We start from the raw sequence: 144179 nt of genomic DNA, 5'->3' as shown, positions 1-144179 counted from the left end.
AGGCAATTGCTGACTACTAATAAATCAGTTTTATGTCTTTTGAAATATTATTTTTAAATTAATATTTTCAACGGGACGTAAATCTTATTATGAGTCTCTAAATATGTGTTTATTTTATTAAATATTAATATTATATATACAATAATTTTAGGTATTTTTTACACCTTGGGTTACATTATTGGAGTTTTAGTAAGGATCCCTAATTTCTTTCGAAAAAGATTATAGCCTATGTCACTCGAGAATAGTGTAGCTTCCAAATAGTGAAAGATTTTTTCAAATCGGTTCAGCAGTTTCGGAGCCTATTGAATACAAACAAACAAACAAATCTTTCCTCTTTATAATATTAGTATAGATTAAAGTGCAAGCTAGAATAAAACTATAATATTGTTCCGACTAATTACGCCCCGATTATTTACTATTTGCATCATAAAAATAATTGAGATACTTTGAGTACATACGCGTACCGCTTATGTGTAAATAATAATCGTGATTTCGATAAGAAATCTCAATCTCAAAAATAATTGTCAACCCTATATTTTCATATGAGCGTTTTTCTTCGATATTCGATCGGCTGGCTGTTTGATGTATATTTCTTTCGAATGAACAAACCCAATCGGAATGAAAGCTAAAAATAAAAGATTTCGGGGAAGCCAAGGCCGTATTGAAATTCGTAAATGATTATTATTATTGCGGTATCTTGATATTTCATTGTTTTGACGGAATAAATCCTGACCTACTTGACTACTGTACCATATAAACATCACAATGTCGCTACCCGCCTTAAGACTTGAGGTCGAAATTTTTCATGTATCTGACGCTTATTATGTATGGCATATTTGATACCGGAACGCATGACAGTGTCGAGTCATAAATAGGCAGTATGATAGTACAAAATACGCCCCAATAATTACGCAAATTACGGATATAATTTTTATTACACATTATTCCTTCGCTAATTATCCAGGAAAGATCTAATTACTTTTATATTTCCTTGTGTATATAAATAGGTTGAGATCGGTGACAGGAAGACTTAATTAATTATGATAAAATAGATCTCAGATAGAATAACCTTTTTGTACGGTTTAATGACTCATCATACTATTATCTGTCAATACTAATACTCCGTTAGTTTTATAATGTTATAAATTTTGGTGAATTTCATTTGTTTACTTTTTATCAATTTTAAGCTGCCACTAGGCATTAAATTAAGCTGGATTTAGGTAGCAAAACAAATGTGTTCTACAATGTGGTTAGTATGTGCTATCATATTTGTGGTCGCGGACATCAGAACCGGAGCCCTTCAACAGCACGGTCAGTACTAATCTATATTACTATTAAACTTCTATTTGTTCACGTACTTACTGGTGGTGCTGTTTACTGGTGGTAGGACCTCTTGAGAGTCCGCACAGGTAGGTACCACCACCCTGCCTATTTCTGCCGTGAAGCAGTAATGCGTTTCGGCTTGAAGGGTGGGGCAGCCGTTGTAACTATACTTGATACCTTAGAACTTATATCTCAAGGTGGGTGGCGCATTTACGTTGTAGATGTCTATAGGCTCCAGTACCACAACACCAGATGGGCTGTCAGCTCGTCCACCCATCTAAGCAATAAAAAAAAAAAAAAAACGTAGTAAATTGGTAATGTTTTTCATCATAAATTAATCTTTTAGCTTTGTCAAATAATGATCTGAGACAGTTTGATGTTTTAAGTTAACCTTCTTTGGTGTATGTTATTTTATAGATGCCGGTGAGAAATTTTGTTTTAATACAGAACACAATTAGACGTAATGCGGTTATAACAAAAGATAATCTCTTATACGCATATTACGGTGTTCAACTTTAGATTGCAGTCTATATTTATTTATTTAATTTAAAAAAAAACTGTTTGGTGGTCATGGTGAAACATTTAATAGGTACTATTCCTTATAGTGGGTGGGGCATTTACGTTGTAGATGTCTATGGGCTCCAGTGACCAACTTAACACCAGGTGGCCTGTGAGCCCTTCCACCCATCTAAGCAAAAAAAACCACCCATGAGCGAATACGAGAGTTAGCCATTTAAAAATACTGTTTTTTAAGTCTACAACTTATATCATAAGGAGAGGTAACAATAAAAGCATTTTGTATTTTAGTTAAAAACATCTTAGATAGCAAACCGAAACAACAATTAACATCTTTTTATTCTATTGTTACTGAATATTCAAGCGAAGTTATATAAATTATTGTATTGACATCGGTTTTTGAAGGTTATGCAAATTTTCAAGTTATTCGGGCGTCTTGATGTCTCCGAAAATTATGTTCAAAGATTCCGATACTTACAAACAAACATACATATGTACATACCAACCTAATGAAAGCGTGTTAAAAATACCATGTTTGAACATCAAAACATTCGAAATGTTTTCTACAATAAATATTGTACCATTAGAAATACATATATGTGGTGAACTAAACACAGCTGCGGCCTGTGATGTGTACGAGAGCACAACCACATCAAAGAGCCGGCTTAATTCTGAATTTATTAAACTTCAGAATGTGATTTCAAAAACAAAATTATCACGTTTTACGACGTTTTTCAAGTTGCTTACTTTATTACTCAATTTAACCGTACTTTCGCTTTGAATAGATGGCTGCTAAATGGATTTGTAAAGTGAAACTTTTATACGTTAATGAAATAGATTTGTTCAGCGACAATTGCTATGTAAATTACATGGTTGTCTTGTTCCCTATCTTTATTGAGTATTCAATGAGGAGTTATTATTACTGTAATAAAAAAAACTATTGTACGGGAACTGTTACAAAACGATCATTTTGAAAAAAAGATGTGTGGTTTCGTGGGACACCGGATAGGAACGAAGTTCCTTATTATAAAAATATTAATTTAAGTTCTATTCGAGGTATAAAGAAATAAAACTGGAGTTTCGCAACAACCCACGGTCATTCGGTAACGTGCGAACTTATTGTGGTACACTTCATTCACGGTTGTTTGCATAAGAGTTAGTAGGTATGGCGCAAACGAACGCTCTGAGATCGTAGTCAATTAATGATAAAAAATACGTTATTTTTTGTACGTTATTACAAAGTTAAGTCGTACACTGTGTGCATTACTAATTTGTACGTTATTACAAAGTTAAGTCGTACACTGTGTGCATTACTAATAAAAATCTTACGTTACGGACGTTTATCCCGGTTAGGGTACCCTCCGCATCGTCCCATAAGGAAATTCGTTCCAAGAAAGAAACAATTTATAATCTCTAAATACACACTACACACTACAGGCAACATAACTTATTTACTAATGCACAGGAAAATGTAGTTAACATTTTATTACGATATTAAACAATACAAAATAAACACTATGATGATTTATATATGTACATAAAACATACTGCGCATATTCTGGCCAGTCACTATCTCTAATAAAGACCTTTGGACTAAATGTGACCAAAACCCCATCGCGTAAGACATTGCCCATCGGAAATGGCAACGGCTACGGCGCGGCGTAGCGGAGTCAACGCAGCATCAACCGCGTTTGAGTGGCAACCGCTTGACAGGAGAAGACCTGGATGCCCTATACATACTTTGCGACGTACGTACCGTAGAGAGTGAGATGAGGACTGCCAACATGACCTGGTGTGATGTCAAGAAGCAAGCGCAAGACAGGGTTAAGTGGAGACAACGTGTGAGGGCCCTATGTTAAGCAGGGTACCCTTTTTTTTTCGGGCCGGGGGCCGGGGGCCGAGTGCGCGCGGTGTATGTGGGACTTGACGATCTGCAAGGTGTTGGGAGCAGACCGCGGGCCCAAGGAATTTTAGGGCCCCACCGCACTAAACGACTCGGACAACAACAACAACATAAACATAGTACATGTGAGATAAAGACCACAAAACGTGGTTAGTTCCTTGAATCGTGTTCGGTTAGTATATGAGTTCAAAGTTAGAGAAGGGTCGGGTTCAAGACAGAAGACCCTTGTTTGTTGCGACGCGTGGCTGTTTATGACAAATCCTAACTTCTGACTGCCGACTTGAGAAAACGGACTCCAGACAATTACACTTGACTTGAAACTAACACATAGCATTAGAACACATACTGAGCTAACATTACAAATGGGTTCCGTACAATGATTATTTCTGCTAAAGATTTTTTCTATGTGCTGATCGATCTTATAAAATTAAAAAGTTTATTTAAAAATTAAAACCATGTGTTTATTTTAGATAAACAGTGACAGAACGTAATAATGTATATTGCTGCCGTAAAATATACATTCCAGTTTGATGTGTAAATGGGTTAGCTGTGTTTCAATTTTGATGGCCATATTTTTAAAGGACCGTTACGCTTTGAGTAATTCTATATTAACTATTTACGTAATTACGAGTTTCATAATTACGTCCATCTGTACCGACACAAAATGAATTCCAACAATTTTGATGAATACATATAATTCCGTATTATATTACGTCGCATCAGATACGGCTCGTAAATGTGTTTGTTTGTATTCATTAAAGAACATTTAATTCAACACATACACACATACACATACATTTTACAATATTTTTTAAGTTTACTTTTTTAATGACGTAAAAGTTCTTTCTTGTATCTTTTTTATCCTTTTTATTTTATCTGCTCGTGATTTATTTGTAGAAAACTCATAAATGAGTTTAGATCGGTTTTGTAGCTATGATTGTTTTACACATTTTTTTGTACATACATTAATGTGTAATTTATAATTAATGTTGTCAAACCGTTGCTACTACTCCTATTTAGTTAAAAGTATAAACATTGAAAATCATTTTCACATTTACAATAGTGTTGTAACTGATCATTAATAAAATACATAAGTAAAATTTGACGAAGTAAACAAATTTAGACTTCGAGTTCAACGCGAATTATTATTACAAGCCACACGTGTAACACTCGAATCCCAATTACAAGACCCGAAATAGCGAAGAACAGAAGTAATTAACCGTGTTTACTCACCTTACCGATCAATACGAGTTACACGGGTATGTATGTTACACTGGCAACTTAATGTTCTTGTGTACATATATTCCTTACCCGCTGCTGTTAAATCTTTTAATCGGCTAAAGATCTCGCTACCAGAATGTCGCCATCTTCCTTGAGATATAAAGTATAATGGTTGCTATAGCAACGGGTATATCTGTCAAACCGAAGACATTTTTTGTTTAGCTCCGTGCCAGATTACGTCGCTTTCCTGTACGGGCTATTAACGCCATCACTAGTAATTACTTACTGCTACTAAAGTTGACAAAAAAATTTTAAAAAATCCTAAAATATGCCTTAACAGTAATATTACAAAGTTTTAACCAAAAAAGGAAACCAGCTTGAACAAAATAAAATAAGAATATCATCAATGTATTCGGAGTCAACTAAGTATTAATTAAGAATAACTCCAAAACTACTGGTCACGTCTTGATGAAGCACAAGCTTTCAATTAAGAAAAGAATGTTCAAAATTGGTTCGCCTAGAAAACAGTACTGAGGTAGCGCACATAAAAAATATAGTCGAATTGAGAACTCTTCTTTTTCTCCACCTTATCCCACTAGGTGGGGTCGGCACAGCTAATTTTTCTCTTCCATTCTCTTCTATCAGCCGTCATTCAACACTCACTCTTCTCTCTCTCATATCGTCATTCACACACTCCATCCATGTCTTCTTCAGTCTACCTCTTCCCTCTCTACCTTGCACTACCATTTCCATTCATCTCCTAGTCACATCTATCTTCTCTCTACGCACATGTTAACCGTCCGCTCTTTAATTTGTTGCTTACCGGGGCTACTTTCACACTTCCTTTGATATACTCATTCTTTATCTTGTCCATTCTTGTCACTCCACACATCCATCTCAACATTCGCATCTCTGCCGCATGCACTCCTCTTTCATGCTTTACTTTCGTCGCCCAACACACAGATCCATACAGCACGACAGGTCTAATGATCGTTTTGTAAATTTTTCCCTTGAGCTGAAGGAGCATTCTACGATCGCCCATTCTACGATCGAATTGAGAACCTCCTTCTTTTTTGAAGTCCGTTTGAAAATAGACGATTTCAATTTCATGCTGAATAAAAACAATTTACTTCGGTAACAGGAATGAAGCCCCAGCAATGTCATCAATGTACCGCGAGCAACACAACGAGCTGCGAGCTACACACTGATTGGACAAACATCGTATGCCCGAACGACCGGCCGCATTGTGGGACCATCGCTACGGGACCACGTTAGTTTACTTTTTTACTACAAATTTATTTGCATATACATTTTCTATTTTCTCGAAATGTGTAGGAAGAGTTCATTGTTCATTTGGTGTTTAATGAATGGACCGACTTAAGATATGGGATTGAAGTCTCAATCTGTTCTTCAATCATATCTGTTCATACTGGTGGTAGGACCTTTTGTGAGTCCGCACGGGTAGGTACCACCACCCTGCCTATTTCTGTAATGCGTTTCAGTTTGAAGGGTGGGACAGCCGGTGTAACTATACTTGAGAACTTAGAACTTATATCTCAAGATGGGTGGCGCACTTACGTTGTAGATGTCTATGGGCTCCAGTAACCACTTAACACCAGGTGGTCTGTGAGCTTTCGGCGCGCACTGCGGTACCGTAGGTCTGGTGTAGCCGGTGTGGTGGAACTCGATGGGGTTTAGTCGGTAGTCGTTCTGCGGGGCAAGTGCTTCGCGCGCCTTTTTCAAGGCGTAGTCTCTTGCGAGGAATTCGGGGAGGTGGAGGACCTTCTCGTCCCCTCTTCCTCTCAGGAGGCGCCGGAGTCCGACATAACCCGGTTCGTTACCCCCCGGACACTGGGTATCCGTAAATGGATTCCCCAGCGTTAAAAAAAAAAAAAAAAAAAGGTGGTCTGTGAGCTCATCCAACCATCAAAGCAATAAAAAATAACGACTGTCCCACACTTCAAACTGAAACGCATGACTACTACCCAGCAGAAATACGCAGCATATGATTCTTATCCATGCGGGATTTCAAAATCTCGTAATTACGACCATCATCATCATCAGCGGGGCAAACTCCTCGATACGTTCTTTCTCTAGAACCTTACTACCAATTATGAAAAGCCAACCAAATGCTCTATCAGTTCAGTTAAAAGTGTGACAAATGATCTTCTTTCAAGAATTAATTACATTCGTGGAAGAAATTCGCACAGTAATTAATTGCACAGTCGATTTATGATTACAATATAAATTGTTCATTTTAATAGTGAAGTCTGAAAATGCACTATAGATAAAACTCGATTAAGTACCCTACGTGTTTTAAGGTCAATGTGATATACAAATATGTATATCTTCTAATATTACAATTTTGAAGTTTTAAAAGAAGAAAACATTTTTTTACTTTTTAAAGATTGCAATAATTACAAATGCGATAGTATTAGATAAATAATTATTTTGCTGGTTCAAATATTTATCTTCAATAACAATTTTTGGTTGAATGAGCAAATAAATTTCGATGACTTAAAACGTATTGTTCTGTAACCCGGTTTGATTATTGCGTGTTGATGCCATAATAGAAAAATGCGCTAATACATAATAGGCACAACCAGTAAATGTTTATCGTCACTCATAGACATAGACACTGTCAATGACTTAATTCCCTGCCGATGAACGAATCGATTCTAAGTGACAGGAGTGAATTCTGTTCCGGTGGTGGGTGGTATCATCATGAAAAGGAGATGACAGATCATCTCAATAGTTCTCCGGAGCATTTCTCATGGAAGAAACGGTACAATAAATAGAGAACTCTAAATTGTTTTTGTCTATCGGGTGGTAGAATGTTTTTATTGATTATTATGCAATTTGTTTTTCTTTTCCACAGGATTTGCGTCTTCATTAACCTGTTCAGCAGCTAATAACACATCGTGCTCGTTAGTATATTCCACTGGAACTACACTTGAGCTAACCTGTACATGCTTGGAGAAATTTTGCAACCTTCCATTTGCATCGAAACTACAGACTGAACTACTCAATTTTTCATCTAAGTACAACGACAGCGAGAATCTTACGGAAACTTTCTTCAAAAGGTCGATATTTGCTAACTCGACTGACTTTAGTCTTTATAAAGAGATAACGAGTGAACCGGAAGAAGCTACTGAATTGCCAATGAGGAATAGTTCACAGCATACCACGTTTTCAATTACAAGTACTACTTTGGTGATCGAAAATGTTTCAAAACATCCGGAAGTTATGCCTCATCCTATTGCACTCAAGCAAAATCCGTCAGTTCCATCTGACGATGAGGAAGACGAAAGTGAAGGAAGTGGTTCATATGAAGAACCTAGATCACGCAACCATGCATCTTCCGTACCTGCAGCACCTAGTTCCTTCCTACCCGCGAATGAAAGCAACGCTGCGTCTTTACCTAAAGTCTCCTGTTCTATTTTGCTGTTAGTTATAAATATGGTACTGTAGAAGTAATGTGTGCAATCTTCAGAGATAAAATTCATATAATAATAAAATTGAAAACAAAATTCATTTAGCTTCAATCTTTTGGGAACAAATGGGAATCTACAAGGGGACATTTTTGTAGAACCTATTAAGTTTATTATCACTTGGACTATGTCAGTTCAAATTTTTCTCTCTCGTCATTATTGTTTATTTGAATTACTTTAATACTCAATCATTAATGTATTTTATTTCGAAGTATAATAAGATAACTTTTGTCCCACATCACGTTCATTTTATTTGTTTTATTTAAGTGTTGGTTATGTGATACACAAAACCCACGTGCCAAACGTAGCATTGTAAATATAGATGTTTTATTTATCATGCAAGAATGTTGGATACTAAATTGGTGTTACGTGTTCAAGAATATAGGATAAGATACGTTTTTTTCCAAGGAATAGGATATAAATATTAGTACTGTATTCGAAATATTTTCCGATTTAGACATGCTAATAGTTTCATTATTATAAATTTTTCGAAAAATTATTGTCACCTTTTACTTAATACTACATACACTGTATTTTGAAGTAAAAATAAAAGTAGAATGTTTATGTAATTTATGAATAATTTGTTTAAATATTATTTACTACGTTAAAGTACAACTTTTACGGTAAGAAAATGTTATTTAAAACAAAGCGATACTTTGGATGACGATAACTATATTTGTAAATATTTTAATCAATGCAACGAACCCGCATATTACTTGGAAACATTAATTTGGCAATTTTTTTTTTAAATATTGGGTACTTACTTAGGCAAGGCAGATTATAGAAGCAATTTAAAAATCTGTCATTGAATAAATTACGTTTTAAAACACATTACTTATATGAATTCTTTTATTATGTATGTCTAATGAAGCAGCAGCTTCATGATGCATATAAACATTGAATTTATTAATTTGATCGTAATGTACTGCATTAGAATGCTCACATATGGATAGTGTCAATTAAAACCACTATACTAAATATGATTATATTATGAATTTCTGAATAATAAACAATAATTCAAATATATTATTATTTTTACTTTCATCAGTAAAAGGCCCTAAGTGTCTTTCGAACCTTGAGAGTTTTATTATAATAGGTTGGGGAAAAAGTTTCTTCGCATTTTTTAAGAAAATTCACAACATTTTTTAATGTAGTTTATTTACATTTGACTACAGTATGTAGGTATGTATGTAGGTAAGTATGTAGGAACTATTTTTTATGGACTTTAGCGTGGACTAGCGTGTTGCCGTATAAAAGAAAAAGTGACAACACGTGCTGGTGGCGTATACTTACCCTTATTTCCATTCTGTTTAAGGCCTAAAATATTATTCTGTGCTGAAATGTATGTGCTGATTGCGTAAAATGACTTGGAATAAGAGGTGAGTATACAGCCCCAAGTTTTATATTATGATATTATATTTTCATCGTCTATTAGATATAACTTTTCAGAATAACAAATCCGAAGATTTAATAGGACTTTGTCTTCAAAAAATTAACTTCCTTATTTTAGTGCCCCTTGTGTGATTTAATTCAAATAAAAGAAGACTTAGGAACGCTCCCATCTAAATTGCCTATTAAGAGAACGTCGATTATTTAAATATTTTTATTTTTATCAATGAAATAATATTCGTCGAATGCTTAGAAACATTTTTCAAATAATCTAATAAGAGCCATAGACAATGTAATAACAAAGAAGCTTCATCGCCTACTGCGAAGAACACTTATCAAGTATCAAGTCTGCGTTTGATGGCTCTCTGACTTCGGGAAGAACACTCATACTGTCGTACGTCAAATAACGATGAAAATTCAGCGTTATTTGATGTTTCATATGAAAAATATAAAACACGTTTTCAAAATAAAAAAAGCAATTGTAAAAAAATTGTAACTGCAGGCGATTTAAATTTGAGTAAATAAAATTTTAAGAATGTTTATTATGGTTTTCGATGCAAAAACGATCAACAGACACGCCAACCTGGAGGGGGATAGATTGCGAATCAAGCGACCTCCTGGTGAAGCTTTTGGAGCTCACAGCGTTTAAGCAACAATGTGCTTAGTGCGAGTTTTTTAACGTTCTCGATAGCGTAAAAGTTAACTCAAATTTGAATGGAGTTGGAACATTTGCCTATGTTTGCCACTAGAGGCGCTGTTCCAACTGCATCTAATTTGAGTAGACGCCTCACGCCATACGCCTACGAGAAGGTTAAAAAAAAACTCGCACTAAGCACATAGGTCGTATTATCAGCTTACCTGGAATGTTTATCCTACCCTCAAAACCGAACACATAATTGCATTGTGGTCGAAGTGGTAATCAGGTACCAAATATTGAGATCATTCGTGATCTTCACTTTACCATGAAACAGAGTTCATCCCTCTTATCTGGAAGCTCTGCCTTGTTAGACAATTTCCAAAAATTATTTTTTCCTGGAATGAGATAACACTAAAATGTAATGTAAAATGTGAGCGCTAAGGCGCGTCGTTTTTCGAATTGAGTTTGAAAAGAGTCCTCAGCAGTAACCACGATCTTGGCTGTGTTCCAGGGTGACCGCTCTCATCAACAGATAATCAGTATGTTCTTCTGGTCGATATCGAATCGAAACGATAAAATTTAATCGCAAAGTATTTTCGTACTTTTACTTGGTGGTAGGACCTCTTGCGAGTCCGCACGGGTAGGTACCACCGCCCCGCCTATTTCTGCCGTGAAGCAGTAATGCGTTTCGGTTTGAAGGGTGGGTCAGCCGTTGTAACTATACTGAGACCTTAGAACTTATATCTCAAGGTGGGTGGCGCATTTACGTTGTAGATGTCTATGGGCTCCAGTAACCACTTAATATCAGGTGGGCTGTGAGCTCGTCTACGCATCTAAGCAATAAAAAAAAAAAAGTACTGTAAGTACGTCATTACGCTAAAAAATTATATCAAGTTGTTTCAGCGGTCTTTGTTAATACCTTCTTTTCTTTTTGTTATGAGATTGTTTCAATTTTATCCGGCCCTCTTTGTGCTGGCACAGGAAAAAAAAAGAGCAGTACTCAAAGAGAACTAATTTTCAACTCCATGATTAAAAACGATATTCGTTCTGTTTTAAATCACTTGTCCGTAACAGCATACTTGTGACAAGATTTCCAATTAAAATAGATCATTTTTCTATATCACAGCGACCTTTCATTTATAAAAGAAATTCTTTTCTGATTATTTATAATTGCTTTTAGTGAAGGGAAAAATAGAAATTGATTTAATTTAATGATTAGCCTTGTTGTTGTTTCAGCTGTCCCAGAATCATTAAAAGTAATAAAGTAAAATAATACCTATTTGATAAAAACAATATTAAACCTTTATAGCGTAACTACAAGTGTTTTTGATATAGAATGTTATAATTCAAAAAAGAATTAGCAAAAACAGGTACAATAGACTCTTTAATCGTTTTATGGCGTGGCCATCAATGTAAAGTGAAACTGTTTTGAGAAACAATATAATTTAGAAGAAGGTCTTTTGTTGCATCGTCATCAGTAAACGGTTTAGACAATGCGGGGATTATAGCCGCAACGCTGAAAGTTCCGTTCTAAGCAGCACGATAATTATCATATGTCTAACTTAAATTCCCTATCCCATTGAAAATCTTCTAAAGGTATTATTATAATAGCTTTTTGTAAAGTATATTTTATGAGACTATTGAATCATTTTCAATAAATTATAACGATTAGATCATTACTATGTTATTCTCAACTCGACGTGTCTTTACTAGGACGGATTAGATTAAACCAACAATAAACTGTGAAATAAGCGGCGAGCAATAATTTTTATAGAACTTTTATAGAACTACCCATTATTTTTCGAGGGTATTATGAGAAAAATATTCGAGTTTCCGTAGTTATGGTGTGGTACATTAACCCGGCGGCCGCGGAAGGAACAATGCGGTGAAAGCTTCTTTCATCGCTTCGCTGAACGCTTTATGTCTTGTCTGTTCGCTGTGTTCTCGATCATCCTATTTTTAACTCTGTTTAATACTAATAATATAACACATAAATTTAAATTCGATAGATCGAAGAAAAATTTAGTTATACAATACACTTGTAATCTTTGCTTCATTAGAATGGTTCACAGAAAAGTGTCCGAAATGTACAAAAAAGAAACGATTCTACAAAAAGGGACATAGAAGAAGTGATAATAATTGTCAACAGTACTCTCACTCAACATAATTTAGTAAGATTCGGTTATCCCTTGTTCTGTAAATAAGGCATCGGTGATATAGTCTTAAACTATTTAGGTGAGAACCCAGAAACTAAGATGCAGATGTGTACGTACACCTTCAAATGTCTAAAGAAATTCGAATAGAAATCAGTTGTAAAAACAATGATTTAAAAAAACATATTTTAGCCAAATTAGTCGTCATTTAAATGTTAATCGAAATTACAATCAGAATGCTAGTACTCGCATTTTGATTGTAATTTTTTCCATCAAATATCTCTTCAGTTTCAGCGTATCAAAAACCCTTAAAAAAAAAAACGTGGAATACGAGTATATTGGAATGTAACACAATTAATACGATTTTTTTTTTGGAGCAGATCGTCAAGGGTAGGTTTTTTCTGTAGAGTTTCTGTGATTCTGTTAGTGTGATTTTTGTTTGACGATGACACTAAATATTAGGTTTTTCATTTCTTTTGAAGACAGAAGACTGTTCATCCTACCTCACGCCCCAAATTGTGAGTGGTCACTAAGATTGACAATGCCAGAGATGTAGCCAAGCTGCTCTCTTGCCAATAATGTTTTAGTTAATTGATGTCTTTCATATACAAATTGAAGTACAAGCACAAAATTGTCCGCGTGACTAGATTGCAAATGCACAACTCACAAGAGCTTATTAAACATTCACTAAGTATGCGTTAGGAAATCAACTAAATTAATGTAAATTAAAACCCTTTTTATAACTTAAAATGAACATAAAAGGTACATCAAATATAAAACATTCAAAGTGGAGGATCTGTGTTGGGAGTCTGCAATAAAAGCTTTACAAGCCGTAGACAGATTTCGTGCCCCTCGGCCGTCTGCGGATGAAACTGACTGATATAATAATTCTCAGTAAACGAAGTCGATTGTAAGCCCCCGCGGCTATAACGTATAAACCTACCTACCACGCCTTATAACAACCGCTTAAACAAAAAGACTTTTCAGCTTTATTGGTTGGGTTAGATGTGAAATAATATTTTAGAATCGAGGGTTTGAACAATATTTAATAGGAAATTTTAATGGACTTTTAAACAGAAGCGACGTGTTAGTGAATAGCTGACACCAAGTTATGACTAAGAAAATCAGAACATATTAATCAGGTTTTATTAAGTTGGGGTCAGTGCTAATAATAATAAATAATAATAATAAACTAACTCAACGACGGAAGGTGTTTCTTGAGTTCCAATAACATAATTTCCCAATGGTTAACTGAGAGTATGCGCAGATCTTTGGTACGTATTATTTTGATTTATGGGTTAGTCATGTTTATTTTTTTATATTTTTTTTCGATATGAGATTTTTTTTTATTGCCTAGATGGGTGGACGAGCTCACAGCCCACCTGGTGTTAAGTGGTTATTGGAGCCCATAGACATCTACAACGTAGACGCGCCACCCACCTTGAGATACAAGTTCTAAAGTCTCAGTATAGTTACAACGGCTGCCCCACCCATCAAACCGAAACACATTACTGCTTCACGGCAGAAATAGGCAGGGCGGTGGTACCTACCCGCGCGGACTCACAAGTGGTCCTACCACCAGTAAAAGCTTGAAAATGAAGAAGCTTTACAGTTTATTTTTCTATATCATTCATGTTAAAGAAAATAAAAAATTTTTTTGGCACAAAATTTAATAATCATTTCATAAACACATCCAACATTCATTTTATTACGACTGATGGTTCAATCTAATGGCGGACCATTAGTCGTAATAAAATATTTATATTCAATTTACATTCCCATTCCACGTCGTAAACTCATACGGTACGATCGAGTGCAACTTTATTATTTGCATTTCGTACGAGACGGATTAGCCGACGGCACATTCCATATTTGATTTACATATTGAGACTTTAAAGGCTAAATCGACCTAAAGTCAAATTAAAACGTTTATTGGCTGTTGAAAACGAATAGATTCCGTCTGTATACGTATTTGTATGTATACGTATTACGTATTGTCTGTATAAGTATTTGTACATTCAGATACTACCTACTTCAAACTAAGCTTTAACTAACCTGTAACATATTAAATACGTTATAAACTAAATTTTAATTGTGTTTAATCGTTTGTGAATCTGGTGATATTTGAAAACTATGATTAAAACTACTTGTATTGGTAAATTTCGCTTCATTTTTATTTCGTTATTTCCGATTTCTGGAATACTGTGCAGTTTTCGTGGATAAAGGTCGTCCTTGGTGTTTTATTTTAATATTTTTTTACTGCCTTTCTAGGCAGAAGAGCACAAAACTGACAGCCAAGTCGCTCCCTAAAAATTTGAATTTTTTGTCTAGAGCATACCATCTCTATTAGTTCCTCAGAGACTCATTCCGCACACCCCGTAACTCTCACTCGTAAGATTTTGATCATCGACGATTTAAACGGTTCATTATTTTTTCCATAAAATAAATATGTATTTTCATTGGCTCTGTACCAAACTTTTATAGATTCATTTATGCAGATGAGATCAAAACCCGCATTGTGCTTAAGGTTTACTGGATTACCAATTAAAACGTGAATACTACCTTCCTCATTGGGACATGAAATCGAAGTCTTAAGCGCATTGCGAAAATGGATATCCTTCTAGTCTTCAAATGGAAAAGCATGATTCTTTTGCAGTGCAAATCGGAAAGACGTTCGGCCCGTGTGATGAGCTCGTGAGCTCTCTGTGCATTAACTTGGAAATTATACTAAAAGATTGCGGATTCAAAAATGCGACCCAATTCTTATGTTCCCTGCTAATCATTTCTTTATTCGTGGATTTAATCAGTACATCGATTACACATTGATAAAAAGGATTCCAATATGTAGGTATCCAACCGAATATCTTTTCCACATTCGCGGTTTCTCTATACATATGTTTCTGTTTCTATATGGTTTCTGGTTTGCGGCATATAAACCGACCAAATCACGGATACTTCAATTTCACGAATTTTTGAAGTCGTCGTGGCCTAAAAGATAAGACGTCCGGTTCATTCGTTTCTAACGATGCAACGATGCTTGAATCTCGCAGGCGGGTACCAATTTTTCTAATGAAATACATACTTAACAAATATTCACAATTAACTTCCACGGTGAAGGAATAACATTGTGTAATAAAAATCAAACCCGCACAATTATAATTTGCGTCATTACTGGTGGTAGGACCTATTGTGAGCCCGCACGGGTAGGTACCACCGCCCTGCCTATTTCCGCCGTGAAGCAGTAATGCGTTTTGGTTTGAAGGGTGGGGCAGCCGTTGTAACTAAACTGAGACCTTAGAACTTATATCTCAAGGTGGGTGGCGCATTTACGTTGTGGATGTCTACGGGCTCCAGTAACCACTTAACACCAGGTGGGCTGTGAGCTCGTCTACCCAGTTAAGCAATAAAAAAAAAAAAATTGTCATTTAACAAAGAACGTTATCTTTTTGTTGTAAAATTGTAAAATTTTCTCTATCGTTTTTTTATTATTCAAAAAAATCGTATAACAGGAATACAAACAGTATCTAAACATTAATTAAATAATCGATTAATTAAAATAGAACATTACAAATTAATTGATTTAGTTTAGTAGAATTTAAAATTAGTCTTGATTACATTCGCTAGGATCGTATCCAAACAACATTAAGATTCAAGTCGTAGTCAAGAGTAGATTTGTCTTGGAAGTTTTCACGTTTGTCTCCGCAGGAATTGCAGTAAATTCACAAAGAGCTATTAAAACGAACACATTGTTCATACAAAGTGTAATGGTATTTAAGCTATTAGGATCCTCATAGTTGTGTTGCAAGTACACGAAGCGAAGTTATTACTTTCCAATATGCAAAGCACGGTAATTTCCCTGAAGTATTTGCTAACGAATGTTGCTGAGTCTATTAGCTGTTATTGGTGTTGCTTGCACATCAGCAAACTAATACCAGATTCATAGTTCATCTGTGACATGTGACAGCACGCTAATTATTCTGTCTGTAATTATTCTGTAACATAGAAGTAAGTTTACGAATTTAGCGTTAAACAACCAATTTTATAGAACTACCCTTATTAACACAAATCGAGGCTCTGGATTAAAAATGTAGTTAACTCGTATCTTTTAACGACTATTCAATCTGAACAGCATTGATTGAATAACTTTTTTTTTAAATTGTCATTGAAAAACTGAAAATAACACTGAATTAAGATTTTGAATCGACAATTAATTTCACCTTTGCTTATCCTGCTCATATCATATTGCTCACGATGTTGAAGCATAGCTTTAAAGTTATTATTTTTATTGGGTGGACGAGCTCACAGCCCACCTGGTGTTAAGTGGTTACTGGAGCCCATAGACATCTACGACGTAAATGCGCCACCCACCTTGAGATAAAGTTCTAAGGTCTCAGTATAGTTACAACGGCTTCCCAACCCTTCAAACCGAATGATTATATTGTCGTCGGTCTTTGATGTCTGTGCAAGTTTTCAAGTAAATCGGACTTCCGGAAGACGGCGAAAATGAAGTTCAAAGATTCCGTTACAGACAAAAACACAACATGACAAACCGAAAAAAGGTTTTTATTATTTTATTTCCTTTAATTTTATAGTCCTTTTATTGTTTCATGCCGTTACGTTTTGTAAGATAAAGATGTACATCCCAATATCGTAAATTAGCAGTGGTTGCGCGCAACGGAAACTTTGAGATTCACTACTAAGAACGCTTAGGGCGATTCGAGTAGCCGTGCAATTCCAGCTAATTTCGAGCTACTTACGTTATGAAACTACTTTAGGTGAATACGCCCTGACTATTGAGAATAACAATTTTGTTAACATACACACAAGAATTTGAGTGAGATTTAAAAATGAAATAATTTTCCTCGATTGGGAAGGACAGAATTTTTGAAGTGAAACTTCTTTAGGCGCATGAGGGTAAAATTTTTACAGAACGTCACGCAGGTATGCAACGGAAGTGACATCAAGCTACTATTGAAATTAAGTACTTGTCAAATGTCAGTAGTAGTAATTGTTGTATTTTTCCAACTGGAAAGGCAAATGTATCATACCATACAGCCTAATATTTTATAATTTTTTTGTGAAAAATGTTAATAGGAATTGAAATGTAATGAAAAGAATTTGGAACATTAATCAAATAGCATGAAATTAAATTAGTCAATTCAATTGGCAAAATATTAGTCATTTACAATTTAGAAATCTAAACATAATGTGACCGTCAACACTGAGGCTTGAGATTGACATTTGACAGACTTTTGGCGGGAACATATCTTCCTTTTTCCCTTCCTCTAAGTCTCTGAAATCTAAAGTTTTAGATTTGTATAAATATAAGCAAGACTTATACATTAGTTCGCCAAAAAAGTTTCACTTCTGACAGGTGCACTTTGTACGCACGCACTTTTTTTGTTCAATTATGCGTGCATTTTTAAATTTCACTTCACTAATTCTTACACGTAGGAGTGTGTGTAACTTTCATTAGGCGTCAGAACTTTGGCGTTATAATTAAGTTATCATTATCGTAATAGTTAAGTCAAGAACTTTTTCGGTATCGTCATTGTCCCGTTAACGTCATTGTCTCGTCAACCATGCGAAGGATATTACGTATTTTTAGGACTTGGCAACGATGTTTTTAATATAATAATTTTCGTATAGCAATTGCTTTAAATTATGGTGCATCAAAACTGATCTTCGAAAATTTCTAATCCACTATTCTTGCTTGTTTAAATGTGGATGGTTGGTACTGCAAAGAAGATTTTTGTCATAATACTGTCAACGTATGACAGATGGTGTGCGAGTCATTTGAACAGTTGGTTCAAACGGTGGCTCAACAATACTAGTATATTTCAAACATTTAGCGACAGTCACTTTGAATCATGGTAGGAATTCTCTAGTTTTTAGTTTAAAAAAAAACATACAAAGCATTTTGTGTTTCAGGAAATAATCCAGTCCACTGAACTTATGTCACCAGTACGGTGAGTTTATAAAATATTGCGTTTTTTGAGCTTTCTATCTCAAACTGCGATTTGTATTGTCACATTTAGATTTAAAAAAATTTAATCCATGTGCTGTGTTAAAAAAATATACTTTTTTATTCATTTTATTGCTTATATGTGTGGAAATACTAACGGCCCACCTTGTTATAAGTGTTTACCTGAGCATCAGGTATGAAGAAAACATCAACAACGTTAATGCCGCTCCCTACCTTGAGATATCAATTTTACAGTATAACGATTACCTAACCATTTAAACCAACACGCATTACTGCTTCACAGCAGGCAAGGTTTGGTAGCTACCGTGCGGGCTCATAAGGCGTCCTAGTGAGTCACCTTTCCACCGTTTACTGATACTTACGAACATCAATGTGATTAGTGCGAGTTTTTAAACGTTCTTGAGAGCGTAAAAAATTATTCAAGTTTGTATGGAGTTGAAACATTTTACCACAATAGTTTACCACTACTGCAAGCCCACAAAGGCTTTTTTCACAAGACAACATTTCAATTTTTGCAGAGCATTTACAACATAGAGCGTCTATTTATTTAGTAAAATATATAATATAATAAAAAAAAAACGTAGAATAAAATGACCGGACACCGGAATCAATGACTCCTTGGAAACAGAGATGGTGGTGGTACCAACTCGTGCGGATTTACAACAAGCCTTACTGTTAATAATTCACAAATTATAATTTTTACATGCTTAATTATTATTACACATAAAATACATAAAGATTGGTACCTGCGGCACTTTAACGCCGCTTTAGTCACGTCGCTCAATATAAGTACGCAAGGCTTATTCTTAGACAACGGCGACAACGGCTCAGCTCTAGGGGTAGGTTTGTTTATATATGTTTATATGTTTATATATGTTGTTATATGTTTCTTTATATATATTCAATACTACTACAGTATTTATTAAATAATTAGACAACGAATCAACGGTTGAAAATTAAACACATGTAATATAAAAAATAACCTGGAAACATTTATCCATTAGGTACTCGCTAGCAAAAATACGAAGGGCGAAATACGATTTCGAAGACCGCATCATCCAATCAGCAGCTTAACGTCGGTAAACACGTTACACGCGACATGTCGCATCCGAAGGAATTTGCCGTCGGCGATCGGTTGATTGCCTTTCCCCTTCTGATTGCCCTTTTTACTGCTACTCCCTTCGAAGCATATTTCATTTTCGGCGTCGTTTTTAATTTATTTCGAACTAGCGACCCGCCCTCGCTTCGCTTCGGAAACTGTAATTTATTATTGATTTCTCCATTATTTAATGGATGTTATTATGCATATAAACCTTCCTCTTCCATCGCTCTATCTTTTAAAAAAAACCGCATCAAAATCCGTTGCGTAGTTTTAAAGATTTAAGCATACATAGTGACAGACAGATGTAGGGACAGAGAAAGCGACTTTGTTTTATACTACGTAGTAATTTTTCATTTTCGACTGAAGCAAGTTTTATGATTGAAAAAAAGCGATTAAAATAAAATGAGTAAATAAAATATAGAAGCCACGAACGAGCCTCATGTACTTTCTTAACAAACAAAAAAACTTTGATTATATTAAGAGGTAGCTATTATGGACAATAATGAGAACTATATAAAGCGAGATTGCAAACATAATCACCGTCTAAATTAAACTGAAAGACACTTTCGGAGCCTAATCGTTAGGATTCAAAACATTTTGTTCTAAATACGAATGAAATAAATGTTCATAGCGTTTTTACATTTGTAATTTAATCAGCTCACAAGATACGTTCGGCTACCAAAACTAAAACGAATAAGACAAATGAACCCTAAAACAATGATTAACGAGTGAAACTAAATAGGTTTAGTTGCCGTATATTAAGCTGTTACTCTACGAAGGAAAACCAATCAAACTTCAAGTCTGTTATCGGGTAACAGCTAATAGGTTTTGTCTGAGTCTGTGAGAAAGTTGCTTATTCTTCCTAATGTAATGATTTATTACTGTGTACTCGATTAGATATATTGAATCTTATTCTGCTTGAGAAACGGAGTTTTATCAAATTAAATGGTATTCCTAAAAATGATCTGACTATAATTTTTATCTCTGACTTTCTGTCTGTATTATTCTTCCAAGCAATGCATCCCTAGTTCCAAGGTTTGCACTACTTCTGTCTATGACTTCAGCTTTTCTAGAAAGTAAATTTGTACGGCCGAAATCCTGAGAACTTAATTCTTTCCAATGGTTTGTGGACAGTGTTACTTAACCTCTTGTGTAATATGTTTGCAATTGCTCTTTTGTCAGCGTAGGTCAACGAATAGAAGAAAAAGGCTGACTGCAATTCCACTTGAATTATTTGAAATAACAGTCAATTTCAAAGAGGTTGTATTATATTGAAATAACGATTAACACAAAAATGTGATGAATATCGAAGAACGTAATGTTAAACGCGCACACATAACGATTTTGTTGTGAGCACTTGCTTCCAATGTTGCTTCGGCAAAAACTTTTTTTTTACTAGAATAACTTAACCTAGAAACTAGTTTTATTTAGCAATTATAGCTATCATCACAATTATAATAAATATAATAAAATGTACATAATAATCAAAAAAGAAAATTCGTTGAAAAGGAAATATTCATTCAACCCAAGTATCTATACGAAAAGCAAAGCTAATGCATTAACAAGTCTAATCAAAAATTCATTTGGTAGAAACAACAGGCGGCTCACCACTAACAAAGACAAATCGTGGGAATTTCCAATCTCATTACGCTTCCATTTTATTGTTTTAGCTTCACGTTGTTGTATTCACCGAACACAGATGCTGGCATAGCAATAAATGGGATATAACTGGAATGATCGTTTAGTTATGTAAAAATGAGTGTTTTATATCCAACTATGGTTTTTCATGAGAAACATAATAAATAGCCTCTATAATTATTTACCTTTTGTTGGTTTGTTACTTTTTTGTTAATCTAAAGGACCGTGTCATTGTCATTCGGGCAAAAACCAAAGTAATCGATATAGCTCGCAGAGTTAGTAAGCTGAAGTGGCAGTGGGCTGGTCACATATGTCGCAGAACCGATAACCGTTGGGGTAGACGTGTTCTGGAGTGGAGACCGCGAACCGGCAAACGTAGTGTAGGACGCCCTCCTGCTAGATGGAGCGACGACCTGCGCAAGGCAGCTGGCAGTAACTGGATGCGTAGAACCGAAGATCGGTTTCAGTGGCGAGCTTTGGGGGAGGCCTATGTCCAGCAGTAGACTGCCGCAGGCTGATGATGATGATGATGATGAAAGGACCGTGTTAAGTGATTTATACAAAATTGTTGTTAAAAATGTGATTATTGTTTATTCCTCAAAGATCCGCAATCACTTTTAAAATATAAACATTAAATTTTAATCGACCTATATATAGGTATATCCCATCGGGATTTCACTGTTTGCTAACTGGTAACGATTGAAAATGGTACATTCTCATTTTCATATAGAGTTGCAAAATTATAACCCCATCAATCTCATTCTGAACTGGCGAGAAAAATTAATAAGTGAAAACGCGAACGAAAAGTCATCACATCCATCACGCAACCACTTCTCGTTTCACTTCGGATTGCAAACGTTTCTTCAGGCATTAAATTAAAATTTCATCATTCATTCATTCATTCATTCGTCCATTCATTCGTGTCAATTATAAATTGCGCCATTGAGGTGCCGAAAAATAATTTCAAATAAATATATTTATGTAATACATTTTAAAACTAAGAAAACACATTTTAATAGCAAACTGAATTGATAATTATTTTCATATTTTTTTAACTTGCACATATTACTGCCATTATACTTTATTTTTCGGAAGTTTTGAATACTCTACGGTTTACGTCGTTACATATTAAAATCGTAATTCGACCTAATAGTCGCCGTCTCTGAGAAGCTCAGTTTTCAAACAAGTTCTACGAATGAATAGTAAGGTAATTCAAAACCATTCGAAAACTTGAACACGTCCTTTGATGTTTTTTTTCTTTAATTTAAGACATCGTAAACATTCCATCCCGGTGTAGTGAAATATCCCCGCGCTCGCATATTAACGTTCTACTCAAGAATTTTTAATGTAACAAAATAGGTATTGCGCTTCTTTTCAAAGTTACGACAAGTCGCGGCATTAACAACCCAAATATTTCTTATTGGATTCGAAAACTGATCGTCACTTTACGTAGATATATTGTGAACATTTCGGAATACGTTAACCCTTTTTTGTGATCGCTACTCGTTCCCTCATCACGGGGGTGACAGACGAGGGCCCAAAACAATTCGCTTCACTGAATTCGACCATTACGATCAAGTCCGATAATGTAAGCTATGCGTGTCTGTACTACCGCCCCTCATTTTTCCTGTGGGATTTCGTCCTAATTGCTAACAATATATTTTATCTTCCTATTTTTCCGTTCGGTGTCATGTGAATAAGGAAATCGAAGCTCGATCATTGTTTCTACATTTCGTATGATAGATATCTTTTCCATGTTTCAGAAATCACACGTTTACTTGGTCTTGGTCAGACTAATACATATATAGCTGCTACAAGAAACTTTAATTGCATAAATATACATCTGTCTCTATTGCTATTTGATTTTAGATACTCAATAGGTACTATCATAATACCAAACCTGTAACAACTCAACAAAATTCAATCTTCTTGAAACCTCTAAAAAGTTTTCATATCATTTTTTGTTAACACAAGGCCTCGGAAGTTTTAACCATTTTCTTTGTTCGCCGGGGGCTCGTTCGGCGCCACTCTGTATTGTACAAAGAAAGAATTCCGTTCAAAAATCATTTTTAAGCTTTTCTTTGTTTACATGATTGTATTATATCAAAATGAATTATTTCAATTTTAAGCGAGCTGCTTGTTTCGGGATATTGTGTTTTGTTTTTGTTTCAAACGAATTACATCAATTTTAAGCAGGATAGCTGTTTCGAGATATTTCTCTTCAGTGGATACTCAGAAATACAATTCCAAGCAAGATCATTAACTTGGCATATTATACACGATTGTACAGATTTCCGCAATTGAAATTGCTGAGATATTAGCGTGAGCACTTTGCGTGAATAAACGCTAAGAAGATTACTAAGCAAGGAAGTAAAATATTTCAAGACAAATAACGAAATGTAATATTTATTGAAGAATTTTAATACATCATTAGCTAACGTGCTCAACAAAGAAAGTAATAAATTAATTAAAAAACTTGTTAATTAAAATCCGGTGTTGAAAAACCATGGTATAATAATAAGGAAACCTGTAAAGTTATAATTTACGTAATCATTAGTGGTGGGGCAGCTTGTGAAGCCACACGACTTGTGTATCACCACCCTGCCTATTTCTACCGTGAAGCAGTAATCCGTTTCGGTTTGATGGATGGGGTAGCCGTTGTACTGTAAAAGTTGGGACTTAGAACTCATGTCTGTAGGTGGATGGTGGCCTTTACGTGGTTGATGTCTAACTGGTTCAAAATCCTTTAAATTAAAATTAGTAAATTCTCTAATATAACGCTGAAAGAACGATCAAATATTAATAATGGGAACGCAAAATTACCAAATAAAAAAAAAAGCTTGATGCGATAAACCAGACCTTAGTAATCTCTAGAATATTCTAGTAAATGTTTATGAAGTTATTGAATAAAAACTTAATGCTTAGAAACAGCTTGTGTTCACGGCGACAGCTAAGTCACGCAGACGAGTTGGTTGCACGAACTCAAACATAGGGAATAAATACATCAGGGAATAAACTGACGCCTTTTATTTTCTTTAATTTATAGTCTTTTCACCATAAATACTAAGGCCGTAATAGGTATCTAGAGAGCGTTCAAATAAAATAAAATAAATTATTTTTATTTGATAACATTTCTTTTTTACAACACTAAACAAATTCAATTGAAATATATCATTTTTGAACGACTACATTTTGAAGAATAGTTAAAAAAATTAAAAAAAAATTGCGTACGATTTAATATTATACTAAGTTGTTTGTCTTCGGTTTATTCTAAACTGTGATAAGTCTTTCAACAATTTCTAAATAAAATAAAATTAATTCAGAGACCTCGAATTTGGATTTAAGGTTTCGTCCTCAGTCTCTTCCTAAGGCTCTTCCTGTTTTTTTTAATTATATCACCTTTCGTTCACAGTAAATTCTGCATTTATAAGTAAAAAAAAATTAATTTATTTATATAAATGGATATATACATATCTCGTCTGCTTGCATATATGTATGTACTAAAAACAAGTGAACTGAATCGTTGGAAATATTAATTCTCAAATGAACAAAACTGCAGTGTAGCATTTGCCCGCAACGTGTCATCTGTCTGGTCGGAGAGGTTGAGTGCACCAGAGCAATTCCGCAAAAAGCCCGGCTGAATGAAAGTAAAGCACGGAAGCAATATGGCAACCGTTGGACGAAGCAATGTGTTTACTGCACAGCAAGCTATAGAGAAAACACGTTTTAACTGGCATGAAAGCGGTATTTAAAACACACAACGATTAATTTAGATTTAATAGTTACGATCTTTGATCTACACACAATTTATTGGAATTGATAGATATAGAAACTCCTTATAAAAAAAAAAAAAGAAATCATATACATAGATAGCAGTGACAATAGGTGTCTTAAAAAAAGTGAAAAAAATGTCTGTCGATTTGTGAAGTAAAATAAAATAACAAAACTGTAATTTTGATAAAAAATTCTAAAGCATCCACGTAATGAATTCTAATTTATAAAAGTGTGTTAGTATATTATTTCGTAACTGCCTGCACTCTGCGATTTAAAGATTGGACTCTGCTAGCAAGAACTTTAAATTATATCACAATTACCATTCGCGCTCTACAGATTTCTATAAATTTTATAAATCACCAATATGAGACTTATAAAAAACTCAAATTTGTATGGAGTTGGAACAGCTTCCCTTCGTTTGCCGATAGAGGCGCTGTTCCAACTCCGTACAAATTTGAGTTAGCTTCTACGCTATTGAGAAGTTAAAAAACTTGGACTAAACACACAGGGCACTCTTTTTTCATCTTTATGATGATTTCTAATCTTAAGTACAAAATTTACATTCTTGATACTGCATTCTTCATTTAACAACCTTCTCCTTTTTATGACATCGTTGTCACACCTTGTTTCTTATTACGGTGTTGTCATCACCGAAATTATGTTACTCATCCGAAAGAAATATATTACCGACTAGCTGACCCGGCAGACTTTGCAGTGCCTCAATCGATAAATAAAATACCTAAACATTTGTATAAAATAAACTTAAAACAAACGAAAGGAATCCATCCGACGGGGGGACACATCAAAAGAAAAACAAAATTGTTATATTTATTTAATTCCAAGCATTTCCATATTTATCTAATTTTAAACCTTCTCTGGATTTCCATAAATAATTCAAGACCAAAATTAGCCAAATCGGTCCAGCCGTTCTCGAGTTTTAGCGAGACTAACGAACAGCAATTCATTTTTATTTAAATAGATTTGTGGCACAGAGTGTAGACTAAACCGTGTAACTGTAACCGCGGTCAGGTGTCCCGCAGACCGATTAATCTGTCGACAAACAATACCATGAGCCAATATACGACTACGAGAGCAGTATTGAACCATAACCAAACTTGTGTTCAGTAGTTAAATAGCATCATCATTTTGACTAATAAAGTAGAAATTCAGTTCCAAACGAATTGTTTGCTGAATATTTTATTTACCGCTGTATCGAAGATTTTCTTTGTGAAGACAAACGCAAAAGAAACGGTCAGTTGAATCGTTTTTTCGTTAATTTACTACTCAATTTGGTCAAGTATGATCTCAGAGGCCACCTAGGTCATTGATCCTTCTAAACTACGCACTGTAAAAGCGCAGATTAACTCGACATCTGTATTAAGAGTACGCCAACGCTCGATACACTAACCCAACTATTAGACCCATGCAACTCCAAAATTAGGAGCAGGCATAGGGATATTGATAACCGTACTTGTCGAAGAGTTCGACGTGAAACCTAACCTATGACATCAATCCGCCGAGTTTCTCGCCGGATCTCCTCAGCGGGTTCCGGTTCAGATTCAATATTAGATGCGTTGTTCTTTCCGCCTACCCTGGTGAAACTTGAAAAGCCTCCAGGCTACCAGTAATCCAACTCTCTCACAGAAAATACATACGCTTGCAGTGAATCTATACTAAATGGATATTATGTGATCCATCAAGTAATATAAGGTCAGAGTAATAAAATCACTGGCAATCGGTACTTGATACGAATGGAAAATTGTGATGATGGCTATGGGTTCCAGTAACTATTTAACACCAGATGCACCTTAAACTCGACGGTAACCACTCACTATCAGGTGGGCCGTAAGCTCGTCCGCCTACAAGAGCAATAAAAAAAAAAAAAAACCTCATTATTTAACCTTGCTAAGGAAAAAAAGACCAAAATAACTGGCTACCACCGAAAAATAAGGCATATTTTTTGTCAAATATACGTATTTCTTGTCCTCGAGTAATCAGAATACATTGTCGTATCGAAGCAAACAAAATTCTAGAGTCGCACAAAGCCAGAAAATAAAGTCACTCTTCTCGTTCATAACAAATAATGTTGTGTTGTGATTTAACATAAACATTACAACTGATGTCCACTTGTGTTAGTGTGCCTTTACGAGCTCCAACAATGTAAGAACACATTAAGTGAAGATGTCGTCCAGAATTATGGGTCAATTCTGAAGGCAATTGTGTGTCGCCGGCAGCTGTTTGTGGCGCCACGTCTTCTTCTTATTAACTTTGACTCTTGAAAAATTACTAACATAAAGAAACATGTTTTCACTTAGTCCGGTCACTCATGTTTAACTTATAAAAATACAAGGATATTTTTAAAAAGAAATCGCCGTTGGTCCAACGGCCAGGGCAATTGCGTTGTTAAACGAATTTCTGTTCGAAATCCAGGAAGCTGACGTATTTGCCGATAGTTGGGGAATACTTTTTTCCAAAATAATGTTATTTTTAGCATAATAATAGTACTTAATAATTTTAATAATGTTTTTTGTGTTAACGAGTCAGGCGTTTTGGTGCAAACTGTAAGCCTGACTTTATATTGAATGGAATAAATAAATAATCTCCCATCAACCCAATGTTCATTGTTCTATACTCTTCGTATATACTGTGTTACTTATAATATTTTGTATTCAAGTTTAACAATATTTGCTATGTGTATGTGCATTACTATAATTCTCATGTTGTATTTGTTATTTTAACTGTTCTACACACACTCATCTCTTTTAATTATTATTCTCATAATCCTCTCGCAGCTCTGCTGGAAGAGATTTCTTAAAGAAATAAGCAGTGCCTTTGTACATAATTTTCCTATTACTCTGTACTACGTCTTCTTTTTTGAGTGTACATAAATAAATAAATAAAATAAATTAAATTAAATACATCAGTTGAAGAGCCGCGAATTTCATTCCCAATCCAGCCCAGTTGTTACAAAGCCATGCGAAACATGAATGATAAGCTCGAAGCTGCAAAGCTCATTAAGTTCGCACCCTTTAACATTAACCACGCTGGTGATATGCAAACACCCTAAACTTTAAAGGCCAGGCAAGACACCCGCGCTCGAGATACCGCGCGCTAATCCTGCATAACATAGTAGCTGAAACATTTCTGAGATTTATTAACCGACCTACGCGCGTCGGGATAAATGAATGACCCGGCTCCGCGAAATGGTTACACGACATGAGACCATTCATATTTCATGGTGTTATGCAACTTAACGTTACGTCACCTATGGTATAAAGACAGTTTACCGGTGGTAGGACCTCTTGCGAGTCCGCACGGGTAGGTACCACCGCCCTGCCTATTTCTGCCGTGAAGCAGTAATGCGTTTCGGTTTGAAGGGTGGGGCAGCCGTTGTAACCTTAGAACTTATATCTCAAGGTGTGTGGCGCATTTACGTTGTATATGTATATGGGCTCCAGTAACCACTTAACACCAGGAGGGCTGTGAGCTCGTCCACCCATCTAAGCAATAAAAAAAAATAAAACAAAAAATACATAGAGTTCGGTCTGCATTCAAACGGTGCACTAGAACAAGTTAGTGCAATAAGTGATGTATGATAAACGCATTCAGAATGTTGAAGAAAAATTTAAATGCCTATAAATGTTTAGTTAATACACCGTATATTTATTCTTCCTCTCAGCTACACTTCGCTCGACTTTCTCAATTTATTTTGTTGCCAAAAGACCTTTTTGAATAGGCAATGTGGCGTATAAATTTCTCTCGCCCCCGAGGACCGTTGGCTCCGATGACTCTCTTTTAAAGGTGCTACGAATTAATTTTACCTGACATCAAGGACGGAGACGACGGAATACGTTAGCTCATAATGAGATAGCTGTGTAAACATATTTGGTTCTTTACAATAAAGTAGACTGAGGTCACCTTAAATCTACATACATAATATAATATGTACTATGCTGCGTAAAGAATTAACATTCAATTTTAGTAGAAATCTACGAAACGATATTGGTTGGACATCAATGACATTTACTAAGTGTAAAAAAATAGATGAAACTTGAATAGCGGATTGTAAAAAATATTTTTGAATATATTATTCATTTTTTTTGTTCATAGTGAAATACTGAATGTATTTACGGAGATGATTTTCAAAAACTGTCTAAAATTTGAATTAGCGTTTAATAATGATTAAAATGATAAAAACAAATACATCTCACGCTATATAAGATGCTCTGAGGAATTATTCGAGATGATACCATTATCTCGTTTTTACCATCGCACCGCCCGCCACCGGAGTAGAGTTCATCCATACTACCTGGAGCCACTACGTTCAGCCATAGTGCGTTTCCAGAGATCTTTTTTGCCACGTACCATCCGGCTATGGAATAAACGCCCCTCCACGGTGTTTCCCGAGCGCTATGACATGTCTTTCTTCAAATGAGGCTTGTGGAGAGTATTAAGCGGTAGGCAGCGGCTTGGCTCTGCCCCTATCATTGCTGAAGTCCATGGGCGACGGTAACCACTCACCGTCAGGTGGGCCGTATGCTCGTCTGCCTACAAGGCCAATAAAAAAAAACTGTGTTTTTTCTTTAAAACATTAATAAAAAATAAAGATAATACTACACCTATACATAAAATAGATATGTTTTGAGATGTCAGTCCTTATTGTTGAATTTCGCTAACAATAGTATGTACACATAAAGGCAACAATACTCAGTACCCTTTCTGTTGTTAAGAAGATTTTGTGTTATGAATAGATTGGAAACAGTTCCATTTTTTCATCTTTACAAGAATATACAAAACATATCTAAGTCTTGAGTTGTCAGTGATTGTAGCAGAATTTCAACAAATCAAATAAATAAAAAAAACGGAAAGCATTTGTTTGCTTGGTAGACAGTTATCATTTTAGCAAGTTCATATTTTCTGAACTCATAACCATATACGAGAATAACTTTAGGTTATTCTTTAATGCATGTTACATTGCGGGTAATGCAATGTATGTAAATTATTTATGATATTTTTAAGCTATTGCATAGCTTTTATCGCGGGCTTTGAGCGCGGCTGCCGAATCGAGAATTTCTGTAATGAAAATGAAACCTAACACCCCCACCCCGCCTACCATGTAGCTCGTGTTCAACACATTCACACGTTGCGCTTGTGTAGTGTTTGTGAATAAGCGCGCGGCGTGACGTCGCACTGCATGCGCCTCATGAAAAGTCTGCCCATCTCTCTCTCGCACGGTCTAGCTTATGAGTGTGAAGGGGACAGTTAATGTTTTGCTTTTGTTAATGTTTATAAATATAGCGGTGGTCTTATTTTGTTATTGTTTTAATATTAAATTATTATTGTCTAATTATAATTGCATAAGTTGATAAAAAATGCTATGCAATCGGCAGTCTCCGAGTGCCACACGTGTTTTTATACCTAGTCAGGTCATAAATTCTGTCACATATTTAATGTAAAATAATTGAAACAAGTTTATTCATTATGTAACCATTCATATACTAAAATGAATTTAACAAAACATAGATTCTTATGACACTAAAGTTTATTCAAAATTACCTCCGTGATTTTGAATACAGGCCTTCAATCTGCGCGGCCAGTCGTCTATCGCAGCACGAACGAGGTCTATGTCAATATCGGCGGCTGCCTTAATCAAGGATGTCTTGAGTGACTCCAAATTGGGATGAGGCTTTGAGCACGCCTTTTCCTCCAAGTGTTGCCATATCTTGTAATCTAACGGATTCAAATCTGGACTGGAGAAGGGCCAGTCTTCGTGCCGGATGAAGTCGATTTCACGCGCCGCCAGCCAGTCTTGTGTGCTCTTCGCTCTATGAGCTGACGCCGAATCTTGTTGGAATATCCAGTGCCTGTTATTGAACATGGTATGAGAAACAGGTTCCACAAGGTTCGTCAGGACTGTATTTTGATACACAACTGCATTCGTTTTTACACCTTTCTCACAAAAATGTAGCTCTGTTAAGCCCCAATAAGAAACTCCCAACCATACCATGAGCGAGGATGGAAAATGACCTCGTTGGACACGCGGAACACGGTTGCTCGCTTCTTCACTACTGTGTGCGTACACCTTATCATTTTGTTTGTTGTAGCTCTCTTCTACGGTAAAAATTTTTTCATCCGAAAAAAGAATTTCCCGATATTTTTTTCCCGCGTACCGCTTCAACAACGTGCGGCATCTCTTCAGTCTCAGGTCTATTAGACGAGCATTCAAACGATGTCCTGTTTTTCTTCGATATGCTCGAAGCCCTAAGTCTTCATTTAACACCCTTTTCACCGTGGTTCTGCTTAACCCCATCCGAAGGGCCAACAGTTTCTGCTTACGTTTGGGATTTCATTGAATTCGCGCCTTCACAGCTTTTATCACTGCTGGAGTCCTAACAGACCGAGGGCGACCACTTCTTGACCTGTCATCTACACTAGAGTCTTCATTGTATCGTTTGATGGTACGATAAACGAATCTTTTGGTTATATTCAAATTTATCATTATGTTAAAAATTTGAATTGGCGCGTAACCGCAACGATGCAACGCAATAACTGCAACACGGTCTTCTTTAAGCGTCCACTCCATATTTAAAAATGAGTAAAATTCTAAAAGTATACATTTTTATTTTCATGAACAATTCGAAATTCGAATTCAATAAACTTTTTTGTGGCCAGCATTCTAAAAAAAAAGTTTTTACTGTGTGACAATACTTATGACCTGACTAGTTATATCTACGTAATGTTCGTTGGTACGCAAATTATAGTGGTCATTTGAATGATGAGGTGATCACGACCCTCAATATTGAGGAAACCGAAGCGAGAAGAAGAAAGAATGATGTACCTTTTTATTATAGTTATTTTAAGGACAGTTCAACGTGCCCACGATTCGGCTGTCCAGATTGGTGTTACATAACCGAAGTCCATAGACATCATAACATTAATGCTATCACATTTAAAAATGTAAACCAGAGATCGTAATATTTTTGCCCAATTCGGATACAACATACGAAACGAAAGTGCGCCATCTAGTGGGTATATGCTACAACTACTCATCAAACGTCGGCTCAGTTAGGTTGTTGTGCTTCGGCAGAGTCAAGGTGGAGTGAAATCGCTCGAGTGGAATCGAGGCATATTCCTTGCCTGACTTAGGAAGAGTGAAGATGTCTCAGAACTATCATCGTTTCGTGCTGCGCAAGCTCTTTACACGATTACCCACAATGTCAAAAAATAATGAAGATATCGGCCCATTTTGCAACCTATTGTATATGTATATGTATATGCTATATATACAAATATTAAATTATATGTATTGAGTTTTAAATTTGATATTTTCTAATGGTTTTTTGGCTGTTCACTCTATAGTCGGAACTTATTTAATAAATAAACGAATAGTCGTGGTTGATCAGTTGAAAGTTGTATTAATTTTGTTAACGATATTGACGACCGTTAAATTTAAAAGTCTCGGTCATCTGCCAGCCTTTTACAATCAATATTTTGAATGATAGTTCTAAAACAAATTATTGAAATAAATATCAAGAAATAAGCGAACACTTAACGCAGACAATTACAATTTGTAAGAAAAACTGAAAAAATTATATCGTAAACGCTAACAAAGGCTTGCACTCTGTTGCTGTTGCCCGGAGGCCTTTCCTGCTTGACTAGGCTTAGTATGCTCTTGAATGAGAGCCAAACACGATAGATACTGTTGTACTAATGGTACTATGTTACTAATGTTGTACTATACAACGGTGAGTTTAATTAAGACATGTTTCACATTTATCAATGTGAATTTTCAATTGTAGTAGTGTACACCATAGACATAACTGTGCTGTAGTATTTGTTGTTTTCGTATGTCGCATACATAAAAATTTAGCTTTCGATCAATAACACGTTCATCGTCTGTAATCACGAAAACTAAGAACTTTGTAACTTCGGAATTCGTAGAATGAAAAGAATAAATACGAGATTATTATTTAGAAAAATAATAATAACAGAAAGGAACGAAGATATTGTACGTTAACATATTGTATATTCTCATTTTAATGTGGCAAGAGCTAATCTCGTCCGTGCCATTAATATCGTAGCTTCACCCTCCGGGTGCTAATATCTCTCGCTAATTAAATGAAACAAATTAATGACTCGCTCCGATCTTGTTGTTAATATTTATTTGCATATAAAAAAGAACGAAAACATGTTTCGCAAATATATCTTTTCAAATAAATCTACATAAGTCTTCTCGTTTCTCATTTATCTTTTGTTCATCTCGAATGGTTTCAACTAAGCTATTAGCACTACATCGACATAATTGTAATGATGTACAACATGGATCGCTGTATGATAGTGAAATCAATACTCTTCAAACAAAATTATAGGATTACTTTGCAGCAAGCATAAGTTGGTGGTACCTAAAAATGGCACGCTATAAGATACTTCCCAAATTCAGACACTAAACAAAAACAAATCTGTGATCTTTCTTTGCGTACTGCCTATGTATTTAGTATAATTGTAGCATCCTATTCATTTTTTTATTATCGATTTGGTATATATGTATAATGACCAATGTATCTCTAGTAAGTTTACAAGTCCTAAGTAATATTGCAAATCACGCAACATAGTTCTGAATGCTATATTCATTTATCTAGATTTGCGTTCCTTTGCGTTCGTTGCCTTTTGCGTTCGAAAAGAATTTCTTCAGATTCATGCCTTCACTAATCTGATCGCTTCTTTTGTACATATATTCTTACACGGACGGTCAGGTCTGATCCGGTGGTAGATTTTTTTTTATTTTTTTTTATTGCCTAGACGCGTGGACGAGCTCACAGCCCACCTGGTGTTAAGTGGTTACTGAAGCCCATAGACATCTACAACGTAAATGCGCCACACACCTTGAGATATAAGTTCTAAGGTCTCAGTATAGTCACAACGGCTGCCCCACCCTTCAAACCGAAACGCATTACTGCTTCACGGCAGAAATAAGCTGGGTGGTGGTACCTACCCGTTTATCGAAACATTTAAATGATAAATGTTGTACATAATAAAATATTAGAATAAGAAGATAGAATGTAAAAATAGATAGATTTAGTAAATGTTGTGTTAGAATTAATATAAAAATAAGTTAAATTTTCGCATGCCTAAACAGGCGAAATATATGAAACTATGCCCTATATCCACAATATCTTGTAAACTATATTTCTGGCGAATAAAGATTTTCTTCTTCTTCTTCTTCTTATTCTGTTCTTGCGAAGGCAGATATTAGGAAATTCTTTCACGCTGAGTCCTGTCAGTTCGCCCTCCAGTCAGCCATAATAAGCCCCTTAAGGGTACTAACAGATTGGTAGACAAAAATAAATAAAAGAATAGATACTGTTAGAAACAGAAAACGCTTCATTATCACAGAACACAAATATTCAACTCGTAATAGAAAGCAGATGGAGAATTTCAAAAATTACATTCAGCGTCCATACCCACTTTGTGTAATGATATCACAGCAACTCCGTTCTCTTTATCACCCCGCTCCATTTTAATATCACAAGAATATTTAACGAAATTTGGCGCGCAAATGAGAAAACATAATGAATATTTATTTATATGGGAATGACATTGTAAATTCAATTTTTTTTACTGTATATGGAATAATATGTCTAGACTGCGTGTACAACAGGTACCATTATAGATAAATTGAATAGATAAGGCATCATTGTGGTAGCGACGTTGAGCGGAGCGCACGATCGCTGTTTGTCTTCTTCTATTTAGCTTTTCAACCATCAAATTTGAAATCAAAAGAAAATTCAAAATCATTTCATTCAGCAAGCCAGCATTCAGATTCAGCCAGGATATACACAGGACGTAGCTTTTCAAGCTCCGGCTAAATTTATTAGTTAATTTGAATGCTATCTGTATTGGTTCACCCAGGCTTTTCTTTCTTTTTCTTACCCATTCTAGGGACCCCGAACGAGTGGGTGAGCTCACGGGGCTCTAACCTGGCGAATTTGCTAACACTATCCCTAGCAAGAGCAGTGCTTTGCAGAATCTACAGCCAGGTCGGAAACGCAACCCACTGAGAGGGTCCGGCGAGAAACTCAGTGGGCTGTTTCTGAGGGTAACCCGATTATACTTTTACTTGAACTTGGATCAAGATAATTTGTATACATACTCCAAAAGCGCTGTGCCTATTTTGATGTGGTCATATCAATATATCATCATATCATATATATCATATCAATATGTCATATAAATATACCTATGATGGTAAACGTGATACGGTTTGATACTTACAGCAACTACGTAATTAAATGAAATGTACATTCAAATTTCATTCTCAGTTCAGTTAAGTACAGCAGTGGTTCCTCCGGTCACTGTCCTCGTCGAACCCGTCGCTTGCGACGAAGGGCTCGACGAGCGAACTAACCCATAGACACAGCCCACTGAGTTTCTCGCCGGATCTTCTCAGTGGGTCGCGTTTCCGATCCGGTGGTAGATTCTGCGAAGCACTGCTCTTGCTAGGGTCAGTGTTAGCAACCCTCCGGTTGAGCCCCGCGAGCTCACCTACAAACGTTAGGGTGAAGCTGAAATAGCCTCTCTAGGCTATCAGCATAGGTAGGAAAAAAAAAAAAAAAAAAAAAAAGTGGTTCCAAGCAGACCCAAGTTTGGTATCCATTAGGCGTTCAAGTTTAAACCATGTTATGAACTATTGTTCTTGATATCTATTCCCGTCTGCGCGTAGTTGGATAAGCCCCGTAGGCTACTAATGATTTAGTAGGAGGAAAAACATATCTCTATCTATGTAATGCGTATACATTATAATTTAATTCATATTTTGATATTTTGTTACTATATTATGTATTGGTGATGATAGCCTGTTTGAGGGTATGACAATAATTTTACTTAATAACGTATTTGGGACTTTGGCCCCATTCCTCAAAATAAATGCCGGCATTCACGTGGCTCTAATAACCTATTAACTCCAGATACCTATCGATTTGCTTTTCCGGCTTCACCAACACAAATTTTGAAAGATTAGTAAGAAAAACAGTTTCATTTATTAATTTTTTATTAACATTATCCATACCGATGTTTAACAAAATATTTAAACAAACAAAATTTAATATATTAAAACATAATTTAAGATGATTTTAAAAAGCATTTATCTTCTAAATAATTCTCTTGTTAGTGGAATCTTAATCCGGCATCGTAATAATAAAAATCTCGAAGAAAAGCTTACCTGTTGTTTCAAATTAATTCGTAATATCCATTATTATTGTCCTGTAAATTCCGAAACTGAACGTCGACGTCACTTCAAAACAAGCTTTAACTTTGAGAGTAATTTAAAATGTGCGATCCTGTGCCGGTCCTGAATAATTCAATAAGCGTACTACTATCTACAAACAAATCTAATTTAAACTCGTACCCAAGTGGCTTTACTATGTTGTCTAACCATCAACTGTAAAAATTCGGTTAGATGATAGCGTTGAAAGAAGCGAAGCTAAATTTATTTTGCCGATGTAATTAAGCTTTTTTTTTCCCTACCTAATCGTTGGTAGCTTAAGGAGATTTTCCAAAAACGGGCGGCCGGTAGATGAGCTCACGGAGCTGAACCTGATTGAGGTTGCCCTAACTAGACCAGTGTTTCGCTAAATCTACCACCGAATCGTAATCGCGACCCACTGAGAAGATCCGGCGCAAAATTCAGTGTGGCTATGGGCTAGGTTCACGACGAACTTTTCGTTGCATTCGATGAGTTATTAAATATTATGTATTAAAAGTATACACAGCAGGATCTTCGTAATAAGGTGACACTCTACAAAACTTGCATGCGCTCGGTCATGACATATGCAAGTGTAGTGTTCGCTCACGCGGCCCGCACTAATTCGAAGCCCCTTCAAGTCATTCAATCCTGTTTTTGCAGGATAGCCATCGGAGTTCATGAGGAATGTGGATCTCCATGATGACCTGGAGCTTGACTCCATCAGTAAATATATTCAGTCGGCATCAGTGCGCCACTTTGAGAAGGCGGCACGACACGAAGATCTTCTTTTCATGGCCGCCGGAAATTACATACCCGATCCTGTGGACCGAATGGTAAACAGTCGACGTCGCCCTAAACACGTCATTACGGATGTTTCCGATACACTAACGGAGCTTTTAGGTACCTCAAGCACCAGTCAGCGTTCTCGTCTAACCCGTCGCTTGCGACGAAGGGTTTGGCGAGTAAACTAACCCATAGATACAGCACACTGAGTTTCTCGCCGGTTCTTCTCAGTGGGTCGGGATTCCGATCTGGTGGTAGATTCTGCGAAGCACTGCTCTTGCTAGGGCCAGGGTTAGCAACGCCTCCTGTTTTGAGCCGCAAGAGCTAACTTACACGTCAAGGTTACGCTGACATAGCCTCTCAAGGCTTAGGCTTAGGCAAAACTTAGGTCGGAAAAAAAGCAGGATATCCATTACAATAAAACCTTTCATTATAGAAGCGATTCCTTTTCGTCAACACTTTTTGTGTTTAAGTTAACCTAATAAAGAAAAGTAAATAGTTTAATCTTCAAAAAGAAAAATTTCTATGGAATATAGGCAAAAGCCAATATGTATTTTATGTCTAATTAATCATGATTCATGATATCACTTATTTTTTTTAACATCAGCTTAACAGCTTACCAAACATATCTTCCTTTGGGGTTGGGATTCACTTGAGATTTATAAAACATAAAATATCCATGTGTGAATTTGTGATTCACAAGCGGATAACCCACAGGTAGCAAGTTGTTTTCTTTGAATCTCAAACATTACAAAGAAGATTACGAAATCTTTCACAGCAAATCCGATTTCCTCAACAAAATGTAATACAAATCGTGACTTTAATACAGGGTGGCCCATAAGTCCTTTGATATGAAAAAAAAATTATTAAAATAAAACTAATTACATTATGAATTAAATTTTTATTTACATAAAAAGCTTAAAAAACGGGAATTATTTTTTGAAAATAACATCTCCTAAATGTAATCCGTTGCGATCACGGCACTCTTGCAAACGACGTCTAAAATTGTCGATGACTGCGCGGCACGTCACTGCTGAAATGCTTGTCATTTCTCTGCGGATGTTTTATTTTAGGGCCTCAATTGACCGCGGGTTTGTGTCGTATACTTTAGCCTTAAGGTAGCCCCACAAAAAAAAATCCATCGGGGTCAGATCTGGACTACGTGGAGGCCAGGAAATGTCTCCTCTCTTAGAGATAACTTTGCCAGGAAAAAGTTGACGGATAACGGGCATAGCAGTGTTAGAGGTGTGAGAAGTGGCCCCATCCTGTTGAAACCACGTCCTGGCATTAAAGCCTGAAAAGTTTTGCAATTCTGGTATGAAAAACTCTTCGATCATAGCCACATATCGCTCCGACGTAACAGTAACTGCGCGCCCTCTGCCATCCTCAAAGAAGTAAGGCCCTAGGATACCATGGGCTGACATAGCGGCCCAAACAGTCACTTTCGGACTATGTAAGGGCTTCTGATGCTTAAGTTTTGGATTGATGGGGCTCCAATAGCGGCAATTTTGTTTACTAACATGCCCGTTAAGATGGAAATGAGCCTCGTCAGAGAACATTATGTTATTGAAGGAAGTAAACCGATTCAACATTTCATTCGCATAATTTTGTCTTTGAATACCGTCAGTTTCCTTTAATTCTTGAACCAACTGAATTTTGTAAGGGTGCATATGTAAATCTTTCTTCAAAATCCGTTGTAACGATGTCCTGGATACGTTTAATGCTCTGGCGCGCTTACGAGTTGACTGTGTCGGATTTTCGCGAATAGACTGTGTCACTGTGTCTATGTTTTGTTCCGTACGTGACGTCCTTGGGCGACCCAACCGCGGTTTATCTAACGTCGAACCGGTCTCCTCGAACTTAGCAACCCAGTTCTTAATCGTTTGAAGAGTTGGAGTGTCGTCAAAGTTGTGTAAACCTTTGTGTTCTCGAAATTTACGCCGCGCAACGGTTGCCGAATTGTCGTTTTTATAAAACTCGCGCACACAAAACGCACGGTCCGCTCCGGTAAAACGCTCCATCGCGACTAAATTCCCAGAAACCGAAGTTACTCCCCCCGCTTCCCCTGCACCGCTCACGCGCGCCCTGTTCGTTTTATTCAAATTTTACTTTTCAAAGGACTTATGGGCCACCCTGTATATAAAAAAATATCGCGATGTCCGATATCCCACTCTTTTTCTATTGAATTTTTTGAAGCTTAACAGTAATTATTATCTATCAATAAAATACAGTGGACGTGTAACAGTTGAAAGACAGTTTTATAAAACTGAATAGCTTTAAGCTGCTTTCAGACTACGCTATACTATAGTATGGCACTATATATCATATATATTAAAGCAGCCTATACTTAGCCAATAATATATAGTACAGTATAGTGTGAACGTGTCCAACAATGTATGGATTAGATTAGATTTAGATTATTGCCATTATATTTATTCCAACAGTAGGTTATTTTAGTGAACGTGTATTTTAACTATTCCTACAAAACATTTGACCTATTCATTAGACGCAGTATAGTGATTCACCAAAATTATAAAATAAATAAATTCCATTTATTTATTTATTATTTATTAAGCCCTTTATTCCATGCAATAACATTTTTTTTTTTGTATATTTAGTTTATATAATATATGTATGGACCCCTCTCAGGTAAAGGCCTCATCCAAAGATTTCCACTCTGCTTTGTCTCTGGCGACATAAATCCAGTGTGGTCCAGCAACCTTTCTAATATCATCCTCCCAACGCGTGTACGGTCTACCGACGCGCCGCTTGCCCTGTGGACCGTCCCATGCAGTTACTTTCGATGTCCATCTCCCATCCCTGAGTCGTGCTACGTGGCCAGCCCACTTAAACTTCAGTCTTTGAGCATATTTGAGAGCGTCCACTGTTTTGGTTATGCTTCTTATCTTTGTATGACGCACTCCATTCCATTTATAAAAATAAATCATTTTCTAAACTAAAGATTTGCAGAAATGTCGGTAGCTGCGAAGGTTTTTGAATTTTGATTTTGTTAAGACAAAACGATAAGGCAAAGAAACTTTGTCAGTTATTGTTTGTCGGGTATATAGTTGCAGAATTCAACACAAACTATCTAACAAGCCCGCCAAGTGCTGGTTTCGAGAAACGTGTTCCATTTCATTTCCAGATATTGTTGAGCGATTTAATATCTATACGTAGTTTAACGTTGTAGACGATTTAAATTTAATAATCATACCTACGAAAATACGAAAATGTATATTTTTTTATAGATAAAAATTAAATGATAACATTCAATGATGTCTAAATTTCAAATCGGTAGTTGTATAAAACAAATATATAAACACTAGCTTTGGCCCGCGACTCCGTCCGCATGGAATATTTACTTTGGCATAACGCTAAATTTTACCTGCAACTTCATTTACGTAGAAAGTGAAAATATTTTTTAATTATAGAATGTTAAGGAGCTATTTACACCCCTATTTTGAACCATTCTTTATTGGTGTTCCACCTGTATTGGTCTTAGAGTGATGTTATATAGCCTATAGCCATCGTCAATAAATGGGCTATATAACACTGAAAGGATTTTTCAAATCGGACCAGTAGTTCCTGAGATTAGCGCGTTCAAACAAACAAACTTTTCAGCTTTATAATATTAGTATAGATTATTTATATTATATAAGATAAGGTGCTCCACTGTTTGCCTTTCAAAATAAGTAAAACAATTATTTTAAATCTAGATTAAGTTTTATAAATACTTAAGGTGTTTGATAATATTTAGCATAAGACTAGTAACGTGTTTCCAAACGTAATGCCCCGGAGAGCAGTGTCCGACTGCGTCATAATATTTGGCTTGTTGCCAAAAACCATAACCGGGTAGATTTGTATCTGTTGAACTTATAACTAATTGCTAACATAAACTTAAGTAAGTTATGATACCAGTAGTGACGTAGATGGTGTATTACATAGTATATTGATTTAATAGGTTGGGGAAAAAGTTTCTTCGCATTTTTAAGAAAATTCACAACATATTTTAAAATAGTTTATTTTAAAGGCCATGTGTTGACCCCTGATCTCAAAGATGATGAAGATATTGAACGAGAGCGGAGAGCGTTGTCGGTTAGAGCAAACATGATAGCTCGCAGGTTTGCACGGTGTTCACTTAAAGTCAAGGTCACCCTCTTTAGGGCCTACTGTACTAACTTTTACACGTGCAGCTTGTGGGCTGGATATACTCAAAGATCGTACAACGCTCTCCGTGTTCAATATAATAACGCGTTTAGGGTGCTGGTGGTGCTGCCCCGCTTTTGTAGCGCATCAGGGATGTTTGCAAACGCGCACATAGATTGTTTTTACGCTACCATGCGTAAGAGGTGTGCATCTCTGGTAAGCAGAGTGAGGGCCAGATCCAACAGTATCCTGAGCATGATCGCAAGCAGGCTGGACTGTGTATACATGGGTCGCTGTGGTGCCATCTCCCATGGGATGTTACGACAGTAATTCATTGTGATGTAAATATAATTACTAACATAGGTCTAAGTCTTATTAACAATTTATATGAGTCATGGTTACTTGCAATAAAAACATTATTATTATTATTTACATTTAACTAAAGTATGTAAGTACCATTTTGTTCTATAACTTTTTGCCATCTTGTAGGTAGGGACACGATCCCATTGCTATAGAAATTTTGGGGCTTCTGATCAAAATACCGCGACAATTGGTTTTGGCAGTCGTCTCGTGATGTTAACCTGACACTGCCTATTATTATTACATTATATAAATATATATGTCGGCACAAATATGACTATTTACCTACTTATTATAAAAAGAATAATGATTGAATGTGATAATCGGATCATCTGATCATCAACTAAATACTCTGTGTTTGTAAAGATGAGAAATTTATGTTAAACAGTCCCTTTTATTGTAATTTCAATACTTTAAAAACGTGTAAACACGTTCACCTGTACCAAGGCCTATAAATACGGCCGTACTGTCTAGCGCTGGGCCAGCCCACTGAGTTTCTCGTCGGATCTTCTCAGTGGGTCGCCCTTCCGATCCGGTGGTAGAGTCTGCGAAGCACTGCTCTTGCTAGGGTCAGTGTTAGCAACTCTCCGATTAGAGCCCCATGAGCTCACCTACACACGCTAGGGTAAGCTGAAATAGCCTCTCTAGGCTATCAGCATAGGTAGGAAAAAAAAAAAAAAAAAACGCTGGGCCATTCGTGTCCGAGCCGTAGCACAGTACGGATCTCTTCGGAACGTTGTTACGCTCCTCGTGAAATACGTGCAGTTTTCGTGAAGTTCTCGTGCAGTTTTGTTTCGGGAGCCCAAACATGAGTCATCGTCAAGAAAGCACACTTTTTAAAATATTCCGTCAGCGTTTTGCCTCCTCCGTCATATATATATTTACACTACATTGAAGAAATTACCCAAAAATCGTGTTAATAAGCCGTATAAATACAGAATAAATACATGTATACTGAAGATGTATTGCGAACTAATTGCAAACTAAGTGACTTATGATGCCTCTAGGGAGATATTGTCGATAGCTATATTAGTTTACTGTTTTGCTTTAACAGTACAATCGTATTATAAACTCGGTCTTGAAGTGACATGTGACAGAGCCAAAAGTCGAGACTATAATCATTCAGTTTCTGTTAATAATTAACAATACAACATAATAATTGGGGCACCAAGCTTTATGATTTCGTTATGACATTTAATTTTCCAATTTAAAATGCCCACGGTCCACCCGGCTATTTGGTTTTTTTTATAATTGAAGGATTACTGGTGGCCCGGAGGCCTTTCCAGTTTCACCAGGACGGATGGGAGAGCAAAGACTCAGCCAGGAGGGGTGGGATTTGCTAACAGCTGCCCGAGCGCCTCCGAAGGAGACCTAACAACTCAAGAGCAGCTGCTGCGCGAATGAATCTACTACCGGAACGAAATCGCGACCCGCTGACAAAACCCGGCGAGAAACTCAGCGAGCTGATTCATGGGTTAGGTTGCACGTCGAACTCTTTGTCGAGTTCGACGAGTACGGTTACCGGGGTCCCTAAGCCTGCGCTTAGTGTTAGAGCTGAAGGCATCTAATGCAAAGGTTATTGGATCTTATAGATCCGTTAGAACGTGTCTAGGGCATCGACGGTGACTGACTCCTGCGTGGTCAGGATTCGGGATATAGTCAGCGGCGGCAACGATAAGGCGATTATCATGACGCATAGCCTTATCGAAGAACTGTTCCGATGCTGACTACATGTATTCCTGGATTGATTCGAGGCTCAGGTCGTCGTGTAGGTCAACGTTCCTCACGAATCACGGAGCTCCGACGGCTAACCTGCAAAAGCGGGATTGTAGAGATTGGAGGGTGTCTATGTGTGTGCGGGCCGCGTGAGCGAACACCACATTCGCGTAAGTCATGACGGGCCTTATGCAAGTTTTGTAAAGTGTCACCTTGTTCCGAAGGGACATTTTACTCCACTTAAAGATCATGTGGTAGAGTCTACCGAGAATAAACGCGGCACGGTCGCGGACTGATTTTATATGCGGGCGGAATGTCATGGATGCATCCAGGGTGTCCCCTAGATACTTGACCTTTCTGGCCCAGGGTATGGGTTGGCTAAAGAGGGTAATCGGGAGTGTGAGATTCCTCCTTCTAATCGGAGTGAAAATCCGTGTGGAGTTTCCCCTTTGAAATAGCACCGCTGTGCTTTTCGCTGGGTTGATGTCTATGCGCCATTTTCGGAACGACTATCCTAGGGCCCACGGCTGCCCTCTGGAGTTTCTTCGCGATTAGGGACTTGTTTCTACTCGAATAGTAAACAGTCGTATCGTCGGCGAATAAATCTAACTGAGTCGGCGGCGACCGGGGAATATCGTTGACGAATAAACTAAATAGAAGCGGCGAAAGGATAGAGCCTTGCGGGACTCCAGCCGTGAGAGGTCGCGGGGAGGAATGGGCTCCCTCGACTCGATATCGAAAAGAGCGGTTCGACAAGAAGTTCCGTATGATGAGCACGAGACTGTCCGGCACGCCCATTGTCCACTTTGTCGAACGCTTTTGCGACATCGAAGAAGAGGGCTCCCGTATATAACGGTTTTGGACGATTAAGCTCTACCAGAATATGCTCCGTGAATATGCTCCTGTTGTACGCATGAGTGATTTGCGCGGAATCCGAATTGTTCAACGATGAGAATACCATTGGATGAGACGAAGTCTCTGAGGCGTTTGTAGAGCAGACGTTCATACAGCTTGCCTAGAGACATGAGGAAGCTATTCGGGCGATAACTTGTTGGATGGTTTTTGGGTTTACCGGGCTTATGTATGCCGATAACGTCTGCTTCTTTCCACACCGCGGGAAAGATATATTTCGCCATAGTAGCATAGAAAATAGGTGCCAACATCAAGATGAGTTGGACGGGTAGAAGTTTAATAACGCGTTTAGATATACCGTCGGAACCGGGAGCCTTGCGAGGATGTAGGTCTTCGATTAGGTCTTTAGTTTCCATCGGAGTGACGGGGGTAATGCATCCGAGGGTGGCGCCAATTGGTTATGGGAGCCCATAGATATCATAATGTGAATTTCACAAACTATCTTAAGACTTGAACTCCCAATTGTAGTATGACTACGTTATATCTATTTCTTAATTTTAATTCCAATTTCTTTTATTTTGTACTTACGGGATAGACTTAGTCCTTCATCGTGGAAGTCATCAGTGAACATGAGCTGTGTACGTATTTAATTAAAAAAATTGAAAATATCCGGGTTTTGAAAACAGGCATAGTCGCATCGCTCGGTACGATTATACCGATCGTCTTACCCTTTAGGCCACGACAACTTTAATTAGTTGGCAATTTACGAGAAGGCGTCATAAAATGTTTCTGTGTATTTCGTTAAAGTTTCGCTTCTTTACGAAAGATAAATAAGATAAACATATATTTCCCCTAATAGAAAATATATATATATAATATCCTCCCTAATAGAAAGATAAACATATATTTAAATATAAAAATGCGAATATTATTTCAAATCAAAACTTAATCTAAATCAGAATGGTTTCAGATTCAGAAAATATTTTATTATATATTCAACAAATACTTTTTTAAAGCTAAAAATATTATTATAATACGTTCTTGAATCAATCAACTGTTTCTAAAGCTAACCCGGTTCCATTGATAGACCAATACCTCAGAGATCTTGGGTTAGCGTACAAAAAAATCCACCCAAAATTAATCCATTATAATACTGATTAATTAATACTCTGACACAATTATTTTCGACTGCTTCTTCTGACCCCGAATAGTGTACCCGTTCATTTCCATTTAAATTTCCTGATAGTTATTGTATTTTCATATTCCAATATATCTTGCTTTTTTATAATTGGATGAATCCATAAGTACTTAATTCGGTGTATTAACGCGATATAAGTTATCGGTAAACTTAATGTAATATTTACCCAGGTATGGCAACCATATTTGAGTACAGGCAACTTTGAAACAAGAATCGGATAGTGTCCGCTTGATTGAAATACTCGTAATTGCTTTCAAGCTCCAATATTGTTTCCAAACATTCCTAATCTGCTTACCAATTTCTTTTGAAGTTGAATATTCTGAGATTACCTGAGCTAGATTAGAATATTGACGATCGATAGTTATGTTGTTGATGTGAAACGGTTCTTCCCTTTATTAGTTAAGCTAACAAAAGTAGTTTTTGTTTAAAATTAATAAATTCGAAGTCGTCAAAGAAGGAAACGAAGTAGAATAGAGTGAAAATACAGTTCGTATTTATAAATAAGTAACACGAAGTACGAAGCTATTAATCACGACGTTCACTAAATTTATGCAATTCCAAATAAATGCCAAAAGTTGCGTCGAATATAACGAACAGACACGGGCGTGGCGTGAGTTACGACTAACGAGCACCAAAGAATAATATTTGAAAAGTTTTAAGTGAACTTCGCAACGGATTACACGGCTAATTTCATCGCAGGTTTAATTCCCCTGCCATTAAACTTAACCGAAGCCTTCAGCCTGCACATAATAACTTCCTAATTAAATTTTTGTATGTGTTACTTCTTTCATGATCTATGTAAGTGAATGTAGAGCGCCTTCATTTAATCTGAAACCTTGTTTCACCGCAAAATGTTTGCTCAAAGACTTGTTGTCGGCGTATTCTGTTTGTTTTTCACAAAAACTCCGCTTCGTTTTCGTGTGCGTTGAATAATCTATATTGAGCCAGAAATATTTGTACAATAATATTTTATATGTTTATAATAATAATAAGAATGAATATGTAATATTCAACACCGACAACCAATGGATTGTTGAGACTGAATTTCGACTCTTTTTTTTAAGTCGTTTCTAATTATGTTACAAACTGAACTTTTATGTCATGCTAGTGTTATTTCATCGACGTTTAACTGCCTGGAAACAACAGTTTTTCATCAAATTTACACACTAAAACTCAATCTGTACGGAACGAATAAAACAAACATTATGCTATTCTAAAACTAAAAATAGACCTGAATATTAATAACTAGCTGACTCGGCAGACTTCGTAGTGCCTCAATCCAAAATAAAAGACCCAAACTTTGGTATAAATAAAACTTAAAACAAACAAAAGGAATCCGTCCGACGGGGGACATACAAAGGGAAACAAAAATTGTTATACCTTTTAAACCTTCTCTGGACTTCCACGAATCATTCAAGACCAAAATTAGCCAAATCGGTCCAGCCGTTCTCGAGTTTTAGCGAGACTAACGAACAGCAATTCGTTTATATATATATAGAAGATAGATTGTGGATAAAATGCATACAGACTAAATATATACGATTATTAAATTATAGTCAACAATATAGTTAGTATAATGCTTATTCAATTTTATACTTTACCCGATTTTCAATATTAATTAGGTATGTTTTTCTTTTATGAACTCCCTTGTGTGAGTCATATTCATTTTTATATATAGAGATAGATAATAACATTATGTACTAATTAAATACATTTACTATTTAATCTTACGTTTTACTGCCTTTATATTATTTCTAACGTTTCAATTACTTTACAGTTTTCCTTTTCACAGACGAGACTGTAAAAGCAGTTTTAATTCTATCTCCGACACGCGTAAACCGAAGAGAATACATTTTTTTTTTACTGTTTAATGCTGTACTAGCCGACTTAACCTAATAGGTGTATGGCTTAATAAAGAATGAAAAAAAAGCTGTACTAGCAATATAAGATGTTGTATTAGTGTAAGCGGACAAATAAGTAGAATTAGAATATCAACATGCATGTGCTAAAGGATTACACGGGCTTATGATACAGTAAAGTGATCCTTCGGAGATATGTTTGTTTTGAATACTGTGATATTTGGTGCAACGCGTCACACGCCGCTGGGCATAGACAACGTATTTCGAAGCAATGTTTGTATTCGTTCCCCTTTGGCAAAATTACATTGATTGAACCCCAAGACTAATAACGTAATACGCAAGTCATTCGACTGGTGTTATTTAGTTGATTCGGGCATAGTCATTGTTGTTATTTCGTCGAATTCGCAATTGCAACATTCACTGTTTATTTCGATATTCGCATTCATAATAACATATTTAAGAACCAATAAAGTATCTGAGTCCTCATTTATGAGCATCGTTCATATGTTAATTCGATTTCCAAGGTTTTATCACAATGTTTTTATCTACGTCTAAGCAATAGTCGTTGCTTAAAAAGGCATTGAGCAATAGGGTTTGTTTTATTAAAAATCAGAAAGAGTCGTCCAAAGTAATGGACGGTTAAATCCAAGGGAAACAACTTGTTTGGGTTTCGTTCAGAAGTTTGGAAACGTAATTGATCGAAAAGCCGTGATCAAGAGCTCCGCGCGCTTCGAATATCAAAGACTTTACCGCAATCTTGTTTAATTTTTGCTTTTTCATCACATTCAAACATACATTATTATTTATGTGTACATTCACAATAAAATCTACCACAACATAAGTATCACTACATAGTATAAAACAAAGTCGCTTTCTTTGTCCCTAATCCCTATGTATGCTTAAATCTTTAAAACTACGCAACGGATTTTGATGCGGTTTTTTTAATAGATAGAGTGATTGAAGAGGAAGGTTTGTATGTATAATAACATCCATTAAATAGTGCAGAAATCAATAATAAATTACAGTTTCTGAAGCGAAGTGAGGGCGGGTCGCTAGTTTATAATAACTAATAGAGTTTAGGAATTCTACATTACATGATTCATTAAGCTATAATAGCAATCGTATGTTATTTATAAGATCAGTATTATATAAAAAATTAGTTAGCTGTGTACTAGTTATCTGCCCTGGATTTCTATTATAGACTTACGATATAAAAAAAACATTATTAACTTCCTAAATTGCGGATATTATAAGGACGAGTAAAACGGAATAAAAGAAAAGATATTAAAGAGTGAAAAGTGTGAAAATATATTAAAAAAAGAGATAGTAGATAGTAGGTTGATCAAAATGATGACGCACTAGGAACAAGTTATAAATTACCTACTAGTAAACGAATATGTAATGTATTCATAAATCTTCTTCTTCTTGTCATTATCCCGAATTACGTGGGGTTGGCAATACTGTCCCGGTCATCGTTCTCGTCGAACCCGTCGCTTGCGACGAAGGGCTTGGCGAGTAAATTAACCCACAAACACAGCCCACTGAGTTTCTCACCGGATCTTTTCAGTGGGTCGCATTTCCGATCCGGTGGTAGATTCAGCGAAGCACTGCTCTTGCTAGGGCTATTGTTAGCAACGTCATCAGGTTTGAGCCCCGTGAGTTCACCTACTTGTTAGCTTACATTGACATAGCCTCTCAAGACTATTAGCTTAGGTAGAAAAAAAGTCTGTATTACTAAAAAATTAAATAAAAAAATAAACATAACCAAAATGTACTACTGGTAAAAAATGTACTACTAATACTGGTGGTAGGACCTCTTGAATGAGTCCGCACGGACAGGTACCACCAACCTGCCCATTTCTGCCGTGAAGCAGCAATGCGTTTCGGTTTGAAGGGTGGGGCAGCCGCTGTAACTATACTGAGACCTTAGAACTTATATCTCAAGGTGGTTGGCGCATTTACGTCATAGATATCTATGGGCTCCAGTAACAACTCGTCCACAGATCTAAGCAATAAAAAAAAAAGTAGACTTGCACCTTTATTATATTATACAATGATTCCCTGTTTAGCTTTGGGAACGATTATGATGTAACTGAAACATCGTTGTGTTACATATGTACATCGAATGAATTAAGGATATGGTACAGAAAGTACATTATAGTAATTATAAAGGTTTTATATTATATCAATTATAATTTATAGTACTTTTTCATAATATTTGTAGTAATCGATGATTTATTATTGAAATTTGCGTTTCTTCCTTAAAAAGTAGTAAAAATCTCAATATATATATTATACTTTCACACACTAAGATATTTTTGGAGGCAACAATTTAAAAAAGGCCGACATCGATACATTTTCTTCGAAACGGACTTCTACCCAGAACCAGGATTATAAAATTTCATGCTTTTTACTTTAAAAAAATGTAATTTAAAAACTTAAAAAAACGCGTTTAAACTGAATTCAAAATTGTTTATATATTTTTTTAATCCTGTTGATACTAGTCAATATCCTTACAAGCGAAGCGAGCGAAGTTATACTAATATTGTACTATGATCAGACCTTGATACGTGTGCGAATATTCAAGTTAATTGGACGTGATGAAGCGATAAAAATAAGGTTGAAAATTCTGTCACATACGAACAAGTACCTATACATAACAAGCTTATAAAAGCATTTAAGACGGACACCCCTACGGGGTTCACATTTTATTTTACTCCTCCCAAGGTTCCCAGGGGTGATATTTCAAAAAGACCTTCCTTAGTGGACGCTTACAACACAAAAGGCCTCAGCTGCCGAATATTTCAAGTTTGTAAGGCCGGCAGTTTAAGCTCTGATTTGGTAAATCAGTCAGTCAGGACAAATAATATATCTATTACAACTTCACTATAGGCTTTATTGTTTTAAATAAATCAACTACGACTTGTTCAGTACTTGAGCAAACTGACTTCTCGTCTAATGCTTGGTTGTCGACGAAGCCTATAGACATCACTGCGTGACTGGCGCCAACCACCCACTGGTCGACCAATCTGTCTCCTGTATCAAAGCTAAAAAAAACAGAAAATAATAAACAACGCGCGACTCTAAATCGTGACAGCAATGTTATGAAATCACCACAATATTCTTAAAAAGTAACTTATCGAACAAAATATACAGAAGTAATATATCACATACATAAAGCTGCGGAAACTTATCTAAACAACCGTAGATAAGTCTTTGGGACTGAAAGTCGACGAAAAGCTGTATCTACAGAATAGGCGTAGATAGCATAATCCGGTAGATGCGATCCCGACAGCAGGATTAGACTGATTACTGATCTCGACACTGGCAGCCCTATTCTAGCTGTCAAGATACTTGCAACTTGATAGTTAATGCCACCAGACTTTTACAAGCCTACCGCTTAACTGAGACGTTTTCTATGGTGAAGCGGTAAGTTTAAGCATGCGATAACAAGATTTTATGTCGTTTTGATGGAATTGCGAAATTTGAAAAATAGAACCAAACCAAGCATTAAGGATGAAAGTTTTAATAAGATAAATCAACCAGTACTCATTATTTTACGAAAATATTTTAATACTACACAATCATTGAACAGAGCTGAAAATAATGTACATTCGGTACTACGTTGTACTAAATATAGATAACAATAAAAAGAGAGGTGTCTTATGGTCTCCCATTCGTAACGGTTTTCCTTTTGCTACATATTTTTTGTTATATGAAGTATTCTCTAAATAAAAATAAAAGATTCAATATAAAATAATGAAACGTATCATAAAATGTGAATAGTTGCGAATAAAGTTGATATTGAGATAATTTTGTTGGAATATAGTAAAAAATTTAATATAAAATTATTATACTTTTTTTGGTCGAGCCCCTCAGTCCGTAAACAAACCTAGTCATAAGGAACACTATTAAAAAAAAATTACAAAAATAGATGGTTACAGTTTTAATACGATTAAAAAAACCCTTCATAAGAGTTAATCATAAGTTCAAGGCTTTATTGATATGAGGATACTTAATCATCGATGTCAGGAAATTTATAGAAATTTCTCAAATACGACGGGATTACCTACGAAAAATTCCTAACCGTCGAACACTGACGAGCAACAGTGTTCGATGTCGCCCAAAACAGGTCATTACGGATCCTCGCGGTCCATTAACGGTGCTTTTAGGTACCACAAGCTCCGGTCACCGTCCTCGTCCTCGAGCGAATTAACCCATAGACACAGCCCACTGAGTTTCTCGCTGGATCTTCTCAGTGGATCGCGTTTCCGATCCGGTGGTAGATTCTGCGAAGCACTTCTCTGGCTAGGGTCAGTGTTAGCATCGCTCCGGTTTGAGCTCCGTGAGCTCACCTACTTGCTAGGTTACGCTGAAATAGCCTCTCAAGGCTATCAGCTTTTAGGTAGGAAAAAAAAGCAACAGTATTCACCCTAATCACCTACATCGTATTAAAAAAATTAATTCTCTGAGCGTAACTCTCGTAGCTTACTCGGAGCGTACTTTGTTTTGAATAGCCCACGGAAGAGAACAAATGACCAGCATCCCGAACGGGAAACGCAAAACAGTGACAAGGTCGAGTGCGCGTAACTCTGTGTCCGCCAGCGGTTGGGTCTGCACTTATTGCATCCTGCACACACATTCGTCTGGCCGTACTCTAAGATGGTTCCTTATTGAAATAACGTTACCACATACAAGTACGTTACGTAATTTGTTATCATGACGTAATTACGCAGACGAGGTAAGGATATTCATTTTACGAGCCTAGACATTTTCATTAGATTACTCTTCTAACTGAAGTTGATTTTTCTTGTCGCTCTTCTAAGGAAATCGATGAAAATTAAAAAAAATATCTTTACAGTTACAGTTACTTACTTTTTTTACATTATTTAGTTTTATTTTTAGTTTGGTATAAGTATATATAGGTATCATGCAGCTTGTTGACTATTTTTTAATGTTAATTGTGTCTTGTGTAAATAATTATAAGGTTTTAGAGTAATAATCATAATGACATTTCATAATTAAATTACTACAGTTTTACTGGTGGTAGGACCTCTTGAAAGTCCGCGCGGGTAGGTACCACCACCCTGCCTATTTCTGCCGTGAAGCAGTAATGCGTTTCGGTTTGAAGGGTGGGGCAGCCGTTGTAACTATACTGAGATCTTAGAACTTATATCTCAAGGTGGGTGGCGCATTTCTGTTGTAGATGTCTATGGGCTCCAGTCACCACTTAACACCAGGTGGGCTGTGAGCTCGTCCACCCATCTAAACAATAAATAAATAAAAAGTTACATTGAAATAAAATATAAAAAAAAACAGATATTGACTCTTCCCATGAATACCGAATAATCACAATATTTTCTGGTTTAATACCTAATTTTCGAAATTGAAAACATAATAAATAACTATGCGTAGTCAGTATGTGATGTAGCTGAACGTATAATACAAAAACGAAACCTTTCATCTTTTGATTTGGGAAAATATATGTTCAAGCAGAACAAATGATGTTACATGACAAAAGCAAGAATACTCAAGGGAAACCACCGGGAATATTATTCACTGTTCTTCGGAGAGCGACCTTTAATTTCATCTCTCTTACGTTTAGAAAGATTTTGCGACGCATAAAATGTAATGTCTGTTGGCGTGTTAAAAGAAACAAGCTATTTGTGTAGGATCGTTAAAAAAAATCATGAGTGCTATCTACAATAATAGGTAGGTTTTTTTTTTTTAAACATTTTGTTCTGCCGACGAATTGGCAAAACGTAACAACCTCAGGTAACAACCACAGATGAATGTATTGAGATAAGTTATTTTAATACTTGTTTTATATTTTACGAGTATTTTTTAATAGTTAGAATCTCTTCTTCTTGTCCTTATGTAGATGAAGTGGAGGCGGTGTAGCATGTCCTCTTGTCATGCCTCATCCCTATGTAAATCCCTATTTAGCATGAGTTTTACGACCAACCGCCTGCTTCAAATCAACCCTCCATGGGTTATATTACATATCACCCTTAGTGAGTCCATTGCAACGTGCATAGGTAGATTGACTTCTCTGTTTCTTCTTGTGGTGTTTAATTTACTTCATCCGATTTTGGTTCCATGATTTGCATTTTAGAATTATAAACACTATAAACTAAAATTTTTATTTTCAAATACTGAAAAGAATAAAAACATCATATTGCATTCGTTTTTCTGTATTTACAGAATAATGTTGAAGCGACAATATTCTGAATAGATTTTTTTAATTAGTTGTTATCTCTATTATGAATTTGATTCTGAATTGTTTACTCTGAAAAAAATATTTTACTGCACGAAAAGTCATTTATTTTATAGAGTAATTTCAGGACCTGTTTAATTCGACTTTATTTATTTTCGGTACCCTATGAAAGGATTCTAAATTTTTAAACAAGGTTCAATTTTCAACTGTCCTTCGCCGTGTCCATTAGGCTAATAGCAGGACTGTGTTTCCGACAAAGCCGTTTTCGATTGCAATGTCTTACTGATTAACAATACCTACATAGTTGACATAGATATTTTTTAATATAAATATTTGAACAACATTAAGCCGTAAAAGCAGTTTTAATTATATCTATGATACGCGAAAATCAAAAAAATACTATGTTCGACTAACATTGTCTTGTCATGTACTTAAAATTTAAAATCTCACTAGCGATAAATTATGGTGTGGAATATTAATGATGAAAATTCAACCATTAAATGTCTCAACTCATATTATGTTGTACCCTAAAAATGAGTTTTAAACACGTCATCACAGACGTAACAAAAAATACTTAATAAAAATAATTGACATTCTTTTAAATGCGGTTAATAGTAAAATAGAATTTAACAAAATGGAACGCAAGCGTTTATTTATAACAATGGTTGTTGGCCAACGCTCACTGCTGGGGAGTTAAGTAGGCCACTGCATTATTGCGATTATCTCGATGACAAGTGACCGACGCTAAGTTCATGGCCAATATAATTTAACACAATTCGCAGACATCTTTGATTGGCAGGATGAAATCAAACGTCATCATATTTTATATGATCCACGCGACGGTCACTGAGAATGAGAATCAACCTCACTCAAGAATAATAATGCTCATGCGACCGAGCGAGCTGTGAAATATTCAACCTTCGAAAATAAAAGAAGAGCACTAAAAAACGCGAGATTAAACCGCAAAAGATGTTTTAATTGTGTGATTGAACAGCTTATAATTTCCACATGACCCTGAAGGTTCAGTAGGAGGATTTATATAACATATGTAACGGTTCAAGTCGTTGAAATAACTAGAAGCCGCCATTGGGATACATTTTTTTTTGTAAGCGTGATTACTAATTCATTAAATTGCGAATTTCAAAACTGCCTTAAAGTGCCAAATCTCGTTGGTTATAATTCAGAGTTTTTTCTTTGATTTTAATTATGATACTAATTCATTTCAAAAGATAATTCCATAATTAACGTCAAAAGAACATAAAAATTAACAGTATAAGGTAATAAAAACCAAATTCATAATTGAGACCTCAAATCTCACGGCGGGGGCGGCATTGATTAAAAGCTAAAATACAACAGAGAAATATTCAGTGTCTTTGAAATCTAGATAACCAATACAATTTATAAAGAATTTGAAAACAGAAACAGAAGTGACATATTTTCCTCACTAGTGATTTATCGCGGAGGTCGGGAAGCGAATACTCCATCTTCATGTGAATGTCGAGTCTCGCCCAAGAAGTACAATGAATGACTCTATTTGTATAGATGTCACACAAAACACAGGTGCTCTACAGATGCAATTATACTGAACTTTTTCATTTAATAATTTTTTTCTGTTTTCCTTTGAATGTAGATGTTCCAAAATATTCATTTTTATATATCCCTATTTAAAGTCGAAATAAATAAATCATATATTAATATAGAAATTTTTGCAATATGATGTAATATTTGTTGAAATTTTGGAATACCTATTACGTCCAGTTTTTGTTCAATAACTTTGATTTTGACGTTCACAAATTCTGTATCACGACCGCCGAAACAAGAATTCTCAAGAGAACAATATTTCAGTATCATACTTCCATTTTGCCTTCTTTGAACAAATAGGAAATTATATTATATTTTTTATTATTATGTTTTACTTATACACTACCAACCCACTTTAAAATAAACTAAATACTTTCTTAATTGGGATGTATTGAGATACACGCAGTTACATAAATATGTATATCTAATTTCTGAATAAATGCGAGTCTTTTTTTTGTTTTACTTATATTTCGTAATTTTTTGTTTCGTTTTCTAACAGGTTCTAATTAAAACATTGCGGTACATTCATTATTTTTGACCGAATTGGAGGATCCAGAAAATAGGTATGTACTTAAACGAATATCCTAATTTGGATACTTGCAAGAGAAGGGATTTTTTTATTACATCATCATCATCATTATCTTGCCCTTCTCCCAGTCACTTGAGGTCGGCGCAACATGTTTTCTCCTTCCATACTCTTCTATCATATACCTTTTTTTTATTACACATTTAGTCATATTTATTAACTGCTTTTCCGAATAACCAGCCCATTAAAAAGTTCCAGTCCTTCTACCTCTATAAATTAATTTCAATTTTGGTATGCTAAAGCACGTCGCATTGCAGGTTGCACGGCCGATGCGCCGATGACCTACATCAAGGCACAAAGCCTTATTCGGAGCAGGGGTTAGCTATATCTAAAACGTAAAATATAACAAAGTTCCATTCACCTGCCACCGATCGGTACAAGCTTTATAATAAACGGTTTGAAATATGTTAATGGACATTTGTTTCGGAATGGTTCCGTTATATGCATCTAAAGTAATTAAACCGAACCAGTCAAGTAACGTAGGCAACAGCCTCTATAGGCACTAACGTGTACTGCACTCTTCGATAAATAGTCTGGTGCTGTAATAAATAATTGTAATTTCAGTTCCAATTTTTCTTACAAAAGAATACATTTAGCTACTATGTTATGTATTTTGAAGCATTTCCAAGAAGATAGAAAAGTGAAATTTCGAATTGACATTTTATCACAGCGAGCCGATAAGCTTCGAAATAAGAAGAGAAACTGAGTTTGGTTGCGAAGAATACTTCTCCGTGAACATTGAATAAAGTACTCATAAGAATGGTGTACATCTTATCCTTTCAAAATTACAAAGTAGACAGGGCTCAAAGGCTATAAAGTATTATGAGTATAATATAAAATTGTTTATGTTCAGGACGCTAACATTCTCGCAAAAAGCAAAAGAGAGTGACCGAAATGATTCAGTGCTTAATAACACAGATTCAGAGCGACTCTCGAGCTATTTCTAGTTGGTTTGAAAAAGTTCTAAATATGCCGCTTCCAACAGAAAAATCGATAGGATACGTTGAATTGACACAGTGCATAGAAAAATTGTAATTTTATGGATATATAAAAATTCTGTACGTTTGTTTATTACTGAACTCCTCCTAAACAGTGGTACCCTGAATGGCTTGGACTTACAATTTAACCACGTAGACGGCACTGTAAGTAGCTTCTCTACAAAATTATTAGAGTAGTAGTAGAATAGCAGATTATTAGAGAAATTAGCTGACGGGCTCTACCAATCAAAGTTCAACTTAAACAGTTGCTGATTTGAAACAGGTCACGATTTTGTTATGGTAGTACAAGAAATAACTCGAGCTGTACTAGATTTGAATTGGATTATTAAGCTGGGAGAAAGAACTGATAGAAAAGGTAATGATTTTTGTTTAGCTGGTGCCTAGCATAGACGTGTGCGGGAAATTATTTTGTATGTATGTGTGCAAAGTATTTGTAAAGTATCACTATTGCTCTAAATTTTTATATTGTGTCCAAGGATTTCCGAGTAAAATTATGGCATAATATGCGTAAGAAAAATATTTTAACTGTCTGGACTAACATTGTGTAGATAATTCATAAATAATAGAAAATAGCTGAAACCCTACATATGTATGTATGACCTAGAATATAACTACTAACTTATCCTGTAAACTCTGTATATTGCCTACCTGGTGTTACATGGTTACTGGACTATACTTGAGACCTTAGAACTTATATCTCAAGGTGGATGGCGCAGTTACGTACATTAAAAAAATAAAAATTTGGGCCCACCGAGCCTATATGGGTTGATGAACTCACAGCCCACCTGGTGTTAAGTGGTTACTGGAGCCCACAGACATTTACAACATAAATGCGAAAACCCGAAACGCATTACTGCTTCACGGCGGAAATAGGCAGGGCGATGGTACCTACCCGTGCGGACTAACAAGAGGTCCTACCATCAGTAAAATTCCATACCATTCCATTAAAAAGAAGTAATGACCCTAATTCTGTTACCAAAAAGAACAAGCAATATACTACCTACCCAAAATAGACTGATCTTCTCGTCATCATAGCAATTTATTTGACAAAAAATGTAATAAACATGGGCCTTACTTGAACCAAAGGCTTCACTATACACAAAGTAATCTATTTTGTTGAGTGTTTATTCATGCTTCAATTTATGGTCCTTGCACGGTCGTATTTTATAAAGCCTTATTTTCTTAGAAGCTGCGCTATAGCTACTTTGAGAAAAGCAAGCGAGATAATGTCTGCCTTCAAATAATCAACATATTCAGCCAATAAAATATGGATATGAAATCAATTCATGGCGTTTGATTCCTTTTTCTTCTTTTTGTCTATAGGAAAGGTTGGTTAGATAATATAATAATATATATATTGTTGTACATGACGCCAATCCACGTTGAAGTGGGTGAGTTTGATTGGAAAACTAGTGAGTGGATTAAGTTACAAAATTGCTCGAACATATTATTGCCCCGAGCGGATGAGGGAGATGTAAATAGTCATAGTAGATCAAGAAGGCCTAGATCTATTATTATATCTGTATCTTCTAACTAATCGGTGAAGACGCTTTTATCATATAAGGCAGACTTCGTAGTTAAACGTTACTCAATCTTAACTTATAACCTTAACTGTAAAGACCGCTTGTCAGCTCACCCAAAACCCATGTCCAAAGATTCAAGAGAACCGATGTACTATCCTACTAAGAGAAGACGGAGCATTGGCTCTACCTCGCCAAACCCTGACTTCTTGCAACTACCTTGATTATATTCTTAACGACTGATAGCAGGTCTTAACTTAAAAAATAATGTAAAATACACTGATTAAATTAGTAAATATATACTAGTATTAAGTAATTATATAATAGTAATTAGTAAATATAAAACGCTCCTAATTCAGGAACTCAAAACTGGAACTCTCGCCTGCGTTAAGGATACAATAATAAAGGCAACGTAAGTACTAGTCGACCCGTGCCTTAATATTCTGTTTGATTCGTTATTTGTTAACTTGAGTATCACTTGAAAACTGCTGAACCATTGACGATAAAGTTATAGTTATAATTTAGTTAAAAAAACCTGTAAATATCTTATCTCGAAGCGGATGACGGGGATTGGAAATCGATAGAACAGAACAAATATTTATTTATCATTATGAACTTGTTTATCGCTGATGTGATACGGCCTTAGAATAGCCGGGATAGAACATGGCCCTGTTTTCTGTACTTACTGTAAATATTTATTTTATTTTATATTAGGTGTTATTGCATGTATAATGAACAACTATTAGTTCACAAAAAACAACTCAAAAATTACTCAGTCAGTCGATAACAACTGGTTATAGGACAGGTTACAGATATTGCCTAAATTTCTAGCATTAAAATGTCATAAACTTTGTTACGAACAAGCACACATTCAACAAAGAGATTTATTACGTTTAAAAATGAAGATATTTTGTTTTAACGTGACAAAGTCTTATTATTCGATGGAGCTGGCTGCACGCACGAAAAAACATTACTCATGCGGCGTTACCTCGCTCTGAGGCGTATTTTCTTATGACGTTGTCACGTTCAACTATCGTCAGTAAACCGACTTTACAGACAACCGATTTTTTAATAATTATTAATTACTGGTGGTAGGACCTCTTGGAAATCCGCATGGGTAGGTACCACCACTCCGCCTATTTCCGCCGTGAAGCAGTAATGCGTTTCGGTTCGAAGGGTGGGGTAGTCGTTGTAACTATACTGAGATCTTAGAACTTATATCTCGAGGTGGGTGGCGCATTTACGTTGTAGATGTCTATGGGCTCCAGTAACCACTTAACACCAGGTGGGCTGTGAGCTCGTCCATCAATCTAAGCAATGAAAAAAAAAAATCTCTCCTCAGTGATTCGTTTTTAAACGAGGCCACAAAATATTTCTTAGTCGTGTTAAATATATCAATGATCTAGCCAAGTTCCATTATTGGCGACACGAGAAAAATGGACTTAGCAATACTACTAATGTTTAAAACTTTATCTACGAGTATGTGTTTTAATTACGGATGCTTCAAACTTACCTTAACATATTTTCGTCTCCGGGTACATACATTATATCCTTATGGAGTTATTCGAAACGGTATAATTACAATACCACAAGCCCTCTCAAATCCAAAGGTGTTAAAATATTTCTGTGACTCATTTACGAATCGATTTTCATTTCCTATAGACAATGACAGTGCAAATACCGTCAGCCATCTGGATACATGAGTCACGATTGTAATGCATAACGGCTGCCCCACTTTGAAACCGGAACACATGAAGGCCCGGGCGCAGAAATAGGCAGGATGGTAGTATTTTTCTTTCAGAATTATAATGTGACTTAAAAATCGAAAATTGGTCTTAGGCTGTATTGTACACACGCTTGGTTCGGCCAGAAACACGGCCCTTACATATTAGGCCCCCTTAGATATCTAGTCTTAGAGTCACAAGACGGTCGGTGTCATTCCAGTTAGCCCAACTACAGATTTCAGTAGCCGCTTAACATCAAGAAGATCTTGAATGAACGCAATTAAAAATCTTCATCTTACGATTTATATTTCACATTGTTCTAGACGAATTTAACCAGATAGAATACTTACCGATAATCTCTCAACATAATAGAAAATAATTTAGACACAATTTGTGGTTCATGATACCATACTTACTTACTTTTACTGGTGGTAGGACCTCTTGTGAGTCCGCACGGGTAGGTACCACCGCCCCGCTTATTTCTGCCGTGAAGCAGTAATGCGTTTCGGTTTGAAGGGTGGGGCAGTCGTTGTGACTATACTGAGACCTTTGAACTTATATCTCAAGGTGTGTGGCGCATTTACGTAGTAGATGTCTATAAGCTCCAGTAACCACTTAACACCAGGTGGGCTGTGAGCTCGTCCACAAGCCTCAGCAATAAAATAAAAAAATAGAACCACGTGAAGTATAACATCGAAACGTAATAGCTCTGTACAATACCACTTTCCAAAATCACATCACAAAATTCAAAATACGAGTCGATTGAAATACGTACTTCTCAGCTACGACGTAGATCAGTCGGTTCGCAAGTAGGTACTATACGGATATACGTTTTCTAAATATAGATCGATCAAAGTTCAGTTACGAAAAAAAAATATCTGAAGGAATTATCAACGAGGTACCAACTTTTATCCTCTGTTGGCCATAATTTACCTTTTTGGATTTATCGAACCCTTTTCCGCTCTCGTCTAAACTTAGAGTTAACGTTAACCGATCTTTCTAAAACTTCAATAAATATAACTGAAACAACTTGTGCATTTTATTGATATTATAAATGTAAATGTTTTTAATATGACATGATCTGAACGAACGAATTTGAGTTTATAGTTTTTAGTGTCTTTTATTTAAAAAAAATTTATTGCCATTGCGACAGACGATCATAAGACCTACCAATTATTTACTGGTGGTAACCTCCAGTGCGGACTCACCTCTTGTGAGTCCGCACTGGTAGGTACCACCACCCTGCCTATTTCTGCCGTAAAGCAGTAATGCGTTTCGGTTTGAAGGGCGGGGCAGCCGTTGTAACTATACATGAGACCTTAGAACTTATATCTCAAGGTGGGTGGCGCACTTACGTTGTAGATGTCTATGGGTTCTAGTAACCACTTAACACTAGGTGGGCTGTGAACTCGTCTACCCATCTAAGCAATAAAAAAAACCTCTTGGTAATAGTAACTATCGCCAGTGGACACCACAAAATCAAAGGATACAGTTAAGCCACTGCCGACAGCTGAAGACTCTCCTCGTCTACAGGACTCATTTTTATTGCAAATACATAATTTTAATCACTTTCATTGCATTGAAAATTACATTGCTGGTAAAATTTAGCATTATCGTTACTAACATACATATTTCAAAAATAAACATGTGTGTGTCACATTCCTAAGTGGGACATGTCACGTCTGATATGAGTAATTGTCATGAATGTGTAAACTGTATGACGTAGGGACTACGGTGGAAGGAGCTACGAGTTGCCGTAAATGTAGTTGGGGCGTAGACACCAAAGCGTAGCGTGTGTAAAATCTTTTAAAACATAGAATAATTTTGTAGACCAATTTTTGAAATTATATGGAAAAAAAATGTTCGGTGTAAAATTCTGGCGTATGCCAGGATTTCTCGTCTTAACTGCAACTTTGATTTCGTTGAATGGTAAGTCTGTTACAAAATTGAAGTTGCGAAAAATCCAATCACTTCTAATAAATGTGATGTCCAACTTCCTTGATTTCAACAAATATAATATTATTTTTCATTTGTGGTTAATTTTGTGATTTATTTTTATGTAGTGTATTCGTGTCAAGTAGAAATATGTAAATGTTTACTTCCTATAAAATCTGTATACACAATGCAGCCTTAATCCAACTACTTAAGATTACAATATTAAACAACATTAAATGGGGACATTCAAAGCCGATTTCATCTATTACACTCTTAATTTTTATGTTTTGGTATTGGTCTCTAATAAACTATTTCCTAATTTTAAATGAGACAAGAACTTTGACTTTAATGCATTGTTATCAGAATAAAAAGCGATGCGAGCTTTACCTAGAAGTATAAGAGTTGTTACAAATTCAAATTACTTAAACTAAAAGTTGTTAAAACTATTAAATATTCTTATTATTAGCCGTATACAATTGACACGTATCGAATTCTTGTATTAATGATCTAACGCAAACAAATAAACAATATTTACTTATTTTTTCTTTCTTTAAAAATCTCGAAGAGCAGTAGATAGTTTGACAGGGCTTATGTACACCCGACGTAAGTTCGAAGGCATATATTATTATGAAAAAATATCGACCATTTGAAAAATAAATCTTGATTGATTTAAAATATGTTTTTCTTGAATGATTTAATTTAATTTACTTTTTCATCTAACTTAGCGATAGCAAATTAAATCGTCGAAGTGGATCAAAAGGGATTCAAATATCTATTCTAGTGAATTGTTGACATTTTGTCCTAGATATTTGATAAAACTCGGACAAAGTCATTATGAATGCCCGAAGGGCGTCTTGTTCGGGATTTGTCGTGTAAATTGAAATAACTATTACGAAATCGATCAGATATCTACCACTTTCTAAATCTCCTTGGAGCAATATATATGTATAAAACAATATAATGTCTACAGAATCATACGGTGAGTTGACCATAAGTGGGTAAAGACAACGTCACTTTCCTTGTTTGGCACCCGATTTTCTGATTTGTTTAGTAGCTCTTGACCACCTTTAGTGTTAATTGAAATAGTATATTAATTTACAAATATTTTAAATACATAGTCGAAAATATATGAAGACTTCCTCTTTGCGTCGTATTCCTCAATGTTGAGGGAACCACCCTTCTGTATCACTTTCATTATTTTCTTCATCTAATGAATTTAAGAAATTACTATAGGTATTGTATATATGAAATTAATTTAACATACTAAGAAAAGCGTACTTATAGCGCTTTTAAGATTTATAATGGATTTTCCTTTACCTATATATGTCAATAAAATATACACAATAATTGATATCTAACACTCCACATACATAATTTTAGGTTTTTTTTTTTAAAAGCCGTCTTATTTTTTTTCAACTTATAGAAAAGTATTTTCTACTTTTTCGTACAGCTACCTACAAAAGCGTTATTTTTAAGCTATCTTTTTTATATGAAACAGATTATTAGGTCGTTATACGATTTATTTCGTAATAAATAACCATTTCATGATAATCGGACAATTAAAAATTACAGTTAGTCCCTTTTTCTCTTGTATTTTTCAATCGTTTTGACCTAATAGTGAGCTTTATCTTGATAGATAAAACTCACTATTAGGTGCTGTGATGCTGGTGCACTGATGTGAAACAATTGGAAATACTAAATCCTTCTTGAAATAGCATTAACAAAAAAAATATTGCCATTATTAAAACTTGATAGTGGTTAAATGTTTGTTGTTGTTGTGCGAACAGTATTTTTTAATATGTATTTGATTTCTTGCTTCTATCATTGTCATGTTATGATGTTTATGTTTTTAATTTAAATATATTTTTAACTTTCTCGAATTTTCTATAATTTCAAACAAACACAATTTACAAATTACATTGTCTATCATCGAAAATGTAAAACCATCTTATTTAAAGTAATTTAAGTTACGTAATACACTTTCCATGCCACTGGGACTTTAAAGTATTCATGAAATATGAATCAGCCTTCGAAGCAGATGTAAAACTCCCAATCAAATTAGAAAGGGACAACTTTAATAGACCTACAATTAATATCATAAGTTAAATTTAGACGACGCGATAGCTCTATATGTTCATAAAAAAATAAAATTTTCTTATTTTTTTGTTTGGAGATTTTCCAACATTGAATAGATACAAAAATGAGCTCGCATTGACTTTAGTAAATTTCTATATGCCATAGACGTATGTACTTTTAAAATTAATACAAATGCCACGACGCTACGCTACGTACTCTAAAAAATCGTTTTTATTGTTATACATTTAATTATCTCTCCTGTCTTTCTGTTCACTTCACTGTATGTCACTTTAGATAATCAAATAAATAGAGGTCACGGCTACTGTATAGGAAAATCCGGCTGTATCCCGCTAAAAGACATCCAAAAGATTAATTTGCTATATAATAGATAACTAAGTTCCCAAGAAGAAGATCAAGAGGACTATCTATCTATCTATTTACTCAGAAATAACTCCGCTCGGTAAAAGATATTATTAATTTAAAAGTCCTCCTAGTCCTTTAATTTTTATTGCATTATGTACGTCCACTTCACGCTCTACCAGGGATAAAAAACTTCAATCGTGTATACACCATCTGTAAATTGGAATGCTACCTATAATATTATAGATTGTATACCACAGTATTTTATTTCGGACAGCAAAAAGGAAACCTTTCGGCGTAAACACTTATTGATAGATTAAAAAACGTTATTTCGAATCAACTGCATTTATTCTTCACTCATAAGTTTTTAGTTCTATATGTCATTTGCTCACTTCTTCATAAAATAAAAAACAGGTAATTCTTTGAGCAAGATATCAGAAAAATAAATATGATTGGGCAAATATTTCAAGCAACCTTGCGCAGTAATCAAGACTGAGCAGGCGGGGTAGACTGCAGTGTGAATAAATGATTATGCACTAGCCACCTCGCTCATTGCTCGATGAATTAGTTAGTAGTTTTCCTATGATATCTCCCAATTCATAAGAAATACTCTATTATTGATTGGTTTTTTTTTGGCTTTGCCAAGGGATCGTGTACCGTTTTGAACGATTACCGGAACCAATAGACATCACAACAGCACACCCTCAGACATTAACATAGACACGAAACAGTCGTTATACTAATTGAAAATTAAATCTCATATCTCAAGGTCGGTGATGGCATCCACGTTGAGAATTCAATGGGCTTCGAAAACCAATTAGTAGCACAAAATACTATCATAAAAGAAAACATCGATTTACAAACGTCATCAATAAAAAAATATTATTTATCAAACACTTTTATTAATTTACTAGCGACCCGCCCTCGCTTCGCTTCGGAAACATTAAAACACACATGAAATAAAAAATAAAAATAAAAAAAAATTAAAAAAAAAGTAGCTTATGTTCATCAGGGACAATGTCGGCTTCTAATGGAAAAAGAATTTTTCAAAACCGTCCAGTAGTTTCGGAGCCTATTCGAAACAAACAAACAAACAAATCTTTCCTCTTTATAATATTAGTATAGATATAGATATATACCTAGTCAGGTCATAAATTCTGTCACATGTTTAATGTAAAATAATTGAAACAAGTCTATTCATTATGTAACCATTCATATACCAAAATGAACTTAACAAAACATAGATTCTTATGACACTAAAGTTTATTCAAAATGACCTCCGTGATTTTGAATACAGGCCTTCAATCTGCGTGGCCAGTCGTCTATCGCAGCACGAACGAGGTCCATGTCAATTTCGGCGGCTGCCTTAATCAAGGATGTCTTGAGTGACTCCAAATTGGGATGAGGCTTTGAGCACGCCTTTTCCTCCAAGTGTTGCCATATCTTGTAATCTAACGGGTTCAAATCTGGACTGGAGGAGGGCCAGTCTTCGTGCCGGATGAAGTCGATTTCACGCGCCGCCAGCCAGGATTGGAATACCCAGGGCCTGTTATTGAACATGGTATGAGAAACAGGTTCCACAAGGTTCGTCAGGACTGTATTTTGATACACAACTGCATTCGTTTTTACACCTTTCTCACAAAAATGTACCTCTGTTAAGCCCCAATAAGAAACTCCCAACCATACCATGAGCGAGGATGGAAAATGACCTCGTTGGACACGCGGAATACGGTTGCTCGCTTCTTCACTACTGTGTGCGTACAACTTATCATTTTGTTTGTTGTAGCTCTCTTCTACGATAAAAATTTTATCATCCGAAAAAAGAATTTCCCGATATTTTTTTCCCGCGTACCGCTTCAACAAAGCGCGGCATCTCTTCAGCCTCAGGTCCATTAGACGAGCATTCAAACGATGTTCTGTTTTTTTTCGATATACCCGAAGCCCTAAGTCTTCATTTAATACCCTTTTCACCGTGGTTCTGCTTAACCCCTTCTGAAGGACCAACAGTTTCTGCTTACGTTTGGGATTTCTTTGAATTCGCGCCTTCACAGCTTTTATCACTGCTGGAGTCCTAACAGACCGAGGGCGACCACTTCTTGACCTGTCATCTACACTAGTCTTCATTGTATCGTTTCATGGTACGATAAACGAATCTTTTGGTTATATTCAAATTTTTCAGTATGTTAAGATTTGAATTGGCGCGTAACCGCAACGATGCAACGCAATAACTACAACACGGTCTTCTTTAAGCGTCCACTCCATATTTAAAAATGAGTAAAATTCTAAAAGTATACATTTTTATTTTCATGAACAATTCGAAATTCGAATTCAATAAACTTTTTTGTGGCCAGCATTCTAAAAGAAATTTTTTTACTGTGTGACAATACTTATGACCAGACTAGGTAGGTAGCTACGTAACTTAGAAACTATTTAACTATGGCTGTGGGGGTATGCTTATGCCAAATAAAAAAGGTCACTATCATTACAATGTGACAGCTAACTAGATAATGTCACTATAATGCACCCACACTTCCTTATATCTATCTTTAACTATTACAAATAATTTTTAAAGCTAATTCAGAACATACGGCACTTGCCAAAAAATAAGAATATTTGTTGTTGCATATCATTACCTACACTAGGTACAAAGTACACTCCTATAATTTACTAATGGATACCAGTATTGCAGTGAAAATAAAGAATCAATATAGTTGTTATTCGTTGAACTACACTGAACTCGGTGAATAAGTAAAGAGCTCAAATTACTTTAGTAACTTGTTCAAAATGGCGGTTAAATTAGATATGTTTCAATTCCTTGTGTGTGGCGGCTAATTGGTGCAGTTATCAACATATAGAACGCACTTCGTGATAAGAAAAACAATAATTACAAAAACGTTTTTTAGTAATGGGAAATAAATTTATTTTGGTAGTTTTGTTATTTTACAATTACATATCAATTAATACTATAGAACAGACGGAGGACGGAGGGTCTATTGACTTGAAAGTATTTTTTTTTTCTCCCATTTCTTGGCCTGCACGGTTTGTGCGTCAGCCATAACTTGAAAGTATTAGAGCTGACGTTTTTATCATTTTGCAGGTCTAGTTTTAGGGAATGAGCCTCGGAAATGTTATTGGTGTGGTCCACTAGCCGAGCAGGTCCACCGAAGCAACCGTGCTCCACCGTGTAATGTCAGCAACCTCTACGAAACGTCTTGTGATGAGGGTTATAAACATTGTGCTGTGGTCGCTATGGTGCCACGTAAGTTGAAATGGGCTGCATATTATAGATTATTTAATTAGGCCATTTAATTTGACTGTCGGATCTAATACTTTACTGGTGGTAGGACCACTTGTGAGTCCGCGCGGATAGGTACCACCACCCTGCCTATTTCTGCCGTGAAGCAGTAATGTGTTTCGGTTTGAAGGGTGGGGCAGCCGTTGTCACTACCTATACCGAGACTTTAGAACTTGTATCTCAAGGTGGGTGGCGCGTCTACGTTGTAGATGTCTATGGGCTCCAGTAACCACTTAACACCAGGTGGCCTGTGAGCTCGTCCACCCATCTAAGCAATAAAAAATATAAAAATAAAATAAAAAGTAGTTTTAACTAGTCCTGATTATCAAAGTTCACCGCCGGCAGACTACTGAGACCAGACCGTTTGTTATTTTCACCAGCAGTATTGTCGCTTTCTACATATTTTTGTTCCTACATATTTTTAGCGGCCTCAAGTTCCTTCAACCATAATCGAAATATTATATATTTATATGGAAAATACATGCACTCAAGGTAACTCAATATCGGCTATATCGGCTACAAGTTTCCAATATTCCCCACAGCTCTAAATAAAATCAAGGTTACGCCTTAACCTTTCGACATTTATACATCCCATTCCAGATAATATTGCATTATTATTTTCTTCTTTTTATTGTGGTCCTTTTGACATACGTGACTCGGGAAAAGCCACATACATATACCTGAACTGAATACCGGATAAATTACTATAAAATTACATATTTATTTTAAAATACTTTTACGGATTAATTTCGCGTTTTTTTTTTGTATACCTTACAGTTTTACATTTTATACTTAATAATACTTTACAGACCAAAAAATTCGAGAATAAACTATAAATATGGTTTTAATTAAGCCTACGGCTCGCGAAAGCCGAAGAAATTAGTAAATTAGATACCTATAACATTAAATTTTGATTTTCTATTTTATAGCTTTCACGGAATCGAGACTGTGCGTGAAACTTTACAAGACTGAATGCTATACGGTGTTTTGCAATTCAACACGAACTTGGCGTACAATTTGTCCATGCAGAGGAGATCTTTGCAACGGACGTAATACCGAAAGAGAAATAGAAGCTTTCACCGAATTGCGAAGGCATGTTGCATCACGCACAAAGAGACATCTTATATCGGAAAACTTCATTACCAGTAGAAAGTTTCAAATCAACAACCTAAATGCAACTCAGAACACAACTGACATTAACGATCAATTCGACGTACCTTCGACCATCGGTAAACCAGAAAGCTTAAAAAGAGACAACGATGCAATTATTGATGAAAGTGATATAGGCGAAGCAATCAAAATTGAAAAATCCAGCACAATGATGGTGGACAGTGTAGTTCAAATTGAAAGCTCGGCACCAGCTTCAACTGCAGAACCTAGTGATACAACGCAACCTAGCAGCTCGATTGACAAACAAGAACCAAATGGGAATGATAAATTACCAACCGTCCCAGTGCTTCAAGAAAATGCTAATCCCGTAGAGAAAACCACTGAAGCATCTATAGAAACGACTATGCAAAACCAGCAAGAGACTAAAATGGAAAACATAAGTGCAGCTGAACCAACTACCTTAAATAAACAAGTGAGCAAGAATAATACTGCAACACATATCAAACCTATTATGCTTACGCCGATTGCGGGCTTATTGCTGCATTTTCATTTGTAATTTTCAAATATTTAATTGTGAAATGCATAATTAAAATATATCATGTTGTAGACTTGATCTCGTTGTTGGCTTTAAAATAATAACATCACTATTAGTGTTCAAGATCGATTATACGCGATTAAACTATTCAATGTGATATTAGAATAGCTATTAGTTATTGACAAATGTAGATTCGCTTCATATTAGCACAAAATAAAACACACTAACATTTACTAGTTATTTATTAACCTTCCTTAGTCAAACATAAAATCGTACTGTTTAGGTATATTCGACTCTCGGTTACTATTAGATGCTTCTAAATATTTACTTCCCTGGGCGTATGCTTCTCTAATGTCCGATTTAAATGGTCTCTCGATAATTCGCTTTTTATTAACGGGTCCATAATACTCATATGTAGCAGGAGGAGCTATTTCAGAATGGCTTGGGACATTTCCTGTATTTTTGGTCTCTAAGGCATTGTTTGATTCATTTAATTCGTTAACTATAGGCGTTAGATCTTGCTGCGGAACGAAGTTCCGGTAATTAAATCTTGTTTCTTTACTTGAGAAATATAAGCCTTTTCGTTTCTTTGAATTGCTTTCCTCTATAAATGTTGGAGATGACGGTTCATCCAAACTTATTTCCCCAATATGAGGTGGAGGCGGTGTATTAATTTTAGGTCTCACGTCAGACCAAGTTTTATTTTGCGTAGCTGGTTCTTCTGAATTAACTTTTCGTCCTTTACTATCGAAAACAAAACTTGATTTCTTCTCAGATATCTGAGGCGGAGCGAATTCATTTATTCTCTTGTCCCTTTGCTGTTCAACATATTCTTCTTGAGTCATTTCGCGAAACTTCTTGACTTTATCTTCGACACCTTCCTTTCCCAAGTCCCACTCACGAATGTAAGCTTCCCTTAGCTTTTGCCTTTCTTTTTCTTGTTCTTCTTTTATTTTATTTTCCTCGGCTTTAGCTTTTTCTTCTACTTCATTCCTTTGCCGCGTTAGCAATTCAAGAAGACAAGCGGAGAAATCCTTTTGGTTTTCTGAAATGATAAAGTTTACTGTGTTTATATTAGCTATAGAATTGTTCAGTATATTTTATTATTAAAGTGAAAACTTCTTTAACATTGTCGTGATTTGACTATGATAACTCAATGAAACTGAAATTTCGCTCAATAAGCCACACTAAAAAGAGACAAACGCGTGACTCACAGATTTAGCAAGCGAGATAATGAGGTAAAATACTTCTTCACACTTAAACCGTGTGTAAACAGAAAATACTCTTTTATTTGTTGTAATTTATAATTTGTATATTGAAAAAATGCATTAAAACAAAATTGTCTTAATATACCTAAGTAATCTTTTAAAATTGGAAAACACACAATTTTATTTCTAGAACTTTATGTGTGACCCCATATAAGAATGCCTGAGGCGTGTGGCACTGTCCCGTCAATAAGCTAAATTATTATGTGGTTTAAATGGGCTACAGCGTCAATTATCCTTTATGGCTACATCATGTCTGTTTAAGTAACTATTAGTAGAAGGTAATAAATCAAGAGTCTACAATATGAAGAATCTACAATCTATATATATAAAAATGAATTGCTGTTCGTTAGTCTCGCTAAAACTCGAGAACGGATGGGCCGATTTGGCTAATTTTGGTCTTGAATTATTTGTGGAAGTCCATAGAAGGTTTAAATCTATATATATAAAAATGAATTGTTGTTCGTTAGTCTCGCTAAAACTCGAGAACGGATGGACCGATTTGGCTAATTTTGGTCTTGAATTATTTGTGGAAATGCTCGGAATTAAATAAAAATAACTATTTTGTTTTTCCTTTGATGGGTACTTTTCCGTCGGACGAATTCCTTTTGTTTGTTTTAAATTTATTTTATACCAAAGCTTATGTCTTTTATTTATCGATTGTGGCACTACGAAGTCTGCCGGGTCAGCTAGTCTACAATGTCTGTTTAACTAACTATTAGTAGAAGGTAATAAATGAAGAATCTACAATATGAAGAATCTACAATGTACAATATGAAGAAGAATCTAGAACACGAAAGATCCAGACCTTGTGGCGGTTCGGGCGGCAGACCAGCGCGCGCTCTCTGCCTGGCCCTGGCGGCGGCGACCCTGGCAGCCATCAACTCGTCACGCTTTTTCCTCATTTCCTCAGCCTCTTCTTGTTTCTTCAACGTGTCCTGGCGACGTTTCGTCAACTCTTCCATCTGTTTACGACGCTCAGTCTCATCAGTACTGAACGAGTAATAACCGACGCCGTGTATTCTTGCCTCTGTAAATAAAATTCAGAAATTTTACAGACATTTAAAATAGTAGGTTTTTTTTTTGTTTAATAGTAAGCCGTTACCGAAGCCATTAGATATCACAGCGTCAATGCCGCCACCCATATTGACCTAGGTGTGCTTATGATTGCATCTGGAAGCGAAGGCGATTGATGCCTAGTATGAGTACCTATGAGACCTGCGCTACCAATTCGAACCACATCCCAACTTTGGTGTCAGCAGAGCGCAGAAGTTCGTAGGAGGCGATTTCCCTTGAAAATGGTACGGGATAGCCGAAAATAACTAGGTGGCGCGGCACGCTAACGCAAATCGTTCTAGCTTTTCGCACAGACAATTTATTTATTTATTACTTAGGTGGGTGGACGAGCTCACGGTCCACCTGGTGTTAAGCGCAGGTGGATCGCAGCTGGTACAGAGCTTTTACTGCCAGGACGAGAGTCTGTGTTGTTCTTGCACTGGCTACCACGTAATTACTGTGCACCTAACACTTAAAATTACAACTACTAGCAGATTCCTTCTTAGTTTATGTGGACCGAGTCTAACATGCTTACCTAATATGTGCCATTACAGCATCAATCCCCATTATACACTATAATATAATATTAAACCTCAAAAGAGACTAATTAAGCCTATCATAAGAATTGTAAACTAATTGATTGAAATTGATAAATTTGGAAGTGTACTGGACAAAGTATACTTACCATCAAACAACAAATCCTGATAATGGATATCTTTGTCTTTCTGAAGAAGATCCTTTTCTTTCTCTTCCCATTTTCTTCGAAGCGATTGAAGGTAATCATTAGTCTTCTGTACCAAATACGGTTTCTCTGTTGACTGATTTGTATCCTGTCAATAATCAACATTGTGTTTACAATTATCTACAAATACTGTTTTGGAAGATCAATACAACAGTATAATTATCTAGTACTCACAAAGTGACCTTTTTTTTTCGTGTCAAAGTGGGACGCCTACGGAACTTCGTATATAAATAAATATGTACATATATAGGGTATGACGGGGTAAGATGTAATATTTAAGTGCAAAATAAAATAAAATGGTTTAAAAAATTACTTGAAATAATTTATTATGGTATCCTACCCTCACTGACATCTTAATTGTTACACAAACTTGCCCTTAAAAAAAAAACTACTTTTCTACAGCAAATTAGAGTTACTGTTACTTTAGTATGTATTTTGTAATACAATAAGGATTTGGGATAAGTAAGTATTCCATAAGTTTCTAATAAACACATGGACAACAGATAAAGTAAGTAAGTAATCCGCTGGTAACCTAAGGGGCTATTTCAGATTCTCGCGGACGGATAGGTAAGCTCACGCACTCAACCTGAGACAATTTGCTAACACTAGCTCTAGCAAGGTCAGTGCTTCACAGAATCTACCACCGGATCGGAATCAATTAAAAACTTGTAAGTACAGTATTGGAAACGTCCCAAATAATAAAATTCGAAATTTAACCGTAAAATAATTGTCAATTTTGTCTACGATTCACGTAAACCGCTTAAATCACTACATAGTATAAAACAAAGTTGCTTTCTCTGTCCCTATATCCCTATGTATGCTTAAATCTTTAAAACTACACAACGGATTTTGATGCGGTTTTTTTAATAGATAGAGTGATTGAAAAGGAAGGTTTATATGTATAATAACATCCATTAAATGGTGGAGAAATCAATAATAAATTACAGTTTCCGTAGCGAAGCGAGGGCGGGTTGCTAGTTACTACATAAATCACATTTTTTTTAATTTATTTCTTTTCTTGTCATTCAAATGATGATTTCAAACTAATCTGTTCCATAGAATAATCTGAAATCAAGCAAAAAAAAACATTTTTCTAATAGGTATTAATTACCTCATCGGTGGAATGGTCTTCAGTGTTTGTGTCAATACCCATAGTTCTCCTGAGTGCTTTATCCCGCGTCGTAAACATTTCGAGGTCCGATTTATGACATTTTCTAGTTCTACCGAGACAATCTGTAAACTCGACCCTAAAAAAGCATAAACGATTCTTTGTAAAGTCTATTCGATTTTTTTTATTATATTTCTTTTTCCTATTTCACTTATTCCTTTTGAGAAAATCTTTTATTTATTTAAATGTTGTGTAATTATATATGCAATGAAACCAAAAAACAAATATAATTGAGAGTACTGGATTGATTTCAGTTAGCCTTGCAGTTGTAGTAGTAGTAGTAGCTATCTACTGCACGCATCTACTCTACACTACATAGCTATAGGTTTTTTTTTCCGGGCCGAGGGCCGAACCTCCTACGAGGTCCCTGCGCCTAGGGGGCGCGCGGGGTATGTGAGACTCAACGATCTGCAGGTGTTGAGAGCAGACCGCGGGCCCAAGGAATTTAGGGCCCACCCACTAAACGACTCCCCTGCACTCTTACACCCGGCGTCCGATCTCCGTCCGGGGTCAAAACCCGGTCAGAGTAGGGGGGTTCCCGCGGTCAACACTACAACCAGACACGCGGCGCCACCCCGAGGACGCCCGACCGACGGGTCGTCGAGGCGATAGTCGACGACCAACGACGTCAGTCTCCGCGGTACGGCGGCCCTTCAGGCCGCCCGGGCAATGCCGCTGGTGTTCCGGGATACCCCGCTGGGCCAGAACCAGCCTGCCGGGTCGGAACGCGATACACCGCCGACCGGGTTGCTCTTCCACAGTATGTTCGGCGACGACAGCGACAACGAAAATGCGGACCGCATCGCAGTCCGCAGCCGCCGACGCGTCGTCCCGTCCTCCTGGTGCCAGCGCGCTAGAGTGACGGTAGCGTGCGGCGCAGTCTCAACCCCCTTAGGTCGCCCCGTGACCATCACCGGGAAGAGACTGCCTCCTCATATTGGCCGGAGCTGGACAAACGCCCTCCTCGGACCCCCGGCTCGACGGCGGCGGCACGGCGCCGAGAGGGAGGAAGAGTTCTCCCTCTCGCGTTCCGCCGCCTCCTTCTGCGAGATGGTGGACTCGCAGAAGTCGAGCATCGCCTGCCAGGACTCATCGCTGCCGAGCATCGCAGCCACGACGGTCGGAAGCGACAAGTCCGGTCCTATTTTTGCAACGAGGACGCGGCGCTGCTCCGCGAAAGCGGGGCAGCACACGAGCGTGTGCTCCGCCGTGTCCTCGTTGCAGCCACTGCAATGGTGGCACTTCGGCGTCGGCTCCCTCCGGGCGACGAGGTGCAGGTAGCGACCGAAACAGCCGTGTCCCGTGAGCACCTGCGTCGCTCGGAAGGTGAGACGTCCTCGGTCGCGATTCACCCAGTCCGAGAGGACCGGGCGGATCGCCTCGACAGTCCGTCGCCCGTAGGCGGGGTCCGCCAGGCGGCGAGACCACGCCTCGAGCACGGCACGCCGAGATTGAAGCTTCCGCGCTCGAACTTCCGCCGCGCCGGGACGCGGCTCCCCCCTGGAGCGGAGCTCACATCGCCACGCGTAATCCGCAGCAAGCGCCTCCGCTTCCAGGTCCCAGGGAGGCGTCCCGGCGAGCACGCACGCCGCCTCGAACGAGACGGTGCGGTACCCACGAACCGCCCTGACCGCAATCGCGCGCTGCGGACGTCGCAACGCTGCGACGTTGTCACGGGTCAGGGCGTGGCACCATACGGGAGCCCCGTACAGTGCCATTGACCGCACCACCCCCGTGTAGAGGCGGCGCACCACCATGTCGGGACCCCCGACGTTCGGCAACAGCCGACTCAGCGAGCCGGCGGCTGCCATCAGTCGGGGACCCAATCTTTCGAAGTGAGCACGGAAGCTCCAACGACCGTCCAGTACGAGGCCGAGGTACCGCAACCCGGTCGCCTCGATCTCGACGCGAACGCCTCCGATCACGAGGTGGGCCCCCTGAGGCGGCGCTCTCCGGGCCCTGTGGAACAACAGGGCCTGGGATTTATCGAACGCCACCTCTAGACCCAGCCTTCGGATCCTGCCGACGACGAAGGTCACCCCCGCGCAGGAAAGACGGGCAGACTCGCGCAAGTCCCTACCCCGGGCCACGACCAAGGTGTCGTCCGCGTAACAAACTACGCTCAGACCCGGGAGAGGAGCGCTAAGGGCACCCCGCAGAACCCAGTCGTAGCCGATGTTCCACAAGAGAGGGCCAAGGACCGACCCCTGTGGGACACCGCGCTCGACGGGGAAGCGGAGCACCGCCCCACCGTGCCCGGTGCACATGACCGACCTGTCCTCGAGGTAGGACCCGATCAGCCGACGGAGATACGCAGGGACGCCGTGATACTCCAGCGCCCCTGCGATCACCGACCAGGGCAGGGTGTTGAACGCATTGGCAATGTCCAGGGACACCGCCAGTGCAACCCCGCCCCGGCCGACAGCCTCATCAGAGAGGGCGCGCACGCGCATCACCGCGTCGATGGTCGAGCGGCCCTCTCTGAATCCGAACTGCTCCGTTGACAGATCGGGATAGCTATAGGATATGTTAACTTTAATGTAATAACTTCAGCCATGTTGTACCAATCGAAAAACCCTCGAGATCTTAAGTAACTATTCACGAATACCTTCCACAGCAAAGGAATTGATGTCTATGTGCTCCGGTGACCACCTAACACTAGGTGAACCGTGAGTTGCTCCACCCATCTAAGCAATAACAAAGAATACTGCAAATAGATATTCTAATTTCAGTCCATTGATTTTAAATTCCATGTAATGTGACTAATAAAAATTCATATAAAAATTGTGGTACCTAACTTAGCACTCCTGTGTAATGTTTCAGGAGATTTACCTTGCCTTATTCAAATATTATTACAACTTTTCTTACCACTCATTCTCATCTTTGTCATCATGGTCATTTGCCTCAACTTGTTCATCTCCAGATTTATTTTCTACGATAGTCTTAGTAAATTCTTGTTGCTGCTGTTTTTTTGTACTGAAATCTACCAAGAATCTTCCTGCTAGCTGCGAATTGCCAGCATTGTCTGTTAAATGTTCATAAAGCTCAGCTTTTTTCTCCAATGCCAACCTGAAATGTTTAGAAATTAATAACCAGATGAGCCACCAGCCATTTTGATTTCCTACCTAGTCACTGGTAGTCTGAGGGACTATTCCAGCCATGCGCAAATAGGTAGGTCTTCTCAGGGCCTTAACCTAAGAGAATTTGCTAACACTAACCCTAGCAAGGGTAGTGCTTCGTAGAATTTACCTTCAAATCGGAATTGCGCCCACTTAGAAAATTCAGTGAGCTATGTCTGTGGGTCAGTTCGATCGTCGTAATCGACAAGCACGACGGAAGTGCGGTGACCGGTGCTTGAAGAGCCTAAAAGCACTGGGAGTGGATCAGGGGCATCCGACAAGACGATTTGAGCGAGTGCTGTTTTGTGATGACCCATCGTCTAGATCAGATAAACCAGCAGTGAATTTGTGCAGCCATCTATCCAACAATAGAAAAATGTTTTAGTTTACACAATTTTCATTGTTTGACTAGGTTGTCTTCACAGACTTAGATACAAATCTAATATTGTTTATATTAGAACATGGATCAGCATCCTGACCATTTCAGCAACAAACAAAAGTTTAACAGACCAAAATCACATCGCAATTACATATATGTATGAATTTAGGCTAACAGAAATAATAGTGATCTCTTGCAAAACATTACTTTGATTTTCTACTTGCTTGTAACTCCTCAACGTCGACAGCTTTCAAGTTTTCTTTAAAAGATTTTTTATCTGATTTTTCTGATTTGTCAGTTTTTACTGGAGGTGGTTTGAAATTTTCAGCTTTATGCTGAGGCATTTGCTTCTTCACAAGAACCTCTTCTTGTTTCCTCAGTAGCTCAGCTTTCAGGCTAAATAGCTACATATAAATAAACAAATAATACAGGATTAATATATTGTACTATTAATTTTTATGTTATAAAGTGAAATAAAACGAAGACATTCAACAAATTCACTGGTGGTAAGACCACTTGTGAGTCCGTGCGGGTAGATACCACCGCCCTGCCTATTTCTGCCGTGAAGCAGTAATGCGTTTCGGTTTGAAGGGTGGGGCAGCCGTTGTAACTATACTGAGACCTTAGAACTTATATCTCAAGCTGGGTGGCGCATTTACGTTGTAGATGTCTATGGGCTCCAGTAACCACTTAACATTAGGTGGGTTGTGAGCACGTCCACTCATCTAAGCAATAAAAAAAAAAACTCAATTATATTAAGACTTGTCATATAATTTGGTTTTAAATTTATTTTAGTTACACAAGAACATTAGTAGCGAGCTGAATCTGTGGTGCAGCAGTTAGGATCCTTACTTGTTGTTCCAAGGGACAGCTGTTTAATTTCCACATCAGGGAAGTATTAATATAATGAAAAGGATTTTTGTCCTTTATCTGGATTTTTTACTATTTTCACTATCTTTATATGTATATGATAATATTTTAATACTATATAAGTATGCATATCAATCTCTGATTCCCACAATACAGGGAGTCCTAATTTGGGGCTATCTGATAATATGTGAGTAGTTCCCGTTTATTATTATTTATTTATATTTGCTGGTTAAACTTTTTATATTCTGTTCAACTCTTATAATGAAAAAGTGACCACTATATTTATTTTAAGCTCTTGTATCTATTCAATATGTTTCTAATTGCAAAGAGAATAACATATTTGATACATTGAGGAATTTGAGGTATACTTTGGATGTAACAATGATAAAAGAAAATTTTATCTTTGAATACTACCAAATCATGTGTAATTTTGGTAATCTATATCGTCGTGATAACAATAATGCTGTGAATATGTTAAATTTATATCTAAGACCTGGAGAAAGGCGTTTAAATGATTTAAACTTAGACACACAAAAAAATACTTATGAAATATTTCATAAAATTGTAATGCAATACTGTTACTTTAAAACTAACCATTGATTTGTTAAATAAAATTTTCTTAGCTCCTTGATCTTCCATATTTAAATATTTTCTGTTGCATGTGTAGTAGGTACCTATCTACTATTTTGATTACTTTCACTTAGCTAAGAACTTATGTAGGCACTATTATTGTACTTTATTCTGACATTTTGTATTTTTTTATTGTGACGTTAATCAGTTTGACGACCAGTTTTCTTAAACGATCACTAGATAAGGAAAGGGAATATAGCCCATACGCTCTATTATTTGGAACAAAACTTTAAATATTTGTATTGAATTAAAAGTGAAATAATTTGATTAAAGAATAACGAAATGCGTTAAGACGTCATATGTTAATACGTTAAGAAGACGATATTAAGTCAGGTTAGCAAAAATAGCACCGTAGGTGTTAGATGAAAAGTAATTTGAAAAGTAATTAAAAAGTAACCTTACAGCAAAATGGTGCAAAGCATTGTATTTTATGAAATTTTTACTCATTTAAACCTAAATCTAAACTAAAATAACAAATCAAACTTAATTTATTTAAACTATTTGCCATTTTACATAATGCATTTCTGTCAGTATCGAGTCTCTGAAACATCAAAGTAAGCCAGATAGCAAAATTATAGGCTAATTCGGAAAACATTTAATAATAATTTTTTATATAATTTACATAGCATTTTAATATAATTTACATAGCCGATGCTAAAACAATATGCTGGTTTACGTAGCATTTGTTATCAATGAGCTATTTATTTATTTAGTTTTGTGTTAACAAAACTTTTACTAATGTGATTATTTAAATTAATATTTTTTTTCAATTCAACATCGATTCAAAAAAATGTGATTTGTTAACAAAAGAACGCTATATCTAAAGAAAGGCTTTACATAGATGGGTGGACGAGCTCAAGGTAACCACCTAACCACTATCTACTGTTAATGGCACCACCCACTTTGAAATAGGCTATAAATTGTGGTAATATTTATTGTTTCAAAAATTATAGTCATGATTTGGTTAGCCTTCCTAAAAGATATTTAAATAATGCTTGGAGTGCACAGCAGTGTAATGGGGTTAAAGCGAAATATCACCGAAAAGTACAACCAGCCATTCCTTTTAAACCATGGTTCAACAAATAATAATTTAAACGCAATGAGACCTGCAGTTTGATACGGATGAGATTAGGGCACGCATGTAGTCCGGCACATCTAGCGACGATCGAAATGCTGGATAGCAGTAAGTGTGAATGCGGCGCGTGCATTGGTAAAACATTATCCTATCATGTCCTCTTTTGATCATTCATTTCTATATAATTCTTTATCATCACTAAGTGATGTATCCTTTCTCTGTATCTGTACCTTATTTATTACACACAGTAGACCCAGTTATTTATAAAATTATTATCTAATTCTTCAACAGTATTAACCTCAAATTATAATTATATTTATTATTTATTCCTAAAATCCTAATCCAATTTTCCTGCCTGAACCTTACCTAACTTTTATATTTTCTGATTTGCTTTTTGCTTCCTAACCTTTATTTGGAAGTGGCAAATAGCATTTGGTGTTGGGTCCAAATAAAAAAAAACCGTTTCTGGCAATTCCGCCCACTGATCGTTATTACACATTTCGCGCCAATTCCCGCCACAAACAAAAACTATTCTCCATTAATGTTAGATGTTTTTGTCCTAAGAGAATAACAGCTACGATTAATTTCCTTCGGACGAAAATTGAAAAGTAGTTTGCACATCTGATTGTTAATAAGGAATATCATATAAAGTAATTAATTTACAGTAACTCTTCTATTTTCCTTTCAAACATTGCTTACTACCGTTTTTGTTTTGATTTTAAATGTTTGCACTTGCTTATTAATTTAATTTAAGATTATCATAAACTTACATTCTAGTAATTTCATTTTTGATGTTAAGCGTATCTTAGCTTTAAAGATTAATTCAATATTGTTATTCAATATTCAAAATGTCTGGTAAAATCCAACCTATTCTAAAGTTTACTAGACTCAGTGAAAATGCTTTTCAACCAGTCAGAGGCTCTGAAAAAGCAGCTGGGATCGATTTAATGAGGTAAGAGAAATTGATATATCACACATTGTAACGTAACAGTAAGTGCACGTTTACAAGACAATGTATTTTCAGTGCATATGATTACACTGTTCCTGCTCGAGGCAAAGAATTAGTGAAAACTGACCTACAAATAGAACTACCGCCTGGGTGTTATGGTAGAGTAGCACCTCGATCTGGTTTAGCTCTGAAGAATTTCATTGATGTTGGTGGTAAGTCCCTAATTCATTCATAGCCACAATTTTTTTCAAACTATTTTATAACAACTAACTACACAACGTTTGTAAAATTTTGTTCTAGCCGGTGTTATTGATGAGGACTATAGAGGTAATGTTGGAGTTGTTCTTTTTAATCACTCGGACACAGATTTTAGTGTGAAAAAAGGAGACAGAATTGCACAGCTTATTTGTGAGAAGATCTACTATCCTGTGTTACAGGAAGTTGCTAATTTGTCTGTAACTCAAAGGGGTGATGGTGGATTTGGCTCCACAGGAAAAAAATAGAAAATAGAAAGCATTGAGAAATACTTCAATTTTGTTCATATTTTTTTTATCTATTCTATAAGCAATTTATAAAGTTATGTAAACTTTAATTTCTTAAAAGTGTACGAAAAACAGTCTAAACTAATTTTTAGAAACATTTTCAATTTCAGTTGCGTGTATAGCTATCTATGAATGATATTTCTACTAAATGTTTCATCACCAAATAAATGAACTGAAATTTTTACAGAATTTTTGTATCAGATTGCTTTTTTCCTAAATGTTTTCAATTACTTCATTCAGCTACTGGCAGTATAGTGTCAGCATAGTACCATTCCATCAATTTTTGCAGATGTGAATAAGTGTAAACTGAAAGAGGGATTTGCTGGATAACAAGTAACAGCAATTAACTAACATGTACTGGTGGTAGGGAATATTGATAATCTGGATGTGGTTACCACCAACCGTGAAATTCTTATGACAAAGCTTATATTGTGCTGTAAATTGTGTTTTGGTGTGCAATAAAGAGAGAGAACTCTCTCTCTCTCTTATATGCATTCCAGTTTCACCAGCAGAATATTTGCTATTCAAGTTGGGTGGTATAATATAGTCTATTATCTACAAAAGACTATGTTGTTATAGGCATAGGGGTCACAATTATTTTGTCGAAACAGGTAAACCTTGGCAAAATCAGGATTCTTGGATACCAACAACCATATCTTGGGTTGCTTTCAGGTAAAGTACATTATAGGTCTTACACTTCATTGGGTAAAGTAGGTAGGGATTTAATAATGCTGCTAACAATGCTCTGCAGAGGCTCAGATGAAAGTAATACGTCTGGCAGTTTCACATAGTTGGCAAGATTGCAACCTGCGTCTGATAACTGACTATCCAGTGTGATACTGCTCTTTAGGTCACCAATATTCCAAATAGGTACAATTTATGAACGTCGATGTACGGTTTTGCTGTTTATTGTATTGCAAGGCAAAATATACTGAAATGTGCTTAGATCCAAATGAACAATCACTCTGTTCCTAGCCCTTAAGAAATTTCAAAACCTGCCAAAGTGTATCTGTTCTCTTGAAAAAGTCAATTCTAATACTTAAACTTTAGTTATTGTAAAGCAAGTTCCTTGATAAACCTAGGTATTTCAAAGTTTCAAAGTCGTCGTGGCTTAAAGGATAAGACGTCCGGTGCATTCGTATCTAGCGATGCACCGATGCTCGAATCCCGCATGTGGTAGAACCTCTTGTGAGTCCGCACGGGTAGGTACCACCACCCTGCCTATTTCGGCCGTTGCAACATTAATGCGTTTCGGTTTGAAGGGTGTGGCAGCCGTTGTAACTATACTTGAGACCTTAGAACTTATCTCAAGGTAAGTGGCGCATTTACGTCGTAGATGTCTATGGGCTCCAGTTACCACTTAACACCAGGTGGACTGTGAGTTCATCCACCCATATAGGCAATAAAAAAAAACTTCCAAAGAGTAGTTGGTTTACCTAATTTGTCCTAATGCAATCTCTGTAGAATTTGGTCTACGTAATGCAGAGTGGCTAGGTACTGTCAAACTTGGACATCCATACTGCCTAAAGGCACAGCTGCTTAAAACAACCTTTGGAAGTAGGTTGTCATAACATTAAGTAATACTGGAGGGTTTATCTCAGATCCAGGTAGGAAGTGTAAAACAAAAAAGGGCTTTGAGGATATACTTTGGCTAAGCACACAGGAGACTGGTGTAATGTTAGCAACAAGGTGACAAAATCATCTAAAACTTCTTTAGAGCACTCTCTGTAAAACTTACTACAAAACTGAGCCACCCAGACCTAGATCCAAACGATTCATGTTTTATATTCATACTCTCGGTTTTTTTCCCTATTCTAACTTGAATGGTCTAGTGGTCATTTCAAAAAATTACAAGTATGCCAAGTGTACTTTTGTACATAATTTTCCTATTACTCTGTACTGTCTTCTTTTTTGTGTGTACATAAATAAATAAAATAAAGTATAAAACTTCACAAACTGTTATTCTACTTTCAGCTGATTTTCATATTAAGTGATTCAAACAATAATAATTAGGCAGTGCTTTACGAAATAAAACAAAGGTATGTGCCTATGACATTCATTTATTATTTTCTATCCCAACATTAGTGCATTGTATCACTTTTAAAACTTGAACTCATGTTACATGCTTTGAAAATTGTCCATTACACTACTCAAATCTATTTTATGATGAGGAGGCAAACTATTGTCAGGTATTGTCTCCCTACCTCTTTTTATGAATGGCTTGAGAAGACTTTTTAATTTGTTATCATTTTGTACTCCAAAAAAACCTTCAGCTCTCTCTACTTGTTTTTCAACTATATCAACATTATTTGATAAAAACATTAATACATTGGACAGGGTCGAAATCCTTTTCCCTAGCACATTTATCTCTCTACGATATTTTATTATATCTTCAGTCACAATATTGCAGCAATCGCCGTTCTTTAATTTAACCATTTGAAGAACACTCGTCAATTCCTCCAGCCTCGTTAACATGTTGTCAACAACATCTTGAACTGTTTTAAATCCTTCCAACACGTCCACTTTGAAATATGTTGAATAATCAATTGCTATTTCCTCCAACATGTTTAATCGCCTCCAAAATCTGGATACAAATATTCAAATAAGCTTACAAATTTATCAATCCAAGTATTTACAATTTTTGTAAGATCTCGTAATGGTGTCGGACATGTAGAATTATATACTTTAATAAATAATTCCATAATAGGCACTATAAGTATGTAGTACAGTAAATTTTTTTTAGATCCTACAAATTAGTTAGGTACTTGTGAAAGTTATGTTCCCATTAATTTATCAGTTCTTAGCTATTATGAATCGAATATATACCGCACATGATATGATTACTACCAAAATTACTTTCTTTCACAGTAAAGTGATGGTAAAATTAGTACAGTAACCTTGACTGACTTACAAGTCCAAGTATTTCAAAATTTGCATACCATTTTTTTATAAAACGAGGCAACAATCATAGGGACCATAGATTATAGACTTACATACGAGGATAGGGATTGTACCATTGTACACTGAAAGGTCTATGGGATTGTAGTGTTTTATCAAGTGTGTTGGACGGCTAAATTTGAGGTGACTGGGTTCTGTAGGTGAGGAGGGGCTATTTAGAAAACACTATTTCATTATAATTATATTGCAAATACTTTGAACACTGTTACACCATTATAATATATTATCTTTATAAAACTCTTAGATGTTGCTCTGACCGTGTCTAGATCATAGATATAATCAAAGAATAATAAAAGATCACTTAATATATTGAGAAGTCTTTGTCTTCACTGACGAGAAGACAATCGTTTGATTTAAACATTTAAAAGCATTCCAATATTCGAAATCTGTAATCTTATATGTGTCAAGTGCTGCCGGCTATTACTTTTATACTCAAACTCCAATAAAGTGAAACTCCAAAAATATTATCTATGATTTACCTCCTTCTATTTTTTTTTTATTATTATAATTTTTTGGTTCGTACCTCTAGCAAACAACAAAGCCAGAGATTCTTATTTACAATTTTAATTATAATTGATACTCCTGCCCATATGGGGCTTAAAAAGTAGGTCACGCATTCATTCCGAGCCTCTTTATCATACCTGTTCTCGCATTTATTCATTGTTGTAACCTTCTTTTCCATATTCCATTATTTGAAATATACTTCGAACACATTGTCATTTTTACCATCTATCATTATTATATTTTTATGCTATGTCTTGAAAACATTGTTTTATTATATTGGCGACGAGTTAAAAGAAATTAAGATGAACGATGAACAATTCGCATTATTTTTACATGCACAACAAAACCAGCAAGAACAGATTTTACAAATCTTGAAGTTGTTGGTACCAGCAGCTTGCAATACAACAGCCAAGAGCGTGACGAACGACTCTTTTACAAAACATGATACGGATAACAAGATAAGTATAATCAAAAATTTCAATATGGATAAATACAACCCAGATACATTCAGAATTGACGATTACATTGATTTTTTCGAAAACAAATGCAAAATTCTTGATATCAATAACAGCGACTTACAGAAAGATTTGCTTCTGAATTTACTAACACCAGAGATATTCCACGAATTAAAAGTAGCTTTAACGCCTGATTTCGATATAGCTACATACAGCGAAATTTGTAACAAATTATTAGACCTCTATCGCATAAAAACGACGAGATATAGAGCCTTAACAGAATTTTGGAATTGCACTAGAGAACAAAATGAAACGATGGAGCACTATGCAAACAGATTAAAAAGTCTTAGTCGGGATTGTGGCTACGCTAATGACTTCCTGGAACGACAATTACGTGACCGCTTTGCCACTGGATTGAATCATCCAGATTTAGAAACCGACTTGAAACAAAAATGGCCTGATTTAATTCAAATGGTAGACGGAATACCAAGAGAAGTAACCTTTCAACAAATTTTTACAATCTCTCAATCAAGAGAACAGGCAGAACAAGACACACCACGAACAAGTATTAAAAAAATAAATAGGAGCAAAACCAAAACCGTACCATTACATCAAAATACAATACGAAAATTAAATCCAATGCATTGTTTACGCTGTGGAAAGAAAGAACGGCACAGCCTATCACAGTGTTCAGCCAAGGACCATATTTGTAAAGAATGTAACACGAAGGCACACTTTGAGAGTTGTTGCATTAAGTCTGGACGGGCATACATCAGCTATACAAAAGGGAGCCGAAAATCAGTTAAAAAAATAACAAGACATCATAAGTCCTCAACTTCATCATCATCTATCAGTAATAACGAGGAAGAGAGCGATGATGAAGTTATCTGCAGCGTCTTGGGTACACGTAAGAGAGAATGCAAACAAATCGATGTACGCATCAATGACATACCTTGCACTATGGATTGGGACCCCGGCTCTGCGTATTCAATAATAAACACGACATTATGAAAAAAATTAGGATCACCATCTTTACAACCCGCCCCGAAACTTAAGGCCTACGGTAACACCAACTTAAAAACAAAGGGAATTACAAAAGTAACAGTCGAAGTCGACGGACTGCAAAAACTTCTACCTGTGGTCGTAATGAAAAATGCCAAACCAATGTTATTTGGTTTACATTGGAGTGAAGTTTTTGAAATGGAATTTCCAAAACCAGTATACTCCATCAAAACATCAACACCTATGACTCTTAAACAAATATTGGATAAACATGTACAACTCTTTGATGGAAAACTAGGAAAAGTTAACAATTATTACGTAAACATACATGTCAAACCAGAAGCTGAACCGATCCACCTTCCTGCACGGCCTATAAAATTCAGCATGAAAAAGAATATAGAAAGGGAGTTAGATCGTCTGATCTCAGAAGGGATTGTGGAAAAAGTAGATCCTAATGTTACACCTATTGAATGGGCTACACCCACAGTTAACATTTTGAAATCTACAGGGGAAGTTAGGATATGTGGAGACTACAGAACTACACTTAATCCAGTACTTATTAAACATCTACACCCAGTTCCAATTTTCGATCAACTACGCCAAAATCTCGCAAACGGTAAATTATTTTCAAAAATAGACCTTAAAGACGCATACTTACAATTTGAAATAGCACCAGATTCGAAAAAGTACTTGACGTTGTCAACCCATAAAGGGTATTTCCAATACAATAGAATGCCTTTTGGAATATCGACTGCTCCTTCAATTTTTCAACATTTTCTGGATCAACTGCTTGGCGATATCACCAATGTAGCTGTATATTTTGACGACATAGCTATAGCAGGGAAAGATCTTTCAGAACATTTACAAACTTTATCTATTGTATTCGATCGCTTACAAAACGCTGGCCTAAAAGTTAACTTAAAGAAATGTAATTTCTTACAGAATCAGATTGAATACCTAGGTCACATAATAGATAAACATGGCATCCACCCAACCAAATCTAAAATTGATGCCATAACTAAGGCCCCAGCACCGTGTAATGCAAAAGAACTACGATCATTTTTAGGACTAGTTAACTTTTACGAACGGTTTGTACCACATCTTCACGGGATTTGTTCGGATCTTCACGATCTAACTAGTAAAAAAAATAGATGGCGTTGGACTGATCATGAAAACAGAATATTTGAAGATACAAAGAAATGCATAGCTTTTTCACAACCATTAATTGCATTTGACGAGAAACGTCCCCTTTATTTAGCATGTGACGCTTCCGAAAAGGGATTGGGTGCAGTATTATTCCACAAGGACTCGAACATAGAACAACCAATTGCTTTTGCTTCAAGGAAACTACGACCAGCGGAAATGAAATATTCCGTTATTGATCGTGAAGCTTTAGCAATAGTATTTGGTATAAAAAAATTTGATCAGTACTTGAGAGGAACGAAATTTAATCTAGTTACGGACCATAAGCCTCTTATACATATTATGGGTGCACACCGCAACCTTCCTAAACTAGCCAATAACCGATTGGTAAGATGGGCCCTAGTAGTGGGAAGTTATCAATATGACATTTACTACAGGAAAGGTGAAAATAACACATTAGCTGATTGCCTTTCCAGATTACCAAACCCTGAAACTGAACCCTCCGAGACAGAAGGGTTTGTACATAAAATAGATCTACGTCTTTTGAGCACTCGAATGACTGACCTTAATTTATCAGAACAGTTACTTATGAAAACAACTTCAAAGGATCATATACTCACAAAAGTTTGTCAAAATTTAAAAACCGGCTGGAGAGAATCAGAATACAATCCAGAAATGAAACCATTCTACAGAAACCGGACTGAATTATCTGTTGAGAATAAGATACTCATGAGGCAAGGACGCATCGTTATACCTACAGCACTCCGAAAAGCCATTCTTACATACCTTCATCGAGGACATCCTGGCATTTCTGCTATGAAAGCACTTTCACGTTACTATGTTTGGTGGCCTAACCTTGACGAAGACATAGAATTATTTGTCAAGAAATGTACCAGATGCCAACAGAACCGCCCTTGTAATCCTGAACTTCCTGTATTTTCCTGGTCCATACCAGAAGAAGTATGGGAGAGAATCCATATCGACTTTGCTGGACCGTTCGAAGGATCGTATTGGTTGGTATTGTGCGACGCTCTCTCCAAATGGGTGGAAATACGACCGATGAAACACATTAACACCAGATCACTTTGTCTTACATTAGATAACATATTTTGTACATTTGGCTTACCAAAAATGATTATATCCGATAATGGACCTCAATTTACATCTTATGAATTTAAAGAATATTGCACAAAACAATCTATTTTACATGTCACATCATCTCCATATCATCCTCGGACAAATGGGCTGGCAGAACGTTTAGTCAGAACATTCAAAAATAGAATGGCATCGGTAGACAACACAAATCTCAAGCGCCGACTATTAGAATTTTTGTTTACATACAGAAACACTCCGCACTCGTCCACTGGTAAATCTCCAGCTGAGATGATGTTTGGACGACAATTGAATTGCATACTTTCCAACATTCGGCCAGACAAAAGAAGATTAATGCAGTATTTACAAGTAAAAGAAAACATTCGTACCACATCACCGAGTTACCGACCAAGTGACCAAGTATATATTAAAACACGCAATGATAAAATATGGGAACCAGCGGTAATTACATCCCGAAAACATAAATATTCATATATTGTTTCAACACCAGGAGGACTAGAAAAACGAAGACACGCTGATCACATCAGGCCACGCGAGTCCTCCACCTTAGAAACCCCGAGGAATGAAAGGGCGCATTCTTCTATGCTGCCGGCGACTGCTTCTCCAGACATTGGAATGGAAACAACAATTAACGAAAGGCTAACTAAAAACAAGAATTCGGCAGCAGTACCATTACCTACACCGCAGTCACCTACAAATGTACAAATTTCTCCAAATTCACCTTCACAGCATTCGAAGTTATACTCCTCACCTGCTCCGGTCTCCACTCCTGTGCCATTTGCTCCGCGTCGAAGTAATCGACGTATACAGGCACCCCGCCGTCTGATCAACGAGATGTAGATGGGGAGGAATGTTGTAACCTTCTTTTCCATATTCCATTATTTGAAATATACTTCGAACACATTGTCATTTTTACCATCTATCATTATTATATTTTTATGCTATGTCTTGAAAACATTGTTTTATTATATTCATCTCGTACTTTCATTCATTCCATTCATACTTTGCATGCCTAGCTACGACTAATAAAGGGAGGGCTATTGGGACTCTTTATTTCTATATTTTTTTACATATCCTACCTCCTTCTATTCTAGTCGAGCCATAGAGCTAAAACTAAAACGACAATTTTTAATTTGTAGAACATTAATTAATACGTTTCCACCGGTCAGGCATAAACGTCTATGATCAAAAAAACTGGGCTCTGATATATTATTATAGTACCAGAGATCAAAATAAGACATGGCGTAGCTGTCAAGTCGTCAGAAACTAGGCACATACATTTTTTGCAACGTAGTTCCTTAGCGTGACTTGAGGTCGGAGTTGACTCATAGAATTCATCAGGTAACAAAAGAGGGCTATTCTTTATTACATGTGACTTTCAGTCTCTGTATCTATCCATTAATTAGGAGTGTGGAGGTATATATATGCGTTTATTAGCTAATTAGTAAGCATCGATATTTCAAACATTACGTGCTATTCACAGCTGCGTAGGTATCATGGCCCTGACTGACAAAACCGGCGCGGCGGCGCATGCGCAATGTAGGCGTGAGGTGATGGTTTGTTTATAAGATATAAAATAATTAATAATTGGGAATTTAATTGTTTTTATGATCGAATAGTCACCAATAGTCGTCGAACAAACGATAATTGATTAAAATTTATTAATCTGAGCGATTAAAATAAAGATATCTAGTAAAGAGGGCCAACTTAAGGGTGATCATTTGCTTAAGTAATTATAAATAAATAAAAGACAAACAAACATTAACGAACAAACGACGAAAAAATAATAAAAAAAAAAAAATCTGAAAATCAAAAAAAGGGGCGCCAAATTCAGTGAGCCGTCTATGTAGAAACATGAAAACCGACTGTTTCAAATGTATAAATAAATGAGTGCTTCCATCCAACCAATCATAGATGTTGGACTTTTTGGCGGGAGTCCGAGGAGTCAAGTTGTGTGATTTATTTTAGTTTGTCTATTTAGTGGTTCTTCAGGTTTAAATGTGTAATAATGGTGGTTTATTAACTGTTTAATATCTGTGAAGGTGCACAAATGTGGGAAATGAAACAAAGCCACAGGACGTAACTTCTCGGGATCCTCCAAAAAGTCCACTGAAAAAATCTTAGTTAATGACCACCATTTTACTGAGATTATATTTCATCCCAAATCATCTCATTTCATTTCATTTAATTTCATCCCAGTTGATTAATGTCTCAAATTAATTATCTTCATTTCATTTCACTCCATAATATCATTTCATAAAAATATGAATATAAATTAAAATAAGACTGACTTAAAGGTCTCAGTTACCAGGTCATAAAATCCCTTAAAAAATCATAGATGTGACATAGGTAAGGTATGAATGCATCCAATGTTCCCAAAATCTTAGAAGTGTTTGATTGATACTGTCGGACTAACATTAATGTTGCCTTCAACGGGATATTTTAACGCCATTAATTGTCCTTTTTACGACAATGGCCTTTGTGAAAGACCTTATTGTCATTTTCGTCATGTAAAAAGAGATTTACAAAATTCATCCAGTGATGGAATTGAAAGCGGTGCGATATTACAAAAACTTGTTTCAGCAGCTGTACAAAAGGTTCTACAACAAACTGATAGCACTGGGTCCGCAATTAGTGTACAGACAATAAACAATAATCTCGATGACAATCTCGTATCTATTAGTAAACCAACCTACAACCCTACACCAATATCGGAACTTAAAAAGATAAATCATTTAGAAACAGAAAATAACGACGAAAATAGCGAACAAAGAAAACGTCATATTCCCGTACCATATACCCCAAGAAAACCAGTCAGTGCAAGTTTGAGGATACCTGAGTCGCAGGATACATCTAAACCATTCATTTACATTCCTCCGCCATTAAAATACACTCCTGGGAGTAACGAGAATGTACAGTGTGATAGTTACGTGCCTCCTGGATCATCTGCAAGTACAGAAACCTATAATCCAGGTTCTGAAAAAGAACTGCAAGAATATCAGCCTTGTGAACTAGACCTAAATACTACAAACAAACGAAATTACATTCCTTCGGACAGAAATTCGAGCAAAAATAAAGTTCTCGAATATAAACCTTCTAAAGTTTCGTCAAGAAATGAACCTACTGTAAAATATCAACCAACTCCAAAGTTCTTAGCTCCATGTTTCTCAAGTGATGAGGATGAACCAGATAATAAGAAAATTAAATTATCAAGTGACCTTAATGGGCTTGATGATCTTGGCCCTGAGTTTGACATATTAGATCAAATACTTCATGAAGAAAACAAAAAGGAAGACAGTAAAACAATACTTAACAAGGCTGATAAAAATATAAGTAAAAATAATAATAGTAGTAAATGCAATAAGGAAACTAAAGTAAATAAAGAGGATAAAGTAAAGTCTGATAGCAAGAATCATAATGGTGACTCAAAGAGTAAAAAATGTAGCCCTGAGAAAAATCAAACAAATAAAACAAGGAAACATAAATCTCATAAGAAAGAAAAAAGTCTAAAAGAAAAAGAAGATCAAAAGAGTCCTAATAGGAAATCAAGTAAGAAGGAAGGAAGTGATAAAGATAAATATAAAAGTAAAAGTGAAAAACATGAAAAGAAAAAAGAAAAGCAAAATAAAAATGAATCCAAGTCATCTGATAAAAGTTCAAAACAATCAAGTCATAGATCATCCAAGTCTGATTCAAATAATCACAAATACAAAGAAAAGGAACATAGAAAAAAGAAACACAAAAGTTCAAGAGACAGACAAAAAAGTAAGAGTAAAGATCCACCTCACATTGATGATGTAGATCACCAATCTGATACTAGTGAAATGGAGCCTGATGAAGAGACTATAGCGATGGAATGCAAGAAGATTTTTGATGAATATGTTCCAATCAGAAAGATAGTTGCAGAGGAAAATGAACCTGCTATAGAAGAAACACAAGATGAGGAATATGTGCCCACAAAGAAGAGAGTATCACGTGCTGTAGATGTTAAAGTTGTAACAAAACGACAAATAAAACCAGATTACAAGATTAGTGCTGCCCAAGCAATGGCAGAAAGATTGGCTAAGGTTAGAGAGTTTCATAGCACAAAAGTCAATAATTCTTTGCATAATGAAAGTAAAGGTGAGGACAGTTCAAATATAACAAAAAGGGAACTTCAGAAATCCATATTTAGTACAGTAAACTCTAGTAATTTGAAAATTCGTATTGCTCATGTACCATATGCCTCAACATTGATAAATGCCAAAAGAAATATTTCAACTAGCCAAGACATTGCAAAAAACAGTTTTCCCGCCGGCTCTAATTCATCTACTACTGTACAAACCATAAAGAAAGGAGCACTGAGGGTAGCACACATGCCTAGTGAGAAATTTATAGATCGCCCAGGTGTTTTAGAGCCTTTGGCTTCAAAAATACCAGCAAATATTAGATCTACTTATTTAAATCTTATGATAGATGAATGCTTGAAACTTTACCTTTCCGCAACTGATGCATATTCTAGAGCTCAACATGAAGAACTAGCTACGAGCAAGAAATGTAATACGGTTTCTATTTATAAAAACTCTGCAGTATTAACAGTCAATCGACTAAGAAAAGAATTACAGGAAAATAATGGTGAGAAAAAATCAAGTTCTGATTCAAGTAGAAAAGTAGATGCTAGGAATACAGGTTCATGGAGCATAGAGAATAGAAATAAAAAAAGTGATGAGATATCTAAAGAATTAACAGGTGCTAAATTTTATAACAATATTGAAAAATGGATATTAACTGAAGAGCAGCTTCAAGAAAATGGATTTCCTAGAACACACATAAGTGGAGAAAAAGGCAGAGCTTCAATTTATGTGCAACAAAAACAAAAACAAAAACCCCCTAAAGGCTCTATAAGAACATGTTGTAGATGTAAAAAAGATTATACTGTGGACAAAAAAGGTTTTCCAGCTGTAAAAGAGGAATGCATTTATCATCCTAATAATAAATACAGAATACGAGGTGAAGCTCGATATCAATGTTGTAGTCAGGATGGATCATCTGATGGATGTTGTATAGCACCTACCCATGTCTATGAATATGTAGACTATGATAATTTGAGAGGGTTTGTAAAAACATTACCTCCAGATAATAAGTGTGAAGATTATGGAGTGTATGCATTAGATTGTGAGATGTGTTATACTACCCACGGGTTAGACTTGACTAGGGTGACTATAATTAATGCAGAATGTAAAGTCGTTTATGAAACTCTTATAAAACCATTGCACCCTATAATTGACTATAATACTAGATTTTCAGGAATAACTGAAGAACAAATGGCTGAAGTAAAGACAACTCTTTTAGATGTTCAGGCCACTCTTCTAACAATGTTCAATAGTAAGACAATATTGATAGGTCACAGCTTAGAATCAGATTTTAAAGCTTTAAAACTTATTCATGATACAGTCGTAGATACAAGTGTTTTATTCCCTCATAAGATGGGTCCACCATATAAAAGAGCTTTAAGAAACCTATCTTCTGAATATTTAAAGAAGATAATACAAAATTCTGTAGATGGGCACAACAGTGCGGAAGATGCACTTGTGTGTATGGAATTAATTCATTACAAATTAAAAGAGTATTTGAAAACAAGATGATTGTAAGTTAGCTCGCTTACTTTGAGATTAATTTTGGGTCTTGGTGAATTAAATTACTAAGTTGTGGGAAAAATATAGCATTGTATTGCAATATCATTAATTTGATTAGAACTAGGTACATTGTCACTGATCCAACAAATTAAATGAATTACTCAATTAATCATTTGCTTTGATGGAATATTAAACATTTAGAAAGTCACTGTTTCTGAATTATTACATTACATGATGTAAAAATATTGTATTGAATATATTTTGTATGTATGTTTAATTGTTTTACTTTAAGTACTACAAGATTTTAATGTACAAAATAAATACATTGTGCCAACATCCTAAAATTACAAGTCTCGGTTTGATTACAGAGCAAATAAGTCCGTAATGACTCATATTCTCAGCAGATTTCGAAGTCGTCGTGGCCTAACGGATAAGACGTCCGGTGCATTCGTGTTGAGCGATGCACCGGTGTTCGAATCTCAGGCGGGTACCAATTTTTCTAATGAATTACGTACTGAACAAATGTTCACTATTGATTTCCACGGTGAAGGAATAACATCGTGTAATAAAAATGAAACCCGCAAAACTATAAATTGCGTAATTACTGGTGGTAGGACCTCTTGTGAGTCCGCGCGGGTGGGTACCACCACCCTGCCTATTTCTGCCGTGAAGCAGTAATGCGTTTCGGTTTGAAGGGTGGGGCAGCCGTTGTAACTATACTTAAGACCTTAGAACTTATATCTCAAGGTGTGTGGCGCATTTACGTTGTGGATGTCTATGGGCTCCAGTAACCACTTAACACCAGGTGGGCTATGAGCTCGTCCACCCATCCAAGCAATAAAAAAAAAGAAGATAATTTCTAGAAGTTTGTTTTTTCTTGAAAATATAAATGTAAAATATTTTTAATCTACTCTATGGAATATACCCTGAAGTTGCGTATTTTATTTACAAGGTACGATAAAATTTGAACTACCTAAATGATTTTAAATTACATTCTTATAGCATTTTCGAACTTTCAAAATTGTTAATTTTTCGCTTCTAAGAGACGAATTGGCTGTTATCGAGGAAATCATTTTCAATAGAATCAAATCCGGATCTCTTCGGTAACACACCAAGTGCCTAACCCTTTTTTTCCGATCCGTGGGAGGTCTAATTGCATGTGGCATGATTCGGAAGTGGTCACGGTTGCTCAATAACAATGTTAAGAGCACACGGCTGTCTTTGGCTAGGTATTGTCTGTATGTGTATCTTTACGATAATAATCTAAAATAATATCGAAAAAATGAAATAAATAAACTCCTAAACCTAAAAATAGATTTGCAAACAACGAATTCGAATAAAAAAATACTTTATTTTTAAAAGCGAGTCAAAACAATACAATGATTGGAGTATCCTTTTAAGCGTGCAAGCCTGTACTAGGAGACTCCGCTCCTCCATAACAGCACTTTATATACCACAATACTACCAATTATTCTTAACAAATGTGTGTGTGTGTGTGTGTGTGTGCGTGTGCGTTTATTTGTGTGTTTTACTTTAATATATATAGTATAGCCTCGAAACAAATTTTACACCTCCATGACGACCTGGACTTAGAGTCCATCAGTAAGTAGTATCTGCAGTCGGCGTCGATGCGCCACTTCGATAAAGCGGCACGACACGAGAACCCTCTCATCATGGCCGCCGGTAACTACATTCCCATCCTGCGGACAGAATGGAAAGCAGTCGACGTCGCCCCAAACACGTCATTTCGGTTCCTCCCGATCCACTAACGGTGCTTTTAGGTACCTCAAGCACCGGTCATCGTTCTCGCCGAATCCGTCGCTTGCGACGAAGGGCTCGACGACTAAATTAGCCCTCAGACACAGCTCACTGAGTTTCTCGCCGGATCTTCTCAGTGGGTCGCGTTTCTGATCCGGTGGTAGATTCTGCGAAGCACGGCTCTTGCTAGGGTTCGTGTTAGTAACGTCGCCAGGTTTGGGCCCCGTGAGCTCACCTACTATAGTAGAATTATTTTGTCCGTGCAGTTTGAGTCATAAAAAATCGGAGCGGTGAAGCGAGTATTTCGCTCTCTTCCACTCACGAGCCTTATGGACGAGCATAGTAATGCGCATTATTGTTGTCGATAAGCGTTATCGATAGTGTATTTAGTTTTGTAATTTTGTGGGTTATTGATAAAAATGAAAGAAAAAGTCACTAACCGAACACTTACACCACATATCGCCGCAGCAAGTTAAGAACGGCAGAAATTAACACTCGCTGGATCTTCTCAGTTGATCAAGATTCCGATCCGGTGTCGATTGTGGTGGTGGTGGCAAAGCACTGCATAGAATATCAGCGAATAGGAAGGGAAAAATTAAACATGTCTTACAGCCAACAAATTACCTGTTTAAAAAACACCATATTGTATCCATAACTATTGAGTGTATTTCCCAAATTAGTTGATTCGTTATCCACTTTGTGTTCTGTTGCGTATATGCACGGCTTCCTTGCCAACAGGTCGAAATAAAGGTAATTTAAATGCCATACCCCTGATACGGTCAGAGGTAATCATCATTCAGTCACAGGGGGTCCAGACAGATTACCTACGCTACCAACCTAACGAAATGTTTCTTTAAAATCATTCTTTCTACAAGAAGGTGATTAACTGTCGGTATATCAAGTCGAAATGTAGCTGGTGTCAACAATATATACGTTAAAAATGGTAAAAAAAATCTAAGTCGTCTTTAATAGTTTCCGCAACTTGCTTAAAACAGAATTCAAGGGTTGGCAAAAGAATAGTTTGTTCGTTATGTTCAAATAATTTTATTCCGAAACAAATTATTTAATTGGAAACTTTTTTTTTGTCGAATCTATTATTCTTATCTAGTTTTTGGCTTGATATACCCTTTGAGGAACACCCGGTATATTATTATGAGTTTAATAATTAATTTTGTTTCGGAAGCATCACATAACACAATTTGAGCATTAGGAATATCAGGTTAAAGTAAAAAAAAACTTTTAAACTGAAAATAATATTTTACTATGTAGATGATGAAAATTCAATAATACATGTACAATGTATTTTTTACATATAAAAGGATTTAAATTTCTTGCATTATAATACAAAACACTTTAAACAAAACAAGACGCTTTGGGATTATGAATGTTTTAGTAGAGTTATGAATTTAATAAATGAAAGAAATTACCTTGTACTATTCATTATATTTTAAGTAGACACACTATGGTAATCATTTACACATTTCAAAATATGGGTTATTTCTGCTAAGCCATATTACTGAAATCCAAAAATCGTAATAATATTTAATCTTAAAGTTATGTAGTCCAAATTTGTTTGCAGCATTATTGAAATTATTTAACTAAAAAAATAATCTCAAACGCTTGAACGAATTCCACAAAAAGCTATAGTTTCATTATGCACAATTTACTATAGTGCAAGGGTAAAATCTACGATACCACTATGATTTGATGATTTTTAGTAGGTATAAAGTTAGTATTATCTACTTAGTCCACAACTTTCAAAGTATTTTTTTAATATCTGTTTTGTCTAGTTAAAACTAGTTTTAACTTAAATTCTTTATTACATGCACAATTTACTGTTTTATGAAGTAATTATTGGTTAAAACTAGTTTTAGGATAAACTAGAAAAATCGCGTTCTAATTATTTAATAATATGTACAGTGTTTTCCTGTAATGTGAAAATATGTGATTTAATGAAAGATTTGCTCATTGTACATATTATTGTAGTTTTTATTTATAATACATAACTTGGTATATTTTAAATAACGTTTTCAAGTTATTGCCATTGATAATATTTGGTTTATAAACCCAATTTGGATTTACACCAATTGCATTGACTCTCACTAATAAATTTAATATGAACAAAACGAAAACATTTATTTGCTATAAATTTTGACTGAAAATGTCCAAACAAGTATGCAAGTAATAAAATTTACAATTTACACTCTCATTCCAATGAATGCATGTATACGCCGGTTTCCTCGGCAACACTGTTGATGTGACGCTGACAAATAAAGTCAGTAGTGTCCCCTGCTAATCAATAAATGATTGTTCTACACATGCTTTCACTCTCTTTTCGTATTCTCGTCGATTCTCCTTGTAAAGCTGTGCGGCCATCGAATTTGCTGGAGAGTTTGGGTTGGGATCACTTAATAATGACTGTAAAAAAATAAAACTTTTAATACTCCATGAATATTTATAAATAAATAAAGAATTGCCTTTTTTATTAAACCTAACTACTGTTATTTGGCTAAGAATATATGTAATTAGAAACCTACAACGTTTATCAAATGATGTCTAGCATGACATTAAAACAGATACATTCAACTTATTTCCAAGCAGAATTTCATTTTGTTTTTGGAGTTTACTCCTTTAGAATCGATTTACATATATAGGCCCGGGGTATGAAAATTATGGGGACCAAAATCGTACTAGCATGTCACACGAAATGCGTTATGCGCCTGATTGCGCATGTCACACGAAATGCGTCATCGCAGGTGACGCCGGGCTGCTGCGCCGGCAGTCCGCCACAAAGCCTCGTACTGATCGCGCGTTTCTCTCATTATTGTATTTTCATATATTTGTTAGTCGTTTGTTTTGTGTCTCGTTAATTTGTTAATAATCTGTAGTGTATCGTGTTGTCGTAATATAGAACTATTTCTCGTATTGTTTCGTTTAATTTTTTATATCCAGTAAACTCCAGTCGTGCGTCGGAGCGGACACACACACTTTTTATTATTGTTTGCTTACTTTATATAATGCTTATAAGTTCATGTGGACTGCATTGTAATAGGTTTGTTACAAAGGAAAACATATAATTAACATGCTGATGCATGGTACCGATCCTTCAGGCAACTGATAACAGCATTGTGATGCAAAAAAACATCAGCCAGTTGCTTTCACATATTTTGCTCAGCTTAGCAAATTAATGATTCCTGTATACATTTTTATGCTAAGGTGTCACATTATTAGTAACAGCTTCAAGATCGATTCCCTTACACCCTGTGTGGTGTAAATCAAATTTATAGTTAGCAATTCATACAGAATTGTTTTTGCTTAATACTTGTTTTCTCTTTGATCTGATTTCTCCAGAATGTTGAATAATGGGTGGAGATGAATTTATACTTGATGCTGGGGTCGCACCCTTTAATGTACAGCACAGTTGTATGATGTCCTGTGGAATTTTATGCCTCAGCCTTAATTGTCAAGTACTCCGTTTTCCCTTTTTCAGATCTTATGATAGAATATTTGACTTTATCACTACATACTTCGTAATACTTGGTGAATCTAACTCTCTTGCTTAACAGTATGTATCAGTATGTACGAGGTCACGGGGCAGCAGTTGAGCAATGATTGGTTAGCATCCTAAATTTTCTCTTAATAAAGCATGCATATTTCAGGTAAAATTTTCACTCTGCTGCAAGCTTTTAAGAAGATGAACAATCTATATACATATATTCTAGCTGTTGACAGGAATTCATATAAAAAGTAAATGTAGAGTTTTCAATTGTCAATACAAACTATTGATAAAATTATATTCATCAGCTAGACTATCTTGTGGGATCTATCACAAAATTGATTTGCCCAACATAACCTTACCTTACCTTATTTTCCCTATTAAACTTAAGATTTTACTTAACTAAGCTAAAGGTGAGAAATGAACAAAATACAATAAAGAAAACAAATACTGATTTGTTTGCAGACTTTGTCATTAATTACTTTCAAAACTTTTGTACAATCAGTATCAATGTTTTTTGAATACCTCTAAAATGTGCACAACTTTGGAATGCATGCCCATATCAGTCTGTACAGTTGTGACTTTGTTTAATGTACTAATTACTGATTGTAAATGTTGTAAAGTATGAGTTATATGACTCCTTCAGATCCCATCAAAAATATGTTGGACACATATTTTTAGGTTTCAAGTGTATGATTAAATTTTATTAATTTAATTTTTAATTCTACAAGTTTATGAATAAATTTCAATTCTGAATACATATTCTACCTGTATAGAAGTAAGTATAGCTGAAACATCATAAGTAGGGCTCCATCTGTTTTGCAGGATATCTAGGCAGATTCCACCATCGGCGTAAACATTTGGATGAAACATTTTTGATACAAATCGTACTGTTGGGGGTTTATTTGGATATTCTTCTGTAAATTCTATTGTTAGTTTGAATGTTCCATCTTCAAATGGAGTATCATGAGGGCCAAATATCACAGCATTCCAGATCATAATATTGTTATCAGTTGGAGCTCCTGACACACCTGTAGGTGGATCCTCTTGTAAGCTGAAAACAACATTTATAAGTTTAATATACTAAATTAATTAAATATGTTTCAAAAAGGTTCTTGTCTATTTAAATTTTTTATAATAGTATATTTAAAATTTAGGTCACAAAGACAACACAAAATTTAAAGACTTTTCTAGTGAACAATATCTAGTTTTTTTTTTCACTAATTGGAAGACAATTTTACTAGAACCTAAAAATAGAAATAGAAATCGAAATTCAAACTACACTAACTAGTGCAATATTAGGAGCAATGGGATATCATAAGTCTTATATTTAAGATTTTTAATTTATTTAGCTGTCTCTTACGTATATTCGCTACCTTTTATTTCACTACTAACAACAAGAACACTGACGAACATTGTAAGTTTGTATACAAAATGCTACATCAAAATGTGGTTCATAGTAGAAATCGATTGAAATCATTGTGATGTAATTTGATGAATCAGCAATCCACTTTTATTTTCGGAGAATAGGTGTTGTTAAAACCTTGTAGTGAAATATCTAGAACATATGTACACAGAAATAAACATCTATTTTGGATACAGACCGTTTAAAATCCCTCATCAGGCGTCTTCTTGCTGGAGTTGACATTTTGATTTTCAATACCTAAGTTATAACACAATGAGATTTTTCTACTTTTGAGTTGGAGTAACTTTGACACCGTTATTCAAAAACTATGTATTACGAACGTACGAATAAAGTGGACTTTTCTTTGTCGTTGTCTAAAAATTCCATAAAAATTCAATCGTCACGGCCACAGGGAAGGGTTTTGGCAATTGACCATGAAACTAGCAATTTATAACCTTGTTGGAAAGTAATTCTGGATGCCAGCATAAAAAAACATGTAGCCTGTATCTAACTTCATACAGCAGATTTTAGTTTCTTCTCAAGACCTACACACCTCTTAGTAATCTGTGGTAGGTGGTAGAGTTCGTCTCACGAAAGAAGTCCCACGGCGATAAATCAACGATAAATGAACTAAAATGACAGGTCGGCCATGTTTGTTGTTATCAGGTGCTGCTGTCAAGTACTGCTGTTGTGTTCGTTACCATTGCGTTTTTTATTCATTTTTCGTATTTTTAAACTAGTATTTACGATGCCTAAAGTTGTAAAAAGTGCTGGTCGAGAAATAATATTGAAGGCGAAGGATTTTGTGAAGCAGAACAGAAGAATCAGGGGGTTTTGATATCAATAAACAATGTTCGTAAGAGAGTAGTGGCCATGACAGATACTTAGTTGGGATACCAGTTATGTGATTTTTACCTTTTTATTTCGGACTTTGTTTATGCTTTCGTACTTATTGTTAGATTAAAGTATTTTATTATTGTTTAAGATTTAGACATTTTGTTGGACGGTTAAATTTGAGGGGATTGGTTTCTGTAAGTGAGGGGCTATTTAAAAACACTGCTTCATGGTTAACATAATTATGAATATTTAATATAATATAATTAAATTGCAATATTTATATATAAAATAATTAATAAAATAAAAATTTATATATAAAATAATTAATATTGCAAACTCTTTGTACACCATTACAATAATTTATTTTTATAAAACCCTAAGATGTTGCACTGTCCGTGTCTAGATGAGAAGTCCTAGTCATAACTGAAGAGAAGACAATCATCTGTTTTAAACATTTAATTATGCATCCTAACATTCGAAAACTGTTACCGTACAATGGGGTAAATAGGGACAAAATCGACCTTCAGATTGAATTTTAAAATAGTTCCAATTAAATAGTCACTGCTCAACCAAAGAAATAAGTTGAGTCTTGAACGTACCTAGGTGATAAAAACCGTTACATTATTTTAATTATTCATTTTAAAGAAATAATCGGTAAAATAATGGCCGTCCCAATTTACCCAGCGTCCGGGGTAAATTGACACGGTTAAGGGTTAAATTGGGATATTTGTAAGGGTTGTCAACTCGCAGTACTGCGATATATAGGTAGGTGCCATATAATTATTTATATGGACCGAAATGATGAATACAATCCATAATTTAAGCACAATACACAACATAGTGTAAATTAAGCTAGTTTCTATTCCGAAGCGATGTGACGTGAATGATAATCAACAATACAATGATCAAAAAAAGTATGTGCATGTTATATTTTATAAAATTATTATTTAATTTTCTTAAAAATCACAACTCTGAAACAAAATCATAAAATAGAATAAAAAATAGAAAACAAAAGGACTGGAAATGCAATAATACAATTTTATTTAATCAACATTTTCAAAATAATCTTTGAGCAAGAGTAAGATATCAGGTGAATAAGATAAAAAAACAGCTTTATCTGATTACTGCCAATAATAACAAAAATAAAAGAAATTCTTTCTAAGCGAAATAACTAAACTCAATTAATTCACTCACTCATAATTGGATATCTCGGATTTTTAATTAATGCTACATTTAAAATCTGAGGCCTGTTTTTATTTGTGTGTGTTCGTTGTGAATGTTAACAAAATCATGATTCGATGCGTGAATAGATTCTGAAATAACAAAAGTTTTGATTCGTTTGAGTTCTTTTAACTTTTAATTTTTTTTATTGCTATAAAGAACATACGACCGGGCAGATATTACAAGGTAAATGTCGCGAAAAAAAAGTAATTATATATATACTTTTCTTTTACCTATAATACTTACATAAACTAACTGATAAACACATTAACCTTCTTTACATCACGCAATTAAGTGATAGTATAGGCTAAAAAATCTATTATAAGATATCAGTGACAACCCTAACAAGCCATCCCTATTTTGTCTTTTGGCGTTCCAATTTTGTGTTTTCTCGTCCCTAATTTTTCCAGTCTCGTTCCAAATTACCCTACATACGTCCCAATTTTCCCCAAAAAGAAAGGAAAAAATATACATTTTTTATTTTGTCGAAATATTGTATTTAAAATAAGAATATTGCAACTTACCGTTTGTTGTGGTATTTCCAGGTGTATTAAAAACTTATATAAACTGTGATCTTATTGAAAAAACAACGATAATGTCACTTTTTTTTAAAGTTCTTTAAGCTGTTTTAAAACGCACTTTTCAACCACTATTTTAAATTTAATTTGACGAATTTTTGGGACAAACTTAACTCATGTTTAGTACTTCCATAATTAACTTGGTTTTTCTTCTATATATTGATAAATATTACCTTAAAGAAAATTAGGTAGATTCCGTGCTACAAGTACTTTGAGAATCTTCCGCAGGTTTGTCCCAATTTACCCCAGGATCCCAATTTACCCAGGTGAATGAAGTTAGCCCCTCAAAAAAATTTTTTGTTCCTATTTTATACTTATTTTCTATTAATACGTTTGTTCATCATTTGTTCATGATTGTTCACTGTTAATAATTGTTTGTTCTGCATTTATTTATTTAAAAAAAATATTTAAAAATATACCTACAAGTTAGCCCCTCTAATGCAATTTTTAATATTTTTTCATCCTTAATGACTCGTAAATATTCATTTTCGATTGTTCTTACATAAAAAACGTTTGTTCTCTTTCGAAATTACTCGTTTTTTGTTTAATTTACTATTTTTATTAGTTGAATAAATGTATGCAAAATATGTGTACTGCGCATGCGTCAACTATAATGCCTAAACTTTGTACCGTCTACGCGGTTTTAATCGAGAGAAAAAAAAACAAATATAAATCCTGAAGGAGCAATTGATTGGTATGTATACAGTTTAATTAAAAAAATTAAAAAATAAATAAATGAAATAATGTACCTTGGCGTAAAGTTAGACCAAATACATTTTTTCCATCCTCCAAAAAGATTAAGTCAATAATATGTTCATTATTTATCTTTCAAGAGATAATGTAGGTATACATTATAATAACTTTTTTACACAGTCGAAATTATATTCCTAACATTAGTAAAATAACATTTTAATATTTTTTTTATAGGTTATGTATTGAAAGTGTTGGAAAATTATTTCATGTTTTAGCTGGAAAACGACATTGAGAATTATATGCAATACAAGATAATGGGCTCCATCAAATGAATTCGAATGAAACCAAACTGTTTACCATCCAAATTCGATTGTCGGGCAGATAGAAAACGAAAATTCACTCAAAGTGAACCTCGACCTGCATTTGTGAAACGGCAAAGACTCACTATTGTCAAGGAGATTGAAGAGACGACTAAAAATGAGATGTGTTATATTATTATACCTTTGCCATCTTGTAGTCAAGGTAGGTGTAACTGTCAATAATTAATAACACTCACAGATCTCATAATCAAATAACAATATCAGAAAAAAGGAGAATAGTTAGTTAGTTAGTGGAAGTAGCTAAAATGGGCAAGTGGACCTCAGTTCCTATTACATAAGGTACTAGGAAGTTTGTGATAATGAAAATTTATCACAGTGTAATATCACTTACTTACTTTAACAGTGAAGGAAAACATTGTGATGAAACCTGCACACCTAAATGTTCTTAGGATTTTCTTAGGTGTGTAATCCACCAACCAGCACTAGGCCAGCGTGGTGGACTAAGGCCTAAAAACCCTCTCAATGGTAGTGGAGGCCAGTGTCCAGCAAGGGGATATATTATATGGGCTGATGATGATGACTAGGAAGTTACATACTACTACTACTACTACTACTACTACTACTACTACTACTACTACTACTACTACAGTACACATATAATCCTATATATTTACAAACTATAAGTTTGTTGGGTACCTAGAAATTGCTAACATTATTTCATATTTCCAGATGTCCAGCCACTTGAAAATAGGTGTAGTAATGACAAAGCTATCCAAGTAGCTCCAGCACAGGAACACAAAGGCAAGGCAAGTGTGTATTGCCACATCACCCCTAAATATATCTGAAGCAAGTACAAGTAAACAATCAGAACCAGCAAAAAGAAAACTGTTGTTCCTGAGGACAAATTTGACAGTGATGAGTCAAATGCACCAGCAAAAGAAGGATCAACAGTTGACTATGAGTTATAGAAGAAGATTAATTAATATTTATTTAAATGAATATTAATGAATATAATTTTAATTATCGTGCAAAATTTGTGGTCAAAACATATATGTGTATTTTATAAATAAATATTCATTCTCAGTATTAATGTTGTTTTAATCTTCGATTGAAAAATTGGTTAATATTTTCGAATAACATAAACACGTGACTTTAAGCATAAACATATTTTTTAGGTAAATACTCTATTTAGCTTTGCTGGATTTATCCAATATTTCGACATACCAAAATTTCATACAGGAAAGACAGAGATAGATAGCTATCTGATTGAATACCTTGTAGAATTGAGCTTCGAAGAAAGCTCTTTTCTTCTCTTCAAAGTTTATTCTTATTCTTTATTAGAATTTATTCTAATTTGCACAGCTTCTCTAACCGACACTGCATGGAATAAATAATCATTATAATTATAAAATATATTTCTGTTTACATACCATACAATTTTCATAGTTGAAATATTAATTTGGATTGATATTAATTTATTTCGATTATCAAAATAATTTGTATTAAACATTTGTATTTCCTCAAAATTTCTATTTTTATAATAATGACTGTGACCACCCGATAAATAAAGAAATTAAAAATATTATAGATAACTTATTTTTAAATAATAGATTAAAAATTATAAACAAAGATAGCGTATTAAAATATTATATTATGCCTATCATTCTTAAATAATTCAGTAAAGAAATAATTTTCGCATCACCGTATATAATTAATATGAATAATAGGATATTGCCCACTATGCTAAAAAAAATCATAAATGATGTTTTTTTGATAGATCTACAAAAAAGCAAGTGTGTAATGCTGTTTCCATAAATAAAATGGCAAAAAAAAATTAAAGAAAGATATTATGCACAAGTTCAAATGCATATTTATTATACTAAAAGTAAAACTTGCTACTTTTGTGTAGCAAACAGCAACTTTGAAAAAAAAAATCAGGTCACTATAATTAGTATTGATTTTGATCCCGAGTAAGTTGCACAGTTGTTAGGTAATGTAGTTTCTTTTTGGAAGAATAACATTTTTCTAATCTTACACAAAAATGTAATGTTAAATACTTAAAAAAATCTTCATACCTATTTTCCTTTTAGGGAGTACAAAATATTGATGTATACAAAGTGAATGTGATTTAATAAAAATAATATTTCAATTTAAATATGTTTTATTTAAAAATTATTCTTAACATACAGGTACAAAGGTTACATAACATTAATATTTATTCCTTTTCATATATATAAGCCCATATTTAGCACATTTGTGGAAAACAGAATCAAAATAATAATGAGTTGCTAGCCATTCAAGACCAGCATAGAAGTCTTATTAAAATCTGTTCAGTAGTTTTTGAATGAAGAGTGAAAATACTTACAAAAATTCATATTTATAAGTAAGGATTACTTATTTAATTAAAGAGTCTTGTAGGTGGCAAACTATCTAAAAACTTTCTATTTTCCACCAAGTTGACATCAATTATCCTTCCTGCATATATATTTATTGTATTGTTTTTTTTATACTCTAACAAGGGGTGATATTACATTTGCAATTTCTGGGAGTTTGTTGAAAAATATATTTGCTTGCTTGACTTACAGATAGATCGAAATCATCAGCCAATTGAGAGAATGTTCTATTTAATTTTATTCTCATCAAACATAATATAATATTTTGTTCAGAAACATTTGTATGTTTCTCAATCAAGCCTATTATGAAATGTAATTCTTGTGGAAGACCAATATATAAACGTGGTTTATTTTTCACTTTAGATAAAATTGTTAACACATTCATTTTTTCAACTTTTTTAGTCTTCTTGAGAGCTATAGTCTGCAGTGCACAAGTCTGATGGAGTGGAGATATAGAGAGATGACTCATAGTCAACTGTTGATCCTTCTGTTGCTGGTGCATTTGACTCATCACTGTCAAATTTGTCCTCAGGAACAACAGTTTTCTTTTTGCTGGTTCTGATTGTTTACTTGTACTTGCTTCAGATATATTTAGGGGTGATGTGGCAATACACACTTGCCTTGCCTTTGTGTTCCTGTGCTGGAGCTACTTGGATAGCTTTGTCATTACTACACCTATTTTCAAGTGGCTGGACATCTGGAAATATGAAATAATGTTAGCAATTTCTAGGTACCCAACAAACTTATAGTTTGTAAATATATAGGATTATATGTGTACTGTAGTAGTAGTAGTAGTAGTAGTAGTAGTAGTATGTAACTTCCTAGTCATCATCATCAGCCCATATAATATATCCCCTTGCTGGACACTGGCCTCCACTACCATTGAGAGGGTTTTTAGGCCTTAGTCCACCACGCTGGCCTAGTGCTGGTTGGTGGATTACACACCTAAGAAAATCCTAAGAACATTTAGGTGTGCAGGTTTCATCACAATGTTTTCCTTCACTGTTAAAGTAAGTAAGTGATATTACACTGTGATAAATTTTCATTATCACAAACTTCCTAGTACCTTATGTAATAGGAACTGAGGTCCACTTGCCCATTTTGGCTACTTCCACTAACTAACTAACTATTCTCCTTTTTTCTGATATTGTTATTTGATTATGAGATCTGTGAGTGTTATTAATTATTGACAGTTACACCTACCTTGACTACAAGATGGCAAAGGTATAATAATATAACACATCTCATTTTTAGTCGTCTCTTCAATCTCCTTGACAATAGTGAGTCTTTGCCGTTTCACAAATGCAGGTCGAGGTTCACTTTGAGTGAATTTTCGTTTTCTATCTGCCCGACAATCGAATTTGGATGGTAAACAGTTTGGTTTCATTCGAATTCATTTGATGGAGCCCATTATCTTGTATTGCATATAATTCTCAATGTCGTTTTCCAGCTAAAACATGAAATAATTTTCCAACACTTTCAATACATAACCTATAAAAAAAATATTAAAATGTTATTTTACTAATGTTAGGAATATAATTTCGACTGTGTAAAAAAGTTATTATAATGTATACCTACATTATCTCTTGAAAGATAAATAATGAACATATTATTGACTTAATCTTTTTGGAGGATGGAAAAAATGTATTTGGTCTAACTTTACGCCAATGTACATTATTTCATTTATTTATTTTTAATTTTTTTTAATTAAACTGTATACATACCAATCAATTGCTCCTTCAGGATTTATATATGTTTTTTTTTCTCTCGATTAAAACCGCGTAGACGGTACAAAGTTTAGGCATTATAGTTGACGCATGCGCAGTACACATATTTTGCATACATTTAATCAACTAATACAAATAGTAAATTAAACAAAAAACGAGTAATTTCGAAAGAGAACAAACGTGTTTTATATAAGAACAATCGAAAATGAATATTTACGAGTCATTAAGGACGAAAAAATATTAAAAATTGCAATCGAGGGGCTAACTTGTACATATATTTTTAATAATCTTTTTAAAATAAATAAATGCAGAACAAACAATTATTAACAGTGAACAATCAAGAACAAATGATGAACAAACGAATTAATAGAAAATAAATAGAAAATAGGAAAGAAAAATTTTTTTGAGGGGCTAACTTCATTCACCTAATTTACCCCATGTCATGGTACTTCACATGTGACAAGTGCTGCCTGCCATTACTTACATATCAGGGCTGTCAGATGTAAAATTAAGATAATAGTATACCACCTTTAAAAAAGTAGTACATTTCGTAGTTTTGAATAAAAACAATAGTACACATAAAAAATATTTTTTACTATACATAATTACATATGCTTTTTATACAATACATTGCTTGTCATTTTAGCCATAATTTCTTTACTTGGTTTAAAATTAGCACATTTACCTGCTTCATTTAAAACATGTTGTTTGGCCAGTAAGGTACCATTGATACTTTCATTGGATAAACTATTTCTAATTTTAGTGAAAATTGGGATATCGACTTATACTCTTCAAAATGTCTATTAACATCGCCCCAAAAGTTATCAGGGCTTGTTGTCAAATTAATCTTTTTATTTATTGTATTTGGAGATTTCGCCATTCTTTATCAATTTTTTGCATCTCATTCTCATTGCCTACAATTCGAGGGACCAATATCATCAAAGGCTGTAGGGATGGGATCTTATTTCTGTATGAGTTAGATAGGTATTGCATTTGTGGGCAGTAAGCATTGCAATTTTGATAAAATAGGGTCATTTAAATCATATCGCAAAAAGTCTCCAACCAAATATAAAATATCATCCTTCCACAGACTACCAAGTGAACATAAGCATTTATGTAGACCATAGACTTAGATGTTGACGAAGCGAGTTCGTTCGTTCTCTAACTGTATGTTAACTATATACTGTTACTGTAAATGTTTCCAAATATAATATAAACTAGAATTTTTATACATTTAAATAAAAGACAGCTAGGTTTTAAAAAGTAGTATTTTAGCCGTACGACTTTCGTATTGCGATTGTACAAGGAAAAAATTTTGAAATAGTCGTACAAATACTATTTAAATGGTACATCTGACAGCGCTGTTACATATTGAAACTCCAACACATTTCATTAAAGTCTATCAACACTATTGAAAAAAAATTTTTTTTTCCCTACCTATGCTGATAGCCTTGAGAGGCTATTTCAGCTTCACCCTAACGTTTGTAGGTGAGCTCGCGGGGCTCAACCGGAGAGTTGCTAACGCTGACCCTAGCAAGAGCAGTGCTTCGCAGAATCTACCACCGGATCAGAAACGCGACCCACTGAGAAGATCCGGCGAGAAACTCAGTGGGCTGTGTCTTAGTTCGCTCGTCGAGCCCTTCGTCGTAAGCGACGGGTTCGACGTTTTTTTATTTTTTATTGCTTAGATGGGTGGACGAGCTCACAGCCCACCTGGTGTTATGTGGTTACTGGAGCCCATAGACATCCACAACGTAAATGCGCCACCCACCTTGAGATATAAGTTCTAAGGTCTCAAGTATAGTTACAACGGCTGCCCCACCCTTCAAACCGAAACGCATTACTGCTTCACGGCAGAAATAGGCAGGGTGGTGGTACCCACTCGCGCGGACTCACAAGAGGTCCTACCACCAGTAAACGGTGGACGTGGACGGTGACCGGTGCTTGTGGTGCCTAAAAGCACCGTTAATGGATCAGGAGGATCCGTAATGACCTAATTCATTGTTTTTTATTTTTTAGGAAGGAATGATTGAAAGTCTTTTCGATTTCACCAGGACAGGTGGGCGAGGCCATCTTATTCATTTTAATCTATTTGCTAATGCCAAGAAAGTCATTAAAATCTCTTTTCATAAAGAATCGTAACGACAATTTGAATAAATTCTATTTGACGCATCCACTACACGACTAAGACGTAAACGAATATTATATTGCAAATTATTTATTCCTTTAAACAAAATTAAATAATATTTTTGTTTTTTAAGTCTAATTAAAATACAAAATACATCATTGTAAGCAAGTTAAGCGCAACAAGGATTTAATTCTAACTAATGGCTCAAGAGGATGACGAAGAGGTATTTTAGTAAAATGTGAATACCTAGCTATGTTATTAACTTGACTAAAACTGCAGTTTATTATTGTTGTGCAAAAAAAATCACTAGTGTACTAGCTGCTATTAAAATACAATTTTTAAGAGAACCTAATGGCCCAGACTGCTTGAGCAGTAGCAGTCACGTTATGATATAAATGGATTTCTTCTTGATACCACATACGCCAAAGAGCATTCGAGTTCCATCTACTTATCTATGCCTATTTTATAAATGTTTCGAGATTGAATTCCAGTAAAAATAATTTACATTATGCGAAAAACACGTTTTAACAGTTCCTACAGTCTGAATTTACAGTTCAGAAAACATTGTTGTTGAAAAAAATACTTTTTTTTTATTGCTTAGATGGGTGGACTAGCTCACAGCCCACCTGGTGTTAAGTGGTTACTGGAGCCCATAGACATCTAAAACGTAGACGCGCCACCCACCCTTCAAACCGAAACGCATTACTGCTTCACGGCAGAAATAGGCAGGGCGGTGGTACCTATCCGCGCGGACTCACAAGTGGTCCTACCACCAGTAATTACGCAAATTATAATTTTGCGGGTTTGATTTTTATTACACGACTAGCGACCCGCCCTCGCTTCGCTTCGGAAACATTAAAACGCACATGAAACCAAAAAATAAAATAAAAAAAAGTTGCCTATGTTCATCAGGGACAATGTCGGCTTCTAATGGCAAAAGAATTTTTCAAATCGGTCCAGTAGTTTAGGAGCCTATTCGAAACAAACAAACAAACAAATCTTTCCTCTTTATAATATTAGTATAGATGTTATTCCTTCACCGTGGAGGTCAATCGTGAACATTTGTTGAGTACGTATTTCATTAGAAAAATTGGTACCCGCCTGCGGGATTCGACACCGTTGCATCGCTTCAACACGAATGCACCGGACGTCTTATCCTTGAGGCCACGACGACTTCAAAAATACTGTAAGGCGAGCTCATAGCCTACCTGTTGTCCAATGAACTCCAGTGGTTTTTGAAGTTAATAGATACCGCAAAGTGAATGCTGTTGCTCCCGTAAAATTCTACGATGTCTTGTATTAAAATGTACTTTAAATGTATTTGTTTTATAAAAAAAAAGCAGTAAACTGACTACAAAGACACCGTTTTACCTAAATTCAGGATTTAACATTTAACGTCGATGAAGTGCAACAGATAGTAAGAGACAATGTAGAGTTGTGTTTGGGCGGGAACGCTTATAGTCACTCAAGAACGCCACAGTGGATAACTATAATCACAGAGAAGACCTTAGCTCGATTGAATAAATTAAACAAGCCTTACAAATATATCAGTAAGTATCGATTTCTGTTGACAAATAATTTTAACAGTGTACATTCTACAAATGTTCTAAAGCTTAGCTTAGCTTTGTTAGCCCGCAGTCTCCTCCCGGTGATGGTCACGGGGCGACCTAAGGGGGTTGAGTGCGCCGCACGCTACCGTCACTCTAGCGCGCTGGCACCAGGAGGACGGGACGGCGCGTCGGCGGGTCCGCATTCCGACCCGGCAGGCTGGTTCTGGCCCAGCGGGGTATCCCGGAACACCAGCGGCACCGCCCGGGCGGCCTGGTAGGGCCGCCGTGCCGCGAAGACCGACGTCTTTGATCGTCGACTATCGCCTCGACGACCCGTCGGTCGGGCGTCCTCGGGGTGGCGCCGCGTGTCTGGTTGTAGTGTTGACCGCGGGGACCCCACTGCTTTGACCGGGTTCTGACCCCGGACGGAGATCGGACGTCGGGTGTAAGAGTGCAGGGGAGTCGTTTATTTGGTGGACCCTAAAATCCTTGGGTCCGTGATCTGCTCTCAACACCTACAGATCGTTGAGTCTCACATACCCCGCGCGCCCCCTAGGCGCGGGGACTTCGTAGGAGGTTCGGCCCCCGGCCCGAAAAAAAAGCTTTGTTAGTTCAAAAAAGAAGGAGGTTCTCAATTAGATTGTTTTTTTTATGTTTGTTACCTCATAACTTTTGACTGGGTGAATCGATTTAGATGATTCTTTTTTTATTAGAAAGCTGACGCATCCCGTCCCATTTCAATTTAATCCAGTTCTGATAATGGTATCCATGAGAAAACCTTAAAAGTCTTATGTTTGCATTAAGTACGTGCGCGACAAAATATAGATGAATAACTCAATATCACGCCAACCGATTTCGATGATTATTGTTTTTAGTGTATATTAATTTGTTTTGAAATATCTTATTTTTCTATTTGAAGTCTGTTTTTGTTAAAGCATGTCTATTTACAATTATTATTAACAAAGTTTTCTTAATAACATTTTTTTAACAGAAATTTTTTTTATGTATTCAAACAAATTAGTTAAGGGTAACTAAGCTCCTTGCACTATGATACCGTATTATGAGAGAACTAATCTGAGGAACCAATAGTATGTTCAATATCAAACAATAAATAGCAGTTAGCAGTAGGCAGCGGCTTGGCTCTGCCCCTGGCATTGCTGACGTCCATGAGCGACGGTACCCACTTACCATCAGGTGGGTCGTATGCTCGTCTGCCTGCTGGGGCTATAAAAAGTTACATGTTACATCTCCAAAATAAAATAGCGGATTTGTAGATATAAAAAGAATCGAAAGCGCAATTACTGTCGCTTGGATTTTTTATATCCATGAGAGACGGTAAAAACTCACCATCACTTACCAACAGGTCGATTGTACACACGTTTACTGTCAAAAGTGTGTAATAAATAAACTGACTGAAACGACACAATACATATGTGATATGAGGTACGATATTGCTAAATAAGCAACCGCTATGTATACTTAGATTTTCTAAATTAAATAATCTAACACCCCTAAAAAAAAAATTTCAAACTTTTTTGAATGACGAAGATGTGCCAAAAATGGCAATTTAGGAGAGTGGTGGGAGAGATATGTAAAAATAATAAGAATATGAATAAAACTCAATTTTCTATTTTATACTAAATGATTTTCTTACTTTTTTGATCATAATAAAAAAATTAAATATTACTGCCGCAGATACAATGGCACTAAAAATCGTGATGTTAAGCCCCCCTTACCCTTAATTCCAATCAAAACAATTAAGAACTTATATTAATTTTGCTAGTGAGAATTACCATAACTCAAAAGAATGGTTCCGGTTTGCATACAGCCGCTGCGTACTACTGGGACATCGCTACAGATGGCACATGCACAGTGCGTTGGGAAAATAAGTACATGTATTGCATTGTGAATATATGGGCGCTTGCTCTTCAAATATAGAAACCCACGGCGAATAACGTTATTTTTAATGTATGATGAGACGACCAGATGTTCGAAATGTTTCACAGAAACCGTATACCTAGCTTAAATAAAACAATTTGGTAAAGCACATTTTAGTATTTTTATTTTTGGTAAAATTTACCACAATACAAAATAATGATACAAATAAATAAAGTAATAAAATGTATAGACAGGTCATAGAGTAATCCATTGTAAAATTGGTGCTTTTAAAGCAACTTCATATAATTTATAATAATATTAGGCAAAATGGCATTGTGTACATTAAAATAGAAGCATTATTTATAACACAAATAATATCAAGAGCAGATGATTTGCAAAATAATAATAATAATAATAATAATAACGCAAATTGATTCATCACTTGGTGACTTAGTCTTTTGTTTTTTTTTTATGAGACTAACAAAATGCATAATGTACTTAAAGCATTTTCCGTGTCTATCAAATAATTCACTTAAGCCATTCGTAAAAATAAACTTAAATTCCTTTCCTAAAATCCGTTTCTGCGACATTACGAATAAAGATCACACGAGAACAGGAAAAATAAACTGGTGTTAAATATGACAAAAATATTCAAATAGTACATTTATAATAGCCATTCTTATTTTTAAATTAAATAAAACTGTACTTGAAAAGAGATGTAAGCTTGTACCTTCCACTAAAATTCTTGATTATTATTAGATGATTTTGATAAAAGCGCACGAGTCCAACGTTATGCTCAATAACTTAATTATTAAAAGTATTCAATAACACCTTGATAAAATTTTAATGATGTGTTTTTAAACTATGTTCTCTACACAACTGACAGCTATAAATAAATCGATCGACGTTTTGTGTCACGAAATCACAACTACTACACTACTACTTTTAGATAATAGCGAATTAAAATAATAAAAACATTCGATCAGTATTCAAATAAATAATTTTGGACTCAAACGCTACGCAGTTTGATCAATGTACATTGTTTTTAATCTACATTTTACGAAATAGTATATTCACATTATCTTACATTTCTTTACACGTCGCAATGCTTAGGCCGTATGCCTTTGGCTAATGTTACTTCAATGATTTTTATGAACATGTTGCGTTAAAATCGTCACAAAGTAATTTTTATACAAATATACTTCCCTATTAAAAAGATCACCATAAAAATGTATTTTGATAAAAAAGACAACAGTATTTGAGTATTGAAAACATTACGAATTGCTAAAAACTGCAAACAATTATTTATAAAAAAAAGTATATATGTACTAGTAAAATTTTAATTGATGGATATTCCTTCAAAAGTGTTGTTGTTGGTCATGTGATGTCCGTCACAAAATTAGTAAATTTGCATTTGAATATGAAATCATTGCAATCTATCGCAGTATACTTAAGATTGTGTCATCAACGTTTTTGGTCACATGAACAGTCCAATAGTTTTTATTTAACACATCTGACTTCATAAAAATCCATTCTAGTTTTAAAATATTTCAGGGTTCTTTTAAAACATATCCATATGTTTTAATATATTATATAGTTTAATCAAATGCCCAATTTATTAGTTTTGAGTGAAATTGTATCTTGCAAATAAAATTTGTAGCTGTAAGAAACGCCAATGAATATTCGTACTTAGTTAAAAGTTAATTTACAAAGAGTGCTAATATCGCTACTAAATTGGTTTCACTGGTATTTTACAAATATTTTACGATGTATTAATGCTATGAACTATCAAAAATATATAAAAAATACAAACCGATGTGACTACTGAATGTTATCTGATTCCTACGTGTTTGTATAAATGGCAAGGTACATTGGGAACAGTATTAGTGTTTTAAATAAAGCTTCACTAAAACTTACTATACATACAGGCATTATTATTAGAATGTACAAAAAATTATTATTTTCAATGATCTGCAATTAGTTATGGGAAGAATAATGAATGGTGGTCTGACTTTAGTTTTTTTTTTAACAGAAAATATCTACATCAATAAAATATATTGCAGCTGGAGCTTGAATATCAAACCAATGTAAGACAAAACAAAATTTAAACCTCTATTTTGAGTGATGTGTAATGACAATATAATTAAGACTTACAAACCAAAATAAAAATACAAATTAAAATAATATAAAACGCATTTTAAAGCAAAATGAATTTAGCTAGTAACGCTTTTTTGTTAAGAAACATATTCATGATTATAGACTTTCATGTTTATTGAACGAAAACAAGATTAATTTCATAGTACACGTTTTATTTCATTGTACTGTCTTGATATATCTATATGTATATGTATTCCTTGTTGTAAAAAGAGTAAAACAAATATTTATACGAATCTAATAGCATGCGTTAGCGCTGTATAAATTATATTAGATGCATAGTCGCGTTTGTGTCACTAATATCGTAAAACTATATAAAGTGTAGGTGTTTTTTTTTTTAAAACTTTCAGATATAAATGTGATGACTGTAAGTTGCGCTGTGATGTAATACTCAGTCTATAACCTCGTAAACAAAATAGAATGCTAAACTGCTAAAACTGCCGATCGAAGTGACATGCACTAACTCAATAATGTAAAATTTATATATTTAGCTATAAAATAATCAGAGGAGGTGGAGAGAAGTTTTAAAGCTAAATGTGCAATATTTAACTGTACTAATAGGAAGTAAGTAATTGAATATGTTTTACAGTGTGAATAACGCCATATTAGGGTCAATTTTCTCACGAGCCCTCTGACAGGTCACGCGGGCCGCGCACTAATACATTTATAATAAACACAGTAAAATATACTTTAAAAAGTACAACCTACTACTATGACTACAAATAAACGATTTGTCGTTTAAACTCTTATTATGCCATAATTCCTCTTATATACAATTTTTTCTATACAATACACATTAAAATAATTAAAAAGTAACATTGTACTTGAAACTTTGCTACCCTTTATCGATACACTACCATTATCCGTTTATTGACTAACTTACAAAGACTAAACTTATATACACAAGTATGCGCTGTTAGTCGGGACTTAACTGATCACATGTGCAAGAAATAAGAACATAATGAGGAACAAATATACATTACCTACGCACTAACCGTTTTGTTTGATGCCCCAGGCATCGGGGCTGAGCGCATATCACATCCGAAGTGTAAACACTTAAGCCGATCGCGAACCAACGCTACATAACCAACAAACTATGTACAAAACGTATCAAAACCTATATAAAAATAATATACATTCAAGTAAAAAAAAAATATAAAATTCATTTTTAGCTCCAACAAAATAAAACACTGGGCAGATTCAATTAAGAGATCATATCAAGATTCATATTATGTAACATTTCCGTTGTATGTGAATTTCTTCAGTACTTAGATGTCAACAGGTGGGAGTAAACACGATATGTAAATTTGACTTATTGTCTTAAATACTTATTTACATGTAACGAATTGTGCTCGACCCAGTATTCATTGTCAAACGTTCCATTTTCCCACTATAATTCTAGCCTTAGAATTTTTCAGGAGATCCATCATCTAGCTGGCTCAAAGTTGTAAGGTTCTCATCATTAAAATTATTATTTAATGTCTAATCAGTATGTACTATATTTAATTATATTATGCTCCTTAACTATCTGGGCCGTAGGGCTCGTAGCGACAGTATACACTGCACTGGTCCGTTGTCCTTTTCTCTGGGCAGAGTACGGTACTTCATATCAAACGCAACACTATAACTTGTCGATTTCACAAAACAAGTATAATTGACACAAACCAAACACACACTCAATATTCTCGGGACATTTTCAATTGAGATATTTGCGGCATTTCTTTGCGCCACAAGTGCATGGAATTTTCACTTCCTCGAAAGGAAACTTGTAGTCGTAGGTGAGTTCCTCTCCCACGGTGATGCGACGCAGTGCGAAGATCAGGATGTGTTTGTGACCGTGGATGTCAACTACCCGCGAATAACAGTTCGGCTAAAAGAGAATAAATCAATAAATAAAAGACATTAGCAGTTTGAAAAAGGTATGAAAATTTAGTAAGGGGCCATCCATAAATTACGTCACACGAATTTTAGGACTTTTGAACCCCTCCCTCCGTCCTTGTCACAGGTTGTCACATTTTTAGAAAACTCCAACCCCCTGATGTGATGTGACGTCACACATTTTTTCAATTTATGAATAAATTAGCGACCCGCCCTCGCTTCGCTTCGGAAGCTGTAATTTATTATTGATTTCTCCACTATTTAATTGATGTTATTATACATACTAGGCTGCACTAAAAGTATCGGGTATGGAATATTTCCACTGTTCCTGTCATATTAAAATCTTTTTAATTGAAAACTCCTTGGTTTTAAAAATCGAATACTATTTATTTATTTAAAAAAAGATTCTCGGTCTTGTCACGAGGTTTTGTCAAACTTGTTTAGTCGTTGAGAAAATGGAATTGACTCGAGAAAATTCAAGAGCGATGATTTATTATGACTTTCGAAGTGGTTTAACACAAAAACAGTGTGTTGACCGGATGATTTCTGCATTTGGTGATGAAGCCCCATCCAAAACCACAATTTATCGCTGGTTTGCTGAGTTTCAACGTGGACGTGTCAAGCTCAGTGATGATCCCCGTCAAGGTCGTCCAAAAACTGCAGTCACCCAAGAAAACGTTGATGCTGTGCGTAAGCTGATTGAGGAAGATCGACATGTGACATACCGCGAAATTCAGACAACTTTAGACATTGGCATGAGTCAAATACAAATAATCTTGCATGAACAATTAGGTGTAAAAAAGCTGTTTTCCCGATGGATACCGCATTCGCTCTGTGAAGAGCAAAAAGTGGCTCGCGTTACTTGGTGCGTCAGAGCTCTCGAAAGATTCCACGCAGGATCCTCAAATGCTGTATACAACATTGTATCAGGTGACGAATCCTGGATGTACGCGTACGAACCCGAAACAAAAAACCAGTCACGAGTTTGGGTGTTCGAAAATGAGTTAAAGCCAACAAAAATTGTTCGTTCACGGAGTGTTGCAAAAAAAATGGTGACTACGTTTGTCTCCAAAACCGGCCATGTTACGACTATTCCTCTTGAGGGACAAAGAACGGTTAATGCAGAATGGTATGCTAGCATTTGTTTGCCACAGGTCGTTTCTGAACTCCGTAAAGAGAACTGCAACCGCCGCATCATCCTCCATCACGACAATGCGAGTTCTCACACCGCGCACAGAACAAGAGTTTTTAGAGCAAGAAAACATAGAATTATTAGACCATCCGCAGTACAGCCCCGACCTAAGCCCTAATGATTTCTATACTTTCCCTAAAATAAAGAATAAATTGCGTGGACAGAGATTTTCATCACCTGAAGAAGCTGTGGACGCCTACAAAACGGCCATTTTGGAGACCCCAACTTCCGAATGGAATGGTTGCTTCAATGATTGGTTCCATCGTATGGAAAAATGTGTCAAATTTCGCGGAGAATACTTCGAAAAGCAATAAATACATTTTTAAATAGTAATGTTGTGTCACTTCGTTAATTCCCGAAATTTTCAGTGCCGCCCTCGTATAAACCTTCCTCTTCAATCACTATCTATTAAAAAAAACGGCATCAAAATTCGTTGCGTAGTTTTAAAGATTTAAGCATACATAGGGATAGAGAAAGCGACTATGTTTTATACTATGTAGTGATTTAAAAATAATGGCGAGAAAATAGCTATTTTAATTTCTTTATTTATTTTTATTAAATAATCTAATAAAATCAAGATACAGTTCAATAATTCAGATAACCGAAAAAACAAACGACTAGTTCGAAAGCAATAAACCACTAATTTGAGTGTCTCACTTGCATTACGACGCCGCTCTAGAAGTTAAATGACGTTGCATCAGAGATAATTTCATAGCGAGAATGTTAAATTATTAATAACTATAGTTCAAGTTCGTAGATTTTTAAAGAATTTTATTCACATCTAAACTTCGTGTTTTAATATTTTAATTTTTAACATAATATGACGTCACAAAACTATTGACCCCCCATGCCCCTTGTCACACTATGTCACATTTCGGTGATACCCCCTTCCCATCAACGTGTGACGTAAATTATGGATGACCCCTAAGTGTGTAACTATTGGATACAAACGTAACAACAGTTTATTGCGTAGATGGGCGGACGAGCTCACAGCCCACCTGGTGTTAAGTGGTTACCGGAGCCAATAGACATCTACAACGTAAATGCCGCCACCCACCTTGAGATATGAGTTCTAAGATCTCAGTATAGTTACAACGGCTGCCCCACCCTTCAAACCGAAACGCATTGCTGCTTCACGGCAGAAATAGGCAGGGTGGTGGTACCTACCCATGCGGACTCACAACACGTCCTACCACAAATCTAATGCTAAAACTCACGTCACAGGAGTGATTGATAAATCTCGCTGCGTTTCCCTTGAGCGTGGCGTCGACCACGAGGTTGTCGTCGATGCGGAACATGTAGCAGCCGCCGACGCCGCGCCGCCCGCTCATCGCCTCGTAACGCTTCTCGCGCTGGTCCGCCAGCACGGCGCGGATCACTTCTCCCGCGTACTCGATCACCATATCACCTAGCCAAATGTTACAACAGCTTATAACAGACACAAATGCAAGGCGATTGTGAGATATCAAACCAATTCCTAAACGCATTCGACACCTCGTCTTTTCGCATTAAAACTGTACCATTTCCAAAAATATTCGAAATTGAATTAATATGCGGAATCATTTGGTATCACCAGTATTTTTCTCATGAATACTGTCCAAAGAGCGAATTTTAGTTCTAGTTTTTTTTTAGTTTATCTATTTTTTGACTACTATTAACAAAATTAATACATAATTTTCTCTTACTTTAAAAGACAGATAGTGTAACTGGTAAAAAAAATGTTGCAAAAATGATTTATATTAAAAATATCACATGTTAAGCCTTTAAAAAACTATCCTGTAAAATTAGTAAGTTTTGAGATTATACAGTTTTAATCCGAGAAGACGACCTGTCATTCTAAAATGTAGCTATCTCGCTCTTTACTCAACTTTCTTCTTGTCTTTTTCCTAAGTGTTCGGTTAAGTGTGCGCTCATATTAAATAATACTTATTAATTAATTAAGTGTTTTAATTCATATATGAAAGCGATGTGTGACAATCGACTATGAATCGGTACAGTCCTGCTTCAACTACCTTGATTTATCCATCTATGTTAATTGATAGTACTATGTGTATTCATCTTATTTTTCTATCTGAGGTTCCATCGAGAGTACTAGTTGTGAAGTAAGTCGAGTGCCTTCGTTATCTATTTTAGCCGCAAAAGCTGGAATATCACTTATTTATATACTCGATATTAATATTTGATATGGTCATTCCTTATGTATATATATACAACTTATATTTAGTAAGAATTTATTTTGAATGACACCACTTCGAAATAGTTTACATATTAATTAAAGACTTCCACTTACACTGATGCTTTATTGACGTTTCAATTTTGTGACTGCGACTTGGTTACATAATAATAATACTGAATACAACAAAAATAACTACTAATCAGGTCTTAGTAAGACTGTCTTACCAAGCTGCCTCGGTCAAAGCTAACATTACTTGTATTTAATTACCGTAAATCTACCATAGAGATCAGTTATTCATTGCAGAATTTAGGTTCGAAATGTATTTTCCCAAACCTAAATTAAAATATTCCGATAAAGCGAACAGTTATTCGTTGAATGGAAACTACCCTCAACATACCTTCTTCGATATCACGTTTGCAGAATAAGCCACGTCCGTGAATGTGCGACCTGTAGACGCCGACTGATATCTTAGAAGTTTCTTTCAGTTGTCTGAATCTCATCGCCGGCGGTAAAGTCGCTAAACGTCTGTGACAAACAAAATGTTCGCATTAAATATTTGTGAGATTGAGAGTGGAACATATTTAGTGATCGTAATGAAACATTTACCTAGAAATCGAGCTCTCACTCTCTTGACCACCAAACGGAGGCGGTTCCTCTCTGAAAGGTGAGGCCATCCAGCTGAACATGTCGTGATTAGGTTTCCTCGCTATGGGCCCTGTTCTAGCGCTTCCCCAGGGGCTCTCTTTGAATCCTTCACTAAGGTCTAAATCCGTATCCAAGCTATTCAATTGTCGCCCCTGTCGTGTTTTGTATTTGATGCAACGGCTTGCCTAGATAAATAAAACAATGTTAAAAATAATGCTTAAATCGTTTTCATAATTATGAAAAACACGTTTTCACTTACCCCAGGCAGTTGTTCAACAAGATATCTAAGCGCATTGTTGTTGAGTCCCAAAAGATGGGTTCCGGATGTGCTAGGTGGTAAATTATATTGTATAAGTGGTAGTCCCGACTGTTTTCTTGCATTTTGTACAGCTTCAATTACTTTTGCCCAAAGATCATTCAATGATGATGATGTATAATTAAATCCATCCTCTGAAGAGACTTCATAAATCAATTTGGGCCCATCATCTTTTGGAATATCCGGGCCCGGCTTGGACACAGAAGGTTTATTTTCCTTAGAAAGTTTGCTGGGCTTCTTCGTCACTGTTTCATTTTCATTTTTCTTATCCGTGTGGTGTATAGGTCTCTTCAACAGCTTCGTTGTAGCGGTCGATAATTTCGTCGGTGCAGGCGCTTTATTTCTGTCCTTTTCTATCAATATTCTTGGTGGTTGAACTTCGACCATCTCTGCATCTAAGCTTGGTAATGAAGATTCCTTAGATTTAATTTCAGCTGGAGCATTTATTCTGATAGTCTCGTTCTCTGAAGCGGAGCTCGTGTTCGCTCTGTTCAGTTCGGTTGATAACTGCATAGCTTGGGTGGCATCTCTTTCTTCTTTTTCTCTATTAGCCCTTTCAAGTTCCATCATTCGCTTGGATTCTTCAATGGCTTTTTCGAGGTCACTGTCAATTGTTTCGTCTTTTATATTTAGATCTGGCATATCATGACTAACTGGTCTCTGTTTTGGCACTGGTAAAGTTTTTGTCGAAGGTGACGATTTCGTAGCCGATTTGCTTTGACAGTCCCTGTGTAGTGGCAATACTCTGTTCATGGGTCGCATGGACATTGGATTCACAACATTTGTCGGTATACCGGATTGTTGAGTTGGCGGTGCTTTAGGTAAAGTGATACTGGAACTGTTCTGTGTTGGTAAATTTATAGTATTGTTCTGTACTGGAATGCAAATCATATTGTTGGTGGAATTTTGGTTTGGCAAAATATTCGCATTGTTTTGCAATGGAAAACTGATATCCGCAGCACCTTTTGAAGCTATTTTAGGGTCGACAAGGTTATTCTGTACGGTTATATTAACAGTGTTGTTACTAGAATTCACGTTGATGTTCATCGGGGCACTGTTTGGAATGGCTTGAAAAGGTACGTTTATTGTGGTTCCAGAACTTTCATTCTTCTGTTGGAAAGATATCGGATCGTTTGCAATTCCGCTTACATTACCGTTGCTGTTATTTGTAACCACACGTATATTGTGCTGTTGTTGGACATGTTGCGAAATATTGCTGTCTATACTTGTATTGTTTAGTCTGTTGTTTCTCTCTGGCAAATTTATAATTCTGTTGTTTTGTGAATTCATCTGCATATATCCGATTTGATTATTTACGGAAATGTTGTGATTTGGCTTGTCGTTATTGACGATATTAACTTTAGCACAATCATTGTTAGGAATATTAGGAATGGAGATATTATTATTTGTTGCAGAGCTCATCATATTTTTGCCTCTTAGTGGTTCCTGGGTGAATTTAGGTGGTTCCACCGGTAAATTGTTTCTGTTTAATTGACCCTCCATATTTGGTACATTTGGGTTTTGCGCATTATTAGCAGCCATACTACAATTATTCAGGTTCACTTGGGAATTGTTACTAATTTGGGTATTTAACGATTGGCTTGCATTATTTGTTGCATGAGTTTGAGGGCTGTTCATCATCATACTATGATTAGGTGTTCCAGACAACAGGCCAGCGACACTATGATCGGCGGCGTTGGTGCAATTCATCAACATATCGTGGCTATTTATATTGTTTTGAGCGCCCGTTGCAAACATATTGTTGCTGTTATTTATATTATTCAACATCATATTACTAGAAGACATATTTGGATTATTTGCATTCATACCATGCAACATCGTACTTGAACCCATTGTCATATTGGGAGCGTTCATGTTGGAACAGATTTCCATTGAATTCTGATTTGCAGAGAAGAGAGAACTATTGCTAGAACAACTTCCACTACATGAATTTTGAAGTTCTGTTTTAATATCCGGAATGTTAGGAACGTGCATCAATGAAGTATTCATAGATTGGTGATTTACGTTATTCATTTGCATTGCATTACTTAGATTATTGTGCATGTTCATGTTATTCATAGAACTCATATTATTCATTTGGTGTTGCATGATTGATGAATGATCCATTGCACATCTATTGTTTTGAATTTGATTCATTACATTCATCCCTTGCATTGCCATTGCATTGTTGTCATTTCTGTTCCCGTGTATGTATGGTAGTGAGCCAGAATTATCCATCTGATTTAAATTCATATTTGTTGTATTTGCTGGCATATGATGCATATGCATAGAAGTTTCAATTTGTTGTCTATTATGCATTTGATTTACATGTTGATGCAAATTTATCATATTGCTCTCATTGTGTTGGCGATTATTTTGCATTTGCATGACATTGGGCATTTGATGTTGATGATGCATGCCTGAATTGTCGATTTGTCTGTTTTGTTGCATATTCATCTGCTGGTTTACATGCATATTATTTTCCATCAAAGAACGACTGTTGCTATTCATATGATGGTTTATTTGTTGCATGTTTTGCAATTGTGTATTATGCATGTTGTCCATCCCTCGATTGGAATGTATGGTGTGGTTATGGTTATTCAAATTGTGAGGTTGCATATTATCCATTAATATTCGATTATTTTGCATATTTGACATGGCTTGCTGCATTTGCATATGATTGTGATCATTTATTTCCGATCTGTTGGGATGTGCATTGCTGCTTAAATTGTGCATATTCATAGACTGGTTTATAAGGTCATTATTGTCAGGAGTGTTACGGATGGACATCATGGTTTGGTTGTGATTTTGCTGGGAGCTCATCATGTTTTCATGGAAAGATCTTCCAGCGCTGTTTTGACTAATTTGCTGTTGTAGTTGATTATTAGTATCAATTTGACGATTGTGTTGAATTTGTCCATTCATGATGTGAATCTGATTGGATGATGACATTTGATTATTTTCATGAGAAACTATTTGCATATTTCCATGAGGCATATTAGATGTATTTGTGATTTCATGATTCAATTGCATGTTATCATTGGATGAAACAATATTCATTCTACTGTTTACAGCTTCCTGACAAGATAAGTTTATATTTTGAATAGAATTGTTTCCAGAGTTCAATAGCTGCACTTGTCCGTGAGAAGAACTTGTTGAAATCGAACACATTTGGTTTTGATTGTTGGAAGGAAGATTGTTTTGAGTACTTTGCGATTGTGGACGCATGACATTGTGAGGTATAATACTAATTGCAGGAGCATTGTTCATGCTGCCAGCCATCTGGCAACTGTTTAATTTGTGTATATTCATTTGACCCGACATACAATCCATATTATGTTTGTTGTCATTTGTTCCCAAATTTTGGAAAGATTTTTCATTATTTGCATTATGTTGTGAGTGTGAAGCCATTATTTCTTGTGAGAAATTCAAATGACCTCCTTCAGTTTTCGAAAGAGCATTTATCTTACTCAATTTCAATGTCGTGTCAGCATCAAAAGTGCTCATACCTGATACAGGTGGATATATGTTTCCAGCTGCTATATGTATAACATTGTTCGAAGAATGGGACTGATGGTGGCTCACATTGAGATTAGGCTCATACTGGTGAGAATGTGTATTGACATTTGATAAACCATTACCAGTATTTGACATTGTCATAAGACAACTTTGATTTATTTTCTCATGTTCATTGTGTAAATGTGACCTTCCTGGCATATTATTGCTTTGTATGGTCATTGACGGTGTAATAATATTAGTTTTTCCTGTTCCTTGCATTTCTATCTTGTTTTCGGTATGAGCATTATTGGTTAACGTACTTATTTGTCTCCAAGGTGTTGGTGATTTAATACTCTGTGCCACACTTATAGTCGGTACATTGGACGAATTCGTATTGTCTTGCAAATTGCCACTAATTTCTATGACATGGGAGTTTTCTGTTTTAACATTGTTTTTATTTAAAGATGGTGCTATAGAGCTTGTCACTATAGGCTGTGACAGCGGTATAGGTTGCATTGAAAATGTTGTCGTAGAGTTTGGAGTCGATTGAGATATTGCCATAACGGGCTGTCCAGTGGAAGAAACTAGAGTGACAGGAGACATCGACACGTTTTGTTTAGTTACATTGGCGGCTCGGTGAATATTATGCGAAGCGTTTGACAGCGTCATACTGTGAATCTGCGACGTTATAGGATTTATTGTCTGTCTCCCAGTCATTATTGAGTTAGGGCACGACTGTGATCCCATTGTTAAAGGTGAAGAACTCATATGGATTACTTTGGGTGTTTGACGGATGCTATTATTTAAAGCTTTCTCGGTTAATGGTTGCAGTGTAAGATTGGGAACGGTAGTTTTAACTGCCTTCATGGAAGCCGGAGATGACTGAACCGATTGTGCCGTTACAACGTTAGGCGTCGACGATGAAACATTATCTCCGACATTGTTCACAACAACATAGCCTGTTGGTACTTCTACAATAGGTTCAATCTTACTGGCTTGGAACACTTGTGTAGTTGTTGCGGAAAAACTACTGTTTTGTGCGAGCACTCCTTGCATAGCAGTCGAGACAAATTGTTGAGATGACATTACTGTATTCTGCACAATCGTTTCTAAGCCATAATAGACAGGTTGCGTCGTAGTTAAATACATGCATCCAGATGAATCCGTCACCATTTCCAGTGTTGGTGTCGATCCGAGCAAAACTTGATCGTTGCAGAACTGAGGCAGAAGCGTACCTTGTGGTAGAATAGTTGCACCTGTCAAAGTATTGCCTTGTGTTTGTAACGCATTAGGTATTATAGTGGTTTGACCATTTCCAATACCACTCTGTGGTACGACAGTAGCACCTGCCGTCTGCAATGTATTATTTGGGAGCAGCGTTGCGGTTTGCGTTGTAATATTCCCGGGGGCCAAACCTTGTAGTGTACCTTGTGGTATTAATGTTGCACCATTTTGGGTGTGAATCGTTTGAGGTAAAATTGTAGGTCCATTTGGTCCCTGCGAAATTATTCCTTGTGTCTGTATTGCTCCTTGAGGTAAGATGGTAGCTCCCTGCTGAATAGTTTGTGGCAAGATTCCGACGTTTCCTTGGGGCAGTAATACTGGTATTCCCCCACTAGGCACAGCAACTAATCCTCCAGATTCAGTCTGTTGTATTTGGAACGTTTGAGGTACAAGACCACCTTGTGATATAAACTGTGTCGGTCCTGTCTTAAAATCTCCCTGCGGTGCAATGGTGGCAATATATTGCATATTTTGATTTTGTTGTTGAGATAGTGCTTCAACATAGGCCGACATAATGTTCTGGTTGGCCACAGGTTGCACAATTATTGAAGGCTGACCTGTTTGATTGTTAGTTTGTAATTGAATCACTGTATTTCCGGGGCCGATGGGTGTCTGATTGATTGTCGTGAAAGTTTTTTCTAGTTTAGTGTGTCGTTTTACTGAAGCGGGTTTGGGTATCGGTCGACCTCTTGGCCTATTCGTTGTTTGAAAAATGGGTTTAGGCTGAACGGGAGTCGGTTGTTTCTTTGGAGATTTTTGGGTTCCAGGCATCAAAATCTGTTGCTTGTGCGTGTTTGGTGAAGCTAGTCTTTGTGCCGACACTGCAGGTACAACAATGGTTGGATTAGATGGCCGTATCATTGGTTGGATATTTTGAATAATAGAAGAATTTGGCATTCCTTGTATTGAATTAACAGGTAAAGCTATTGACGAAGCACTGGCCATGTTTGGGAAATTTGCCACTTGATTTTTACCCTGGATAATGGGAGTAATATTACCCTGTTGATTTGAAGGTATTGTAAGTACTTGGTTGGAATTCGATGATATAACTTGTATACCCCCTGATCCAGATAAAAGTTGAGTCATATCTGTACTTCCTTGAATTTGTTGTATGTTAGTGTTTCCTTGTTTAACACAAATATTGTATGGTAAAATTCCGGGCTGTGTAATAATTTGAGGTGTCATCATTTTTCCTGCCCCACAATTCGATTTGTTGGGCAGCAGCATTTGAGGAGTAACAACGATTTGTGGCGATGGCATCATTTGCTGATTAGTGGACACTTGAACGTTAGTAGTCTTACTTTGATCAAATATTACAGTTCCAGATTTCATTTGCTCTGTAATTGTCATAGTCATTTCGTTTGAAGGTCCTGGAGATGGTGTTTCCACAATTGTTCCATTAATGGTAATTTGCCTCGTATTGATAGATGTTCTTCTGGCTGATATGCTTTCAGCTTTTACAGTGTTTTCTGAGCCACTGACAACTCCTGCATGAATAATCATTGGTTGTGCAAAAGCACCTTGAAAAGCATTTTGAAGGGTTGTTAATGTTCGATTTTCTGGCGATTTAGGATTTTCACTCTCACTTTCACTAGTTGACACCATGTCGCAAGATGGCACATGTCTGTCATAAGAATCTTTGTTTCTATAAGTGCATTGACATCTATCACATCGCACGGGTTGTTCCATTTGATTTATCGTCCCTGAAGGATCTTCAAACGATCTCATAACAAGCTCTGATTGCCCATTAACCGAATTCCCAGCAAATGTGACTGTGTAACTCTCTGTCCCACTGGCTCTATACATAAATTGATTTGTTTGACTTCTCTGTGTATCACCTGGAATATTATCTTCTGCGCCATCTAGTTGCTGAATAGGAGAAAAATCATTTTCTCGGGGGCTGCTTGGACGTGAACCACAGGAACTCTCAGATCCTGACCAATCTTCAGTACCATCTAGTTGTGCTATGGGACTACACTGTATCTTTGTATAGAAGTCTATTACATCTGCAAAGTACCCTTCGGTTTTATCATTTTTTACTGCCGTAGATTCTTCTTTTTCTTTAGTTTCACGGTAGTTTACACCAGACGTGTGAGGCACTTCATCGCATACATTATTGGAGCAACGATCTACTTTCGCTTTTTTTTCTTCCGACCTCGAATTAGTACTTTCGGCTTCCTTTGTTGCTACAGTTTGGTTTTCAACTACTATTCCTCCTCTTTGGGCAGGATTAAGTTTTTCTGTTACTGTAGATGCTTTTCCAATTTTACATCGTTTTATAGTAGATGACAATAAACTTGTATCAAATTTATTGTTCCAACTGCTTGATCTTTGTTGACCACGACCAGTTGTCAAATTTTTGAGGCCATGAGTTTGAAGAAGCATCTCAGATTTACTTCTTTTCAATTCTTTGCTTCCTGATTCAAATCTTGCATTAAGTAATTCGTCAATGATATCAGTAGGACGCAAATCTGATTTATCATTACTTTTGTCTTCGGATTGTACGACTATACCGTAAAATTCATGTCTCAAGTCTTGAAATATATCTTGCATGGATATACCATCCAGTAAATCATGGTTCAAATCTTCGAAAATAGCATCTTTTACTTCAGGAGGTAATAAGTCGGCAGTATTTTGAGGTTCTTCATCATCCTGTTGTTCTTGTTTGCAAACATTATCTAATAAATGTTCAACCACTTGCTGTACTGCTAAATCCTCTAAGGTAACAGAATTCCCTTGTTTTGTTGGAGACTTATCATTGGATAACATGAGTGCAGATTTACTGGACCCATTCTGCAAACTTTCATGCCATGATCCAATTTCAGCCATCATTCTGTCAACTGCATGAGTTTCCAAATTATGATCTACGGTTATATTAACTCCAAAGTCAAAACCAGGCAAAGGTTCTGCTAGTATCAATTTGGTTTTGATTGTGTATCTCACTATTTTCGTAGGTTTTTTACAAGACCAAAATAATCGGGTACAAGAAAAATCAACAGGGATTAAGAATTCTTCATAATCTGATACTGAAGGTACAATTTTTCCCAAAGTATTTACTGTTAGTGATCCAAGTATAAATTGAACTTTATTAATTTCACCATACCTTTTCTTTTTTTTGTCAAGCTCAACATAAACAGGTCTTGTTAGTTCAAAATCTGTGTCTTTTTGTAAACTTTTCTTAGGTACATCTTTCCCATGTGTAGGGCAAAACACTCTTTTATCATCCATAAAGGCACAAGTTTGTTTTCTTGCACAGGCATAGTGGTAGGTCTCACTACAATTTTTAGCGCAACAACCGACACTTGCACCTTTTGTTTCACATGCAGCACATTTAATCATTTTTCCTCTGGATATTGCTGAATGTACATTTTGCAAAGATCCATCTATTTCTTCAAACACTTCTGCTGACCATAAAGCACAATTAGCATGAATCCAATCATTCTGACCACAATAAAGCAAGCGTCCTTCCATTGACGGAGTAGCGTCACCGACCACTTTGCACAAGACACAAGTTCTAGAATCAAAAACTGGATAAAAGTCTATCAAATCTTCTTCTATTTTATTTTCATCGTTTTCAATTTTTGGAACTATCTGATCTTGGGGTCTTTCGATTGATTGTGCAGAAGCTTTAAGCCCTTTATTATCAGACATGTCATCATCTTTTAAGGATTCACTATCTTCCAGTTCACCCTCAACTTCCAAATTTGGTTGAAGACAATTGTTTTCACAATCAAACCAGGGAAATGTTTCTGAGAATAAATCTTTGTAAATTTTCTTCAAGTCGTCATTTACTGTCCTGGTAATAACTTCCTTCATATCATGATTAAAATCTTTTAAAGAAACATATTCATCATTATTGACTCTTTTCTTTATGTCTAGTAAAGATGGTGACACCATCTTATTATTTTCAGTCATTTCAGCAACTATTGTATCATTAATTCTTACAATGGCTGGGCTCAAGTCTTGTTCACTTCGAGCTTGTGGGAAGCTCCTCACTGTCTCATCATCACAATATTTTTCAACATTAGGAGATGCTGGTAGCATTGTTGTTGCTTTGTCGTTTTGTTTCTGAGAAGGGTAATTTTCGTGTACTTCAACACAAGGGGCATCAAACTCTGTCTTGGTACCATAAAGACCTGTTGAAAAGCAGACCTCTTTATTCTGCATCAAGGGTTCCTGAAGATTTACAACTTTATGAGACGTATGTGGAATGTCTTCCTTTTCCATATCGACATCAGCTAACAGCGATGAACAACGCCATACGTGCGACTCGGTTGTATCATCTTTGGTTTGTGCATTATTACGTTTTCCTCTAGAGCTGTTTCTGTAGACTTTAGTTTCAGTTGTTTTCAAAGAATCATCTTCGGATTCAAAGTGTAGTTTTCTGATAGCCTGTGGTGATGTAATGCGGTACGGTTTGTTAGCGATCGGCGTATTTTTGTGTGGTGTCAATTTTAGTAATGCACAAGCTTTTTTACTCTTGGCAAGTAGTTTGAGTAGATGTAAAAGTCGTCCTTTTAAATGTTCAGTCAGCATTTTCCTCCAAGGGGGGTCATGAGGCATGCATTTACAACAAATATACTCGATCGAGGGCGGAAGTGCGGAAAGAAGTTGGTACTCTTCTCCAGATAAACCTTCACAGCTTGCATGTACCCAGCGGCCACACCAACCACATTCCATCATCTGAAATTATTTAGACATTTTGTTTAAAACTGACAATATGTATAAAAATTCAAATAAAATAAACATCCATTCAAAATTACCTTGCTATCAAAATCATTATCTCTGTAACACGCTTGACAGAGCGGACAATAATTTCCTTTTTGTCTAAGTTTAAAGCATGGACCACAAAAAGGTAAACTACCAACAAACTTGCTCACGCGAGTACTTTCACAACTTTTACATTTCAAACACGCACTGCAGATCTGTAGAGACAAAAACGTTATTTTATTATACAGATAATTAATTCTAAGACGTTCTTATATTCACGTAAAGGATTTTAAAGGCGGACGAAGATGTCATCCTTATGATAAGTGGTCACCAGTGCTGATGAACGTTAGCAATCTGATATAATACAGACTTATAATCGATATCATTTCACTCCTACACTTAAACCACCTAGGGAAAGGTTTCTGATTGAGTTGGGTTATTTTTAATTTAAGCATGCTTACAACCACCCGTCACTCCCACAAAGTAGTGCATACTCCAGTTTGAAATGTGGGAAATCCTTACAGTACAATACAATTGAGACTACAATCTCATATCTCGATGCGGGTGGCGATATTCGCATTGTGACGGTTATATGGAAAATATTTAATTTTATGACCAGGTTGGTTGTGAGAGCAACTACTCCACTAAACCAATAAAATATTTTTGTATTCTACTTCGGTAAAAATACGAAAAATACAATGACCTGTGGCCAGTCACTACGATGGTCCGGAGGTGCTGCGGGCAGACAAATTGCATGATGTGGTGCAGCGCACAGACGACATCGTAAACGGGCGGCAGCGCGCTCGCACACGGCACAGCACGCACAGCGCGCGCACCGCCAGCCGCGCCCGCCGCTTGCGTCCTCCGCGCACCACGTGTGGTACCACTCGCAACAGCTCGAGCACACTACCATCTGCTTTGAAAAAAAAAACATAGAAATTTTAAACTATTGTGTTTTATTCATTTCTACATCCATTACTTTTCCTTTAGAAGAACTGCTGAATTAAAACCATGTCAATTTTATAATTTTCAGGTCATTCAAAATTCATTCAAAAGTTAGGCTTGCTGAAAGCTTTAATTTGTGTTAGCTTTGGTATGGTGAACCAATGAAAAAATACAATACTGATTAGATTTCAGTATAAACAATAAGACTTTAGATTCATAACTCAACACACATTTTTGTATTTTAGATAGCTGTACACTAAACTTTAAAAGAGAGTGGCTGGTTTTTTTGAAACTTACTTTTTCTTGGCCAGCACTTCCGCATAAGAAACACAATTTGGCAACAGTGAATGGTAAAGTGCCGATGAGACCGAATCCAGAATTACATACTTCATCAGGGTCGTAACTCTCCCAAAAATCGACACATATTAATTCTGGTCGATTCTGTCCACATTTCTGTGTGCGCCCGCGGACCTATAAAACGCAATTGACGATTAATTAGCAATGTTAATCATTATTTATTTTTTATTTATACATATTTTTCAGATAAATATACATATTTTACTAGTTAATACTTTTGTATAAATTATATGTACATTTTCAGTTAATCTTTTTTTTTTAAATCGTAACACCCTAAAATTAAAATTTCATTTCATTCATTCACAAATTGTCTCCACATTTAAGAAATAATGTCGTGTACTTAAATGGTAAATAAAATCATCTGGTCATAGGGCATGTTGAGAGTGTACTGCATGCTGTGTAATATCAACATCTAGTCTACTTCTCTCGTCATCGGTTGAACTAAATGCTTGTCTAACTTCATACACAAGAACGAAAGAATCAGAACAGCTGTTATGACATACAATTACTTGACTCCAACTTCATGTCCTTAAGATTGAGTACTACAATCAGATAGTGACTTCTACACACTCTCATAGTTATTTTAATACCAGGTACTTTTTTACTGATGGTAGGACCACTTGTGACTTCGCACGGGTCGCATGGTCTGACGACCACCACCCTGCTATTTCTGCCGTGAAGTAGTAATGCGTTTCGGTTTGAAGGGTGGGGCAGCCGTTCTAACTATACTTGAGACCTTAGAACTTATATCTAAAGGTGGCTGGCGCATTTACGCTGTAGATGTCTATGGGCTCCAGTAACCACTTAAAACCAGGTGGACTGTGAGCTCGTCCACCCATCTAAGCAATAAAAAAAAAACATTCATCTTACATTAGTGATGTTGGATAAAGGTTTCTGTATAGTTTTCTTGGGTATGAGGTCCATTACAGTTTCATCCTCACTGGATTCTGCTTTACCCTGTTTAGCCAGCAATGGATCAACTTTTCTTTTCTTTGGTTCTACAGGGGATTCCTCTACATCCTTTACTGAAACCGCTTCAAGAATTATCTGTGGTACTTTGTTCTCCAGATCTACCTCAGATTCTTCACTTGATAAATCAGGTGCTTCAATATCTTTATCAATGGTAGAGACAGTATTATCTTCTTCAGATATAACTTTGTCATGTTTGTCTTTTTCTTCCATAGTAGGAAAAGTAGCAATAGGTTGTCCCAAAACAATGGATGCACTTCGACAGACATGCTTAACCCTTGGACCTTTGAGTTCCATTTTTTGCCTCTTAGGGTCTTCAATTTGTTTGGCCTCTGATTTATCTTTTTTCCTAACTTTTATCCTTGTTAATTGGCGCTTCCTACTGGCACAAAAATCTTCATTGTTTTCTTCTGTATTTGATTGTTCCTTTGAAACCTTCTCCTGAAAGCCAATTTGAACACAAGTCACATTATTGGCACAGATTAACACTGTGCAGTGGGATGATTCGAAAACTTTTTACAATATTTCAATCAAATTCATCTCAAACAAAAGGGTCCTCATGTGCAATGATTTAAAATTTAATATAAAATTGGATTAGTTCATTCTATATAAAGAGAAAATACAGTAATTATGTATTATTTAATAAACAATGACATATTTTTAAAAAATATGAATTGAGTAATTAATTTAATGTAAACAAACCTCAACTTTTTCTGGCTCCTCTACTGTTTTCTTGGTTGACTTCAAACTACCAAATATGTTTGTTTCATTGTCATTCACACTTAACCCAAAAACAGGCTGACTGGTTACAGCAGCGTTTGTAGTAGGCACTCTTAGCGGATTCGCTGGTGATAAAGGAGTAGGCTTAACACTTGGCCTCATGTTAGGTGGCAACATAGCAGTAAGGCTAGCTCTAATGCTGGGTGGTACTTGAAAAGCCTTTAAGCACATTTTCAGCCAACACGCAGGACATCTAGTTTTATTTGTACATCGTAATAACTTCCACTGTTGTGATCTAACTATTGGTGGCACATGACAATTTCCTGTAAATTATTTTAAGTACTATTACAAAAATCACAAAAAAAATTAAAATGGAGTTGTAACAGTTCTGTTGCTACTAAAAAGACATCTATTCTGCTTTTAGTCAAATTAACTGACACAAGAATAATTTTTTATTTTTATTTTATTTATTTATTTATACTTATTGTACACAAAAAGAAAAATACAATAAAAACAGATTTAAAGAATGTCTAAATACTATGTACAAAGGCGAGCTTAACTCATTCATGAGTTTTCTTCCAGCAAACCATTATCAGAGAGAAATACGATGTATAAGATTAAGATTTTATTTTATTTATTACATTTTAATTTTATCTAATTCATACCTTCTCCTTTTAGGCAATGCATTGAGACAGGACCCATTCTATGAGCCATTTTATCTCTTTTCAAGAGTTTTGTGATAAATTTGCGACAAGATTCACATGAATAAATTCCAAATTTTCTGGCTTGTTTCACAAATCTGTAAAACCTCACAGCTCCACAAACTCCACAAGTTACAGTTGTTGGTGGATTGTTTGCTGAAATACAAATACAGTTTAATAAAATAACTTTCAGGTGGTTCAAAGGTTGTACTGCTATTCATTATTTAACTTACATGAGGCTGATGTGAGCATCGAGAAAGGACCATCTAATCCAGAAGTTGTTTGAGCAGGAGAGTTAAGTTGTAATCTAGCCTCCCTTATTATAACTTTTCCACTTAGTAACTGAGAAGCTGATTTGTCTTTATCTGGACTTGGTAAAATTGGTTTATCTAATTCTTCTCCACTTCCCTCAGCACTATCACTCTCCCAACTCTCTTCAGATTCAGAACCACTGCTGGTGCTGCTTGAGCTACTTGCATCAGATATGTCCATTAATTTTCTCATAGCATGCCCAGACCTGTCATCCTTGGCTGATTCAGTTGTTTTCATCTTTTCTGAACATTCTACATTGGAATTCTCATCTTGATGTTCACGTTCCTTATCATAAGAAAACAGATCATGAACTCCTTTTCGTGAACCACTATTAAGAGATAAAAAGGAGTTTGTTGTTTTGTCTTTGAATAAACTAGAAGTTTTAAGAACAGATTTTTCCTTATTTTTTTCTGCTTCAATAATTTTATTGATTTCATCTTCATCTGGAGTTTCATCATCGTCATTATGTATATTATTAAAAACCAATCTCTTTAGCTTTGGTTTCTTAAGAACCTTTCCTGAAGATATTATACTTGTTATTGCTGTTGGCTCCTCACCATCTATAAACCTTTTATTGGGTTTAATAACACGAGATGAATGGGCACTTCTCACAGGCAATACAAATTTTGTTGTTGTTCCGTTATCTCTTTCAACAGGTGATGAATTTCTTGGTGGTGGTGAAATACAACGGTTCTCACTCAGCTGTGAAAATTTATTCATAGGTTTTGACAAGGGATTCAAATTTTTTCTTAAATACCCTTCTTGATGTTCTGATGAAGACTTAGAGCTCAAATCAGTAAGTTTCGCGGGTTTAAGTATACTGTTGAATGTTGAATATTCAGTTTGTTTCAATGCAGATTTTTTCTTTATAATAGGGACAAGAGGAGCATGATGTTTTGAAGGAAGCTTTTTTAGGGGAAAAAATATATCTTCACAGCTTTCAACAGTACCAAAGGTTACTGTTTTCTTTACAGGTTTATCAGCTTTTGTGGCCTCCATTTTATTTTGTGACCGGGTACGCACAGGAGACTTTGATGTATGGATACTTTTAGAGTCTTGTTTTTTGTTTGGTTGACTTAATTCGTTTTCAGTGGCTTCAATTTCATTTTTGACTTCATTGTTTGCTTCTTTCTTTTCTTCTTCCTAAAATAAGAAAATAAGACATTACTAATGAACACATAGTATAAAACAATTACTTAATATTATATTGTTTTATTTTCTTTTTCTAAAAGTATATTTGTAATATGTGTTTAATATACATAATTTTTCCATTGTAATGAATGTGGTTTATAGCATAAAAAAGTAATATGTAAAGTACCTAGTAACAATTTTAAATCTTAAAATAAGGTGAAAGACTTTTAGAAAGCCTCACTATCAGAATCAAGCAGACAATAGCATTGAACCAGGCCATAAATTTCTATATGAAAATAAAATAAAAATCCATAAATCTCAAACAAAGTGAACACAAAACTGAACTAATCCAATATACAACTTTATAGCAAGTAGCTTAGTGAGAGACTGGGAATAAACTGCTATAGATATTGAGGAGAGTCACCAATAACAAATTGTTGTCTATTGAATTCATACCTCACTGTATGGTATATTTATACCAATATTATAATATTCACCACTTTTTTAAATTATACTGGAAATACAACTATTATCCCTGGCTCTTGAAAAAGATGTTGTTAACATTTGAGGACACAAAAGTAAAAGCAAAAGACAGAATCACACCTAAAATCATTACTTCTAACCAGAGTCTGTCGAGTTGTCAAATAAATTAGCAATTGTTGTGCACACTCGCCTGAATCACTAGTATGTCACACATATAGTAATACTAAAAAATCAATCAAATCAAATCAAAGCAATCATTCAAAAGTGACAACCTAATTTATCAACATATTTAGAAGAGTAGCATGATCAGTATATATAGATTTTGAGCTTCCAAACTATATATTTACTAAAAACGTTACATAATTCTGCAAAGTTAATGTTGAAATGAAGAATTCCAAGTTCAACACTCCTTACTTAAATTCTTCTCCTATGTTTATGGGTGTTAGAATAAACACAACTAAGGCAAGAACACCAAGGTGCCGAATGCCATTTGTATTAGGAAAGATACTAATTGAGTCGACTAGTATCAAAGCCGGCAATGTGACTTTTGGACAATTATTGGTAAATCAGAAAAACGAATTATTGACTTTGTATTCCATTGGCAGTCACAAAACTCTTCTGAACGACATCTTAGATAAATAACAGGTTAAGTATTAACCATTATTTAATGCAGGTTTTGAACCGTATTCTTTGAAGGAGACGATTATATTCAAATCAATCTGTATTGACATATCAATAACATTTTTTTGTCCAAATGCACAGATTGCCACCTTTGATAATAGACGACTCAATTCTAACATTTGTAACCTAGAGAATAAACACATATGTGAACTGTATTAGCACCATTCTAAACAATCGTTTATTAAAGCTCCCTTTAGATTTAGTTTGAACCAAACATGCTCCAACGGGAAATTTAAATTCAATTCAAATCCAATTATATCTGAAAATTCTAGGTGAGAGTTTTTCTTTAAAAGAAATAAGACTATATTAGATAATATACAACAACCTCTCCTCATATACACTCATGACTCAAAAATAACAACAGACAGTGTATTCTTGGGATATGTTGATATACTAGGCACTGCACTTAATTGGATTATTTTGATGGACATACATGAAAAACACTATAAAATCCCTGAGGATGTTAGTTTCATCTTCTCAGCTGGATATGTTCCTCTTTTCTAGGAAAACCAGACATATAGGGTAGAAGATTTTACTGCGTGGTGTGAAACAAATATACCTAAAGACCACACAATAAAAAGAACTAAAATTTTATGATCTTACGGGCTAACGAAAAGTGAATGCATGGTTAGTTTATATCCTGTTGAAGTGGAATACTTCTTCCAGCTAAATCTCTTTATGACTAAAAGACCTTGACATGTCAAGAATTACTAGAAATTCTATACTTGAATGAACATCTTAAGGTATGCTAGTAGATACTTATCAATTTTCGGTACGCAGGCAGGTAGAGAAATGCAGAAAACAGAGGTGAGAATATTGGGCATTGATAGGGTCCCTTAAACCTACACCAGGGTCGAAATTCCTCTCCTAATTCTTCAATTCCTCTCTCAGTAATAATATGAATCCAGCACCTGCACACTGAATACATGGACCAACATTCATTTCATTATGATCTACTGGGAGTTTACTGTCTTCCAAGTGAATACATATGAATCATAGAAGCAGTTGCAAATTAAACAGTCAAGCTGATATCAAACCTGAATTAACTCTAACTGTAAAGTGGTATTGCATTGGAAATTAAAATCCATCTCTAAGGCATTATTCAGACACAATGGATATGCATACAAAGGGAACAGTAGGTAATTGATTGCAACCCTGAACACATTTCACCTATTTAGAAAAAAAAAGCACATCTACAAGTAAAAACTTAATTGACACAGTCTACAAGTAATAAAACAACAAATTCATTGGTATGGGCTCGTAGTGTCACAAGCAAGAGTTGTCTTAACTTAAATTACAACATGACTAATACATCAACTATTCATCACTACACAACAGAGGTTCATTGGCAAGAGTTATTTGATAGTCATTTTTACAGAAAAGCTGTGATTTATTGACCCATCGAAGCAACAAAAAACATATACTATTAAATACACAGGGGACCTAAGTTTTGTTATATTATGCAATGATGAGAAACAGGATCACACACAATTAAACTTGCGAAAGAGCAAATTTCAAGTTGTATCTGCTGTACCAAAATCATTATTAAAACTTTATAAAACATATGTAAGACCATTGTTGAAGTATGCATTTGGAATATGGAACCCCTGGTTTAAGAAAAACTCAAAGTTTGACCATTTAGAAACAGTTCAGAGAAAAATGACAAAGATGAGATTTAGAACATAAAGATATTTTACCCTGTACAGTGATTGGTAGCCCTTTGCCTCACATCTCTTGTGAACAGAGAGAAAAGTGTTATTGAAATACTGATTTGTTGAAACCAGGTTCCTAGTATTGAGAATCTGTTCACCCACAATAAGAAACAACGTCTACAAGGACGTTCATGAAAAATAAGCAGGCGCATCATAACTGAACCCTTTGAAGCATTTTTACCAAACTGTAATTACAGAATGAAAGTGGCTGCCTCAAGGTGTTGTATCAACAGCAGCATTGAACTGCTTTAAAAACAGGCTTAACCGATTCTCCAAATATCAAAATGTGAACCTATTAAGCTGTTCATCTGTTTAAAATATAATAATCAATTTCTAAATTTGTAAGGAACAGTATAATATTTGAGAAAATTAGCAAGAAATGTTTTAGCAGGAAAACATTTCTTGCTAATCTGTGAATTATAGTATTATATTATAGTAGAATGTTATAAATCTACTCACTCTAACTCCATTTTATTTTAATAATGTCACTGACAAAATTCTGAATTGCAAAATATATTATTTGTGTATTAGATAGATAGTACTACGAGATGAAACATTCTCCCTCCTTTGTTACCATTTCTGGCCTACCATCAACCTTAACCAGTTCCAATTGCAAATTTGCTAGTTATTTTTATAAAACTACATAAACTCATTTAAAAGTAATAATAAAAATTGATTTATGTTATAGTTTTGAGTTTTACATTTACTAGATACTATGTTTCTCTATTAGGAGACACAATAGTGAGGTTATGTTGTAGAGTTCGCCTCTATTTACAAATTTTAATTTCATACTATAGTCTTGGTCTAAACAATCTCAAAATTATCAACACGTTTCAGCCATAACAGTTTTGTTGGTAAGTAGAGTATTGAAATGTCAATCCAACATACTTTACTTTATGGGCGATTAAGCAAAACATTTATTGCTTGTCGATATTACGTAAACACAACATATCCGGGTATTAAAATTATGAAAAAAAGAGTATTTATAATAAACGCTTATGTTGTGAACAATGAATTTTACCTCTTGTTCCCCAGCAAAATCATTAGCAGCAACGCTGCGGGCTGGCGGGCCCTCTGCAGCAGTCTCATGATAAACAGTCCCAGATAAAACACTGATACGCTTTCTGTTTTGAAATTTGAGTGGCTTTCCAGGGAATCTCGACCTTCCCATTTTGATGTGAATGTAACCGAAGGACATTTAGTGCGTTCCTGGCAATTGCGAGGAAAGAGGCGCGCATGCTCGGGCCCGCGCGCTCCGCAACGCCATTTCACTCATTTATGCAATGTATATTTTACAAATTACTTAGCAGTTTTAATCACAAACACTTTCAAACATAAACACAGAAATCACCCTTTTTATTTTTCACTAAAACTGTCATTATTGATTGTCTTTGCGCAAAACACATCATTCATCATTTTAATGGTGGACTGGTTGTTAACGCCGTCGTATAAAACGAGCTTCCATTCATCGAAGCGTCGGCTGCTAGTGAAACAAAAGAGAACTTATAGAACGTTACGGATTACGGTGAATTTGATTTCACGATACACAATGATACACTCAATTAATTCAACTGCGTTTTGTGACATTAGGTATTTTATCATACAATTAAATAAAATTGATTCGTAGTAGATTGACAAAGATGGCTGATCGTCGCGGTTTTAACAATAGCGAACGCGAGTGATTAACGAGACGAGGCGCGAGGCCGCGGTGTGAACGACACCTGGCTCTCGGAGGCCAGTTATGGATTTTGAACCAATAGCGACGTTAATTCGGACCGGTATGAAAACAAACATGTCGCTTACTACTACACACCAATAGATAGAAAAGAAACACACTTGCGCACAAATGAATATAATGAACAAGGCTCATCTCAAGTCACGCACTGTTTCTTTTATTTTAAACTATTTTTTTTATTGAATCAAAATAATTTACATGTATGCATTCTTTATAGTTTATTTTCATCGTTTTAATTATTTGGGTGCATTTTACCTACATTAAAGTGTGAACAAAGTCTGGAATCTAGATTATTATTTTTGGGAATTTCTTTATACTTCTATGCTAGAAGTTGCATAGCAAGTAATGTAATCAGTATATCTATAAGTGACACTGTCTGTTACGTTTTTACAACCAAACCACAAAAGAGATTGGGTGGAATTATGTATCGAAATAGTTTGAGGCTTGTGAAAGAATATAGGCTATCATTCATCCTACTGCTGAGCACGGGTTTCCGTCCATGTTTAACTGTATTGTCTACAATAACCCACGCCATATAAAGTGTAGTCCACGCAGGCGAAGCTACGGGCTGAGCTAGTTTAGATTAAATACGTTCCGGGTGCAACTGTTAGTAGGTATTTACATTAACCATTCTCTTAACTAAAGGGAATAATGTGCTACCGACTACCACTACCACTAAACTCTTAAACTTCAACATAAGCTTTATAATGTTATTAATTAGTTAGGTAATCAATTATAATGTTCATATTTCGTAAACCTCTAAAATAAAGCGAGCAGCCGATGACGGAGTTTTTGCGTGACAAAAAAATTAAACGATCTGGGAACAGGTATACGTACCTAAACGTTACCTTCATTATTTGCAAGCGTTTTTTTTGTAAATTTGTTTAAAGTAGCTATAATTAGAATTGTATGAGCATAATATAGATTTGCTAAGTTGTTAAGTATGATTATCAAGATCATAATAATTTTAGTCATCATCTGCCTGCTATTAGGTAATCAGAAGTTATCATATTTTTTTAATTCTTTTTCCTTTATATGGACGGACGAGTTCACGGCCCACCTGATTAATTTGTTTTGTTCCTTTATTGTGTAGATGATATTAACAGCGGACATCGAAGCTAATAGACATCACAACCAATCCCAAGGTTGAAGTCAGAATAGTATTGTGTAACTCTATCCTACCCTTTAAGCCGGACTGCATAATTGATTCCCGTCAAAAATAGACAGGATTATGATCCCCGCCCGTGTGGATTCTGCATACCCCCTACCGTGAATATGTTAGCGAAATGCTAGTTTTAAACTCGCGGAACGCTAATGAACCACTCTGATGGATGAGTTCCAGGATGGTTGTATTCTAGGCGGATAAGATACAGTGATCCGTCACGGGTGTATACCGCGTGATGTACATGCCAGTATCCTGCCGGCTGCTGCTGTGTGTATATAATCTTTCTCTTTTATGGTCTTCGATGGTCAATAATCTATAATCTTTAATACAATACAAGTATGTGCCCATTCTCTGATACAAGGTATGACAGAAATTTATACCGTAAATTGAATGTTTCTATCGTTTCTTTAGCTGGCTTAAATAAGGCAAAGATAGTCCTTAATTATTATTGATGCTGCATATTTTATGCATATTTTGTCTATCGATTACCTCGCCAACTATATCATATTTCCTTTTGTAAACAGTTATAATTTACAGTAATGAGGGAAATATTCAGAAAAAGGGAGAGATTCAGGAAATTATGCCGTCAGTATTATTTATACAGATTTTATTGAGTTCTAATGAAATTTTATATGATCATTCTCTTTCAAATAATTATAACAACTTGAATTGTGTATACATTTTGAATATTTAACTTTACAAATAAGTGGGAACCCCATTACGAAAGCTTACTTCGTACGCACACTAGAATAAAAAATGATTTTAGTACGTGCACCCTACTCTTCACAATGAACCCCAAAACTCTACCGGTCGATCATGCGTAAAGGGCGTACAAGGGATGGTTGAGAGGGAAGGACGCCGTATTAACTTTACAACATATCTATAAACATGAATAAGATTTGTACATTTATATCTGCCAAAAGCTTGAGAAAAGAACCATTTAAAAACGCGTTTTAATAATAACTGACCTCTAGTGTTGTTTACGAAAACTTCCTTACTGAAACGTTTCCTGAAATAGGCACATTGAAATCGGGTGGCATTTCCTCAGTCTTGGATCGAAGCGAAACAAATCACATTGCACTTCACGTATTTTCACAGAAACCAGATATTTTTTAGCTTCCACTATTCGTATTTCAATGAATCTTACTTTTGATGTTTTGAAAATATCAATTCGCGCGTAAATATTGTGGTAGGAGTAATATTTACATCACTTTCGTTTCGCTGGTGTTCGTGCGTAAAACTGTAGTAACAAGACTGGCGGAGAGACGACGCGCATGTCGCGAGGGACACGATGTAAATATAAAAATGGACTGAATTCCCCTTCTTGGGGGCATACACGGGTGAATCGCGGATAACTACGATACAATCTGGTTCGTATTTGGAATGCCATTTTTTATCACAGGTTTTTTTTTTTGGTTTACGTCGGATTCAAATGGTTCGAAAATAAAGAGTGATCATACATATTTAAATCTAAAATCCTAGAATTAAGAGGAAATTATTGATTTATTTAAATTTGTAGCCTTCTGCTTACAAAATAAAGTAAATTATTCTACGAGATCATCAGCTTGTTGCAGCTAATGCCTCGATTTGACATAATATTTTATCTAAACTTGAAGCTCC

General features: G+C 35.7%; 11 protein-coding genes and 3 long non-coding RNA genes across 24 annotated transcripts in view; 9 read left to right on the top strand and 5 right to left on the bottom strand.

The window, feature by feature from the left end:
- The window catches only part of LOC114243679 (uncharacterized), a 9690-nt gene extending 1226 nt beyond the window's left edge, over nucleotides 1-8464 (top strand). For all 3 annotated transcript variants that reach the window (XM_089728640.1, XM_028175260.2, XM_089728641.1), the window contains exons 2-4: nucleotides 1188-1311; nucleotides 6105-6233; nucleotides 7842-8464. In XM_089728640.1, coding sequence (XP_089584766.1) covers nucleotides 1233-1311; nucleotides 6105-6233; nucleotides 7842-8434 — 801 coding nt within the window. In that variant the 5' untranslated portion in view covers nucleotides 1188-1232 and the 3' untranslated portion in view covers nucleotides 8435-8464. The remainder of the gene's footprint in view (nucleotides 1-1187; nucleotides 1312-6104; nucleotides 6234-7841) is intronic.
- Nucleotides 8465-51707: 43243 nt separating this feature from the next.
- LOC149502638 (uncharacterized) lies at nucleotides 51708-55651 on the top strand. Its single transcript, XR_016323289.1, has 2 exons — nucleotides 51708-51986; nucleotides 55587-55651. It is a non-coding gene; the product is annotated as an uncharacterized LOC149502638 (long non-coding RNA).
- Nucleotides 55652-61655: 6004 nt separating this feature from the next.
- On the top strand, nucleotides 61656-69459 carry LOC114243650 (uncharacterized). The gene is made up of 3 exons (XM_028175214.2): nucleotides 61656-61844; nucleotides 67384-67545; nucleotides 68511-69459. Exons 1-3 carry the CDS (start codon nucleotides 61775-61777, stop codon nucleotides 69245-69247), a joined length of 969 nt encoding a protein of 322 aa, XP_028031015.2. The 5' UTR covers nucleotides 61656-61774; the 3' UTR covers nucleotides 69248-69459.
- LOC114243649 (coiled-coil domain-containing protein 174) lies at nucleotides 69454-78781 on the bottom strand. Its single transcript, XM_089728538.1, has 7 exons — nucleotides 78420-78781; nucleotides 77163-77359; nucleotides 76326-76526; nucleotides 73401-73536; nucleotides 72233-72377; nucleotides 71300-71521; nucleotides 69454-70271 (listed from the first exon to the last, which is right to left on the bottom strand). Exons 1-7 carry the CDS (start codon nucleotides 78462-78464, stop codon nucleotides 69481-69483), a joined length of 1737 nt encoding a protein of 578 aa, XP_089584664.1. The 5' UTR covers nucleotides 78465-78781; the 3' UTR covers nucleotides 69454-69480.
- Nucleotides 78782-79990: 1209 nt separating this feature from the next.
- On the top strand, nucleotides 79991-81210 carry dUTPase (Deoxyuridine triphosphatase). The gene is made up of 4 exons (XM_028170807.2): nucleotides 79991-80180; nucleotides 80330-80482; nucleotides 80555-80691; nucleotides 80780-81210. The coding sequence occupies exons 2-4, from the start codon at nucleotides 80379-80381 to the stop codon at nucleotides 80980-80982; spliced, it is 444 nt and encodes a 147-aa protein (XP_028026608.1). The 5' UTR covers nucleotides 79991-80180; nucleotides 80330-80378; the 3' UTR covers nucleotides 80983-81210.
- Nucleotides 81211-83139: 1929 nt separating this feature from the next.
- Nucleotides 83140-84640, bottom strand: LOC114240316 (uncharacterized). The gene is made up of 2 exons (XM_089728922.1): nucleotides 84621-84640; nucleotides 83140-83605 (listed from the first exon to the last, which is right to left on the bottom strand). Exons 1-2 carry the CDS (start codon nucleotides 84638-84640, stop codon nucleotides 83140-83142), a joined length of 486 nt encoding a protein of 161 aa, XP_089585048.1.
- Nucleotides 84641-84643: 3 nt separating this feature from the next.
- On the top strand, nucleotides 84644-85949 carry LOC149502637 (uncharacterized). Its single transcript, XM_089728639.1, has one exon. It carries the CDS (start codon nucleotides 84786-84788, stop codon nucleotides 85947-85949), a length of 1164 nt encoding a protein of 387 aa, XP_089584765.1. The 5' UTR covers nucleotides 84644-84785.
- Nucleotides 85950-86084: 135 nt separating this feature from the next.
- Nucleotides 86085-89036, top strand: LOC149502636 (uncharacterized protein K02A2.6). The gene has a single exon (XM_089728921.1). It carries the CDS (start codon nucleotides 86085-86087, stop codon nucleotides 89034-89036), a length of 2952 nt encoding a protein of 983 aa, XP_089585047.1.
- Nucleotides 89037-90528: 1492 nt separating this feature from the next.
- LOC114240310 (uncharacterized) lies at nucleotides 90529-94083 on the top strand. Its single transcript, XM_028170799.2, has one exon. The coding sequence runs from the start codon at nucleotides 90617-90619 to the stop codon at nucleotides 93818-93820; it is 3204 nt and encodes a 1067-aa protein (XP_028026600.2). The 5' UTR covers nucleotides 90529-90616; the 3' UTR covers nucleotides 93821-94083.
- A 2723-nt stretch (nucleotides 94084-96806) lies between these two features.
- On the bottom strand, nucleotides 96807-100949 carry Ubc6 (ubiquitin conjugating enzyme 6). Its single transcript, XM_028170804.2, has 3 exons — nucleotides 100670-100949; nucleotides 99834-100119; nucleotides 96807-97987 (listed from the first exon to the last, which is right to left on the bottom strand). The coding sequence occupies exons 1-3, from the start codon at nucleotides 100711-100713 to the stop codon at nucleotides 97862-97864; spliced, it is 456 nt and encodes a 151-aa protein (XP_028026605.1). The 5' UTR covers nucleotides 100714-100949; the 3' UTR covers nucleotides 96807-97861.
- A 137-nt stretch (nucleotides 100950-101086) lies between these two features.
- On the top strand, nucleotides 101087-105205 carry LOC149502635 (uncharacterized). 4 transcript variants are annotated; one of them, XR_016323284.1, is made up of 3 exons: nucleotides 101087-103800; nucleotides 104034-104321; nucleotides 104849-105205. It is a non-coding gene; the product is annotated as an uncharacterized LOC149502635 (long non-coding RNA). The 4 variants fall into 4 exon arrangements; XR_016323285.1 differs by having other exon boundaries at nucleotides 101089-103800; nucleotides 104075-104321; XR_016323286.1 differs by lacking the exon at nucleotides 101087-103800 and adding an exon at nucleotides 103932-103946.
- A 1057-nt stretch (nucleotides 105206-106262) lies between these two features.
- On the bottom strand, nucleotides 106263-108705 carry LOC149502634 (uncharacterized). 4 transcript variants are annotated; one of them, XR_016323314.1, is made up of 3 exons: nucleotides 108237-108705; nucleotides 107716-107962; nucleotides 106263-107209 (listed from the first exon to the last, which is right to left on the bottom strand). It is a non-coding gene; the product is annotated as an uncharacterized LOC149502634 (long non-coding RNA). The 4 variants fall into 4 exon arrangements; XR_016323312.1 differs by having other exon boundaries at nucleotides 107716-108003; nucleotides 108237-108695; XR_016323313.1 differs by lacking the exon at nucleotides 108237-108705 and adding an exon at nucleotides 108091-108105 and having other exon boundaries at nucleotides 107716-108003.
- A 1510-nt stretch (nucleotides 108706-110215) lies between these two features.
- Nucleotides 110216-117025, top strand: LOC114240318 (dynein light chain Tctex-type 1). Its single transcript, XM_028170808.2, has 3 exons — nucleotides 110216-110590; nucleotides 111749-111917; nucleotides 113701-117025. The coding sequence occupies exons 1-3, from the start codon at nucleotides 110567-110569 to the stop codon at nucleotides 113853-113855; spliced, it is 348 nt and encodes a 115-aa protein (XP_028026609.1). The 5' UTR covers nucleotides 110216-110566; the 3' UTR covers nucleotides 113856-117025.
- Nucleotides 113953-143811, bottom strand: trx (histone lysine N-methyltransferase trithorax). 3 transcript variants are annotated; one of them, XM_089728537.1, is made up of 13 exons: nucleotides 143528-143811; nucleotides 135574-136795; nucleotides 135305-135496; nucleotides 134622-134962; nucleotides 133821-134360; nucleotides 132891-133064; nucleotides 132352-132564; nucleotides 131702-131863; nucleotides 122100-131621; nucleotides 121802-122025; nucleotides 121593-121720; nucleotides 120237-120427; nucleotides 113953-117819 (listed from the first exon to the last, which is right to left on the bottom strand). In XM_089728537.1, exons 2-13 carry the CDS (start codon nucleotides 136649-136651, stop codon nucleotides 117646-117648), a joined length of 12939 nt encoding a protein of 4312 aa, XP_089584663.1. In that variant the 5' UTR covers nucleotides 136652-136795; nucleotides 143528-143811; the 3' UTR covers nucleotides 113953-117645. The 3 variants fall into 3 exon arrangements, with proteins under 3 accessions (XP_089584663.1, XP_089584660.1, XP_089584661.1); XM_089728534.1 differs by lacking the exon at nucleotides 143528-143811 and adding an exon at nucleotides 140681-141504; XM_089728535.1 differs by lacking the exon at nucleotides 143528-143811 and adding an exon at nucleotides 140681-141504 and having other exon boundaries at nucleotides 132352-132561.
- Nucleotides 143812-144179: the final 368 nt, after the last annotated feature.

The sequence above is a fragment of the Bombyx mandarina genome, chromosome 07 (genome assembly GCF_030267445.1).
Source record: "Bombyx mandarina strain Sakado chromosome 07, ASM3026744v2".
Taxonomy (NCBI): domain Eukaryota; kingdom Metazoa; phylum Arthropoda; class Insecta; order Lepidoptera; family Bombycidae; genus Bombyx; species Bombyx mandarina.
The sequence above is the reverse complement of the archived record's forward strand: the minus strand, read 5'-3'. Positions and strand labels throughout refer to the sequence as shown.

Coding starts and splice junctions, on each gene's coding strand:
- LOC114243650 (XM_028175214.2), top strand. CDS start 61,775: ATGTTCGGTGTAAAATTCTGGCGTATGCCAGGATTTCTCGTCTTAACT. Junction 61,845..67,383: donor AACTTTGATTTCGTTGAATG/GTAAGTCTGTTA, acceptor ATCATTTTGCAG/GTCTAGTTTTAGGGAATGAG. Junction 67,546..68,510: donor TGTGGTCGCTATGGTGCCAC/GTAAGTTGAAAT, acceptor TCTATTTTATAG/CTTTCACGGAATCGAGACTG.
- LOC114243649 (XM_089728538.1), bottom strand. CDS start 78,464: ATGGAAGATCAAGGAGCTAAGAAAATTTTATTTAACAAATCAATG. Junction 77,360..78,419: donor TTTTATTTAACAAATCAATG/GTTAGTTTTAAA, acceptor ATTTATATGTAG/CTATTTAGCCTGAAAGCTGA. Junction 70,272..71,299: donor GCCGCCCGAACCGCCACAAG/GTCTGGATCTTT, acceptor TTATCATTTCAG/AAAACCAAAAGGATTTCTCC.
- Ubc6 (XM_028170804.2), bottom strand. CDS start 100,713: ATGTCAACTCCAGCAAGAAGACGCCTGATGAGGGATTTTAAACG. Junction 100,120..100,669: donor CTGATGAGGGATTTTAAACG/GTCTGTATCCAA, acceptor TGTTGTTTTCAG/CTTACAAGAGGATCCACCTA. Junction 97,988..99,833: donor CTATACTTACTTCTATACAG/GTAGAATATGTA, acceptor ATTTTTTTACAG/TCATTATTAAGTGATCCCAA.
- LOC114240318 (XM_028170808.2), top strand. CDS start 110,567: ATGGCTCAAGAGGATGACGAAGAG. Junction 110,591..111,748: donor CTCAAGAGGATGACGAAGAG/GTATTTTAGTAA, acceptor ACCTAAATTCAG/GATTTAACATTTAACGTCGA. Junction 111,918..113,700: donor CAAGCCTTACAAATATATCA/GTAAGTATCGAT, acceptor TAATTTTGCTAG/TGAGAATTACCATAACTCAA.
- trx (XM_089728534.1), bottom strand. CDS start 140,857: ATGTCCTTCGGTTACATTCACATCAAAATGGGAAGGTCGAGATTCCCT. Junction 131,864..132,351: donor ATCGTAGTGACTGGCCACAG/GTCATTGTATTT, acceptor TTGTCTCTACAG/ATCTGCAGTGCGTGTTTGAA. Junction 121,721..121,801: donor AGTGAGAGCTCGATTTCTAG/GTAAATGTTTCA, acceptor TGTTTGTCACAG/ACGTTTAGCGACTTTACCGC.
- LOC149502637 (XM_089728639.1), top strand. CDS start 84,786: ATGAACGATGAACAATTCGCATTATTTTTACATGCACAACAAAACCAG.
- LOC114240310 (XM_028170799.2), top strand. CDS start 90,617: ATGTTGCCTTCAACGGGATATTTTAACGCCATTAATTGTCCTTTTTAC.
- LOC114240316 (XM_089728922.1), bottom strand. CDS start 84,640: ATGAATAAATGCGAGAACAG. Junction 83,606..84,620: donor ATGAATAAATGCGAGAACAG/GTATGATAAAGA, acceptor ATTTGTATCCAG/ATTTTGGAGGCGATTAAACA.
- dUTPase (XM_028170807.2), top strand. CDS start 80,379: ATGTCTGGTAAAATCCAACCTATTCTAAAGTTTACTAGACTCAGTGAA. Junction 80,483..80,554: donor GCTGGGATCGATTTAATGAG/GTAAGAGAAATT, acceptor ATGTATTTTCAG/TGCATATGATTACACTGTTC. Junction 80,692..80,779: donor GAATTTCATTGATGTTGGTG/GTAAGTCCCTAA, acceptor ATTTTGTTCTAG/CCGGTGTTATTGATGAGGAC.
- LOC149502636 (XM_089728921.1), top strand. CDS start 86,085: ATGAAAAATGCCAAACCAATGTTATTTGGTTTACATTGGAGTGAAGTT.